The sequence below is a fragment of the Rhinolophus sinicus genome, linkage group LG11, assembly GCF_036562045.2.
Source record: "Rhinolophus sinicus isolate RSC01 linkage group LG11, ASM3656204v1, whole genome shotgun sequence".
NCBI lineage: Eukaryota > Metazoa > Chordata > Mammalia > Chiroptera > Rhinolophidae > Rhinolophus > Rhinolophus sinicus.
Genome location: NC_133760.1, coordinates 19198909 through 19343087, shown reverse-complemented (window position 1 = coordinate 19343087; position 144179 = coordinate 19198909).

Sequence of the window (144179 nt, the reverse complement as noted above, 5' to 3'; positions counted from 1 at the left end):
AAGCCTCAGTTTCCTCATTAAAAATGAGAATAATAATATATTAACCCAAATTTGACAGGGCTCTTGTGAAAGACAAACAAGATGCATAAGAACTTGTGAACTTAAAGCACTATTGTTAATTAATTGTTCCCATTAAAAATTATATATATATATAATTAAAAAATATATATATATATATTTTTTTTCCTTTCAAAAAAGCTGCAGGACGGTGCTGTCTGGTAGAACTTACTGTGATGATGGAAATATTCCATATCTGTGCTGCGGGTCACAATCAACCATGGTCTTGGGAGTACAGCCATCCATGTAGGAATTATGGTGGCTCCATGTAGAACCTCAGGGTTGGAGGGATGGGATGGTGTAATTCCCAGAAGGGAAGGGTTTTCGTTCTAGACAGGCAAACCATGGCCTGTGTGGATTAAGGAAACTTGTCTGATTTACGGAAAGAAGTGGTAGAGTTAGTGATGGGATGCTGAAGGGTCCTCTGTCATGACTATTTGGAAACTTACCTCCAGGACACCCTCCCTGGTGCCCTGCACTTTGAACTCTGGGATCCCAGAGGACTTACTGCTCCCCCATCAATTCCTTCCTAGTGACAACTCAGCTTGCTGTCAACTTCCGACACCCCTCTGCCTTGGCTCTCCAACCTCCCTCCCCATGGCAGTGCCTTGTCTTCTAGAGACTTCTGGTTTCAGCCAAAGGACCTAGTCTGTTGCTATGTTTGTAGTAGCTGTTGGCATGAGAAAGGCACTATTAACCACCAGGCAGACAATGAACTAACATGGCAAGACAAGCAAGCCAGATGGAATGCCTTCAGCTGCAAACAACAGAAGACCCAACCCCAGTTGGAGTAAGCTCCTGAGAAATTTATTAACGTACAGCACAAGAAGTTCAAGGTAGGGGAGCTCCAGGCCAATTCAGTAGGTCAGCGACATTGTGAAGGCCCCAGGTCTGACCATTTTTAGCACTGCCACCCCCAGCATGCTTTCCTCGGCTCTCTCTCTCCTCACGGGCCCAAGATGGCTGCCACAGTTCCAGCCCTCATACGCAGTCACATTCCCTGGCTAGAGAGCGTGTGATTTGTGGCGACGTACCCTAAAACACATGGAATCATAGCAGATTCATCTAAAAAGAAGCTGTGAACCTCCATGCTGACAACATTGCCTTCTGGTTCCTAGCAATTGACAGACATTAACAGATGCCTTGTAAAATACCCAGCCTGGGGCTGGGGGCTCAGAAGCCATTTGGGTACAACAGCCCTGCTTTGCAGATGAGGAACTGAAGCTCAGAGATGTGAAGGGCTCTGCTGAGGCTGCACAGTTGAATTTGCGACAGGCGCGGATGCTGAGGGTCTAGGTGGAGGGAGTGGTATTAGAGCTCAGGTTTCCTACCTCCCGTGTTAAGGAAAGGACTCCGTTTCCTGAACACCACTTACTGGTGTGGCCTGAGGCTCTCCCCTGAACAGCAACCACTGTGTGAGCCACCAGGTGGAAATCCCTGGGAAACCTGTCAAGAAGGCCGGGAGGCTGTGTCTCTGGGGCGCTGGCTCCCTCTAGTGAATAAACCAAAGAATTGCATAATATTCCTTCAGTGTTCTCAGCAATTGCCCAAATGAGCCCAAGAAACACCTGAAAGTCGTGCCAAAATGCAGATTCCAAGCCTCATTCTCAGGGATTTGGATTCAGCAGGCCTGAGGAGGGGGCCTAGAAATATGCAATTTAACAAGCGTCCAGGGTGATGTTGATACTGCTGGTTCACCAACCGCAATTTGAGACCCGTGGCTCACGGCAGTGTGGGGTCAGGGGAAGCCTGTTGAATGCACGTGGAGTCTGAAGACCTGGTTTCTCATCTTGCTGTATGACCTTGGGCAAGGGCACGTTCCCTTTCTGGGCCTCTGTGTTTCTCATCCATGAGACCAGTGGATTGGACTAGGAGAGGAGCAACAAGATTTGGAGTCACGAGTTACTTGTTAACAGCTGGACCCCTGTTTTGCTGGGTGGACCTCTGTTTCTTCACCTTAAAATGGGTGCAATGAAACTTGCTTCTTGGACTCTTAGGGCAGAAGTGCTTCTGACCTCTCAGGTGCATTCACCTCACCCAGGATCTCGATAAAATGCAGACTCTGATTGAGTAGGTTTGGGCTGGAGCCTGAGACTACATTTCTAACCAGCTTTCAGTGGAGGCGAATGCTGCTGGCGCACTAATCAAGAGGGTTTAAAAGACCGAAGGAGACAGCTCATGAAAGGTACTTTGTGAATTTTAAGGTTTTACTCTTTTATAATTGCATTCCATGGTGGAAGAGCTTGGAAAACGCTCTCAGAGACTCACAGTGCCAATGAGCATATTAAAACACATTAATTAGCATATTAAAAACAACACTCCCTGAAACAAGTGATCCAGCCTTCTGGCCTGTTAGGTCCCCTTGACGCGCCTCGCCCTCTTTTGACACATGCTGTTGCCTCTGCTTGGAACATACTTCCTGCCTCCCCTGGCTCAGCCCTACTCATCCTGTGGTCAGCTTCCTCCACGAAGCCGTCTGTCTTCCTGAAACTGGATCAGGCTGCTAGTCTACACTCCCTTGCGCCCCGAATGTCCCCATCATAGCAGTTCTCCTACGGCACTGGATTTGCCTTGTCTCTTGTTTGTTGACTTCTGCTGAGCTGTTAGTTCTGCAAGGGTAAGGGCTGGCTGTGTCAGAGGTTCACCATTATGTCCTCAGGGCCAGGGATACGGGGCTAAGTACATAAATGTTGGGCCAAGGAATGAATCAGTGAATAAAGGGACCAGTCCTTGTGGTCCTCAAACCCCTTCAAGCAGAAGATGATTCTTGATGGCAATACGTTGACGTGGTGGAAAGAGACCTGGATGAAACTAGGCAATGAGAACACACACATGTGCATACATACGCACACACACACATACACACATGTGTGAACACACACGTATGCACCATAGAGCACTTTGAAATGTCAACCAAAGGACCTGAAACGCATGCATCTTTAGAAGATTTCTTTAGCTATCTAATCCTAGAAAAATATAATTTTCAGATTAGCATATTCTGAAAAGGTAAACACTTATACCTGTGGGGACTGAGTCCAAAGAGAGACAAACCTGAAAGAAACTGGAAAAGAACTTTTCGGCTCTCATAATCCCACCAGATAGGTTAATAATCCACTGTTACTTCTCAGGGGAGTGTCTGTCTTGCTCTGACTTCTAAGTATGGTTTAATTGGACAAGCCTCTCTTACCATGGAAACTGAACTGGTGCCTTTGGCACAGTGAAAAGGATGGCATGACTATAATGCTGGCTGCAGGCGCCTGCCAGCGCCTGGGCTTCTGGGGTCTTGGGAATGGCCTGTCTCCTTGGCCTTGGTATCTTCAACTGCAAAGTGAAAGAGATGGGAGAGTGGCTAAAAAGAAAAAGACAGACAATACCAAGTGTAGGCAAGGATGTGGAGCAACTCGAACCCTCCTACCATTTGGTGGGAGTAAACTTTCCTACAAGCACTTTGGAAAACTCTTGGCAATGGCTACTAGATCTGGCCCTGACCCAGCTTCTCCGCTCCTGGGTATATTATACTCAACAGAAATGTAACCAGACATTCATCCAAAGACACGAGATAAGAATGCTCATAGTGGCATTGCTCGTTTTAGACACAAAAGGGGAGCTGCTGCAATGCCCATCAATAGTGCATGGAGAAGTAAACGATAACACATTCATACCACAGGCTATGCTACAGCGGTGAGAACGAGCAAACTGTTGCCACAGGTCACGGTATGTGTAGCGTCCACCAGTATAGGGTTAAAAACATAGTCCAGACTCCAAAGAACACCCACTGCATGATTCCATTTTATATCAAGTTCAAACGCAGTGGAAGGAATCTCTGCTGTTGGAAGTCAGAAGAGTGGTTACCTTTCTGGGTATGAAGGGAGGGGAATGACCACAAGGAGATGCAAAGGGTGATTCTGGAGAGCTGATGGCATTTGTTCCTTTTTTCTGGATTCTAGTTACTGGGTATTCAGTTTGCAAAATTCATTGAGCAGTGCGCTTAGGACTTGTGCACTTTATATATATTACACTTCAATGAAAAGTTTACACTGAAAAAATGAGGAAAGGCTGGGGTGACATGGTGTCTAGGGGCCATTCTGGCTCTGTGGTCCTGGCTTTCTCAGCCCAGCCCTGCTTCCTTCTTTGAGCTGTACTCAGTCTCCAGGGAAAGATCCCAGTGGGGGAGGGGACCTCCTTGCTTAGTGTTTGGCAGAGTTTTCTGAGGTCATGCCAAGAGGCGTCTGTGGATGGAGAGATGAGTAAGGGCTGAGTTTCCCTGCAGGCAAGAGAGGCTCCGACTTTGGGCTGGACTGTGGTTTCCTTGGCAACCAGTTGTTGTCAGGAAAACAGAACCATGTGAGAACTCAGCAGGGTCAGGCAAGGAGAGACCCTCAGGGGAACTCACGCACAAAGAAGAAGAAGAAGTGGTCAGAGTCGGTGCTGGGCAAGTGTCCCCAAACTGCAAGTCCACCTTCCTGTCCACCCCTGGATTAGTCGAATGTATTCTGTATTAGTCGAATGTGTGCCAATCAAATATCCTCTTGGCATTGACAGGTAGTATTATTGCAGGGCTGAGTTTTCCAAAAAGCAGTTGTGGGGGCTATGAAATATAACTGGTCTGACCAGCTTTCCCCAGCTTGGAGGTCAACTGTGACTGTTTCATAAAAAGTAATCACATTCAACTTGTCCTTATTTGCCACAAGTCTGGTATCACCTATGGAAAACCCTCCCCCTCCCCATTGTCCAAGAGCTCTGGGAAATGTTCTTGGTGCAAGGTGGAGGTCAGGCTGCCTGCAGACGGCAGGTGGGGAGGGAGTACATATTAAAATCAACGTGTTTAACCCCTCCTCCCTCCCACACCACCGGGTTAGAACTAATATTCCGGTGGTGGCCACATGGTGTCACTGTGGAACACTGGGTGTGTACAGCCTGAGGGACCTTGGCTTTCTGCTGAAGTGGGACCCTCAAATGTGCCCAGGTTCAAGCTCTTGCAATTCCTACGCACATGATGAGCTTTTGTTCTCCCAAATGCAACACACACCAGCGTGACTGTGTCCAGAGCTGCTTCTAGTTTCCTCAGAGAGTGGACACAACTTCCCCAATGTTACACAGCCAAAATGACCAAGCTCCTAAAACACACACACACACACACACACACACACACACACACACACACACACACACACACACACAATGCGTCACAGATAATTTGGAATTGTGAAACGAAAATTAATTCTAAGTTATTTTAGGGGTGATGTTGCTCCAGCTAGAGATTCCTGGAAAGACCCCTCCCCACCCTGCAAACACGAATAGGGTCTATATGAAATAGCAGGAAACTGGGCTTTCGAGTTAGATATTTTTGTATTCGAATCCTGGTTCTACCAGATCCAGTCTGTGGACTCTGGGCAAATGGTTTCACCATCAGAGCCTCATAAAATGGATATTAGAAGAGCAGGCACCTGAGTAGGGCTTTTGGGAGAAGCCAGGGAAATACTGCACACAAAATGCTCCATGCATGCGTCTCCCCCAGCGGCCTCAGCTCGTGAAGAGAGTGCCCTGCAGCCAGCCTCCCCCCTAAGGACGAGTTCTGGGATTATCTTGACTCTCTCCCTGCCAGGCCTGGAGTCAGCCATTTATTTCTCCAAGGAGCTCGGATTTTGGCATTCATATTTATAAATATCTCCCCAGCGAATTGTAATGTGAACCACCGTTAATAGCCGCTGGACCACTGGGCTCCAATATTCCTCCTGCATAACTGTGGGGATTGAACATTTCCTGTGTGCCAGTGCTGTTCATATAGCATCTTCTTTGACCCTCACGAACAACCCCCGAATCATACACTGTTAACCAATTTTATACATAAAAAGCCCGAGGCTCCCAGACTTAGGCAACTTCTGCAGGGCCACACAATTGCTGGGGGGACAAAGATAGGATTTGAATCCAGGCCTCCCTGCCTCTGGAGTCCTTTTGCTTTCCCTCTCTGCCTCTAATTCCTGGCTTTCCAGTCCTAAGATCAAGGAAAATTGGTCTTCCCTACATGCCCAAGCTTTCTCCTCATCCCATCTCACCCAACAATGTTTCTCCAGAGGGTTTTATTTTCACATTCATTCATTCATTCATTCACTATTGTTAAGCCAGGGGAAGGTGACACTGAAAGTGCATTTGCATGTGGAACCAGATGGACCCTGAGCAGGCAACTGGCACATGGGGCTGTGGGGTGGCATTGTCCGGAGGAGCTCAGTTTTGGAGAGCAGGGACAGAGAGTACTGGGGACCAGACGCTACAGACACAGGGTGGGCAAGCTGTTAGTAACACCAGGTGGCAAAGCTGCAATCATCTCAAGTAACTCTGCACAGTGGCAAGAGTTTATACCAGCTCTAAATATGGGGAGGGGCCATCGGGAGGGATAGCATGGCTTGCAGGACTCAGGGTTTCTCTAAGAAGCAGAGCCAGGAGAACCAGTCCCCTTGCTTGGGGCCTGGCTGCATGGAGCATGTCTAACAGAGTTTATTAGATTTAGGTTCTTCATTTAAAAAGGGAATACCTGTTCTTTAACAAGGTTTTGGGAAATACATAAATAAAATAATAAGGCCTTTGTTGCAAACTCAAATTCCATCACTATTGACATGATAGTGTATTTCCGTCAAAACTCCACTCACCACCTCATGTGTTGTCACTTGACATTATATCACAACTATTTCCTAATAATAAGAACAACAATACAACCCAGGGCATGTGCGAGACACTGTCATAATCTTTACACCACTGGCTCAGGTAGTCCACACAATGACACTTTGAAGGATACACTTATATCCATCCATATTTTACAGATGAAGTCACAGAGCTGGACCTGGGATTCGAACCCGCACAGTAGGAATGAAATTGACTGCACAGAGAGTTCTTCTGCTGTCTCCAACAGTAGCAACTGAGTTTCTTCCATCTCTAGGCTCTATCAAAAGCGTCTGAAGGATGCTGACATGGTCAAAAATACATCCCTGCCAGCTCTGTGAAGTGCTTCAGGGATCCCTCAAGGCTGGGGCTCTACTTAGCTCTCAGATTGGCCAGGCCCTTCTGGAATCTTCCAAGCCCTGGGTATTGAGTCTTTCTCTTGGGAGACAGAGTCCAGAGGGTGTCAGAGTGACACGGCCCCTTGTCTCTCCCCACCAAAGCCTCCTGAAACAAAATGGTCTGAGTCCGCGGATCTGTTAATTGCTGCCAAATTTTAAGCTCAGAGCTCTCTGGGTTTTGAAAGCTGTTTGGGGCTCCCGGCGTCTGCACTACAGCTGAGGAACTGTTGGAGAAGTGGGGCCCTGGCTGCCAGCCTGGCCTTCCCTATCAGCATGGCCTCTTCACCCCGCCTGCCTGATGACACCTCTGTCCCCTTCCTCCTTTCAGAGAGAGATAAGCATCTTTCCTGAGGAGGCAATAGTCACCTTCTGGCCCAAATTAAACTGTGCTGAGGCTCCTGGTGAGGTGGCTGGAGGGCTCTGGGCTCCATATAACAGCGAGGGGGCTGGCTGCCTGGGCCCCAGGATCCTGCGGGTCCATCCATCAGCTGGTTGGCTTTGATTCTGATAACGGTTTGATCTCCAGTGACAGGAGGGGCGGGCGGAGGTTTATGGCCTCACTTCCCCCAGGTCTTGAATCGAGCTCAGTGGCTCCATAGGGGACCTTATCCAGCCAGGAGTTGGCCTGCATTTGGCCCAGGTGGCTGCTGGCCTGGAAGCCCATGTTTGAGACAAAATGAGGGAAAGACAAGAACGCTGGCCTTGGAGAACTGACGTGACTATAGCTCCTAAAATCAGCCTCACGTGGAGCTACGTTTCTATTGCATTTTCAACACCTTGTCTCATTAATTACAATCACTCGAAGGGAGGTACAGGCGTGGTGCTTTTCAGATGAGAGAACTGAAGCTCAGAGAGGGTAAGTAAGTTGTCTAAGGCTGCCCAGCTAGAAGGCAGAGCAGGGGTTTGGACAAGTCTGTCTGACACTACATCTCAGAGACTTCCCAGTCCCCCAAAGTTTCCCAAATGTAGGGGCAGGCAGGGCTGGGGCTGGGGCCTAAAAATCACTGCCTCACAGTGGGGGAGAAGAGGCTGTGTTCAGGCCTCTGATCGAGAAGAAAGTCTCAGAGTGGTACCAACACGTCTTCAACTCTATAACATTTGCTAATCTCCCTTGAGGTTCTACAGCAATTGTTTGTTTCAGATACAAATGTATTATTTAAAATTTGTAATATATTAAAAAAATAGAAATAATCTCAAACTTATAGAAGAGTTGCCAGCATGGAGTCACTAAGCCTTTTGAATATAAGTTGCCGGCTGGACATCCCATCACCCTGAATACTTCAGTATCAGTGGCCTGCACACAGGACATTCCCCTACAGAACTACAAAAGGACTGACAGAATCAGAAGCTGACGCTGACACCTCACGGACATCTGGCCCTCGGACCCTGTTTAGGTGTTACCGCTTGTCCCCAGATTCCTTTGATAGCAAAAGTCTCTTGTTCAGGAACCCACGTTGCATGGACCCGCCATATCTCAGAGCGAATGGTTGCTCATTTTTATTTTTATTTTTTTTGTGACTCTCTGCCCTTGACACATTTGCAGAGTGCAGGCCGGTTATTTTGTAGCATGTCCCTCCATTGGGCTTTGTCTGATGGGTCTTCATGATTCGACTTGAGTTCTGTGTCTTGGCAGGAAGACTACAGTTCTCAGCATATCCCAGCAGGGAGTGGGCCTGTGGAGTTCCTAATCCTTTACATGTATCTACTCATACAATTCTCATGACACCACCACGATGTAGATTATTACCCCTGTTTTCTAGATAAGTAAACAAAAGAACAGAGCGGTTAAATCGCCTGCCTCAGATCACACAGCCAGTAAGTGGCAGAGGAGGATTTGAAATCAGGCTGCCTGAGCTCCAGAGAGCCTATGCTCGTAACCGCCATGTGCTACTTCTCCTAAGGCAGAAGTGGTGACGCAGGAAAACACATGAGAGTGGACCGCATGGTCTGAAGTTTGGGTAACCCTCTACTCAGCCATGTCCGTCTCCAGACCCTCTGCCGTGAGGGTCTCTACCTTCCTGGTGAAGAAGAGGGAGAGGAGGTGGCTTGGTGAGCTGTTTTGAAATATTCTTGAGGCGGCAGTCACACAACCAGCTTGTAGCGCCCACGTCTTCCCAAGGCTGCCAAACACAGGGGAGTGGCCTCCGTCTCCGCCATCTTGATGTGCCAGCAGCATGATCCTGTGTCCCTTCTTCCCAGGCTGCCCTGGTTTCTCTCTGTCGGTGTCTCTGACCCTCTCGCATTGCCTCCCTTTCTCTGTTGCTCCCCGCTTCTCTCTGTCTCCCATATGGGCTCTGCAGCCCCCAGCCCTTCCCCCCACTGGCCTTCTCTTAGAGGAGCCCAGGAGGTTGGGGCTGAGGGCTCTGCGCCCCGCTTCCAAGCAGACATGGTCGGTCAAATATCCCACCAAGAGGAGACTTGGCTTTCTTTGCAGCTTCAACCCTTCCGTGCAGGAGGTTCAGGACTTTGGAAGTGGACAAAGACCACGTTCCGGAAGGAAGGAGAGCAGGTTTGGGGGCTGACTATGTTTTGAAAACTCAGGCCCATCCCAGGCATAGTTTATCTCCAGGGGAGTGGGTCCCTCCACACATTCCAGGGTAGCTCAAGAATGCTGCTCCCCGAGCCCCTAGCCTGGGGAAGGCTGGTGGGGGAGTGGCCCCTGATAAGATGCAAACCCCACCAGACAGGAGGCTCCCCGAACCCCATGTGGAGGATGGGGGCAGAAGTGCTCAGTGGCTTTCTGCTTCCTGCCTCCCTGCAAATCCCCCAGAAGCCTCCCATCCAGGGCCCACTCCTGCCTCCTGGCCACCTCCTAGTTCCAGGAGCTCCGTGCTGAGCAGGGCTCCAAGGGCCGTGAGAGACCAGGGTCAAAAGGTGGATCAGCTGTGGGTCTTGTAAGAGGGTTGCCCTGAAATATCCACAGGAGAGGCCCCTAAGGTGGTGGGAAGAGGAAGGTGAGGGGAGAAAGAAAGAGAGGAAGGGAGGGAGGGAAAAAGGGAGGGAAATACAGAGAGAGAGAGAGAGAGCAAAAGGGAGCAGGAGAGCATGAGAAAGACTCAGAGAAAGAAGGCAGTAAAGCAGGAGGTGATCAGGACCGTGTAGAGAAAGAGCTATATCCACAGAGACGAGAGACACTTAGGGACAGACAGGAAGAGAGAGAGAGAAAGAGAAAGGGAAACAGTGACAGAGCCTGTGACAGCCAGCCTCCTGGTGCACCAGGGTGGGGCCATCCCTGGGGGAGGAAAAGGGGTTACTTGTCTGGGGGTTAAGCATTCCACCTGGGGATGTCCCCTGACCGCCCAGGACCCTCATCCTGCCCTGCCTGGGCAGCCAGGGGGAAACTGGGTTGCGGGTCCACAGAGAATGTGTGTGTGAGTGTGTGCAGGCCCACTTGGGGACTGTACACATGAGTGTGTATCCTGGCTCTGTCCCCTGGAGGAACCCCTTCCCTCATCCTGAGAACCATCCCTTTGTCCTGGGAGCCTCCTCTCGGGGTCCCAACTGAGCAGGTCCTGAGTGGGCCGCAGGGCACTGTAGCCTCACCCCAAGCAGAGGGCTAGTGACTGAAGTGGCCCCGATGGACCTGGGTGACCCCTACCTCCATGTGCTACAAAGGACTCTGATTCCAACCTGTGGAGCACGTGTCACAGGGTGTTGAACGTGGAGCCCTCGAGAAAGTCACTCCCTTCTCTGTGCCTCAGATTCCTCATCTGTTGGGGATGTGGGGACTCTTTATGAATACTTTTTCTGCTTTCTTGTTTTTGAGCCATGTTATCCATGAAAGCAAAAACAAAAACAGATAAGCAAGCACAAATCCCAGGCACAGACCATGGGATGAAATGCACTTGTCTAAACCCAGCGTCATTACTCGCCAGGTACTGCTGTACCCCAAGCCTTGTTTATCTCATTTGTAACATGGGGGTCAATAAAGGTCCTTCCCCCGGGGGATCTGAGGATGGCTGAGAGCACTCAGCCTGTGAGTGTTCAGCATACCTGGCTGGCACACCTGGCTGGCACACCTGGCTGGCACACCTGGCTGGCACACCTGGCCGGCACACCTGGCTGGCACACCTAGCCGACAAGCCCACGCTCAATGCATGATAGCCCTGCTACCTGGTGGCTGTGAGTTTTAGAGGGCCAGGTCCCTGAGACATACTAGTGGAGCTGACATCCCAGGAAAGGCCAGGAGAAATTCCCAGGCCCTGGAGGAGTCTTGCCCAGCGTCACTGTCTCCTCTCCCTCTCTCTAATCCTCTCGCCTTCCAAGCGGCATCCCGGAGACTTTGTTCTGCACGTGGTTTCTGGGGCGCTTCGGCAGCGTTGACAAAACAAGGAAATGCCAGCACGGTTCCCAGAAGCGCCTGGCTCTGTGCTGCTTTGGTTCCATCAGCTGAGGCCTGAGACCAAAGCCGCCTGACGCTTCTGACGTCTGACAGCGGGGCCAAGTCCACAGCATCAGGGGCCAGGCCAGCTTTCCCACTGTCCTTGCCCCCTGGGAGCTCAGCTGGCTCCGGGCTCCCTTTGAAGCTACTGGGAACTCAGTGCCCAGGGCTGCTCTCAGGGATCCCAGCAGGATGAGGCTCTTGTCCCAAGAGCACACTCCGGGGGTAACTGGGACTTCCTGAGCCGACTCTTGGCCAGGAACACAGGGATCAGGCCAAGGCCATTCAACAGGTCCAGCCGACCGTCCTTCATTCATTTACTCATTCATTCATTCACCTACCCCTGAGTGGAGTATTTTCTCTATTTCTCAGAGATGGCTTTGCCATCTGTGTAATGGGGGTAGTAATGATGCTTCTTTCATGGGATGGCTGGAAAGATCACGTGAGCTATTTCACATAAAATGTCTAGACACAGCAAATGCACACATTATCATGACACAATAGGGTGGCTACATGTTCTGACTGGAGCCACAGGTCCTGATTTCAAACCCAGGCTTCACCACCCACTCCTTCTGTGACATCAGGCAAGTCACTTTACCCCTCTGGGCCTTGGTTTTCTCACCTGTACATGGGTATAGCCACAGTGCCCACTTCATAGAATTGCTGATGATACACGAGTTAATCTTTGCAAAACACGTGAAACAGAGCCTAGTACTGAGTACCTGCTATATCAACGTATAGGACAAAATATCCCATTGGGTTCCAGACAGAGCCAGCACCCAGAGGCCCTGTGGGACAGTCCCTCCTTGGCTCGAGTGTTTGGGGATGTTCATTCCCCTTGTGACTGTCAGCTGTGGCTGCGTGGAGCGAAAGGAGAAGTAACGCCTCACACCCGATCCAGAGGACGTGTGTTTTTATAGCATTTCTCATGGGTTTTGGTTTTCATTTATTTATTTATATTATTAGTTTCAGGTGTACAAAACAGCAGAGTGATTAGACATTACTACACCTCTCAAAGTGATATAACCCCAATAAATCTATTACCCATCTGAAAGTGTACGTAGTGATTATAATGTTATTACTATATTCCCTATACTGTACCTTATATCCCGTGACTACTTTTTAAAATTATAGTTGACGTTTCAATATCATTTTCTATTAGTCTCAGGTATACGGCGTAGTGGTCCAGAGGACTTTTATGAACCACATTTTATGTCTGAAGAAATCAAGACTAGAGTTGGCGATGTGACTTGCCCAGGGACTCCTGGTGAGGAAGTGCTGGAGCTGGGATTTGGAACCCAGGCTGTCTGTTTCCAAGACCTGTGGACCCCAGGACCAGGAGGCAAGGTGACTTTCACCACGTATTTGAGTCAGAGAGCTGGGAACCAGGGGCTGAGCCCAATTGTATTGGCAGACAAAATAAAGGATTGACTACACGTAAGGAATGTTCTGGAGATGGAGTATGCGTGAGCATTGGTTTGGTTTAGCACCCAATGGTGTCACCAAGGACCTGGTTTCTTTCTTTCTGAAGCGTTAGCTCATTCTCAGGCTGGTTTCTCTCTATATCACAAAAGGGCTGCAGGAGTTTCAGGCATTACCTCTACACACACCCCCATTCATAAGGAGAAAGCGCTGGTTCCTAGGAGAGGCCTCTTTTTCCCCAGAAACTGCCAGTAGGCTCCCCATCACGTCTCATTGGCTGCAGATGGATCACATGCCCATTGCTGATCCAATCTCTCTGGTCAGAGGAACAACATGCTCTGATTGGTTTAGGTCTGACTTCCCGGGGCTGATCTCTCCAACAAGGATTCACACCGGAACCTCAGGGTAGGATCAGCCCCTCCTTTACACCTGTGTCTAAATCACAAAGAGGCAGGATGGAAGGGATCTTGGGGATACCTTTGCAATGCTCACCATGAGCTCCTACTATGTGCCAGGCCCTGGAGGCTCATGAGGAACAGGATATTCACCTCCACACTCATGGAACTCACACCTGGTGGAAGGGACAGACAAGAAAGCAGACACATGCAGTGCAGGGCGATGCATACTGTGACAGGGCAAGCTTAGAGAAGGGACAGCTGACCCAGCTTGGTGATGGCCAGGAACCTAATTTGGGGAAACTTTAAAATGAGACCTAGGCAGGGGAAGGGAAGAGTAGGGTGCTTCAGTCAGAGAGAGCATCACGTGGAAAGGAATGTGAATTAGAGGGAGCTTGGTGTGCTCTCTGATTGATTAGCAATGCCTGCCATGGGTGTAGTAGCAGCAGGTAAGCTACGTACTGAAGAGCAAATTTGCTTAAAGCAGACTGATATTTCAGAGAAAATTGGGACTTTATCTTTAAAAAAATTGTGAAAAATAAGTTCAAATAAAAAATATGCTGTTTAATAAAATTTGGTATAATTGCAACTCTAAGCTATTTCTTAGACCAATGTGTACAGTTACTTTGCATAATTTTGTAACACTTTACCATAGTGTAGGGCAGCTCATATCCGACATAGAGGTTTAAAGACCCTGAACTCCTGTCCCAACAAGGAATGGTTCTGAAGGGTCACCTAACCTGTGGTGCTCTCCAGGGGGACAGCTGAGGCCTCTCTTGAAACAGTAGTCCAACCCAGCTTCTCCTACAGCCAACACCTCCCTCCTTCTCTTCGTTTCCCTTCCCAAGAGCCTGCCCCGCAAACCTCCTGCAAGCCAGGAGCAGGCCTCCTCGGGTGCCCAACTTGACAATTTCTGAAGCCCCTTAATGGAAGGTGTGTTTTTCTCCTCTCTTGGAGTGGTGGGGGAGGGGAGGAAGTGAATGTTTCTGAGAAGCAACTAAATCAATCCCACCATGTTTTCCAAACCCAGGGGGGATAACCTCAGGCCAAATCTTGCAGTGCTATTATCTGTCGTTACCCGGCACCTTGTAAAAGGCGCTCAATCTCTCTCTCTCTCCCCACTATATTTCCTACCAAAGCCAAATTCCTTCCACCTCCACCCTGACCTGGCCAGGCCAATTTTTCCTTAATGCTCAATTTCACCTGCCAATTTGAGAGACAAGGGCCCCCTATCCTGTGGGAAGAAAGCACTGCCTTTTGGAGGCCCCATGAGGCCCCACCTTCTCCCAGAGTGCCCGCACTCGACACAGACTCCTCTCAGGGGCTGTTTGGAGAAGGCGCCTGGGATTTCCAAGTCCCGTTCCCAAGCAGGCAGGAAGGGCCTTCCTTCGCCCTCACTCCGGCATTTTCTAAGAGGCTTTTCTTATGGGAGTAATTGGAGCAGGCCTCATTTCTTCAGGAATGAGAGCAGTGCAATTTAGCCAGGCTTTATTAGGTCAAACAGAGAATGCCAGGCTTGTCTGATGTTCTGGCGGCATAGCGCTCCCCTAATGAGATGCAGGAAAATGGCCTGGCTCCAGCCAGCATGCAGGGCTGTGATCAAAGCCTCCACCTCCCTTAGCTCAGGCTGTGGGTGCATTCAGAGGAGGCTTCCTCCCGCTGTCACTTGGGGAGAGCCTTCGGATCGCTGAAGAACCATCTGGGACCACTCGCCTCTCTGGGGTAGCTCACTTGTGCTCCGACCTCTCTGCCTGGAGGGTGGGACCTGGCAGCAGAGTACTCCTGATGGTCCTGTTGGCATCAGCACTGTCCCCAGAATCCACCTGGCCAGGTGCGAGGAGGGCTCCTGTGGATTTGCAAGAGCCCTCCTGTCTCTCCGTCGTCCCTCATGGGTGCAGTGTGGCTTCTGAGGTGCCTGCTCCAGCAGAATGACTTGCAGAGTGTGGTTTTGGTCTCGGGGTAGTTCCTGTGCTGCCTTCTCTTTGTCACTGGGCAGAGGGCTGAGTTGTGTGTGGGCCAGGTACTGTGAGCTGAGACCGGGGGAAAGGGTTCTAGAAGGTGGGGGCGTGCCCTCTGCAAGAGCAGGACAGCCATTGCTGGCCTTCCTCTCATTAGCGAATTAGAGGAAAATCTCATTTTCACATGTTGCATCTGGAGTTTTCCATATTGTGTTCCAGGTTGGCTGAGGTTGGAAGAAGCAGAGAAATATCAAGTGGCCTTCTCAGGAACCTTGGCGATTTCCATTGGAAAGTGCTCATAATCCATCAGAATTGTCAATCGGGGTCATTGAACGGCGGAGGCTTGAACCTGAGCAGATTGGTTGGGGTTTTATGGATCGTCCTGTGAAACACGTGCCCTAGTTTCTGAGGTAGAATTGCCCCTGAGAGTCCCAGGAAGTGCCTGGAGGGAGTGACTGAGCAAGCGGACTCTGGAGAAAGACCAGTTTGAGTCCTAGGACTGTCATTGACAAGCTGGGTGCCCAGCGCCCCAGGTCTCCATTTCCTGTCTGTGAAATGGGGATCCCAGGAACACTAACTTCCTAGGGTGGATTGAGGTTCAATGCATAGATGATTGTAAATCATCAATGCATAGATGATTCAATGCATAGAAGACCAGCAATGGCTGTCCTGCTCCTGCAGAGGGCACGCCCCCACCTTCTAGAACCCCTTCCCCCGGTCTCAGCTCACAGTACCTGGCTCCCCCCCACCCCCCAAAAAAAGATACATTCAAATCCTAACCTTCAGTAACTGAATGTGACTTTTTTGGGCAAGGGGGTCTTTGCAGACCTAATGAAGTGAACATGAGTTCAGACTGGTTTAGAATGGGTCCTAAATCCAATCTGACTTGTGTCCTTATAAGAAGAGGGACACTTGGACACAGACACACATAGGGAGGAAGCCATGTAAAGATGGAGGCAGAGCTTGGAGTGGTATGTCTACAAGCCAAGGAAGGCCAAAGGTGGCCAATGACCCCAGAAGCTGGAAGAGGCAGAAAGGATTCTCCTTCAGAGCCTCTGAAAACGAACCAATGCTGCGAACACCCCAATCTTAGATTTCTGTCTGCTCTCCAGAAATGTGAGACAATACATTTCTGTTGTTTTAAGCCCCCTAGTTTGTGGACTTGTGCGGCAGCCCTAGTAAACCAACCCAGTGACCTGGAGCTCTAGCCTTTGAGTGACCATAATTGCACCCAGACTGTCCACAGCCGTGTGGCCTATTGGCCTTCAGGGTCTCAGGGTGCTGGCTCTGCTCGAAAGCCATGTGTCCTACGTACAGTCTTCCCATCAACAGAAAACTACCCAAGACTTGTCCAGTTTGTCCCTAGGCACTCATGGCCACCTGGGCCTGTTTTTGTTGAAGAGTCAGGCAGCCCTCCACTGTGGGAGCCTGGGGGATGACACAAACGCTGCCATTTGTCAGACAAGAGCCCTGGGAAACCAGAGGCATGACCGCAGAAAAATAAGAATAATGAACAGTCTCAGTGCCTCTGTGATTTTCCCAGTACGATTGTTTCTGTCTTAAATGGGCCCGGGGAAGAAGTAATTCTCACAGATTTTCCCTGTAATGAAGGGTCCCAGGGGTCATTGTAGATTTGGCTGGAGTTTCAGAGCTGCTCTGTTCCATAAGGTTTCCACAAGCCAAGTGTGGTCACTGAGCACTTAAAATGTGGCCTGTGCGACCCAGGGACTACATTTTCAATTTGACTTAACTTTAATTAATTTTAACTTGAAAATGAATACTCAATTCAGCTATTAAGAAAATTCGTAAGCATGTTTGCACCAACTTGGTAGGTAAATTGACCTTTTTAGCTATAAATTTTATGAACTCTAAATACAGATCAAGTGTTTCCAGTGAAAATTTAGCATCCACATTAAGATGTGTAAGTGTAAAATACACACCAGATTGATTACATATTGATGTTTGGGGTATATTGGGTTAAATATATATTGCCAAAATTAATATCCACCCCCTCTTTTTTTTTTACATTTAAAAAATTTAAAATTACACACATGGCTCTCTCTCTCTCTCTCTCTCTCTCTCTCTCTCTCTCTCTATATATATATATATATATATATATATATATATATATATATGTATATATTTGGCAGCACTGGTCTAGATGGCTAAACTGGAAGTTTGAAACTGATTTGCTGTTCTAATTTTGACCAATAACAGGGCTCTGTGACCTTGGGAAAATCCCAGCTCCTTCTGTAACCTCAGGTTCCCAATACCAAAATGAGTAGTTTGGAATGGACCAGTGAATTCAGGGTATTGGAGGGAGGTTGAGGAGGTGAGGCTTTCAAAACCATCAGATTAGATCAACTCAATTCCTTTCCACTGTGATTCTATGATTGGGCTGAGAATTAGCTCATGTCATTTCCACTTCAAGATTGAGCAGATGATGGAATTTATCCCAGAGTTTCTGGGCACGGTTGTGCAGGCTGTTGACTGCACAAGAGAGCCTTTCCTGATTTGCATGAAGTTTGAATGTCAAGATTTTTCAATGAGGCTAGAACAATATGGGCATAACCGTTTTCAATTTAAAAAGCACTTGCCTATAACTTAGATGTTAATAGAGTGAGAGTCCGCTGTTTCCTGTGGCCACTTAAGAATCTGGAAGGAAGCTCTGTAGGATAATGAATAAATTCACAGATAAAGAGATAGGGTTGTTGTTGGATGTGTGGCTGAAGAGAGTTTTCTCCTTCAGGCTACACTTTACAGAGAATTGAGCCTTCAAAATTGCAGTTTTGGGCCCTCAGAATTGGAAGCTGCTCTTTTAGGAACCTTGAGACCCTCATTCTGATGTGTTCACAGCAGCAACACTGCTGACTGAGTGTTGTGTGCAGTTGCTCTCACCCAGTATTTAATGAGTCCTATGGCACCCATAGGGTAGGCTCACAATATATTGCTCTCTCCTTCCTGGGCATAGGAGGACAGCATGTTCCAGCCCCCACATCTAGGTGGGACCAGATGCATTGTTCTTGCCAAAGGAATGAAAACATTGGCTCTTCCAGGCCCAGTGGTTAAGAACAGTGTAGTTTTTCCACTTTCTCTCCCTTCCCTGTTTGCTGGTGGAAAAGAGAGAATCCAAGGGAAGGAATTGGACACCCCTGGGCACACAGAACGACAGATGGAAGGAGCCTGGGTCCCTAAATGTGTATGTGGAGCAGTGCTCTCTGCTAACCAGCCCCTGGATTATGTCTAGAGTGAAAAATGAACTTTGCATGATTCCACTGACATTTCAGGGCTTACTTGTTACAGCAGCTGGTGCACTGACTAGTACCTGGGGGAGGGACTGGTCCTCCTTGCCCTAAAGGGCTGCCCTTCCAGGTCGCAGGGAATCTACTGAGTGTAGCCTCAGTGAAAATGTCCAGGCCTCCCCAAATTGCCCTGACCTCCCCTGCAGACCTCCCTCATGGCCTGGGGAGGAGGAAAGTTTCTGGGCTTCCTGTCCCTGCTCCCCATGATTCAGCACCCCCTTCTTGTCTCCAGCCTTCCCTTCTTCTCTACTTGTGGGTAATTAGAAGCTGCTGGTCAGAGGCTGGCTGGGAGCCAAGGCATTTTCTTTACATGGGAAAAAAAGAAAATAAGGTTATAAGTTCCGAGCCATGGAAACCACCTAGAACTCCGAAGTCGGTTTGCCAAGCATTGTCTTTATGGAGTCTCAGAGGGACTGCTGGCCTCCAAACGCCGGGATGACCATCTTCCCTCGGCCTTGAGGCGCATCTCTCCCTTGGGATCTGTGTTTGGCACCAGAAGGAAGGATGGAGCATGCTGGAGGCTTCTGGACTTCCCAGTGTGCAGGAGTCTGGAGGGACCTGGGGGTGGGGTGGGGTGGGGAAGGAAGGGGACTGGGCAGGACCCAAGGGAGATTCCTAAAGGATCACCATTCCATAGTAGGGGGCACCATGGGGGTCTTTCCCTCCAGCCAGCATTCCTGCCTCCAACGGGGACATAAGTGTAACTGACAGACACAAGAAAACTGTCAAAGGTGTACAAAAACCGTCACATCCATTGCAGAGCACACATCAAGGTTGGGAAGTTCGCTGTTCGAGCCCAGTGACTCACCTGGCCTCACGTCCTTAGTAGTTGATGGAGTTGGGCTCTTGGGACTCTATAGCCCATGCTGCAAAGAAAACAGATAGGCAAACGTCTTCCTTTTGAATTAGAAAAGAAGTACATGCTTGTACAAACTCAACGAATACTGAAGCTTACAAAATATAGTGCGTTCAGAACATGACTGCCACCTTCTTTGATTCTCCTCTCGTTGTCACGTGAGATCTATGTCTCCACTTCTCACAATCTGTGATCGCTTGGCCAAGAGAGTTAGCAGAAATGAGGCAGCACGACTTCTGAGGGTAGGACAGAACAGCAGGCTCTATCAGGGTACCCCATGTGGCGGAAACCAGCCACCACATAAGTCGTCCAACTTGCCTGAGGCCACCATGTTGGAGGGGCTACGTGGGGTGCTCCCACCCACAGCGTGGCTGAGCTCCCAGACGACCGCCAGCATCAGCTGCCAGTGTGAGAGAGTCCACTTGGACATCCAGGCCAGTTGACATCCGCATCTGAAACTTTATGGGAGCATAAGGCTTTTTGCCCCCATTCTCTTTGTGTGGAGAGTCCAGGCGAATTTCGCTAGTCACTCATAACTTCATTTATACAACAAGTGTTTTTTCAGTACCTTCTCTCAGCCAGAATTTTGAGCCAGATGTATTTTGAAACCCCTACTTCTTTTGGAGTTTAGAAAGGCAATATGGCACTTACACAGTGATTTAGCTAACATTTTTAGTCGATTCTATTCTTTTCTATTTCTGTTCCTTCAGTGAAACCTGATTTTCGTGCTAAATGGGATAAATAACCCAAATAGCCCTAATAGCCTCAAATCAGATCAGATCAGGTTTGCCATCAAATGAGAATGCATCAAATTTATGAAAACGAAAGACAGCAAAAACAACAACAACAACAATATCATGTTCTTTTCAGCGCTTTTGGGTTTTCAGATTGTGGACAAGGAATGTGGAGCTGTGGTGATTTTTATGGCTCCCTTCCAATTATGGAAAGTGAGACTGATTTCCCTTTTATCTTGGTGATATGCAGTTTCCTTTCTAAATATAATTTCAAGTTACAAAAAGTTGATTGAAGTAAATGTACTAAGCAAGTAAAAGATACAGCAGCTTACAGACCCAATAAGCGTAGGGATGGTTTCACTTGAATGATCTAAATGTAGGGAACACAGATCTAGCCCATCTGCCACTCCGACCTGGAGGGAGAAATGCCTCCATATATTGCCTTTCTAAAATCGGTTCCATTTTGTAGGAAATAATAATGAATATTTATAAAGGACTTATTCTGTGCTGGCGTTCTTCTTTTAAAATACTAACTTACTCAATTCTCACCATAATCCTTTGAGGAAGGTACTTAATTATTACCTCCACTAGACAGATGAGGACACTGAGACACAGAGGTGAAATCAACCTGCCTAGAATTATTCCCTAATAAGTGGTGGGGACAAATGTGGGTGCTTCACTGCCACTCTCTAGTTAGCACTGCTCAGATGGGGGACCACAGGCATTTGTAGCAGGGCTCAACCAGAGAAGCAGAGCAGTAGGAGATACAGATATAAATACACATATACATATAGATATGGATATATAGATGGATAGATATAGATATACAGATAGGTGGAAGGATAGATTCATCGCAAGGCACTGGCTCACACTGGTGTGGGACTGAGCATGCCCAATGACTGCGGGGCAGACAGTTAGGGAGGGAGGTGACAAGCGGGGGGGGGGGCGGGCATGGGCAAGGGTGAAGCTTGTTCCCAGGGGCAGACATGAATGAAGGAGGATCCAGAGATACAGGAGAGCAGTCGAAGACCCTGTGAGTGTTTGGAGTCTCTCCTTCAGGGAAGAGCGACATCTGTTTATAAAGCCCCTCCTCCTGATTAAGCCAGGCCCACCCAAGATAATCTCCCTTTAGACTAATTTAATACAAACTGATCGAGACTTACATCACATCTGCAAAATCTCTTCCCAGCCTCACCTAGACCAGCGCTGGATGAGTAACTGTGAGAATAAGCATGCCGTAAAATGGGCGTGGCCTCCCTTCTGTCTCCAAGGCTGGCCGGAGACTATCTGGTCAGTTGCTTCTGGCTCTAGACTCTGGGCCTCCGAGGCTTGCAGAAAAGGCAGCCTCCTCTCTCAGGGCCAAGGGCAGGTTCCACAAGAGCTCTGCTTAGATGTACTCCTTGTCTGAGCCATCATTCATGGACCAGCAGCTTGGGTGTGTGGCCTTGGGCCCCGGGGCTGGTGTGTGAAATAGAAGACACTACTGCTGCAGTTCTGTGTGTATTGTCTGGTGTGAGCCTGGGCACATCAGCTGTCCCCTTCCAAGGGGTTCTTTAGATTCAGGAAGATCTTCCAGCTCTTCATACAAGGTTTAACCAGGCCATATTTTAAAAATGTGTTTCAAACATATCCTAATTTTGCATTGAAATAGAGGGCACACGCAGAAAAGCACCCTATCGTAAGTGCAGTACTCAGTGACTATCACCAAGTGGGCACACCCTTGATAACAGCTCCCAGGTGAAGGGATGGCATGTGACCCCACCCCCAAAATCCCCACTCTGCCCTATTCCCACAACTACCCCTTCCAGGAACCACGATGCTGGCCCCATTACCACAGAGAGGTTTTGTTTGATTTGGGGCTTTATAGCCATGGGGTCATGCGGTATGTATACATCCGTGTCTGGCGTCTTTTGATCCTAATTATGTTTGCGAATGTATGGTGCCTGTCCGTTTTGCTTGTTCATTGCTGTATAGTATTCCACGGTGAGACTATGTTCTGATACACTTCTCCGTTTTATCATACGAGTAGATGGGCACTTGGCTAGGGCAGCCATGAACATTCTAGCATGTGTCTTTTGGTGAGCTCACATCCCTCTTTTGGGTGGGGACATACCCAGAAGTGGCATTGGTGGGTCCGGGTTGGGGTGTAATCAGTTTCAGTTTCTGTGGACCGTTAACTTTAAAAGGTGCTTCTAAAGCCTTGCCATCCTCGATGCTTTGAAAACCTGACTGCTTCTTGCTACAAGGAGGCAGTTTCCAAAGGATTTTTCCTTCGCAGCTTTTAATAGCCATGAAATTCTTGGCGACAAAAAATATGCTCCAAAGGGGATAAAAAGAGACATGTGCAAGTTTTTGTTCAAATAAATAGCCTGTCTTTGCGTTGAAAGGGAAGTCTGTTCCACACACGCTTTGTTCTGTTGAACCTTGTTTTAATGCCTATTTCTTAGTCCTTGAATGAAACGAGGGGACCCTGTCCAATAATGTAAGATTTCTTTTATTTTTATTCCTGTCAGTGGGTACTGGCTTCCGTGGGCTCCCCATGAAGTTTCCATGGGTCAGCCAAACACATGCCGTACAGTTTCTTTTTCCGGCATCCTGATTGCCAGCCAAGGAGAGACGGAATGCTCTTCCCCCATTTTACAGGTGAGAAGGTGAGGGCAGGGAGCAAAGTTATTTGCCTAGGGGTAGATTCCAGGTGTAAGCCCAGATTTCTCTGATGCCAGGGACTCTCCCTTTTAAAAAAGAAACCCTTGACGGCATTGTAATATACATATGGGGTAATGCACGGAGGTAAGGGATGCTTCAGTGACATTTCACACACTGAACGCAATCCAGTAACCAGTGCCCAGTCAAAATACAGAACTTGACCTGTCCCCTGAAGACCCCTCGTGCCCTCCTCATACTCCTCTCACCGCAGGGTCAATCCTTCTCTTGACTTCTAACAGCACAGCTTAGGTTCCTTGTTTTTGAAATTCACACAAATAGAATCATGGAGCACTTACTCTTCTCTGTCTGGCTTCTTTCTCTAAGCATCGTGTCTGTGAGATTCATTCGTGTTGTTGCGTGTAGCATAAGTATGTTCATTTTCATTGCTCTAGAGTTATTGCATTGCACGAATACACGCCAATGTATTTACTGTCCTCATCGCGGATGGACATTTGGATAGTTTCCAGTTTGGGGCTATTTGTATTCATGCTGTTATGAACATTCCAGAACGTGCCTTTTGGTGAACATATGGGCCCATTTCTGTGAGGTATATACCCAGGAGTGGAATTGCCACACAGAAGAGGCAGCACTTTTGTTCAGCTTTCATAGACACGGTCAGATGGTTTCCCAAAGTCGTTGGAACTCCCACCTCTAACACAGGAGATTTCCGGATGTCTTGCCATATGGTTTTAGGTTTGTGGACACCTGGGTGAGTTTTTTCCCCTGTAAGTCCTCTAAACAGAGGGCTTCTGGTCCAGCCACAATCCTGGGATGTGAGGATCTGACGGAGGCTTCCACATGCTCAAGGAGTTAGGGTTTCAAGTGACTCAATAATCTCCCTACAGTTATCTCTGCTCCCTCACCCCATGACCCAATTATCTCCACAATCCAAATTCCTGCCTCTTAAGTGGAGCTGGGTCTTTGATCTTCCCTCCAGGGAAGATCTGAGCTCCCAGGGATGCCCTGGTGTCTGGACCAGGCTGGGAGATGCCTTGGATCCTGCATCTTCGGCGAGGCGGACTCCCTGGGGAAGCTGTTAGGGGCAGTTATCACGGAGCAGCTGGACGTCCTCCCTGCAGTCTCGCCTTCAAAGGGCTTCATCTTTCCTTATCTAAGCAGCAAGGCGGGAGGCAGTGAGGCACAGCCTGGGCTTTGAGGGACGAACTTAATAACTCTATCAAGTCACATATCCGGGGAGCCTCCAGGATGAGCCAGGGCTGTGCCAGGGGCTGGATATAGTGGCAAGAGAGACCTCCAGAAGGTGTGACGTTTGCAGGGCTGAGGTTGATGGAAGGGAGCACAGGCAAATGTATATTTTATGGAGAGCTGAGGGCCTTGGAGCAGGCAAAGTTTTCTTACACAGGACCCGAACAACTGTACTATAAGAGACAAAGTTGGAACAATTAGACTTCATCAAAGTTTAAAACTGTTCATCAAAAGACACCATTAAGAAATTGAAAAGACAAGCCACAGACTGGGAGAAAATATTCAAAATACATGTATCTGATAAAGGAAGCATATCCAGAATATATAAAGAACTCCCACAAATCAATAAAAATTAAAAAAGACAAACAACTGGGTTAAAAACTGGGTTAGAACGAGCACTTCCATAAAATATATAAAATTTCCAGGAAGCATATACGAGGTGGGACTATTAGATTCACAAACTCATCCTAGAAAAAGTGCTACATACCTCATTGCTATGGAATATCACTATGGTCACCTTCAAAGTACTCCCCTTGGGAAGCTATGCACCGATGCCAGCGCCTAGTCCACCCTTCAAAGCAATTTTGGAACTCTTTTTCTGGAATGGCCATCAGAGCTGTCGTTGTATTACGCTTGATGTCCTGAATGTCATCAAAATGTCTTCCTTTCAGTATTTCCTTTATCTTTGGGTAAAGACAGAAGTCACTGGGGACCAGATTAGGTGAGTAGGGAGGGTGTTCCAAGTTATTTGTTTACTGGCTAAAAGCTCCCTCACAGACAGTGCTGTGTGAGCTGGTGCATTGTCATGATGCAAGAGCCATGAATTGTTGGCGAAAAGTTCAGGTTGTCTAACTTTTTCATGCAGCCTTTTCAGCACTTCCAAATAGTCAACTTGGTTAACTGTCCAGTTGGTACAAATTCATAATGAACAATCCCTCTGATATTAAAAAAAGGTTAGCAACACCGTTGCAACAAGTTCGTGAACTTAATTGACAACCTGGTAAAATATTACCGAGCACCATTATTCACCAGAGAAATGTGAATCAAAATCACAGAGATACAGTTTATGGCCACCAGAGTGTCCAGGTTTGGAGATAGGACAGAGCAGCTGGAACGGGTGGAGGGGGTCTCTAAAATGCTACAACAGAGGAACCGTGTCAGTAATTCCCCTCATAGACAGGTGCCCGAGAGAAACAAGTGCATAGATGATCAAACAACTCACAAAAATGTGCACGGGGGCTGTATTGATAAGAGCCCCATGTTGGAAATAACCCAAGTGTCCATCAGTAGTGAATGGATAAACAAACTATGGCATGTTTTGACAATGGAGCACTGCTCAGCAAACAGACAGCACTGTGGTATTAATATAGGCAACAGTGTGGATGAATTTCCAAAACCTATGGGCCCATGGCAATGGGCACGGGGCCATGTCAATAACCATTGTGCCCACAGCAAAGACCGCTGGATGGCACGACCCCAGGCACACGCTGTCCAGATGGGCAGCACTGTTGCTGCACCCCGACCCCCCCCATCCCCGTAGCCTGCTGAAGTGGCCTGTGCTGTGCTGGCTCTGATGGAACAGTGCGTTGCTCTGCCCAGGCCTGACCACAGCAGCATGTGTGACCTGATGCCTGTGAGCTTGTCAGACCTTGAGCTGAACGTGGGCACCACTGGTTTTGGGAAAGGAAATGATGGCCCTACGAAACCGGTCTGTTTTATCCCCCACTGTCCTGATGAGGAAGCAGAGATTAGGCAACGGGCCCACCAGCGTTGCACAGTGAAGGGCCGTCCACCTCCCAAGCCCGTGCTGTCGGTCTCTGTGTGTCCTCAACCTTTGGGCTATTCCAGGGAGAGGACGGGGGCAGACGCCCAGCATAGGCTCTGTGTGAGAAGAAGCCTGGGACCCTGGGGTGGGGGTGGCAGGTCCCCAGAGGGTCGCCCAGTAGACTCAGCAGGGTGACCACCCTCAGGTAGACTATGTCGAGGACACTAAGTGCTCTGCCTGGAGCCGGGACCCCTGGCTTGGCTGTCCGGGATGCTGGCTGCAATTCTTGTCTTGTTCTCATGTCAGCCTTGAGAAAGACACCCCGTTTGCCCCATACCTCCTGAGCCTTAGTCATAATAATGGTGCTGAAGATGACATTCATCACAACAGACGCCATGGTCTTTCCTCACACACTACCCATGGTCTTCACTCCTGGGCCGCTCAGCAAGTAATCACTGAGGACAAATGACCTGAGCGGTTTCCTAGTTCAGGGCATTCGTTATCAGCTTTGCTGCTTATCAGCTGTGTGACTTTAGATAAGATGCGTAACCTCTGTGCCTTGGTGTCCTCGTCTGTAAAATGGGACAACGAGAACATAAAATGCTCCAACACATTCAAGTGCGCAGGCAGCACCCGAGGAGGCTGCAGCTCCCTGGGGAGAGTGACGTTGATGAAGGTCCCCCATCCCTGCATGCCAGGCCGATGTTGGGGAGTCCATGAGCTCCTGGGGGGAGGTGGCAGAGCACAGCATGAGGGGCATGGGCTCCTGAATCTCACAGCCTCTGTCACCTGTCTATGAAATGAGGCAACAACAGGAGGGGTGACCTCAGAGTGCGCTGTGAGGCTGAAATGAGGCCGGTGAGCTGAGCCCAGGGCCTGGCTTGCAGGAACAGCTCCACAGATATTTCCTATGATGTTGCTAGCCATCGTTCATAATTATCCCTCAGAACAGTTAAACTTGGGGGGAGAAAACAGCAGTAAAAATTCAATCAACAAACTTCTTCATGAGAAGGTCAGTCCCCGGGGCCAGCACACGCCCTAGCCGGAGGGAGGGAGAGTCTCCTCTTGCCAGTTAATCTGTGTTGATGGTTCACCCTTCTCTCCCACCTTCTGTGTGGGCACATTTCTCAAAACCCTCAGGCCCTGCTGGGTCTCCCAGGGTCAGATAAAGAGGCTCAGAGCTCTCTCTTTGGATAAAAAGGTGCTGACTCTTCACATAGCTCCACAGAAGAAGCTGGTCTTTTTAAGGTGTGTTTACGGGAAGTCTCCAGAACCTGTCTAATGGGCAAAGCAGCAGCTTTGAGCGTATTCTCTGAGCATCACTTCTGTGCCAGGCACAGAGCCAGGCAAGTGGGGCACGCAGCAGTGAAGTCCCAGCCTCATTCTTGGGTGTTTGCCACAGGACCTCCTGGACCTCAGTGGGTCCCAGGGATACAACACACCGGACACAAAGTGGGACAGTGGAAGGGGGCTGCAAAAAGATACTCCTAGATTCTATGTCTGCATCACCCGGATTCACCCACATTCCCGTTTTAGGTCATGTGAAATCAGATTTCTCTGATTTTGGGATTTACACCTGCTCTGAAAAAATTGGCAGGCTTGTTCTGGCTGATGTGGAGACACATGGGCAGGGCAGTCCTTAGCACGTTCTCTGGGCACGTGCAAAGTCCTCTGGGGTCAGACAGCTGTAAGGACATGGGGGATGGAGGGCTCTGTCCTGGGGTCCTCCTTCAGGGACAGCATGGTCGCTGAATGTGCATGTGCCCACAGGATTCCTCTTGTACACCATCTTCCAACTCACCTTCCCGAGCCACTGTGAGAACGCCCCTCTGAGCACGCAGCTCCAGGACCAAGCCCAGGTCCTTCAGCTTGGCATCTCGGAGGTGATGCCCTCTCCTTCAGCCAGGCTGACCTGCAGCCCCACCACATTGATTTTGTGCCTCGCCAATCGCAAGGAATGCCTTCTCCCTCCTGGCCATTCCTGTCGAGGCCTCACACAAAACATCCACTGATGGGGACTTCCCTTAACCACTCTTTCAGCATCTTCTTCCTCCAAACTCCTGTAGCACTTCACAAATCTTGCCTGGTGACATTCCTATTTGGTGACATTCCCTATACAGTGACATTTCCTGTTTGTACTCGTATGTGTGCCTATATTCTCCTGCTTGGACCATTGCAGTAGCCTCCTAACAGCTCTCCCTGCCTTCACATCACTAACAGAGATGGCTTTTTAAATCGGGAGTCTTATCACGTCACTTTCTTCCTTAATGACTTTCCATGGCTCCCCACTGCCTACAAGATAGAGACCAAATGTCCAAATGAGATAACCCAGGTGCTCTCCGTCCAACTTAAGCTTCCTTTTTCAGTTTCATATCTTGCCATTTCTTCCCACCATGCAGCTTAACCTTTTAGCCCCACCTTGAACCTGTCTGTATTTAGGTTGTTTCTTCCACCTGAATTCCCTTTCTTTATTCTCCACTTAGAAAAAGTCCTGCTCCTTCCCCTAAGCCAGTGGTTCTCAGCTAAGGGTAATTTTGCTTCCAGGGGACATTTGGCAGGATCTGGAGACATTTCTATTGGTCACAAATTGGTGGTGTGTGTATTGGTGGTCGAAGCCAGGCTGCTAATCAACATTGTACAATATATAGGACAGTCCCCATGACAAGCAGTATCTGTCCCCCAAATGTCAACCATGCTGAGGTTGAGGAACCTTGTCTTACACCCATCAAATGCCATGTCTCTTCAGTGAAACCCCGTCAGTTTCCCCAGGGATCAAGGAAACACGAACCCTGAATTTTAACCCAGTGGGGTGATCAAGGAGTTTCCTCTCCTGTGATACAACTGACCTCTTGGGTAGTTGTGAGGACTCAGGGAGGATCCAACGGAAAGGCTCACCAACCTCAGCTCTTGCTGTTTGCATTTCCTCTGCTCAGGGAGAGGCCCGAGGATATTAGCTTCTTTTGTTTCTAGGAAACTCATCTGCAACTGGTTCTAATAAAACCAAAGCAGCTGGGCCAGGAAGGGCAGGAAGTGTGGAAGACCCAGGGCTTCTCCCGTGGGCCCAGTAACCCAGGTCACACCAGGGTCCTCCGAGTCCCCTCCCCAGGACTTGAGCGCTAGACGTCTTCTTGGCCTGAGGTGGTCAGCAGTGGTCCTGGGTGAGGATCCCTGGGGCACGGGCCTACATGTGCGGTTCCATCTCTCTCTTCCTTACGCTCCCCCCTTTCTTCCTCTCCTGAGCCAGCTGCTGACATTGTGAGGAATTGCTCCCCAAGGCAGTTTGGAAATACAGAAGGACATGCTTCAGCAGCAATAAATCACACTTTATGTCCTCAATCCTGCTGAGGATGCCATGAATTGTAATGTTTTCTGGGGATGAAGTGAACCTGATGACAGGCAGAGGTCTGAGGCTCCTGTGGTCAAGCTGTGCGCACGGAACCATTGTGATCATGGCCCTGCAGAGGTACCTTCCCCTGCGGGGCTGCAGAGGATCCAGGAATATTGACATTGGAAGTGGCTGAAAGCATCAAGGCACCTCTCTTCCTCTGAGGTACCCCCGAAGTCTAATTGACTGGAAGCCCTGCTATGTGAGAATTTCAGCAAATCAGCATTGGAACACCTGCTCGTGTCGAGGGTGTGAGTGTTCCATGAGGCCCCCTTTGAATTAATGGTGGAAACTGAAGGCACTGTAAAGCAGCAGGGGAGAGCCATAGGTTTTTGATCCCAGATTATGGACAAAAATGCACCTTAAACGTTATCTCATACCATTTATAACATTAAATTGAAATGGATCATAGACCTATAAAAGCCCAAACTACAAAACTTCAAGAAGAAAAATAGGAGAACATCTTTTATAGCCTTGGGATAATGAAAGATTTCTTAGATAAAACACACACACATAAACCATAGAAGGGAAACATTGATAATAGCACTTAATCAAAATTTTAAACTTATGTTCTTTAATAGACACCATTAAGAAAATAGAAAAGCCCATGCCAGTCACTGGCTGGAAGAAAATATTCGCGATGCATGTCTGATGAAGGACTTGCACCCAATACATTAAAAAACAAACAAAAAACCTCCCAAACCGAAAACCTGTTAAGCTCAATAATAAACAGCCTAAAAAACACTCATAGAAAAGCGGGAAAAATATTAGAAGACGCATCATGCAAGAAGACACGACCATGATATTTTTAAAGATGTTCAGCTGGCCCTCGTGATCAGGGAAATGCAAACGAACACCAGGAGACGGACACTCGTTAGAAGGACCAAGTTAAAAAGATTGACAATATCAACTGTTGGCGAGGACTGGGGCAACTTCTGTTGCTGGTCGGAAGGTACAATTACATCAACACTTTGTAAAACAGTTTCCTACTTACTTATTGTACCAAACATACATTTACCCAGCAAGTCCACTCTTACCCATTTCCCCAAGAGAAACCAAAATACAGACCCACAGGAAGATTTGAACACGAGTGCTCGTAACAACGTTGTGATTCTAAACCTCAAACTGGAGACAATCCAAATGCGCATCAGGAGATGAATGGATAAACAAATTGTGGCATATCTATACAGTGGAATATTACTCAGATATAAAAAGGAAAAAAAAACTACTGATACAACACGGTGAATCTCAAAAAAATCATGCTGAGTGAAAGAAGTCAGACACAGAAGAGAACATTCAGTATGATTCCACTTACGTGAAACTCTAGAATAGACGAATCTAATTGAGTAACAGAAAACAGATCAATGGCTGTTTGGGACCGGGATTGGGGGGAGGGGCAGGGATTGCCTGACAGGGGGTTGAGGGGACTTTTTGGGGGTGATGGTATGTTCTAGATCTTGTTTGTGGTGGTATTTATATGGGTGGTATAAGTTTATCAAAATTTGTCAATACACCTGTCATACACACTTAAAATGAGTGCATGTTATTGTATGCAAATTATACCCCCCAAAAGTTAATTTAAGAATAATTATTATTTCACACACAAAAATTAGAATGTACAGATTAACAGAAATAAAAAAAGAAAACATCGCCCGTAAGCCTACCCCTTGGAAATAATCCTGTAAATATTTTGGAGTGTAGCCAAAAATGGTGCTGCAGACACTTTATTTGTAGGTATTTGTGTATATGTGGTGTTTTACAAAATCAGAATCACGTTATACTGACTATTTTGCAATTTCCTTTTGCCATTTAACAGCATCTTGAAAACATATTTCCACATCCACAAAAGCACTTCCACAGCCACACATTTCATAGCTGCGGAAGTATTGCATCCTATGGCTTTACCCCCATTCACATCACCCCCTGTGAACATAGCCCTGCCTGTGGGACATGCAAGCTGCTCCCCATTATTTGCTCTCATAACCACACTGAGCTAACCATCCTCAGCGTCGTGTCTTTTTGCTCATCAAATGGCTTCGTTGGTTGAATTCCAAGCAGTGATGCGGCTGGGTCATTGTAAAGGCAGCCTAGGACCAGGTCACGGTCGGATTTGGATTTCCGTCAGCCTGGTGCGTGACATGTCCCTGAGGTCAAATTCCAAGAGCCAGCCAATCAGCCATTTTCCTGCTGGCTCCCACCTCTGGGTGTATCTTAGCCCCCTCCGTTTTATCAGAGACAAAGAACGGAGGAAAACTTGCAGCCTCTGCTATTCTTGAGGGTGTGTGGGTGGAGATACACTGGGGAGGCACCTGGCACCTGCGGGGAGAAATACTTGAGCTGCTGGGAACGTTTCTCTCCCTCGGGCGCTCAGGGAGGCCTGCGGGTGGGAGGCCCTTCTGCCTGGTAGGGCTGGGCGGCAGGCCAGGCTGGGAGCCGCACTCCCTGAGGAAACATCACCGTTCAGGTCATTCCTGCCGAGTTAGCAGGGGTATTGCCCAAGGACCCCGTGTGGGGCTAGGGTGGGGGTGGGCGGAGTTGGAGGCCAAGGGCCAGAGCACAGCCCAAATTAGACGCTTCCCTCATCTTTTCCAACTGGTGTCTGAGAGATGGTTGCTGTGGTCAGCACGGAAAGCTAATCTCTACAGGGCTGGCCACAGCAACATAAAAGCTACAAAACTGGCTGTTTTCGAGCTCATTCCAGTGCCCTCCCTGCACCAAAAAACGGTTTAGCACATGATGCCAGCAATGTGATAACATTCTGGCAAAATAAAAATTTGGATACGTTTTTCCAAGAAGCTGTCGTAGGCTATTCTCTTTTCTCTCCCATGCCCATCTCCCCCCATCCCTCTCTGTCTCCGTTGGGGGAAGCAGGTGGACTATTCCATGGTCTCTGCTCTCCAGGGATTCATATTATTTAATTTTTCCATTTTTAAGAATATATGGTAATGGAAGGAGAACTGACTCTGGGTGATGAACACACAATGGGATTTATAGATGATGTAACACAGAATTGTACACCTGAAATCTATGTAATTTTACTAACAATTGTCACCCCAATAAATTTAATAAAATAAAATTAAAAAAAATATTTTAAAGAGGTAAGAACAATATAGGGTAAAGCTAATTTCAAACAGAGACAACGAATACAGGGCAAAAAGGAATTCTCCCCTTTATTCTTGACTCCTAGTCCCCTACCTCCCCACCCCTTTCCTACACCAGGGGCAATGACTTGTAACGGTTTCTAGGCAGATTTGAGCGGGTGGACACACACACGTATGTTAGGGAGAACATTCCACACACATTCATTTCTAAGGCACTCCCTTCATCTTCTCAGGCTCACAGCACTCGAATAGATGCCTTGAAAGACTCGGAAGTCTTCTGGGCTCGTGGAAACACTTCCGGGTTCTTGGACGTACATCCAGGCTAAGAACTAAGCCCTGGGACTGGTCTTTAGACTCTGGCTGTGCACATTTGGGCACACTGCTTTACCTCTCTGACACTCAGGTGTGCTCAACTGTATAACCAGGATAATAATGGTGCCCCTGGGGCAGTACTGTTGTGAGGACTGATGGGAAGACCACAAAGCTCCTGGCATGAAGGGCGTCTTCACTAAGTGTTGGCTTCTATGGACCCAGGAGAGGTGGTCAGAATGGGGACAAACGCCAGAGAAAGGGTGAAGGAAGTGAAAGGAGAAGACTTGGGAGGAAGGACAATTGTCTTCAGGTGTCTCGTGGGCCAGAACCAGGCTTGCTTTGTGGGGTTGGTTACAAAGGCTCAATAGAGGAAGGGGGAGGGAGGCCAGTTTTATCTCATTGTGGGGAAGAACTTTCTAGCCTTGTAGAGGAATGAGGTCCCCACCCCTAGCAGCATACAAGCAGGATGACAGCTTCTTGGTAACTCAAGCATTGGACGACGCATGGAGTTAGACTAGAATCTAGCCAGTGGATAAACACGAAGGGAGAATATATAAATGTATAACACAGTGTATGGCCCATAAGTCCTTCACACTAACTGGTTATTTTATTGACATCATTATGGGTGCTTTATTTGTTTGTTTTTTGCTCTAGGTGTTTCTCCACTGAGCCGGTATTAGTGGAGCAATGGGATGGTCATGTAAAAAAAAATGTCCTACTCATGATCTGTGAACATAGGGGACCCCAGTGGTTGGTGGCTGTCCTGTGGGGAGGGATAGATAGATGGCTGTGTTATTGGTGAGTGGAGCTCATCCTTTTATTTCAAAGGAAACCCCTCTGCCAACCCTGGCTACCTTCATCTGTCCCTGCCTGCTGAGTGGGTGAAATCCAGGTGGGCTGCCTGGCAGGTGCAGTGGGAATGTGTGGCTGAAGGCAGCCCATTCATTAGTGGAGGATGGGCGGGGAGTGACAGGGGGCAAAGGGCAGGCAGGAAACCAGCAGCCCACCCAAGTCTCTGCCTGTGCAGTCTGCGGTGGGCAGAAACTGCTTCCTCTCTTTCCCGGCACCAGGGAGAAAGGAACTCAACTCAGTTCCTGAATTGGAAAGGAGAGGAAGAGGCGAAGGTTGTGAACTGTTGAAAGCATTGCACTTTCCCCAGCACTGGGAGCGATTTGCATGGGAACCCACGAGGCGGAAGCGATATTTTAGCAGCTGCTTTCCAAGGTTGATGAACAGCAGAAGACATGGGAGTTAAGACAACAGATCCAGATTTCCGGTCCTCAAGAACTCTGTCCAGAAAAGCAACACTGTGTATGGCACCTGTGAGTGTCCCGACCACATCCCAAAAGCTCTTAGGGGATGGAAACCATGGGCAGGTCCCAAGGTGTCCACGCCACTCCCGCTAGCTGTCATATCTGGGCAGGTTACCTGGCCCTGCTCTCTACCTCAGTTTCCTTGTCTGATAGCATCATCCCTCGCAGGGCTTGTCTACAGATTTAATTGAGGTTATATGTAAAAGGAAAAAGTAAAGTAGCTCCTACTTATGATTTCATGGATCTTGGAAATGAATCAGATCTTTCTAAATGGCCTCTGAGTGGCTTGGCGTATTTAATTATTCTAATAAACAAATCAGTAAGGATTTGAAGCAGCTTCTAGCAAAATAACAACAATAATTGTATCAGTTAACATTGATACCACGCTTACTATGTGCTGGGTCCTGTGCTAAGCACTTTATATGGATGATTAAATCAGTCACCATGAGCATCCTGCTAGGAGCGTAGTAGTATTATATACCCATTTTGCAAGGAGGAAACTGAGCTGAGAGGGGGGAAATTGTCCAAGGTTACTCAACCTGCATGTGTGTTGCTGAGGTCCAAAGGCAGGCTCACGTGTTGCTTGTCATCCTCCACTGGACACACACGCGTGCACACACGCACATACACACACGCACACACACACTAAGGCCCCGGATCTTAATCTGGGGCACGTAGTCTCAAAGGGATATGTGGTCAGACTTTGGGGATCCAGAACTGTATGCAAATTTATGTAAATGTGAATGAGTTCTCCTTGGGCAGCAGCTGCATTGATTTTGTAAGATTTCTCGAAAGGCTGATTGGGAAGGTAACTGGTTGTGTTAGATTGGATTCCTTAGAGATAGACAGGAAGCAGGATGTGTGTGCAAATGATGAAGAATGCTCCGGGAGAACCCGGCAGGGGGAAGAAAGCAGGACAGAGAAGACACCAGGCCAGCAGTGATTTCAAACAGAGACCCGGTCTCAGCCTGATCCTGCCGGAGGCTCAGGACAGTGGGTCAAGTGGCAGAGCCGGGCTTCCCATGGCTAAGGGTTGCCTCGAGGGACTGCGCCAGGTGGTTCCAGCAGCCCATGGACAGTTCGTAGAAGGGAGCCCCAGGTGTGCACCCACAGAAGCAGAAACACAGGGCTGGTGGGGCAAGAATATACCAAAACCGTTATAGTCATGGGACGTGTCTGCTCCATTTATAGATTAATGGCTACAGTGGGAACTTGAGGGTGGGGGTGGGGGTGCTGATATGCACAGAGCCACCAGCACCTGGGCACACGTTCCGCCATTTTATTGGGGACTTTGGGCTAGTTTCTCCTCTGACCCTCTGTTTCTCATCAGGGGAGACGCACGAGATGTCCAAAGTCTTCCTATTTCTTCCCGTTGCACCTCTGGAATTCCCTTCCTATCAATATTGTTGACTGACCTGCCCCTCAGCTGGGATCCAAATGACACAAAGACGGAGGCGGCCATCCTGGGAGTGGCAGAGTGGTCGGCACATTTCTAACGCGTGAGTCCTAGACAGGGGTTGGTTCTCTCTTTGTCATCTGGGTAGTTGCCCCTTTGTCCCATGGTGAGCTTCTAACAAGTCATCCCATATTTATTGAGCACCTACTAGGTGCCGGCACTGGGCCACTTGTTGGGGAGCCAGCAGTGCCTCGCAGGGAGACACACAAGGAAAAGACTTTCCCTTAGCCCTCCGGTGACATCCACGGTCTTTACTGTGGCTTTCCTGGGGGAGTGATCTGGTCACTCCCCGACCTCTCAGTGCTGTCTGTCAACACTCTCTTTGCTCTGCAACTTTCTAAGTGCATCTGAATTGAATCCCAGCTCTCACTCCAATCTCTGCCCTCCCCGCAAGCCAGTAATTCCTCACCTGGCAGGAGTTAAACTAACAAACAAACATTTAATTGGCCTGCACAGGGTGCCCTGGCTGCATGCATATAATTAAATCAGGATCTCTGGGCATGGTGACTCCCTGTGCCGGGGAGTTGAGAGCTGAGAAACACCCCCTAGGCCCTTGCACATTGTTCTCTGTTCAAGTCCATCCCCACCCCCTCTGCACAAGGCTATATCTCCTGACACCTTTCAAATTTCTGCTTAGGTGTCAATTCCCTTGGGTGGGGTAGAGGGAGTTTTTCTGCAGCCCCCGCACACCTGGACCTCTCTCCTCTCTCACCTCTTCCCCTCCCCAGAGCTCAGGTGTGTCCACCATCTTCATCACTTACTGGGGCAGTCACAACCTCTCAGGGCCTCAGTTTCCTCACCTGTGAAACAGGGCTAGGCATGTGCTCAGAACAGTGTGCGGCTCATTGCATGAGGAGAGTGGCAGCTGTTATTACTGTTGTCATTCATGCCTGCTCCCTCCCTCAGTCTCCAAATGTTTCTGCGCACCTGCTAGGGGCCAACCCTGGGCTTGGCTCTGCAGAAACAGCGGTGGGGCAGTGAAGCCTCTCCTTTCGGGTTCACCATGTAAGGGACGAGATGGGGTCTGGGAGGGTTGGGGGGCTCTTTGAGGGAATGATGGTAAAGAACAGAAGTCGACAATGAAGGAGAACAGGAGGGAACCTGGTGCCCAGAGGAGCCCTCAAATATCGAGGCAGTGCTAATTAGTGGACAGACAAGGACATGCCAGCATGCTAGTGGCCCACCTTTCCTCCTGCCCCTTCAGTGCCCTGGCCTCCCCACAGCTGTCCACAGCAGAGAGCCTGGGTCTGCCTGTCCAGCCCACTGCTGGCCTCTGCACAAATCAGAGCTTCAGCTGGGGTGATTTTGGCAGCTCTGACTGATATCCCTTGGGGCATTTTGTTCCAACTTGGCCGTGGCTCTGTCCACGCAGGTCCTGGTCCGGTGTCTGTGGATGCCATGTCACTGGGGCCCGTTTTTGCCAGGAAGGACAGGCGTGGGTGTGGATGCTGGGAATTATTGCTAACTTTGCCAGGTGAGCTAATAGCATTGTGATCCCATGCAGGAATGTCTTGCTGTTTTGGAGATGCCTGCTACAATATTGAGGGCGGAAGTGTCCACATGTCTGTAAGAGTTTATAATGGTTCTACAATATCCATCCAACGATCTATCTGCTGAGTGGAATATTTGGCAAAAAGATAATCATGGTTGAGTCTAAGTTGTGGATGCACGGTAATCATTTGCTTTTTTGTTTTGTTTTGTTTTTTTATTTTACTTTTTAAATTTATTGGGGTGACAATTGTTAGTAAAATTACATAGATTTCAGGTGTACAATTCTGTATTACATCATCTATAAATCCCATTGTGTGCTCACCACCCAGAGTCAGTTCTCCAATCATTTGCTTTTATTACTAATTTTTTCTATGTTTGAAAAACGTCATAATGAAGTTTTAAAAACTTGGGTAACCCCTGTGGCAAGTGTCTACACATGCTCCCACCTGAGCTGCTGGCTGGTCACAGTTCTTCCGGTGCCTGTCTCAGCTGCCAGGCTGCCCTTTCCCACCCTGAAGTCCCAGGCTGCCCCTCTGGGGGCCCTGAAGCCAGCACGTGATGTTAAACATGTCCCTCCCTGTGGCCATGGCCACACCTCGTTCCCACTGCCCAGCTCCACCCAACAGGTCCTCATTCCCCACAAGCTGCTCCAGACCTGGGGTCGTGGAGCCAGGTTGTCCCAGGGCAGGGGCACCTCTTCCTCCCCAGTACATTCTTATGTCAGCGTTTGAGAAGTGCTTTCCTCTCCTGGGAGGCCTGTTGGAAAGTGCTGATGGGTGCAAGCTAATTTTGGCCCTGCTGCCGCCTGGGGGTTGGGTGGGGTTAGGGGCCCTTTGGGAGCTGCACGTCTGGCAAGAAGGCCAGGGTGCAGTGAGGTGAGGGGGAGAGCAGGAGAAGGTTCATGGCCTTGGTGGAGTGGCATACAGGACTGTCCCGTAGTTGTGCCCGGGTGGGTACCCAGCATTAGCCCAGAGCTAGCCTTCCTGCCCTGTGTGGAGGGGCTGCTGGCAGAGAGAGAAGGGGATGCCTCACTTTGCATCATGATACCAGCAGCAGGCAGCAGGCAGCAGCCTGGCAGGGTGCAAAGTGGTCCTTTCCTGTCTTCAAGGCCAGGTCTCACCTGCCTTGTGCATCAGGACCCCGGAGAGATGGACGTGTTAACACAGAGCCTGATTCAGAGGGGGTGGGCGGGCACAAACTCTGTATTTCTCTCAGGTTCCTGGGGATGCTGATGCTGCAGCCGAGGCCACACTTTCTTCTGCTTTGAGAGCAAAGCAGCTTTGGATGGTCCCTGCCCTGTCTCCCCACCCCTCAGAGGGACCAATGTGCCGAATAAGGGCCTGTTGGTCTCTGGGCCTGAGCCCCATGGATGCTGCCTGGCTGTGGGTACATACTGGTGCCCTCTGACCCTGGGCCAGGGGTCAGCTGTCCTCCATTCGTCATCATGACCTAAGGCAGAGGGAGGCAGGGCCCCTTCCTGAGAGGAAACTAAGTGGGGGCAGTGGTGGCCTTGGACACGGAGGCCTTTGCTCAGCATAATGAGCCCAGCCTGGCTTGACTGGGAGGTATTAGGGGGACAGGCCAGGGGTGCCTGCACACATTGTACTCCAGAGAGGCCAGCCTCTGCCCTCGAGTGCCCAGAAACTTCCAGATGGCTGTGTGCTCCCTTTTGTAGTATCCACAAGGGCTACCTCCACACTGATGACTAAGTGGGGGCCAGGAGACAGGGAAGGCCAGGCCCCTGAGTCTGTACAAAAGGCTTAGAATGGAGTTAGTTCTCCCAAACATGAGTGGCAATTGCCACAACAATGGGCCAGGCTGGATTTCCAGCGATATTTTCCCAGGTTCCTCTAATTCCTGGGAAGCTTCAGGATTTCCAGCCTGAAGTGGAAGAGTGTGGTCTCACCGCCGGTCCCCCCATAAACCCTCTCTGGTCCAATCCTCAGGAACCCCTCACTGCAGAGCTGAGGCGTCGCCTGTCAGCATGGTTCCCCCACATGTTTGTTTGGACACAGTCTGATTGAAATGTCCAAGGGGCTGTGGGGACGGTCCCTCTGACTGCATCTCCTGCTGCTTCTCCCGCATCGCTGCACCCCAGCCACACCGGCCCGCTTGTTCTCCCTCCGACCAGCCCAATACACCCTGTCCTCATGGCCTTTTCCCTGGCTGTTCCCTCCGCCAGGAGCACCATGTGACTCAACTCCTCGCTGCATCCAAGTCTGCCTTTGTGATTTATTTTCACAGCATTTAGAACCACCTGGCTTTTTGTTAATCGGCTTTGTCTGTCAGTTTGTTAATTTGCTTGTTTTCTGTGACTCTGACTGGAACAGGTTCAGTATGTAGTGCAGAGCTCTGTACTGTCACTAGCGCTCAGCAGATAGTAGGTGCCCAATAAAGACGTGTGGCGAGGTGAATGAATGAACTAAACAGGTCAGACTTTAAACGCATTTCTGCGTTCTGAGTAGCTATTAGTTATGAGGAAAATGCAAACCCCTCTATGAAAAGCACAACTATTATCACGTGGTATCCACGATTATTTTGAAAAGGAGGCTTTAATGTTTCTTTAAGCCCTTCTACAACCCAAATCCATAAAATGGCAGTGCCCCCTTTGTCCAGCAGAGGGCAGGCAGTTCCCAACAACGTGGAATTCTTGCCGTGCTCAGAGGGCTCATTTATTTCTTTTTTCCCCTTTGAACTTATTTTGGAAGTTTAATGGGAAATATATATATTTAAAATCCCACAGCCTACACAAGAGGGAAAAATAGCTTGATCTGGTGATGCACAAGTGATTGGGAAATTATTTCCTCCTCAGTTTCTAAGCAACTTTTCTTTTTTCAGGATGTTGAGAGACCTGTGGCAATGGTGGGCTTTAGATTTTACTAGTTCAGGAATGGAGATTGATATTTTAATATTTTTAAAAGTCCGACAGATTGTTATAGCCATCACTGCCAGCTTGGCCTGCTGGCGTCCTGGTTACAGGGCTCTATCTTTGGAGCAGAATTCTTCTGGAGATGTCCAGGAGCTGCCCTGGCTGGGGAGCCAAGAAGCTTAGCTGTGTGTCTGGTCTGGTACTAATTAGCTGTGTGACCTTGGGCAAGTCACTTAACCTCTCTGGTCTGTTTACTTTTCTGTTAAATGGGGTGCCGGATTAACTCATCTTGACATTCCTCTGAGCACAAAAGTTGGTGGGGAAGGGAGGGCTGCTAGCCCAGTGAGGTGTTTGGGGTACAGCAAGCTTTGAAGAGATACTTAATAAATGCCAATGGATTGAGTAGGACACAGGGGTGAACCCAGATGGATCTGCAATCAGTGTTTATCTCCAGTTTTGGAGTGGAACTGAGGCTGACATGAGGCCCTGCCACTAACTGGATGCTTACTCTCTGGTAGCTTGTTTCTCTGAGCCTCAGTTTACCCATCTGCAGGCTGGGAATGTGGTGCACCTTTACAGGGGTGTTGTTAATTTAACATGATAATAAATGAGTATGTGTGAGTGTGTTAGAGTGTGTGCATGTGTGTGTGTGTATGTGAAAGTGTGTGTGTGTGGGAGACAGTGGAGGAAAAAAATCTAATACACAATTTTTTTATATGGACTGAAATTCGTATCACATACAATCAACCATTTTAAGGTGTGCGATTTGGTGAATCATCTTTTAAAAGCAGCTTGAAAATAATGGAAAAGCCATGGTGAGGACCCACTGTCAGGGTCTGCCAAACGCGTTGCCCACATCGTGTCATTCTCGCCTCACAACTGGATGACAAAGGGACTTGGCAGATGAAGACATGGAAGCTCAGAGAGGTGGGGCAACTTTCCCAAGAGCCTTCAGAGCAGGATTCAACCCCAGGGCTCCCTGGTCCAGGTACAGGAGATGAGGAGGGGGCCAGAGCTGCTCGGCCATTCCTCTGCGCCGACTCAGGAGCCTTGGAAGGGCCTCCACAGGCACGGGCGGGGGCCTGGGATGATGGGCAGGGCAGCAGGAGCTGAGTGAAGTCACTTGACCTCGTCATCCCTTCATTTCCTGCTCAGCCAAAGAGGAAATGTTTACACAGCGTCCCCACACAGACGCTCCACAGGCCTGGACTTGCAGTAATTAAGCTGAACAATGAGGGTCCAGCAGCTATTGAGTGGCCCAGGCATTGGCCTGGGGGTCAGGCGACCGGGGCCTGGCTCCTCACTGACAAACTTGCCTGTGACCCTGGGCGCGTCCCCACGCCACCCTGGGCCTCTTTCTTGGGTAGGAAAGGCAGAAACTGGCCAGCTGGCCTCCAAGATCCCTCTAAGGCCCCTAAATAGGTGACGCACCCCATGGTGACATGTAGGGAGGCAAGTATGGGGCCCTGGGGGGCGGGGGGAGGCATGTCAGCAGAGAATTCTCTCCCAGATCCATATCTTCATTTGTTCAATCAGGAGGGTCCCTGAGATAGCTCAAAATTTCAACAACCATTTATGAAGTCTCTTTTCCAAGTGGTTGGTTTGTTCATTCATTAGTATTAACATTGATTAATGAATCAAACAAATATTTATAAAGCGCTAATGGCTAGCTGTCCTCCAAAAGCTTTGCTCTCTTTCCATTGTGTAGAACTGTCTTTAGGAAGTGGCTGCCTGGCCAGGGACTACATTTCCCAGATGTCTTTGCATCCAGGTGCCATCATGTGACTAGTTCCCCATCAATAGGAGTGAGCAGTGAAGACAGCTCTAGCTTTTCACCAAGGTATTCAGGAGGTGGGTTGGGTTCTCCATATTGCCTGTCTTCCCCCATCTCCTGGCTGGATCCCAAAGAATCAGATACCCCAAGGACAGCAAGGCCACAAACTGAGGGAGCTTGGGCTCCTGAATCACCGTTTGGCAAGACAGATTGCAGATCAAGAGCATCCTCATTGGACTGTCAACATACGTGAGACATAAACTTCTGCATTAGACAGTCCCCTAAAGTATATAGTTACTCTGTGCCTGCCCTGGAAATGCAGCTGTAAACTAGACAGAGAAGGTCCCTGCCTGAATGGACCTTGTAGGACACATTTAGGACTTAGGCAGAAGGACTGTTGTCACAAACTGGGGAATATAAAACAACAGAAATATATTCTCTCACAGTTTCGGAGGCCCGAAGTCTGAAGTCAAGGCGTCGGCAGGGTACCACTCTCTCTGATGGCTCTAGGGGAGGACCCATCCTTGCCTCACTCCCAGCTTCTGGTGGTTTCCAGTGACCCTTGGCACTCCATCCCTGCTTCCATCTTCTCCTGGCCTTCCTATAAGGACAGCAGCCACTCTGATCTAGTACGACCTTGTCTTAACTAATTACATCTGCAAAGACCCTATTTCCAAATAAGGCCACATTCACAGGTTCTGAGTGGACATGTGTTTTGAGGACATGCATTTATTCAACCCAGTACATCCTGAAGCTCCCAGGCACAGAGATGCCAGCCCTGCCATTTTGGAAGTTTCAGGCACTGAAAGGGATAGTCACAGGGGTGGGCCCCTGCCAGCACCACTCAGGCAGGCAACCAAACCACAGGGTTTCATTTGGGGGCTCAGTGGCCAGAGGACTTGGCCCTGGTGTCAGGATCTTTTTCTGGAACAATCCCCGCTTTTGAGCAAACAACTTCTCCTCTGGATGACCACATTCTTTGTTCCCTCAGGTTAATGCCACCGATTAGCCTCCACTGGTTGTATGTCTAGGAGACACACTATACAGCTACAGCTCTATCCGTCTGGATGTTGAAGGGGTTTAGCATCTCATAGATCGACGGCAAGTTCAGGCTCCATCACTCACTGGCTGTGTGCCCTTGGGAAATTTACTTAACCTCTCTGGGCTTCCTCATCTGTAAAATGAGATTGATGCACAGCATCTACTTTGTAGGGCTACTGCGAAGATTGAGTGAGATAATATACGTGAAGAGTTCTGTAGCGCAAATGCTGATTCTTGTTTTGTAACTGTGTATGGATTTGGTGGTTGAGCTCCCGGAGTTGCTTGTGGACAGAGCTGTAGGATCAGCTCAGAATTTCCACCCCTCCTCCTGAGCTGCCTGGAGAGAAAGTCCTTTCTGGTACACTGCCTTTCTGATGTCAGGCAGGAATTGCACTGTTTCTGTCCCATCCGTCCTTTTCCACTGTTTTGTTTCTCTGCCAGATCCCCGAGGTGAGGGGAGGTCCTCTTTCCTTATTTCATCCTACCTCCTCGGAGGCCCAAGACAGGATGCAAAGGTGGGGGAGCAAAATGGGAAATAAGAATCCTCCCTGTGCAACATGGTCCACCAACGCTCTTTCCCAAAAGTGACTCAGAGTGTAGGAATCACCCACATTTGGTTTCTAAAACTAGGCTGGGCCTTTCCAGAGTTCATGTCCCCTAATAGGTAACAGAACAGTTGGGCTCTGGCTTCAGCTAGGACAGAATCTGCAGATGTTGGCCTCTCCGGGCTCCAGGTCACACTGTGCCTGTATCTTCCCAAGCTTCGGAGCCTGGACAGCAGCCTGGACAGCACCCCGCCCTCCTTTCCCAGAGCAGGGTGGCTGTTGCCTTGTACCAGCACCCTCCTGACCTCTCAAGGACCCCGGCTTCAGAGACTCGCATCCACGTGGCCCACTGTTGGGACAAGCGGATGCCAAGATGTGATGCTCTAGTTGAGCAATTTGGTGCAGGCCTCGAATGAGACATGCTCTGATTCTCGAGATAAAGTCCAGACTTGGCGGAGCTGTGGCCAATCCGCTTCTGCCTCTTCCCTCAAGCACAAGCTCAGCTTCTCTTGCATCTTCCCCGGCATCGAACTGCTTGCTTTCTGTACAATTATTTGAACTTGCTCTTCAAAAAACCCAGTTTGCATCCAGCCAAGGGACTCACACTTAGCACAGTGATATAACCTGGATGATGTTGGTGGAATGATAGCTCGTCACAGCCACCATTGCTTGTCAGCATACTGTGTTTTAAATACCTTCTCTCATTAAACCTCACAATGGCTTAGGAGGTGGGCAAGACTGATGCTTGGCTTTCCGAGTGAGGTCCGCTGTATTGGTTGTTCATGCCTGGCCCTGTTGGGAATGGTTGATGCCTGTTGCACAGGAGTGGTTAGACATTTTGCATTAATGTTATGATTCCATTTTTACAGATGGAAAAATGGAGGCTTAGAGAAAGGAAGTGACTTGTCCAGTTTCACTTAGCTAGGAAGTGGGAGAGCTGGGTTTTGAACCTGGACAGCCAGACTCCATTCCCAAGTCCAGGAATTTAGGGGAAAAAATCTTCCCCTCTCACAACAGGGACCCCCATTTGCTGCCACCTCTCCACCTCTGCCCAGCACACTGTCTGTTGTGTCTCAAATATATCAGTGCCTTGGGGATCCCAGCTACTGGAGACACAAGGACTCTGATAAATTTGGGGAAAAGCAGCTGATATTGTCTTATTCAGGGTCTTTCTTTTAGAGGAACAGGCCATCAGAGCCAACTGTGAGACAAAACTTGATGTTCCTGCAACCAGATGACACTCAAGAACCACTGGGAATACTGGCTGATGGAGGGCATATTGGGATCTGAGTGGGTGTCATCGCAGCATGAGGTTCAATCCTGTGTAGAAGTCTCACGTGGGCTCCTACAAGCATAGAGACCCACAAGTGCCGAGTGGTGTGTGTATTATCTCCGGGGTGGGTTTGAGTCCCCCAGAAGCAGAGCCTGAGAGGATTTGGGTCCACGCTTGTTGGGGAGAGTGGTCCAGGAAGCCTGTAGTCAGCAGGATAATGGCCCCCAAAGATGTCCATGTCTTAATTCCTGGAACCTGTGAATATGTGACCTTACAGAGCAAAAGGGCCTTTGCAGGTGTAATTGAGACAAACATTTTAAAATAGGAATATAATTTTGGATTATCTGAGTGGGCCCAATGTAATCATAAGAATCCTTAAAAGTTGGGAGGGGGAGAGAGATTGGAAAAAGCTACACTCCTGGCTTTGAAGGTGGAGGAAGGGGCCATGAGCCAAGGGATGCAGGTGCTTCTGCATCTGGAAAAAGATGACGGAACAGATTCTCCCCAGAGCTTCCAGAAGGAACACAGCCCAGATGACATGTTGAGTTTAAGACTTCTATTTTACTAAACTGTAAGGTAATAAGTCTATGTGGTTTTAAGTCACGAAATTTGTGGTAACTTGTTACAGCGGCAGGAGGAGACTGACACAGAGCCCAAGAGAGGCAGTGGGGAAAAGAAGACAAGGAAGAGAGAAAGGCAAAGAGTTAATTAAGATTATTAATAAGGGCTGGGGCTACTGCACGGGCAGCCAGCCTTCAGCCCCACAGGGGGCCCTCTGAGGAACCGCACAGTCTGTGCCTCAGTTGTCCCTGAAGGACAGCAGGCCAACGTGTTTGTATACAGGACACCTTTATGCACTGTTGGAAGGTTCCCTGCACTCCCAGGCGTCCCTCTGCAGGGCCAAGCAATTCCCTGGTACAGGCTTTGGGGACTCAGGTGGCCGAGGGCTATGGGTGGGGCCCCAACCTGTTTTCATCTATTCCTGCCATGTTTTTGTTCCCCTGGTATTACTTTATTAATATTTTTCTTTACATAGATTCTCTATAGAGGACATTTAAATATATAGAAGGATATTCAGTCCCAAATATAATTCTTGAAAAATGAGGGGTTCGAAACTTAATTCTGTACTTTTTTTGTACTTAACATGAAAATAAATACATTTGTCATTACAATAAAAACTTTGCCCATTGGCCCCCTGAAATAGCTGACGTTCAGATGGATGGGCTCAGGAAGGATTGAGAACCGCAGCCCGAGATCACCCCAAAGTTAGCCAGGACAAAGTTAGGGGGACCCCAGGTCCCCACACAGCCCAGACACTCGCTGCATCGTGGGTGCTTCCTCCCCATCAGCAATGTTTTACTATTAATTTGAGTGTAGCAAAATAAAAAGACAAGCTCCCGCAGTGGAGCCAGTTCAATCCTGACCACCAAGGAGCGAGGGATTTCTATCTAAAGGGGGCTTTGTCGGGACCGGGTTATCACAGCTGGCCTGCGATGGCCTCAGGCTGCTGATGGACACCAGTAGTTGTTCAAATATATAATGACGTGTCACTTGATGGGCCCCAGGTGTCCGAGGAGGCAGGGCAGGAGCATGTGGCCTGAGGCAGGGACCTGGTTAGAAGGAAGCTATTCAAGTCCCCTCTGCCTGTGACACTGAAGAGCCAACTTTTCTGGGGAGAAATTTGGGGCAAACAGTTCTTGTGTCTTTCGAAAAATTCACAGTTACTTTTATTACTATTTCCTTGTTATAAAGGCTATTACTTAAAACTTAGAAAAATGTAAATAAGGGAGAGGCATGGGGACAGTGAGAGGGGCAGGTGCAGAGATTTATGTGCAGACATATGGGGGCTGAAGCCTGGGAAGCACTGCCTCCGATCCCTGGGCACTCACGTCTCCTGAACGAGCAGCTGGCTTCCTGCCCCATGTACCTGCGAATCTCTGCCTGAGGCTTTAGAGGAGGTAGACCAGAAAGGGCAGGAATGAAGGCTCCCTCACCCCTCAGATGGACATCTCGAGATGAGGTCTCCTCCCAGAACTCCCTGGGAACTGAGCCCCAGTTTCCCACACAGTCTCTTGCTCTGTAAACTGCCTTCCCCTTCTGCCCCCGCTGGTGTTCTGATCAACCTCCACCCCCCGCCCCCCCCAAGTAAACTATTTGCTCTCAGATCCTTGTCTCAGCTTCTAAATCTCTCTGTATATCGTCTGGCAGTCCTGGCACATGATCTGGGGCCCTGTTGCCGGGCACACGAGGCGTGTAATCCAGCTCACTACCAATAAGCGGTATGACTCACACGCGTGGCTGCCCTGAGATTCAGTTTCCTCACAGGTGAAATGAGGCCCCTGCCAGAGGCACGTTTTGTTTGAGGAGATAATAATGTGGGAACTGGGCCAGGTCTGTGCCGACATATTTGATGGCTGGTCTCAGCGTCCCCCTCACACTTCTCTCGGATTGGGGCGATTCGTGTCTAGACCAGTTTCTCTAAGAAGAATGAGGCTTGAAAAGTTAAGTTTTATAAACTTTACTTATATTTCTTTTTTGCTGGTGACACACTTTTATGGTTCTACGATCACCAAGTACACAAAAGGGTGTGTGGTCACTGGTGACGACTGTGGTTTCCTTTGCAAATGGCTACAATCTATTCTGTCTCTTATAACCTGTTGATTCCCCTTGATCTCTTTTTTCTTGCAGTTAATTATTGAAAATTTTATCTCATTTCAAATGCAAAAAAGAAAAAATACCAATGAGGATAGCGATGCCAATTGCTGTTACTATTTGAGAGGTGGTTTTCTCCCAACAGCCCTAATGGAGGTCACTCTCCTCCCATATTACAGGTGAGGAAACTGAGGCCCGGAGAGGTGAAGTATCTAGCAGGGGAAGTGTAACCAGGGGGGCAGAGTCAAGATGGGCACACAGGTAGGCCAGGCCTAATGCCCACAGGGCAACAATATTCTCTTTGAATCCAAATCTCTTGGACCCGAACGCCTCTCCAAGAGGTGGTTCCATATTGTTATGTAAAGGACGCTTGGTGGAAGCCCTTATTGAAAGGTTGTCCTGTGCTGCATTTACATTGCACTTCACCTAGCCTGGGAAGACAGGGGCTCCCTGTGGGACCAGGCTGATGTTCCCTGATGGTTCCCAGCGATCTGGATTCCAAGCCCCTCCTGGGGTACCTGAGTCACCTGGGCATGTTGATTCATTCCTCTGTGTCTCAATTTCCTTACTGGGGGATGTGGCTATAACAGTACCAAGCGCTTTGGGATATTGCCCATTGTTGTGAATTAATGATGTACATGAAAAGCCTGGCACTGAGGCCCAAGAGGAGCCCCCAGCCTGTGTCAGCTTATCAGTGTGAAGAGCAGAAGTAGGGAGTCTGTCCCTACTGGGCCATCTCACCTCACCGGGCACTTCTGGGTGAGGCTTTGGAGGAGAGCTTGCTGGCCCGTCGGGGCAGCCACAGCTCTCTCTGGGCAGATGCTGCCCTCTCTGCTGTCTTAATCCCTTGAGATCATGAAAAAAAATGACCAGTGTGGAAAGGCCTCGTTGGGTGCCCCCACCTGGGAGCAGCCATATTCCTGAGAACACTCTATCTGCCTACATTTGTGGTGTCTCCCTGGGAGGCTCCGATGACATATATGTCAGCTCACCTGTCCCTTCCACTGCCCACTCTACCCCCACATGGCCACACTGCTTGTTCGGTGAGATTCTGAGTTGGCACAGAGAAAACATGCCCCTTTCTGGCCACTGCTTAGGAGGTAGTGTTGCCCAGTGGGTAAAGCTGGAGGTGTTAAGAAGCTATGTGCTTTGGAGCAATTTACTTCACTTCTCTGAGCCTCAGTGTTGTCATCTGTGAAATGGAGGTAACAGTACTTACCTCATAGGGACATGGCTGGGACAGCTCATTACCTCCCAATATCCATCTTCCCTTCCTCTACATAATACCCCAATTTAAGCAAGTAAAGTGACTGCCTAGTATAAAGACTCCATTTCCCAGCCTCCCTTGCAGCTGGGGGTGGCCATGTGACCAGTGTTGGCCAATGGACGATGATGACATGATTCTGGATTTGCCTGGCATTCTTTATCCCTCCCCTGGGGAAGCACTGTGGATGGATGGTGAGCTGCTCTGGGCCATGTGGATGAGGACAGCCCCTAGGGATGGGGGAACAGCAAGATGGAGAGCAGAGCTTAGACTTCTATGAGCGAGAGAAATGGACTTTTGTTTGCTGGGGGTTTCTATTAAACACAGCTGAACCCATCTACTCTCCAATGCAGATTTATGAGGCCGAGGCATGGTTATAAGAGTTTTATGTGCATCGCTTCATTTAGTTTTCTCCCTTGAGGGAGGCGAGCACTGTTATTATCTTCATTTTGCAGATGAGAAAACCCAGGCAATGAAGGGCAGAATCATTCACCTGCAGTCATATAACTAATAAAAAGGCAGAACCCTTACTTGTGACATATGAGATCGAAAGTTCCCCCAAAACCTAGTCTTCCGAAAATCCATAAGAAATTTTCTTGATTCACAAAAGCAATCAGCATTTCCCTCGGGGATTGGGGAGTGTCTTTGTCCAGGGTGGTGTCTTAATAAATACTGGCTTTTTCTTTTTGGGTTGGTATCTCCAGAAATTTGTTTCTTATTAAGATGTGAAAGTCACATTGACGTTGCTTAAGCATCTGATTCTCTTCTCTTGGAGATTCCTGGGAAGTCACATGCTTCATGAATTCTCGTTGCTAAAAGCTCAGTGTCTTTTATAAGGAGCGTTGTCTGTCCAGAGAGCCTCTCTCTTAAGAGAAACTCTCCCTGCCTCTGAATGAATAGAAGCATTTGAGCTGGAATAAAATAAAAGGTCTGCTTCTAGAGAGGACTTTTACCGATAACTCTTGTAAGGGAACTCTTGTGTGTCCATCTTGAAGGTCCGTGGCCCCAAATCAGTGTTTTTTTATGGTTGAAGTAAACCAGGATTTGGCTCACACAAGCTGGGGGGCAGAGGGAGAGGGTCCACAGGAGGACCAGGTGGGGGAGTAGAGCTGAGGTGCCTTTTTGCAGCATCCAGGCAGAAAGCGGAGGGAAAGGCCGATTCTGCCCCATCCGTCTCCCGTGGCGGCCGTGCCCAGCCCTATCCTTCCGATACGCATTGCCCCTATTGTGTGGCTTTGCTGGCACCCGGGCAGTCTTGCGGGGCCACCATGTTCTGAAAAGGCGTTCTCACATTTTTCTTCCAGGACGTTCTCAAACATAAACAGTACTGGATGGTGGGCAGCCGGGCTCCAGGGTCCCTTTGGTTCTATCCGGTGTTTGTCATTTACCCGGAGACAGCCTGAGTGAGGGTGGGGTTTGAGACGGGCATGGATGTATCCGAGGAGAGGTTGGGACAAACTGGGAGCCCACTGTTTATCTGATGGGCCATGTGACATGTCCACATTCATTTCATAACTGGAGCATGTGAAGCTAATTCTATTTTGCTTAACAGGAAGTTTATGGGTTGAAGGCAGAGTGTTTGGCATAAGGCTTCCTAATCACGCTACTGTTTTTGAGTGCCTTTGAGGATTTTGGGGGGGCAGGAACCATGGACTAGCTTTCCCTAGAAAATAGTGGGATCAGAGTCATCTGGCCTTATTCAGGAGGTGGAGGTCAGCTTGCCTCCTCATCCCAAATCTCTCTGTTGGCATCTTGGCCCCTTTAACACTTGAGTTTGGTTCCCATAAAGACTTGCAAAGGGTTAGTAATAAGGTAAAGGTGCGGCTGTGTGATTTCGGGCAATTTCTTGGGAGCGGGACTTGCTGAGTTCAAAGCTTTCAAAGTTGGCTGTGTGTGTGTGTGTGTGTGTGTGTGTGTGTGTGTGTGTGTGTGTGTAGGCATAGGAGTGTGTCGAAGTGTGTGAAGCCCCAATCTGGGGTGCTCACTTTTCATCCCATAGAGAACCAGTCTTGAAGATTAGCCGCAGGCTCTGGAAAGCCCCCCTGAGGGTCGGCACAAGGGGGTAGGGCGGGTGGCTTCCCAAGGCTATCCATCACTTGGCGGCCTGACGGGGTGTTAGCACGGCCTCAACAAGAGATAGCAGAGGAAAAATGGCCTGGACAGGCGATGCGTTTATCTGGCCTGGTGCCTGCGAGCCCTGTCGAAACGGGGGCCCATCCATTAGTCAAACCAGCTGCGGCTGCCCTCAGCTTGGGCCTCTAGATGCCCTCGCTCCTCTCTCTGGCCCCCTCGTCCCATAGCTGCCTGGTCACCTCCAGCTCTTGGCGCGTCTTCGTTGTCCAGAAGAGTCATGGTGCTCATCTGTGGGGAGGCGAGACAGGGGATGCCAGTGTTCTTTGTGCACTGTTTCTAGTTCTTCTACGGACTTGGATGAGAGATGTCATTAAATAAAACAAAGCCATGTGGTTTTGAAGCTGATTGTTGTTGGCCGATTGGCTTCTCCGTTAGGTAATGGGCAGGATGACGTGCTCAATATTGTAAGACTTCTGTTGTGTCCAGACAATTTTTTTGCATCTTAAATAACGTTGAGATGAGCAACGGCGAACACACAACCTCGTTTCCTGGTGGCAGAATTCCCAAGAACAAATTGTTAGATGTTGAATGGTTGGGCCACAAATTTGGTTCATAATAAAACACAGGTGGAATTCCCCAGTGCCAATGTCCTAGGAAGAGGGAAGATGGGGTGATTGGGGGGAGTGGTTGATTTAGAACATGTTAGTGGCCAAGGGGACCCAGCACGCCTCTGTTCACTCATCAAATAAATGTCTTTGAGCACTTCCTGGTGCCTGGTGGTGACCAGCTGAAGGTGGGGTGAGGGGAAGTGGAATTGGGGGAGGGCAGGGATGATGGCTCCTGCACATAGGATGTCCTGTGGGGTCTCCCAGCCTCTCTGTGGGTGAGCTCCATCCCTGAGGGGTCTCTGGGTTATCTGCAGTCTAGGGGGCTGGCCTCTGGCTGATGACACATCTGCTCTCATACAGGCTATGACTGAGACATCCTGGCCCAGATGGTCTGTGTTGGACTTTATCTCTCAGGTGGGGGGGCGTGGCAGACAGGGGGCCAGACCTCCCCAGCTGCCCTGTGGGTGACCTCCACCTGCCTCAAGGAGATGAAGCTCCTCAGCCAGATCGATGACGATAATAAAAAAAATAAAATAAATAACAAACGGTGGTGGGGCAAGACTTACCACTATGCATCAGACACTTTGCAAATATTCTAACCCTGTAAGAGTGATTGTCAGTGAGCCCATGATACTGTTGAGGGAGTCGGGGATCTGAGAAGGCAAAGATGTTCCAGCTCCCAGTGCCAACTGCCAGGACCTGCAGAGGGGATGCCGGTCCTGGGCTGCATGGTCTTCCACCTCAGCTCATTTAATTCATCTTCACAGCCACCTGGAAGGGGGGCCTATTATTAGTATGATGCCCATTTTGCAGATGAGAAAACTGAGGCTCATAGATGTGATGTGCCAAGGCATCCAGCTACCGAGAGGTGGAGATGAGATTTAAACCCCAACCACATCCTCCTTGATCAGGACAGGGATCCCCAAATAGAGGGGAGCCCTGGGCACATATAGCACTGGCAAGAGGGAGGAGGGGCTGCCCAGAATTGGGCTCCTTGACAGAGTGGGTGCCCAGCAAACTGGGGCAGACATTCTTTTGCAATAACTTTATAGGGCATGTTGGTATAGCTGCATCTAAATAGTCATATGGGAAAAATCAGAGCTTTGATGTATTTCCTTACACTTTTCTTGTTTGCATGAAATATGGTGGGAGGGCAAAAATGAGGCCATTAAAGAGGATTTTGGTTCCTGCTGGACAGCAGTGACTGGGAGGGGTCGAGGGGACATCTGGGGCCCATGAGCCACCTTTGGTGTCCTGGTCTGGGGGCTGGCTACACAGGTGTGTTTGCTTTATGAAAATTCATTGAGTCGATCCATGCCATCATGATTAATGAAGTTTTCTGTATGTACTTTATGCTTCAATAAAGTACTATAAAAAAGCAAAGATAAATGAACATGTAGCTTCTGAAAAATAACATTCCTATTCAGCATTTTTGAAAATAGCACTCACAAGTTGAGCTGCCAGAAAAGAGAATGTTTCTAAAGAAATCTTGTGAATACTGGATTTGTAAATATATATTCCTATATATTTATATTTAAGTATATGTATTTGTATGTATACTTAAATACATATATGTATGTATATGGCTGTTAAATATTGTTCAATGTTGTTAAATGTGTTATAACTATATATAAAAAAAGAAAACCCAACCCATTACAAGGATGAGAGCAGATACATGGGACTGGGGTGCCCTTAACTTCCTGTGTTTCCCACTCTAAAGCCCAGATTCTCAGCCCCCTTCCCTCTTTTTCGGAACCAGAAGAGCCAAGCACGACCTCCTCTGTCGGCTTCCTAAAGGCCGTGTATATGAATTGGAGACTGTGCTATGTAAGGTTTTATGTGTTCGTAGCACTTTGACTTCCGTAATCTCATCCCTCCTTCCTTCCTTCATCTCATGCTTTTCCAGTTCCAGAGGGCACCAGGTGCAGGGCAGGCTGTAGGCTCCAAAGGTATTAACAGTCTGCATGCAAATTCAGACATTTTCTAAGACGAGATAGGCAGTCTCCACAGCGCTTGCCACGTCCTCCTGCACCCTCACCAGCAGCCCCTGGAAATCCATATTTCCATCAACAGTCAGTTCAAGGCAACCTTGGCTTTTCCTATCATGCTTCTCAAACTTCACCCAGCCTCTACCCATTATTACCCAGTTCCAAAGCCAGTTCTCCATGTTCAGGTATTTTTTACTACACTTCTCACATCCAGGTATTCAAAACATGACTGGCCGGGCCCTGGAGTGAACTCTCTCCACCTCCAGGGGCACACAGGATGGTCCGTGTGCAGCAACTCACACTTTGCCTGTGTTTGCACCAGTCTCGGTGACCAGCCTCATGTACCAGCTAGAATGCCAGGACTTCCAGAGGTGGGCGCCCCTCTCACCCCGAGATGGCTCCTCCACCACGTCCATGGAAACTTTGGGGCTTTGATTCATGCCTGGGGAACACATTGTTTTCTCTCCAGGTCTGAGTTTCCCAGAAAGGGCAGGGGAAGTTCACATGCAGGGTCATCTCAGGGTGGAAGAGTCTCAGAGACATATGGGGTGACTGCTTTCTATAGGTGAGGAACCCGGGCCCAGATGGGGGGAGTCGGGGCAGGGCTAGGGGTGGAGCCTTTGTTTCTATAGCACCAGGAATGCACGACTCGCCTGCAGGAACAGAGGCCAAGGGGTTAGCTGGGGTTCATGTATCTCATCTTGACTCTCCCCTTCTTAGTGAGGAGACACCAGGGTAACTTAACATTGAGGCCAGGACAAGTGGGACATGCTACTGATTGAAGTGTTACTACCTGCTAATTATGGTGCTCTAGAAACTTCTGGAAGTCTTACCACCGCCCTGTTCTTGCCCCATCCTACAGATGAGAGAGGATATACGACGTGCCTAGGCTTGCTCAGGTAGGAAGTGGTAGAGCTGGGGCTTGGACCCAGGCCCAGTGGGCTGTGGAGTTCTCTAGGGAAGGGTTCTGCTCCCACCAAGGAAGCAAACTTTGCACTCACAGGTCACCTCCCAGATGAGGTCCAGTACCCCTTGCAATGTGGCATCCATGGTCATGCCGACAAGCTTTCGTGCCTGATGACCCCTGGGTCTATTTTCACAACTTGGATCTGAAAACACTGAAAGAGGGAGGCACTGTGGTTGTTTCTCCTCAGCAAAATCACAAGGCTTAGGAGCCTTTGGGCCACACGATCAAGTTCTTTTGGGGAGCATTTGGCTGTGGTTGCCTGCCAGGATGGAGTCTCTCAGGCCCTGCACAGCCTCTGTTATTCCCTCCAGGTTTCCAGAGCAAAGGTGTTTCAGAGTGCAGCGTATCTGTTCTGAGGGGCCCGGCAACGTGGGCTTTTTTGTTTCCAATAGGCAGTGAGGGCTGTCAGTTGTGCCCTGCTAACTTGACCCCAGAACGGGCGGTGTTATCAGCCCATCTCTGCAGCCTACGAGAGGCCAGTTGAATTATGTCGGGGAGGTTATCGGGGACAGACGGTAGTTCTCCACTGGGGCAGCCAGGGCCTTGGGTTAATGGGCAAAGGTCAGCGCCTGCCCTGGCTCCATGTGGGATGGATTAAGTCACCACCGGGCTTGGTGGCAGGCAGCCCTCAGGAGGACTCAGCCACTCTGGGCCAGCTCCCAATGAAGTCACCTTCCTGTGATCCCAGGGCTCAGATCCCGGGGGCTTGACTCAATGTTTCTCTGGAACAAAAAAGCTAATGGACTCTCTGCTTGGAACCAGGATGTCCCTAATTTGAATAGATTGCTGGTATCCACCTTGCAGACTTCACGATTTAAGGCAGATGATAACTATAATAATAGCTACCGTTTATTATCTAATGTGCAGGTACTTTGCATGGGAAGTGCTGCTACTCCAATGCTCATTTTACAGACCAGGAAACTGCAGCCTGGGAGGCGGAGTCAGCCCGGCCCCCGTTGGGTTCTGGGCTGTGTGAGTACCTACAGGGTTTTAGTGGGAAGAGTGATGGGAGCCAGTCTCCTTTCAGTTCTGGTTTCCACCTCACTAATGAGGGGCTGGTGTGATCGCCAAGGCCTCAAGTTTCCTGAGCTCTCTAGTTTGAAGGGGCAGCTTGGAATTCTACATTGGAAGCTGGCAGCCTCGGAATTCTCTGTGGACCCAGGGACCCTGGCTTATAGGGCTGGGGACCCACTGCGAGCTTTCAAACATCCTCTGACTGTTGGCAAAGTGTGTAAACGGGGCTCATGCTTCCTCGGGCGGAGGCTGTTGTGTGGCAAGCTGAAGGGCCACCCTGAATCCCAGGTTGGAGGAGCCTGCAACCTGTGTCAAGGTCCCAGGATTGAGGAGAAGGAGGCACCCAGACAGAGAGGTGTAGGGCTTTGGCATTCCCTCCCTACTGTGCTGGCAGGGGATTAAACTTGGTTGTGTTTTAGACGCGGCCATGAGACTGTTCAGTAAAAGGGCCCAAGAATGAGAATAATATTCTGCACAATGTCATTAATGATAATGCTGACGATAGTCAATGGTGTGTCCCCAGTGCCAGTGCCCGGGGCCTGTGGCAGGTGCTGGAGATAAACCTGTTGAATAAAGAACAGCTACTGTTTACTGAGCACGAACCAGGTGCTGGGAACTGGGTCTTCCGCATTTCCTATGGCTGGGCCGCTGTAGCAACACTGGGGGCTTGCAATGACAGAAATGTATTCTCTCACAGTTCTGGAAGGCAGGAGTATGCACTCAAGGTGTGGGGAGGGGCTTGCTCTCTTTGAAGGCTCTGGAGGAGGATCCTTCCTGATTTTTCCAGCTTCTGGGGCTCCAGCTGTTTCTTGGCTTGTGGCCACATCCATCCAGTGTCTGCCCCCATCCTCACGTCACCTCCCTTCTGTGTCTCAGTGTCAAACCTCCCTCTGTTCTTCTCTTATAAGGACACCTGCCACCCAGATATTCCAGAATGATCTTATCTCAAGATCCTTAATCATATCTACAAAGACCCTTTTTTCAGATAAGGTAGAGGTCCCATGGTTAGGGTGTCGGGGGCATCACTACGTGGGCTAAGCACTTTTTGTCCAAACTCTTAATACTCCATTGTGAGCAAGAGTGGGAAACTGAGTTTGCGGGTGTGTAAGCTGCTGTCTGAGGTCCTACAGCGGCAAATGGATGGAGCTGGAGTCCTGGGGAGGTTGACAATTCATCCACGAGCTGCCTTCTCCCGGGATGTCCTCCTCAGCATCCCACAGGATGTGGACAGATTTCTCCCGAATTTCTCCTCCTCCACAAAGCACAATTGTGCAACGGTCAAGAGGCAGCAATGAGCGGGGGGGCCAGGGGTGGGCAGATGAGGTGGGACACCAAATGAGCAGCTCAACTTTTGGGGCCTCAGTTTCATCATTTGAAATTGTGGGTTCAGGGAGAGGGTGCTCGAGAAAGTGTCCATCCTGATGTGGGCTGGGGGTGTTGCTATTATTATGATATTATAATTATTATAATAGTCATCATTACAGCATTACTAATTGCTACCACGATCAAGTGTAGAGTCACTCTGAGCCCTGTTTTCTTCTCAGGGCTGTGTATACATGACCTCATTTGTCTGCATAATAAACCTTTGAGGTAGGGGTCACCCTCAGGCCCATTTTACAGTTTAGGAAAACTGATACTTATTCGCTTATTTCCAATTTTCTCTGTCTAGAGAATTTTATCTCTGTTTATAAACTCAGTCCCACCACTTCCTACTCTCTTCTCTCCCAAATGGTGGTGTGCTTCTAGAATAGGTCTGGTTAGGGGTCCCTCCAGGTAGGCCGGTGAGAGGGAAACCATTGAGGGTCCTTGCAGGTTTGTGTGGGTGGGACTCCCCAGGGGTGCTCTCAGCCCAGGAATAGTGCTGGGACCCAGATGAGGCCACAGCCTCAGGTGGCCTGTCTTACCAGGACACAAGTGGCTGATTGGAGCTTAGGAAGCTCTGAGACCTTAGAGCAAACCCAGAGGGTCAGGCTGTCCGTAGACATGACAAGCCCAGGTCTGGCTGCAGTCTGGATGCTGGCCTCCCACCCTGAGCCTGCTCATTGCACTCAGCCTTTCACCAGCCCCCAGGGAGACTGGACCCCAGGGATGATGCCAGGAGTGGGACCTCTGGCCATTCCACTGGAGGACTTGGCTCTGACTCTCATTTTCCCAAAAAGCCCTCTACCAAGTTTGCTATTAGGCCAGCTTCCCAGAGCGTGCAGCCCCTCAGGACCTCCAAGTTCTGGAGTGCTGGTGTCTGGGAGGTAGGGTACTTACCGCCTGGGCAGCACTCAGGCCTAGAGACGCGAGTCTTGTGCTGGAGAGGGTCTGAAAGCATTGGGGGATGGGGGTGACCCAGCCCCAGGGCTGCTGGAACTGGGCAGCTGAGGGCAGGAGAAGCCTGGGAGGCTGAAAGCTCTTTGCAGTGCTGGTATGCATACTCCAGGCATGGGATGATACCTCCAAAGGCGGGTGGGCTAGGACCTGGGTGGGCTATAGAGCCCTGATGCCTGTGTCAGAATCTGCTCCTGTTTACTCACTGTGGTCTTGAACAAACAAAATCTCTTGACTTCTCCAAGTCTTGATTTTCTCACCTGCAAAATGGGACTGATAACAAGACCTGCCTAGAGAGCAGCTGGAGAGCTCACTGAGGACGTGTGAGGAAGGCCACACAGCAAAACTTTAAATCCTGTAACAGGTATTGTGGAAAAACCTGGTTTGCAGCCAGGTGAGCTTGAGCAAACCGCATACTTTATTCTCCTCTCCTCCCAGGGGAGTCCCATGACCTCTCAGCTCATCAAGGTTCTGAGAAGCCCAGTGTCAAGGAAACTTCGAAACCCATGTGTGGAACCAATGACATGCATCCAAGGGATATTTGGGGTGGGATGTTTCACGATGAGCCAGGAGAAATAGGACAAGTTGGTTATAAGTTATTTTTATAAATTCAGGAGAAACTGTAGAGATAGCAGGACCCCACAGAGACAAACCCAAACAGGACCAAGCTGTGGTGATTTCACATCTCTTGGCTGCAATAGTGGCTGTGCCACAATCCAGGGAATCCCTCAAGGTGGAGCCTGGGGTTTAGGAACCTCTGAAACACTGGTTGCCCTGCCCCCAGCTGCCTGCCAGTGGGACCCCACTTCATGGCTCTGGTATTTAATTGGCAGACCCACATGGCAATGACATGAACTGATTAGAGGGGAGACAAGGAGGCCTGGTTAGCCTCCCCTTGAGGGAGGCCTTTATGTTCTAGGTGCAGAGTAAGCTCACAGCAACTCTGGTTATGTGGTAGACCGGCCGTCTCTTCCCCTCACCATGCTTGATGACAGTGTCAATAGTAAATCAATGGGTTCTGTCCCCACATTGTCTTATTCACTGTGCTCACCATTATCGCTGCCTGGAGGAACCTGGGAGGGGGTGAAGCATGCTCTCTCCTGACTTAGGATCACAGTCATTGCAGCCATAGGCTGCTGACATTTCTCGACCGGCCTCTACCTCACCCAGAAAGGCTGGGCCAGGATTGAGCCTGCCTGTATAGGTAACAGGAGAAAAACAGGGGTCAAGAGTATTTAATCCAATTTTTCCTAGTGGATTTAACATGGAATGCCCCCTCTTTATTTTTCAGACTGAACACCTACCGTGTTTCCCCAAAAATAAGACCTAGCTGGACCATCAGCTCTAATGCATCTTTTAATTAATATAAGACCTGATATTATAATACAATATATTATATTGTATTCTATTGTATTCTATTGTATTATATTGTAGTCTATTGTATTCTATTCTATTGACTTGGTCTTATAACCTGTTTCCCCGAAAATAAGACCTAGCCGGAAATCAGCTCTAATGTGTCTTTTGCAGCAAAAATTAATATAAGATCTGGTTTTGTATTATATTATATTGCATAAGACCCGGTCTTATATTATAGTAAAATAAGACTGGGTCTTACATTAATTTTTGCTCCAAAAGACTCATTAGAGATGATGGTCCAGCTAGGTCTTATTTTTGGGGAAACATGGTAGTAACATCCTATTCTTACTGTATTGTTCAGGATAAGCTAGGTTATGCTGCAGTAATAAGTAACCCCCAAATCTCAGTGACTTAACACAAACAACGGTCATCTCTCACCCACCCCGTGTGTCCACTGCAGGACAGGACAGGGATTCTTCTCCTTGTGGTCGCTCAGAGATCCAGGCTGTCAGAGAAGCCACCACTATAATTGTTTCCAGTACCCATGACAGAGAGAAGTGGGCGCTCTGGAGGGTTTTATACTTCTAATTAGGTGCTCTGGCCTGGAATGACACAAGTCACTTCTGCTCAAAATTTATTGGCCAGAACTAGTCACATGACCCATCCAACCACAAGGGGGCAGAAGTGCAACTCTACCTTTCACATGCCTTCCATGTGCCACAGGAAGGAGGACTGGAAATGGAAGAAGAACTCTGATGACCACCACATTTGCTTTGGAAACACTGTCCAAGTCCAATACACTATTTTAAAAATAAGTAGTTAATGAACATCTATGGGGGGTGGAGGAGGACCAACCAGGAATTAGAAAGCAGTGCCAACACTTACATCCTCTGTGACAATGGACAAGTCCCTTACCTCTCTGGGCATCTCAGTTCCTCCTCCGTAAATGGGAAGATTTAGATCTGCCCTAATTTCACTCCTCTGTGCCTCAAACCACCAAGCCTTGTTACCATGTATGGATGAGAATGAAGGACGTGAGACCTGTGAAAACTTACAAAAAACTAAAATGGACTAGATTGATGTAGAGATTGGAAAATGAAAAGAAGGACTAACAAACTCACTGGCTTAAAAAAAAAAAAAAGGAAACCTTTTATCTTGGAGTAACTTTAGATTTACAGAAAAGTTGCAAAGATAATACAGAGAGTTCCCATATTCCTTTCACTCAGATTCCCCTAATGTTATCATCTTCCACAGCCATGGGACATTTGTCAAAACTAAGAAATTAACATTAACTAAACTATTAACTAAACTACAGACTTTGTTAAGATTTCACCCATTTTTCCATTAATGTCTTTTATTGGATCCATCACCCAGTGCCACACAGAACAGTTCCAAACGTCCACAGAATTCCCATGTGTGTCTCCTTTGTAATGAATTATTCTCTCCTTCCCCAATTCCTGGCAACTACTTACTTATTTTCCATCCTTTCGTTTTTTCTTTTCCAGACTGTCATATAAATGGAATACATAATATGTAGCTTTTGAGTCCGATTTCTTAGCAAAATATATTTAAGATGAATTTATGTTGTTGCATTAATCAATAGCACATTCCTTTTTGTTGCTGAGTGGTATTCCATTGTATGGATATGATAGTTTGTTTATCCACTTGCTTGTTGAAGGACATCTTGGTTGCATCCAGGTTTTGGTAGATAAAGCTGCTATGAACATTTATGTAAACAATTTTGTGTGAACATGCGTTTTCAATTCACCTGAGTAAATACCTAGGAATAGGATTGCTAGTTGTATAGTGAGTGTATGTTTAACTTTATAAGAAACTGTCAAACTGTTTTCAAGGTGACTCTACCATTCTGTGGTCCTACCGTGTTTCCCCGAAAATAAGACCTAGCCAGACAGTCAGCTCTAATGTGTCTTTTGGAGCAAAAATTAATATAAGACTGGTATTATATTATATTATATTATATTATATTATATTATATTATATTATATTATAATGTTTTATTGTATTATATTATATTATACCCGGTCTTACATTATAGTAAAATAAGACTGGGTCTTATATTATATAAGACCCAGTCTCTTATATTATAGTAAATATATTATAGTAAAATAAGACCAGGTCTTATATTAATTTTTGCTCCAATAGATGCATTAGAGCTGATTGTCTGGCTAGGTCTTTTTTTCCAGGAAACACAGTAGCAAGGAATGGGAATTCCTGCCAGGTTTTTTGAATTTTAGCCATTCTAATAAGCATATAGTAATATCTCATTGTGGTTTTAATTTTCATTTCCCTAAGACAGATGATGTTGAATATTTTTTCATATACTTATTTGCCATCTATATGTCTTCTTTGGTGAAGTGTCTATTTAGATCTTTTGCCCATATTTAAATAGGGTTTTTTTTTATTGTTGAGTTTTAAGAGTTCTTTATATATTCTGCACACAAGTCCTTTTATTAGATATATGATTTCAAGTATTTCCTCCAAGTCTGTTGCTTGCCTTTTCATTCTCTTTACATTGTGTTTCACAAAGTAAATATTTTTAATTTTGATAAAGCAAAATTTATTAATTTTGTTCTTTTATATTGTGCTTTTGGTGACATATTGAAACGCTCATTGCCAAACACAGAAGATATAGATTTCATCATGTGTTTTTTCCCCAGTTGCTTTATAGTTTTACATCTTACATTTACTTTAATGATTCATTTTGAGTTACTTTTTGGATAAAGCGTGAGGTATGTCTCAAATTATTGAGTTTTAAGTGTTCTTTATATATTTTGACCTGTGACCTATGACTTTGCTAAACTCATTTATTTATTCTAATAGGTTTTTTTTTTTTTTTTAAGATTCTTTTGGATTTTCTAAATAGATAATCATGTAAACTGCAAATAAGAGAGTTTTATATCTTCCTTTCCAATCTGTATGTCCTTTATTTCTTTTTCTTGCCTTATTGCACTGGCTGGAATTTCCAGTAAAATGTGAGGAATAGCATTCAGTCTCTCACCATTAAGTCTGATGTTAACTGTAGATTTTTTTGTAGGTTCCTTTATTAGGTTAAGGAAATGCCTGTCCAGTTTTCTGAGGGTTTCTTTTTGGTCATGAATGGATGTTGAATTTTGTCAAGTGCTTTTTTAGAATCTACTAAGATTATCATATGATTTTTTTCTATTTAATCTATTTACGTGGTAAATTACATTTATTGATTTTCAAACTAATTGGATTTTTGATGATCAAAAAATGACATTTTTAAATGCTTCATGTACCCATTATTACCAATGGCTTCTAGGCCTTTCTGGCTGAATGACTTTGGGTAAGTCACTTAATGTCTCTGGGCCCCAGCCTGGAGGAAACTAGAACCCAGAAAGGTTAATTGATCTTGGCCACATATGTAATGAGTAGAGCATGCCACCTTGTAAAAGATAAAAGTAGAAGGTGAAGTGGGGTAGAGAGTCACACCACCAAATACAGTGGCCACTAGTCATACATGGGATTAAACGTCTGAAATGTGACTAATCTGAACTGAGATATGCTATAAGTGTAAATAAGACCTGGATTTTGAAGACTGGGTAACTCTCAAATGTAATACGTCTCATTGATAATTTTTTATATTGTGTTTCATGGTGAAATATTTTATGTATGTTAGGTTAAATAAAATATATTAGGAATGCTCATTTCACCTACTTCTGTTTACTTTTTTTCATGTGACTAACAGAAAATATTAGATATGTGGCTCAAACTTTATTTTATTGTACAGTGCTGCTCTAGACCAGGGGATAGCAAATTATGGCTTGAGGGCAAATTGTGGCCCAATGCCTGTTTTCTTTGTAAATAAAGTTTTATTGGTACATAGCCCATCCTTTCCTTGACATACTGTCTATGGCTGTTTCGCACTACAGTAGCTGAATTCAGTAATTGCAAAATAGGTGGTATGAGCCACAAAGCCCCAAATATTAACTATCTTAACTTTTACAGAAAAAGTTTGCCGACCTCTGCTCTAGATGAAAGTCTGAATTGTGGTTCCCAGAATGCTAACCATCTCTACGGAGAGATTATAGGTGATTTTACATTTTCTTTTTAAGTCTCTGTCCTTTCTAATGTTTCAGAAATGAAAACATTACTTCTGCCAATAAGGAAGAAAAATCATCAATGCTTTTTTTTTTTTATTACAAAATAATAAGTTACAAGATGGAGGAACAAAAGGTGCCATTGGGGCTGACCCTGAAAATGAGTGATCTCTGTTCAGCTCCTGAGTTTTCTTCTGAGGAAGGTCTGGGAGCACCCCAGGAAACCTCTTGCATGGGCAGCAATCCAAACGTGCTTTCCTTTTGGAGGGGCTGTTTACGTGGGAACAAGGAGGGAGGGGTGCAGGGGCTAAGGAAGCCAGTCAGCCAAAGGCAGACCCGAGAAGGCTGGGCCGTACAGCGTGGGGGGCTCGGGAAGCGAGGTCCATCTGGTTTGTGTTAGGTTTATAAGGTTGATAGCAAATAAGGGTATTAGAGCTAATTTACTTATTTAGAGAAAGACGACTCAATCCCAGAAACTGTGATTGGGATGGAGCAGTCTCCTTCTCCCCGGTCTGAGGAGATGCCCCATGGGAGGAGGGGCCTGCCGTGCCCAGGCCCTTGTGCAAAGATTGGTATCTTTTTAAAAATAGCCCTGCAATCATGTGTGGCCTGGGGGCTGGGCTGTGGGATTTGCCAGCTCCCTCCTCCTGCCTCCTCTGCAGGGACATACTCTCACCAGGGGATCTTGGCTCTGTCCTCCAGCCCTTTGGATTTTGGTCCCCACAGCAGTCCTGGAATGCAGGTAGTCTGCAAGTGAGAAAAAGAGTGACAGCACAGCAGCATCTCTCCTGCCCGAGTCCCACATCCAGTCACCTCAGCTTTCTGGCTCTGCAAGGCCATGCCCTACTGCTTTCATGCCCCTGCAGCTGGAAGCACGTTCCCATCCATGTCCCCCGAAGCCCCTGCCCTGGCCCATTTCCCCCAGGGGCCAGGAATGATGTTGTGGCGACTTCCTGGCAGGGGCCTTTCAGACCAAGCTCTACCCTCAAACCAAGGGCTTTGGCTTCTGGAACTCAGACTCTGTGCTGAGGCCGGGCTGGCTTCCTTTGGTTTGATAAGAAACTGGACATCACAGTTCAAATCCCAGCTTTGCGAACGGTCACGTTGGGGAGCTCATTTTCCTTGTCTGGGAGATGTTCAAAGTCATACCCACGACATAAATGAGCGGGGAGGTTTACACAAGGGCATAGAGTATGGTTATCATAGGACTGGTACAAAGTTAGAAAAAGTGGCAGTCAGGTGGGTGAAGAAAGGCATGAGGGGGTGGATGTCGGAATTGGGCAGGGGCAGGGCATTTCAACCAAGCAATCGGCTTGTGGCTGTACATGTATGATATCTACATTTTTAAAAATCTCAATTTTTATTTAGCTACATCTTTTCCCCTCTTAAAAAACTTTTTTCTTTTCAGTTGAAGTTGACACACAATATTATATTAATTTCAGGTATACGACATAGTGATTAGACATTTATGTAACTTATGAAGTGATCACCCTGATAAGTCTAGTACCCATGTGAGACCATACATAGTTAGTACGATATTATTGACTATATTCCCTAGGTTGTACTTTACATTCCCATGACTGTTTTTAATAACTGGCAATTTGTAGTTCTTAATCCATTCACATTTTTCGTCCCTCCCCCAGCCCCCTCTCATCTGGCAACATCAGTTTATTCTTTGTATCTATGAGTTCGTTTCTGTTTTGTTTGTTCATTTATTTTGTTTTGCAGATTCCACATATGAGTGAAATCACACGGTATTTGTCTTTCTCTGTCTGACTTATTTCACTTAGCATAATATCACTTAGGTCCATCCATGTTGTTGCACATGGTAAGATTTCATACTTTTTATGGCTGAGTAATATTCCATTGCATATATGAACCACATTCTTTATCCTGTCATCCATTAATGGACACTGAAGTTGCTTCCATATCTTGGCTATTGTAAATAGTGCTTAAGTGAACAGAGGGATGTATATATCTTTTTAGATTTAACTTTGAAACACAGCTGGGGATGCTCTGGAATGAACTCTTTCCCTTTTTTTTCCTTCCTTCCTTCCTTCCTTCCTTCCTTCCTTCCTTCCTTCCTTCCTTCCTTCCTTCCTTCCTTCCTCTTTCATTACATTTGGTATAATAAGAGTTTCAGTATGGTTGATCCATCCACCTTGTTCTTGGACCCAACAGCATATTCTAGATTTGTAAGACTGAATATACCTTCTTCAGACTTTATAGTTGTAATTTCAGTAGTCCCCACCAGATTCAGCACAGGCATTCCTTAGAGCAGGGGTGTCCAAACTGCAGCCCGTGGGCCAACTGCGGCCCACAATCCGTTTTTAACTGGCCCGCAGCAAATTAAAAAAATATATTTAGTTTATTTAAATAAATCAGGTGAGGCAATACGTACTTCACCTCGAGTGAGTGGCCCGGCTGTTTGTGTATTTTACCGCATATGGCCCTTGGTGAAAAACATTGAAAAAAGTTTGGACACCCCTGCCTTAGAGGTATTGCAGGTTTGGTTCCAGGCCACCACGATAATGTGAGTATCAAAATAAAGCAAGTTGTGATCTTGTTGCTGGTGGAGGGTCTCTTGCCTTCAATTTGTAAAAAACACAATACCTGTGAACCTCAATAAAGCGAAGCACAAGAAAACAAGGTATACCCGTAGTTCCTATTACATCCATGTTAGGACGCCTATGTCACTCATCAGAGAAATGAGTCATTCGACAAGTAATGATTCAATGCCCAGCTCTATCTTAGGAGCTGAAGTTATAACCATGAGCAATTATAACTAATTTATACCAAGTTAATAAATAAAAAGGAAAGAAAAGATACAAGGAACAAGAGGTAAAGGCAATAGAAATCTAATGCTTTAGAAAGGTCTATCATAGTGGTTTTTAACTCTAGCTGCATATTTGAACCACTTGAGGAGCTTTTAGAAAAATATTCACATAACCCCCCATCAAACCAACTAAATCAAAATCTCAGGGGGGGTGGTGAGGGATCAGATCTCATTATTTCGTAGATTCCCCAGCTGATGTGAATGCAGTTAATACTGAGAACCACCGGCCACTAATCAACCTCAATCACTGAGTAACTAATTCTCATGTTTTCTTGCTCTAATCCAGTGATTCTCAAAGTGGGGTCCCAGGCCTGCAGCATCCGCATTTCCTGGGAACTTGTTAGAAATGCAGGTTCTCAGGCCCCGCCGGGACCTGCTGAATTGGTAACTCTGAACATGGCTGTTAGAAGCTCTCCAGGTAATTCTGATGCAGGCTCCAGTCTGAGTGCCTCTGCCCTGATCCCTGACACAGGCCTACTTGCTCTGGGCTCTGGTGCTCCCAGCCTCATCCCAGCTGAGCACTTGCTTCTCAAGTCTGAGGCCTAGGGAGGTATACAGGTCTCATCTCCTAGGGCTAGGCCAACTCAATCTACTGGGGTGGCTTCACGGAAAGCCCTGGTGAAACTCTGCCTGAGCTCGGTGGGAGGAGTGCGGTGATCAATTAGTGATGTCTGATTGGAGTGTGGAAGGCTTTGGAGCTCCTGGCTCTGGGTCTGCAATCTAGGTTTAGGTAAAATGTTTCCTTCCACATCAGAAGAATTTGTCAGTGGAAAACTCATAATCTTAGTTGGGAGGGCCTTGACTATTTCTGTCTCCTAGGCTACACTGGGATTTAGCAGCCTACTTTTTTTTATAGTGTTAGCAAGAAACCCTTATGTTCACTGCCAAGTTAGATAAAGTACAATGGAGTGAAATTCTAAAGGACAATGGGAACGCCAACAATTTAGTGTTCCTCATGAGGAAAATCCCCTCCACCTTGGTTCTATTATATCAGGGGCCAACGTCTTCCCTCCTGCCAACTCTGAAGTCCATGTTACTTCTGTTTTTAATTCCTTCTTTCCTTTAAAATAAAATTCATTTTTGGTCTGACTAGAGAAGGAATATATCTTCATGACAGAAAGCTAGTCAAATGCTACACAAAAAGGCATAAGGAATTAAATTAAAATCATCTGATATCCCACCTCCCAGGAATAATTCACCTTTAACATTGGTTATATCACACAGCTCCAGTGCCTGGCATACAGTTGGTCCAGACCTCTTCGCCCACCCTGCCCCACCAGCCCCTTTCAGGCACACATTTCTCTCTTCGACCTTGGGAGAGGAAGACCTGTGCACAGCACATTGCCTGATGTCACTCATTTAACACGATCATGACAAACTCATGACTTCATTGAGAAAATGAAAGGCCCTGGGCTGGTGAAACCTCCACAGAGAACTGCATAGTCACTGCGGTGACCAGAGGGGATCAGGCCCCAGGGGCTAGTCCTTCACCCATTGGCACATCCAGGGTTGCAGGGGAGCTCTGTGAAGACCCCTCTACAGGAGTCCACTGAGTCCTCCAGTGAAACTGTGCAGTGCTTTTATTGCTGCTATTTTGACTCACCCTTTGTAGATGAGGAAATGGAGCCTGAGCGAGGGGCACTGCCTTGCCCAGGGCCACACAGCTATGAGAAGCAGCATCTTTAAACCCCCCTGGAAAGGCGGTTTGCATCTACCTGGGAGAGGAGAAGATGGAGTTAAGTAACCTTTCTGGAGGAAGTGATGTCAGGACTTGATTCTGCACATGGTCTCCCTATACGGTTGACTCTATGTGTGGTCCTCTGTGACTCCTATGTCATGGTAGTCGAGATTCTTTCAGTTTTAAGTGACAGAGACTCATTTTACATTTAAGTTATAAAAAGCAAGAAAGACTTTATGACTCATATAATACAAGAACTCCCATCCCAGGATTCAGGCACGGTTGGATTGAGGAGGTGCTTGAACAACATGGTAGGAGTCTGCCCCTCTCCTTTCCCTTGGTTCTGCTTTGCTCTAGGTTGGTTTCATTTTCAGGGAGGTTTTCAGGTCCTGGCCTCTGGCAACTCTGGACTTATAGCCTACCAATTTAGTGATGTTAATGTGAAGAGCATGCTTCATTCTCAGGTGTTCCAGCAACACCCTTGGGTTGACTCTTGTTGGCCTGGTCATGTGACATCTCTGAACCAATCACTGGATTTGGGTTGTCCGAGCCTGAGTTCTGTGTCCACCCAGAAAGATAGGGAGTGGTGTCATTCACACCTGAATCTTGTGGAGTGAGAGTGGGGAAGGAACAGTTCCCAAAAGGAAACTAAAAGGCTGATCTGTGAAGCAGGAGTAATGGAGGTTGGATGTCACACAAAAAAGGCTATCCAGTACAGCGCCTGAAATGTGACCATTTGATACATCTCCCTCAAGACTTTCTGAAGAACAGGGCTTGTCTTGTGTCCTAACTTTCTGCTACTCGGATGGGCTGATCATCGTTAGCATATTAACAGGGATTGGGTTTATCTGATTATATCATCAACACCCATTGTCACACAGCACAGACAGGGACTTGAGGTCCTGGAGCAGGGGACAAGTAAGCTCTAAGGGAGAGAGAATTCTGGAACTCAGGAAGTCTGAGTGGGAGGCTCTGGCATTCAGAGGATAGCGTGAGAGTCCCTGGTTTGGGTGCTGGAAGTTTCCAAACAGAGAGAGAAATTTATGGACAAGCTGCATGATTTCACAATTTTATTCCTGGGTCAGCACTGTCACGGCAGAACTTTTGAGCAAATTCTCAGCCACTTCAGGCCAAGCTCTGGCTTCCATGTGCAAGGACAGTTCATTCCAGGTGGAGCCAATTCCACTAACCAACAGATGTGTCTTTGTTTACACTCCTTGGCTCATTCCCACTCATCCTCCAAGGTTCAACTTTCACGTCAGTCTCTTCTTGTAGACTGAAATTTCCAAGAGGATGAGGAGGATGCATGGTGTGTTCATTACCACAGCTCCAGTGCCTGGCATACAGTTGGTGCTCAATAAGTGCTCTTTGTTTGGATTGATGATGGATGGTTGGTTGAGTAGACGTTTGGTTGAATGACTCAGCAGTTGGATGGATGGATATGGATGGATGGCTAAATGTTTGGGTGGAGGGATGGATGAGAGGACTGATGGCTGGATGGTTGAGTGGATGGATGGGTAGATGGATGGCTGAGTAGATGGATGGCTGACTGGAAGAATGATTGAGTGGATGGATGGATGGATGGATGGATGGATGGATGGATGGATGGAAGGTTAACTGGAGGCAGCATCATGTGACTATTAAGAGCAGGGTCTTTGAAGCCGGAATGCCTGGGTTCAAATCCCATCTCTATCATACTACTAATTTGCTGAGCTCAAGTAAATCTTTAGCCTGTTTGGGACTGCATTTTCTGATGAGTAAAATGTGGATACTACAAGCACTTACCTAAAAGATTGTTGTGAAGATTATCTTAGATGTTGCATACAAAAGGCACTTTGCTGGGTACCTGCCATACACAAAGAGCTCAATAATTGTGATCTTCTCTGTCCTTTTTCATTTGTTTTACAGCACATATTTATTGATCGCTCAGTGCTATATCACTAGGTGGAGAGTAACAAAGCATCTCTGCCCACCAAGAGCTAACATTTTTTGGAAATGCATTTTTTCCCCCTTTGCTTTTTATAACACTTATAATTTACCTACATTCCTCATTCCTGTTTTTATTTCTTAAAAGAGTTCCTCCCTCACTGGACTGTACAGTCTTTAAGGCAAGGGACTTAACTGTTTCATTCACAGCTGGATAGCAAAGAAAGTATAAATGCTGACTCTCCTCTCAGTGGCCCATGCTAATGTCGTTCTCCCTCACATGCCTTCAATCTGTTGTGGCTCTGTCTTCTGATATATCCAGATGCAGTCTCCTCTCTCACTACCCCCGTTACCTCGTGTGTACTGAGTGTCCCTCATTCCCCACCCAAATATCTGCTAACTGGTCTCCCTGCTTCTGCCCGTGTCCCCTAGGGCTTCTTCCTAGCATTGGCCAGAGAGCTCAGATGAAAAGTCAGAACACCTTGATCCTTGACACAAATTCTGAGTATTTCCTGACTCACCTGAAGTAAAGCCAATGAGCTTACTAAGATGTTCATATCCCTGTGTGACTAGCTCCCACCTACCCTGCCCATTATACCCAGACCCCTTTTCTAAATATCTCACCGTCGCTCTCTCTGCTCCAGCCACACGGCTTGCTGGTCCTCCAATATGCCAGGTGGGTGGCTGTTAGGGTCTGGGCCCTGCCATGGTTGTACCAGAGGGGCTGGGAGCGAGAAGAGCCTGGGAGACAGAGTCCCTCTCCTTAGGGAAAACCCAAGGATACGGGCAGGGGCTTTGCAGTCACAGGTTCAAATCTCATCTCCTTGTCTTCCTAGCGATGCTACCTTGGGTACCTCTTCACCTCCATGTGGCACAGCTTCCTCCTAAGTAATGTGGGGATGGTGATGGAATATACATCACAGGCTTTTTGTGAGTATTGAGATACTGTGGGTTAAATGTTCTCTAAGGGATTATAGTGGACTGGTCATTAGGTCTGTGTCCAGTCCCTGAGGCCAGCCAACCTGGGTTCAAACCCTGAAACTGCCACTTCTCCATGCCTCAGATTTCCCATCTGTGGCAGGGAATTTAGGAGGCAGTTGTAAAGATTAAGTGTGTTAATGTATCTAACGCATTGAGAAAAGTGCCTGGAGCATTGTGGGCACTCAGAAGGTATTATATTTATTGTGAAAATTGGAAACTAATAAGAAAAAAAGAGGAAACTGAGTGTGGGTGTCAAGGTTAAAGGGGAAAATAAGGGAAATGAGTCCAAAAGTCAGGAGGCACATGAGAAAGAGCAGAAGTCCAAGACCAGGGTACCTGGAGGGAAAGGATGTGGGCGGAGCTGAAATGCCCTTGGCCTGGACTGGAGACCTGGGGGTGGGGGTTCCAGCTGGTTGAAAGGAACAGGTTTGGGGCCAGCAGTCCTATAAGACAGCAGCAAGCCCCCACCCTCATGTCATTTCAGATACATCTGGGAAATGTACAGGCTCTGGAACGCCCCCACCAGCTCTGGCTGATTTGAAAGGGCTCCTTTGGTTACCTCTATCTGAGAGAGTTTGCATCATTTTCATCTAATTCCACAAGGATTTGCTGAGTGAGCTGTGAAATATGAGGCGTGGTGCTGGCCACGGGGGATGAGAGGGTTCCCCAGGAAGCTTCACGCGGTGTGGGGTGGAAAACACGGACAGCTATCCATGAAGCCAGGTAGCTCGGTACACATATATACATATATTTTTCTTTGTAGATCAGTTTTATTGAGGAATAATTTACCTACAAGACAATGCACCCATTTTAAGCGGGCAGATGGATGAATTTTGATGAATGGATACACCCATATACCCCCTGCCCATGAAGGCGCAGAGGGTTTCCATCCTCCTAGAAATTCCCCTCCGCTCTGCAGTCCACCCCTCACCCCACCCTCCCCTCAGGCAACCACAATCTGCTTTCTGTCACTCGAAAGTGGTTTTGTCCAGTCTAGAATTTCATATAATGGAATCATGTGAATGTGCTCATTTGTTTCTGGTTTCTTTTACTCAGTGTGACGTTTTTGAGATTCATCCTTGTGTGGTGTGTATCAGTCCTTCCTGCATTTTGATTGCTGAGTAGTAGTCCACTGTGTGGACTGACCTCCGTTTGTTCATCTTTTCACCTGTAGGTGGATATTGGGTTGTTTCTAGTTTGGGGCTCTTAGGAATAAGGCTGTTGTGAACATTTTGTGACAAGTCTGTTGCGGAAATGTTTTCATTTCTGTTGGGTAAATATACTTAGGAGTGGAATCCAGCTGACATTATGTTTTTTAGTCTTACCAGATATGGTGGAGACCAGCTAGCTTATCCTAACCAGTTTTCTTTTTTTCTTGGACTCCCAGATAGACCACATTTCCCAGCGAGCCTTACTGTAGGGGAGGCCATCAGTTCTACCAATGGAATGTGAGCAGAAGTGATGGGTGTCACTTCCAGGCCTCACCTCCCACCACCTTCCACACTCTTTGCCCTCCCGTCACCCTGCCTGAGATGCACATGTTGACCTCTGAAGCCAACGTTTGGAGAGGCAGAGCCACAAGGATCACAGTTTGGGTAAGGGCCACCAGACCAGTTGGGATCACCCATCTTGGACTCTCTGAGAACAAGAAGTGACCCTCTCCAGTGCTGGGCCGGGGTTCATTCTGGGTTTTCCAGTTATGCCTCAGCACAACATTGCTTCACCGGATGTTCCCTCTGGAAGACACTCTCCCAACACCAAGGCAAGGTGGGACAAAGCCAAGGCCACAGAGCCCCTAACGAGGCCACAGGACTTCATGGAAACAGCACCAATTTGGAATCAGGCATGCTTGACTAGGACTGACCCCAAGTGAGTCCTTGAGCTTTATAAGCCGCAGTTTCCTCATCTGAAAAATGGGATTGATGAGGCCACTCAGAGTGAGACAGTCATGAGCCCCAGCAAGTCCCTGGGGTCTCACAGGAACCTCCTGACTGCTTGATTTTCTTCTGTCCTTAGTGCTGCTTATCTCCCCACTTAGGGGAAGAAATGACGAGTAAGGCCTTATCATGCAGGGACTCTGTTCCTGCTCCCCGCACAAGAACGCAGGATATGGTGAGGCCAAAAAGTAACAACAGAGCTGTAGATAGGGGAGTCATACCACTATATTCTCCATGGCTGCTGGTCGAGACACAAAAGCAAACATCTGCCAGTACCCCCAACGAGGGATTTTCCTGCACCCCAGTCTCGCTGGCAGCCGGGAGAGACACAGGAAGTAGGATCTACACGATCCACACCACCCGCAATATGCAATCCGCACTTGCTGACTGCACTTGCTAGCTGCAATCTGCGCTTGCTAGCATAGCCATGGCAGTTATATTAGTGGCTAATGGCTAACTGGTTACAGCTGATGGCCATCTGTCGAGAGCCTGGAAACTGCTCTCTGGGACTCTGTCCTATATGCCACCCCAAAGGCCACCCTTCCCTATTTTCCAGGATGGAGGGTGGAAGGTTGTGGAACACTGCAGACTTCTCAGATGATTTCTGTGTGCGGCCAAGTTGAGGACCCTGTGTTAATCTAGAACAGAGGTTCTCAGAGGGCGGTCGCTGGACCAACAGCATCAGCATTACCTGGGAATGTCCTAGAAACGTAGATTCTTGGGCCACAGCCCAGACCTCCGGAATCAGAAACACTGGGGGCTGGAGCCCCAGCAATCTGCCCATTAACATGCTCTTCAGGTAATTCTGACAGCAGTATAGTTTGAGAACTACAGATCTAGAAGGTTCTAAGGAGCAGAGGAAAACACATGCTTTCTCATTCCAGAACAAGCCCTGGGGGAGGGAACATGCCTTTCAGAGTCCTGCGTATTGCCGTAAGGTCCATGGAGGGTCCTCTCTGCCTAATGGCTTCCAGAGAACCCCGCTGGGCCCAAGAGCCTGTGGGACAGTCAGTCCCCTTTGGGAGGTTTCAGAGACAGTTGAGTTGATGGGCTAAGAGAAAGGGCTGATGGGAGAAGTCCCTCCCCCGTGGAGTGGAAAGGCGGTATCCCTGTCTGAGGCCCCCACAGGCCCTCACACTGCTCCTGTGACAGCTCTAGCACACAGTTGTTTTAAGCTATGTCCCTTCATACTCAGCAGGTGCTCCTGTCCCCTCCCTCTTGGTGGCTTCCACACACAAGTCATTGTCAGAGCCTGTGGGACAGGGAGGCTTAAGGCGCACCCACGCCCTGTGCCCTCCTTCCCTCACAGACATGCTCCTCCTGGGCCATCAGGAGTGCTCAAGTGTGGCCAGGCCCAGGACAGGCCCAGGCCCTCCTGCCGACTGACTAATTAGGCTGCATCTGGATCTAATTAGCTGGGAGTCTCCACAACCAGAGGGCTGCCTTTATCATCCACATGGCAGAGCCGAGACAGGAGAAAAATGGCTGCGATACGCTCTGCTTCCTGGTGAGCTGTGTAAAGAGGCAGCGGAGATTGGGAGGGAGGTGGAGGTGAGGGTGTGTGGAATTGGGGGGAGGAATAGAGATAGTTCAGGGTAGGAGGTACACTCCGCCCACTCTCCCACAGCAAGCTGGACTCTCAGGGGCTGTGCGGCCCACGCCCTGCAGGAACCTCACTTTGCTCTTCCTGTCCTTACGTGGTGGGAGAAATGATCAGGTTCTCATCACCGCCGTGTTGTGTTTCATCACAAGCGCTGTGAAACCACCCCGAGGGTTTCCGAGTCAGGGGGTCCCGGGCCCAAAAATCTGCATTTCTAGCCAGCTGCCACATGAGGCTGATGCTGTGGGCCTGGGGGCCCCACGCTCAGAACCTCTGGTCTAGTTTAACACGGGGTCCTCAGTTTGGCTGCACATTGAAATAATTTGCGAGCTTTACCGTCTCCTGCTGTCTGGATCCCAGCCCTGAGGTTCTGGTTAATTGGTGTCTATTTGGCTGGGACATCAGGAGTTTTAAAGGTCAGTGTTGATTCTAATGTGCGGCAAAGTGTGAGACCCATGAAAGAACAGTTCACTGTGGAGCTATTTCTTGATATGTGCCAGGAATTGTGCTGCATTGTCAGCTGCAGGCACGCCAGGACTTTCAGTGCCCAATTCACAACATCTCCCAAACTGACTGCTCATCGTAAGAATGATAGGTAACAATTATTGGGTACTTATGATGTCCCCAGCACTGTTTTCAGTCTTTTACGTGGATTGACTCATTCACCTCTTTCAGTGTTCCTCTGAAGCAAAGGCTGTTTTTATCCCCAATTTAGAGATGGGGACACAGAGCTGACGTCGCTTGCCCTAGGTCACACCGTGACTGAGGTCTGGAGCCCAGATTGGCCTCCCTGCCCAGGCTGCCTTGCTCCAGGCATGGGGCAAGGGGCTCCCCTAGAGAGTACAAATTGGTCCTCAGAGTTGTAGTGGGATGACCAGCTAAAGTGGCCAGTACACAGTGGGGCCTCAGGATTGTGGTCACAGTGCTGCCCTGTCCCCTTGGGGTGAGGCCTGGGCAGCCAGTGGTTCAAGTAGGACAGGACAGATTTGCAGAGACCATGTTATTTTTACCATAGCAGCATTCTTCTACCACCGCCATTCATCTAGTAAGGTTCTCGGTGAATCCAGCAAAACCCATCTATAAATCCGAATATAGCAGAACTAGAGCCACACCCTAAGAGCCAGGACCTCCTCCTCCAGAATTCAGCCAGGTATCTAAAAGCAAATTTAAAAAGCTTCAGAGCCATCACACCAGGTTAAAAGCCCAACTTCCTCCTTTTACTGCTGACTCCATTCCCACCTCTGGCAGTCCTCTTACCTTTCAGCTGCTAAGATGCACAGACATCGACAATCAGGTAAACAAATGCATTCTCCTGGTGTGCGAAGTAGGGCAACAGCCTTGGGTGAGGACCCGTGGGTGAGTGGGAGAACTTCAGTAGACCGGACTCGATGCCATTTATTTGGGTTACTCAGGCATTCCCACTCAAGGATGACAACAGCAGGAGAAAAAAATATTATCAAAAATAATCAATATGGTCATCAAGGGAATAGCAGATGGGGACAATTTGGTATGGAGGCAAATACCCTGAAACTCTCAGCAACATGGCTGATCTCGCCATCTGTCTTGTCTCAGTAGCACAGACCTGCTTCTAACAGCACTAGCACCGGATTTGCTAGTGCTTGTTTCTTGCTGGCTTTCTCTTTGAGAATGTCAGTGTCCTGTGGGCAGGGATCTTGCCTGTTTCGTTTCCCTAAGAATCCCGCATGGCAGCTGGGGTGCATGATGGGTGCTCCTGGTGAAATGAACCAGGGAGCCTCCAAGAAAGTGCGCGCGCAGCCCCGGAAGCCAGCCTTACTGATCCACACTTACAGCTGTGGTCTGAGGCATCCGGAGAAATTCAAAATATGTCTCAAACCCTCTGAGAAATGTGCAAGTCATTTTGGAAAAAAATTTCCATAAAAATGATTGAAATAAAAAAAAAAAAGTTTTGTTGATGAAAGCAGCACAAATAATGTGGGGACCTGATTAAGTGACCAGCTTAGCTACAGTGTGGTCAGGACAGATTTGTTGTCTAGGAAACCAACCACCAGGCCTGGTGGCCCAGGTTATACTTTGTTCATAAGTTAGACACTTAACCTGGCATATGTTTTTGATAGGAAAAAAAGCGCAGCACTCTTTAAAGTTGGAAATTAGCGATATGCTTAGCTACTCCCTCTCCCTTTTCCTCTCTTTTCTCTCTCTCCCTCTCCCTCTGCCTCTCATTCTCCCTCCTCTGTCTCCCCCCCCCCCCATCTTTCTCTCCCCTAAGCCGGCTCTGTAGTTCTTCTCTAAACAAAAGGTGCATCTGGCTTGATTTATAGTGGCAGGACCACATTCACATGGCGACCATCTCATCCATAACAACCAATACCAGTTGGGACCCTTTCCTAATGTTAAAAGCAGAGTATCAAGGTACCATTGTTTTTTGGCTGAAGGTCATGCACCAGATTTTGGTGAGGAGGGAAAAAAGAACATTACCCACCCAGCAGCATCAAATTGGGAATTTCCTCTGCGTATTTAAAAACATATTCTGAGGTCATGACCCTCTTGGGGGTTCATATTTTTCCTTGCCAGCCCCTATGAGTACTTACAATCGGCATTTGAAATGAAGACTGGAGATCCTAGAGCCACTTTCTCACAGGCTTCAAAACAGCTTCTTCCTTTCTGTCCCCTCTCCTCCTCCACTCTGATTTAGAGAGCTACTGGCCAGGCTGAGGCTAAGAGTGTCTTTTGGTGACTAAATGGCAATAATAAAGCCAGCATTAAATAGGCACGAGATGCCGTGCCTGCATAACTCACCTAAGCCTCCAGGAGCTGGTGCTTTATTATCCTCATTTTGCAAAGGAGGGAAGTGAGACTCAAAATCAAGAAGTCATGCAGCCGGGATGTGACCTTGGACCCTGGAACTGGCGCTCCTCGGTCATACGGGGGCGGCAAGATGAGCAGGCAGTGTCCTTCAGAGCTGGCAGTGTCCTGGCAGAGTCTCATGTCTCACCACCTCCTGTGACAGGTGATGAGACAGATGTCCTTGCTTCTATCCCAGAGCAGCAGGGGTCTGTAGGCGGGAAACGGGTCTGGAAGGTGCAGGGGTAGCAAGTTCTCTCCCAGGTGGGTCTGTGGGGAAGAGGGCCAAGCCTCAAGTCTCTAACTCACTGTGACTAAGAGAGCTGGGGAAACTTCCCCTACCTCTCACCTCCACTCCCCCGTGGGTGCATTCAACAAACTGCTCCTCTGTGTAGATGCTGCGCCAGGTATAGTATGGGACATATGTTCCGTGGGAAAGATCCTACCTGGCCTACAGGATGTAAGGAACACAGGGAGTGGGTACCAACTGCTGGGGCGGGACGGGGGGAGGTGGCGAGGAAACAAACAGGTGCTCTCTGTGTACCTCTTCAATCATTTGGCATGCCACCAGAGCAGACAGCGCACTCGTTGGTAAATTCTGGGACCAAGAATGAGCCCTTGTGTTGGAATCCACTTCACCTATGAATCCTGGCTTGTCATCTCCTGAGCCCCAGGGTCTCATCTGTAAAAGCAGCATCTGTAAATGTAGATACTACAAACTTCAAAGACACGCAGAGATGAGGGGATTAAATGAAAGTAACACAGCAGGACTCAGCAAAGACTGGTTTCCCAGCGGAGCTGTGTGCCTGCGAGCATTTTAACCGGGGCATCCTGCAGAGATGGGGCGGGCACCAAGTGGGGTATCAGATTAGTCTCTACATAGGGCCAAAGGAGACCTAAAGAATTTTGTGCAGTTGTCACCTTCTCTCCTCCAAGTAATCTCAAAGGCAATAAACTTTGGTTGCAGATCAAGGGTTCTCAATGTTTTTGTGACCCAAACACCCTCTAATGACTGTTTCTGCAGCTCCCACACCACCCCGTGCGCGCCTATGTGGAGTTTCAGTCTGTCAGACAGCTGCACCGATCAACCCATAATTGATTAGTGCAGTGCCACAGTCCGGGTAGATGTTTATCTAATAAACAAAACAAAATACAATAAAATAAAATAAAATTAGATGTCTATGGAAATAAAATTAGATGCGTGTCAAAATTAAAACTGCAAGAGGAAATTATAGGAGAATATCTTCCTGGCATTGGAGGCAGGACAGCTTTCTTAAACAACACACGAATAATCACAGACCTTAAAAGAGGTTGGTAAATCCGACTATATTAAAATTAAAACCCCAAATCCTCTTGTCCTTAACAAATACACCATAAACCAAATGGGCAGGGGGGACACCACAGACTGGAAGATGTTAGCATCTGAAATGACCTCGGCCAGCCTCCTTCCTGCCCTTGAGTTACATCACAGCACTTGTATGCACTCACTCACGCCAGCCGTCTTCCCCCTATTTTCTTATCTGTAAATTACTAGGGTTGTATAGCAGATGACTGTTGCAAATGTGCTTAGGATAGCGCTGAAAGCACCTTAGGCACTCAGGTTTGTCAGTAGTGTAATTATCCAAGTTTGTAAAATATTTTTAAACAAATCAATAAATGGTAGAAGACAACCTAACAGAAAAGTATGCAAGGATATGAACAGGCAATTCACAGAAGATGAAAACAAATGTTAATGTATCACTGAAACGGTATGTGTTCTCATCCCTAACTGGGAAAATGATAATTTAAACAACAATCAGATAACTTTTCAGACTCATTGTATTGACAAAACTTAGAAGTGTGACAACAACACCTAATTTCATCAGGATATTGAGCAACGGGAAGTATGTTTATGTGACAACAATGGACTTCAGAGCACTCTCCTTACACGGCAGTTTGGCAACAGCTAGTAAAACTGAAGACAAATAGGCCCGTGATGCACTTTCCATCCTGGAGAAATTGTTGCACATGCACGTTTTATATATATGGGTGTGCCTGGGAGAATGTTCACAGCACGAATCTACAGTCACAACGGGCCACCCCCTGCCTTGCGGGAGAATGCGTGGGCATGTACCCTGGTCATTGCAGGGAATGCGGACATTTCCTCCACACAACGCTTCGTGTCCACATCCACAAACTCTGCACACAGATTTTGAGAGCAAACTAAATTTTAAAAGGAAGTGCCAATATGACGCTTTTAAACCCTTCCGTAAAATACAAAATAAAGCTACGGCTTATTCTTGGATGCATGCGAAGAAGAAAAAAACCCGAAAGAACTCCTGGCAATGACACGTTAGTGGGACTCTGGGGAGGTAGCCCCGGAGTCTTCCGATCCATTGTAATGCTCTATTTCTGAAAACAAAAGGACGCTGAAGCTACTGTGGGCAAATTCTATAATGTACTCTTCACTGACTCTCATGGCCTTAACTGTTGCTGGGCCCTGGTGTCCACAAAGAGGACCTTCCCACATCTTTCCAACAATGCTGATGCTGCAGGATGACTTTTTCAGTTTGATGGGCTGGGTAAACCAGCTCCACTATCCCCTAACCAACCCCTTTGTGCCCAAACCAGCAGAAGGGCGACCCCTCCCCAATCAGACCTGCCCTGGTCGTCAAGGTGGGTGCGGGTGGCCCCTCGGGCGGGCAGGCCACCAACCTGGAAAAGGGCCTGTTCTCCCAGAAATGGTCTCCAATGGAGCGTAAAAGGCCAAATATTAGCCTTCCACATAACAGGGGATGAGAAAATGTCGGTCTGTTTCTTGTATTTGATGCAGAAAAACTATTTAAATCTATGAAACTTAAAAAAAAAACACGCACACAAAAAAAACAGGCCGTGTGTGTTGGTGGGGAGGGAAGTGGGGCCGATTTTTGCAGAGGGTGCATGTGTCTGACGGCGAGACTTCTGTGCGTGGCCTTATTGTGGTTGCTTGAATTCTTTCCAAATGGGGCTTTCTTTCCTTTTTTCTCCCCACCCCCACCCCCCCACATGGCAAAGGGCCCCCTTTTCATATTTTACATGTTGTGATTTCACTGAGCCCTTCCAATTGGTCGTCAACAGTTCATTTGTGCCAGGACCTTCTATAAACTCTGCACGCGGGTCTCCCGGCCTGACCACCCACCGAAACAGGCTGTCTAAACAGCGTGTGTCTGGGCCTCAGACACAGCAAGTGAGTTAAAGATGGATCCTGTCCAAGGCTTTTTTTTTTTTTTTCTCTAAGCTGAGGTGGGGGTTGGGTGAGAGACCCTGGTAACACCAGGCCCGTCTCAGATTTGGCCTTTTGAAGTTGGAGGGAAATGGCCCCTGTCTTTTGTCATTTTTCTCCATGGTTGTCCTTGAGCATAGAAGGATCTCTCTCACTCTGTCTGATTTGAGGAGTGTTGTCAATCTCTGTGCCAGGAACAAACATGTTCCTAGGGACTGGAACTTCTTTCAAGCTCATAAACACCTTATGGCCAGGGTTTGACACTCCCTCCATCCCAACTCTGGACTTTACAGGTGATAACCCCCTGGGTGCAGCTTTTGCTGGGTCCTGAGTGGTCCTTGCCCGTGACTGGTAATATCAGGAGTTATCTGATGACACTGAGGCAGCCCCAGCATGTGCTAAAGCCCTGTGGTCAGCGCCCACACTTGATGTCATTCACCCTCCCAGCAGCCGTTGGAGCTAGGCATTGTTAGCTCTTATTTTGCAAAGGAGGAAAAGTAAAGAGTGGAGAAGCAGATACTCATCTAGGTTGATATGACTCATCCATGGTGGAGGGGCTTCGGACCCAGGTGTGTCTGACTCAGGGATTGTGTCCCGTACTTTTTCTCTAGGCTGCTCAAAAACAGAGAAGGGTTCATGAACATTTCCAATGTGATTGCCCTGTGTGTCCTTTATTAAGGTATCAATTCACATATCATATAGTTCATTCAATTAAAGTGTATACTTCCATGGTTTTTAGCATATTCACAAAATTCTGCAGCCATCACCACAATTAATTTTAGAATATTTTCATCACCTCAAAAAGAAACTCCATACCCGTTAACTGTCACTCCCCCTTCCCCTTTCCTCCCTTTCCTGGGTAACCACTGATCTATTTTCTGTCTCCATGGATTTGCTATTCTGAACATTTCATATAATGGAATCATACACCCTGTCATCTTTTGTGGTAGGCTTATTTCATGCAGATGACTTCTTCAAGGTTCACCTACATTGTAGCTTGTGTCAGAACGTCATTCCTTTTTATGACTGAATAATATTCTATTGTGTGCATAGACCCCATTTGGTTTATCCATTCAGCTGTTAATGGACAGTTGGGTTGTTTCCATCTTGTGGCTATTATAAATAAGGCTGCTTATGAACATTTGTGAACAAGAGTTTGTGTGAACATGTTTTCATTTCTCTTGGGTGTGTATGCTTAAGAGTAGAATTGCTGGGTGATAGGGTAACATTACATTCTCATCAGGAGTATGTGAGGGTTCCCGTTTCTCCCCATCTCCTCCAATACTTGTTATTATCTGTCTTTTTGATTATGGCCATTCTAGTGGGTATCAAGTGTTCCCTCATTGTGGTTTTGATTTGCTTTGCCCTAGTGAGTAATAATACTGAGCATCTTTTTATGTGCTTCTTGGCTATTTGTATATCTTTTCTGAAGACATGTCTACTCAGATCATTTGCCCCTTTTTCAGTTGGGTTATCTGTCTTTGTGATGTTCTGTTGATGTCTTTTTCCCGCTGCTCACTTAGGAGATTCTTGTGGCCTGAGGTGGTTCATCCACTCACCCTTCCTCCACTTGCTCCCGTTCATTCCTGTGCTGATTGAGTGGATCTTGGTGGAGAGATGGGGAGCAAAGAATTTGCATTTCTAATAAGATGTCAGGTGAAGCTGCTGCGGCTGGTTTGAGGACTCCACTTTGAGAACCGCTTCCGAGACAAAGTCCCCCAAATGTGTACAAAGAAACTAGTTCAAGGATGTTTCTAGTAGGACGATTCGTAGTAGCAAACAAAGGGTCACAACCTATGTGCCCCTCACAGAAGGAAAAGTAAAGCGTCATATATTCACATAGTAGGATATTACATAGCAGGAAAGAGTGAATGAATTTTAGCTGCACCCATCAACACAGGTGAGTTTCCATAACGTAGTGTTGAGTGAAAAGAACCAAAGCAGAAGGAGACACTCAGTGTGATACTATTTATATGAAGTTGAGAGTCATGTCAAACTCAACTATATATTATGAATAGACATTAATACATATTAACGTAGTAAAAGTCTAAAGGCAGGCATGAGACTATTTAGTATAATTCAAGAGAGAGGCCCATCCAGGGAGCTGCAGTTGTAGATGTCAAATTTTATTCCTTAAGCTGTGGGGTGGCTCTGTTGGAAGGACCAGTCCACCAGGCTCACTGAGTATCCTTATTGAGCATTAGGCCAAGATGCTCACCTGTCCTGGCATCATCCACTGATACGGAGCCATTTCTGTAGATAGTTGAGAAGATCAAGGTGACCTCACTTTGATTATTGCTTGTTATAAAGGGTGCTGAGCCCTTGGTCCTGGGTCTCTCTGCTGCGGTACAGCACACAGCAGGCATAGCCCCCACTTGGGCTCAGTACATCACCCACTGGGACTTGGCTCAGGGGAAATGACACGTTTGTTGTTTGCTGTGCTGTGATTAAGGAACTGTCTTGCACTGACCCACTGAGTTCCGTCTGTTTTGGCACCTGGGTGGTGGCCAGCCAACCTTCTAGCTGTTAGGTCATCTCCTTCTTCACTGAGGTTGTTATTCCTTCCTGTGTTTCATGAGGTGGGCAGTGAGGAGGGGTCTTTCTCTGACCATCACATGAACATGTGTTAAGTTATTATCTGAGTTATTGTGTAATTAAAATGGGATGATGGTACAGGAAGCAGCTTTCTCTTTGAAGAGCTGTTTAATTTCTGTTCATCAATGGGATACTTCTTGTTGCCAAATTTGGAGCGTAAAATCTATCATAAGAAGTAGTCATAGCCCTCTCACTAAAGAACTAGTCACTAACGTTTCTTGATGGTGAAGGTCCCTGGCCAGACTGAATTATTTTCCACAGGTAAGATGATGACCAGGGTGCAGAACTCTGAAGGATTATTGCTGGTTGAGGAGGCAAAGGACATGACTGTGAGGCTTCCCAGCGCAAAAGGGGGAGAGGCGCTCAGGATAAAGTTCAGCTTAGACCAGGGTCAGCTATAGTAGGAGAAGACACAGTGTGTGTGTGTGTGTGTGTGTGTGTGTGTGTGTGTGTGTGTGCCCCCCACAGAGCTCTGTGTTAACACATTCAGTGGACTCATCTCATTGAACAGCAAACACCAGCCCCGGTACTGTACATCAAACTCACCAGCGGCTTGGCAGCAGTGAGAGCTGAGAATTTAGAATTTAGGTATGCATAATAGGGCTGTAGATCTCGCCATCATGACTTCAAAATTTAAAATAATATAGATTTTGGGGGGAACATTGGACATCCCAACCAAATCAAATTGCTATAAAAGTTTCTAAGCAGACCAGCATTGGTCCTTCGAACACAGTTTAAATAGCCTTCGTCTATAGAAGTTACGAGAACTAGGGCAAGTCACTTGTGGGTGAAATTGTGTCTTCCCAAAAGATATGTTCAAGTCCTAATCTCCTGGAATCTGTGAATGTGCTTTTGTGTGGAAATAGGGTGTTAGCAGATGGAATTAAGTTGGGATGAGGTCATACTGACTTTGGGTGGGCTGTAATCCAATGACTGGTGTCCTTATAAGAAAAGGGAGATTTGGACATGGAGACAAGATAGGCACATGAAGGTGGAGGCAGAATTTAGAGTTCATCCGCTGCAAGTCAAGGAATGCCCAGGATTGCTGGCAACACTGGAAACTGGAAGAGGCAAGGAAGGATTCCTCCCCAGAGCCTTTGGAAGGAGTGGAGCCCTACTGACACCTTGATTTTGAGTTTGTGTACGCCAGGACTGTGAGGGAATAGATGTCTGTTCTTTCAAGCCATGCAATTTCGGGTACTTTGTTATGGAGACCTTAGGAAATCATCGAATTGATGACAGGAGTGGGACTTGAACCCAGGTCTCTCTGACTCCTGAGTCCCTGCTCCCACAGTGTCACTGAGGCATAAGGCACCCCGGGACAGTGAGGACTGATGGCTTTGGGGATGGGTGGGCTTTGCCACAGCCTTCAGATCCACTTTTGAAAGTTCCACACGGGCCTGGCTCTTAGATCATTCTCCTTTTGCCTTGAGCTCTGTGGGTTCAAAGCCAAAACCATAAGCAGTTTAATCATTGTCTGTCCTGGAATTACCCAAACCAACCAAGCCAGGATTGTGCGGGTCATCGAGCCCGCTAACTCTTTGTTCTTCCTGCAAACCTCTTCTTAAATGCAGTCAGAGGAGGGTTTAGTGTTGTCCCAGGAGACATGATGGTTGCCCTCCCTGTTCCCCGGGCACCGATCACACGAGGCTGGTATTCTTGACAAAGCCCTTGTGGCATCCTTTGCAGAATTATGTTTTCGGATGCGGGCCCTCCCCTGCCCTCTAATTGCACACATCTGCAAGGCCTCCGTGAGCAATAGCAGGCCTGGGTACATCTATCAGAGCAGGGCCCGTGGGTAGCAGTCCTTGCAATTCTCCATGGCTCTGGGATTAAAGTGGGGAGCATCCCATTATGAGCCAAAAGTACCAAAGGTGGATAGTGGGACTGAGAGGGGAGTAGGTGATGCTTTAAATGAAGCTGAGATGTGCCAGAGGTCAGAGGTCAAAGCTGACAGAGCCTTCAGACTTATGGCCAAAAGGAAGCAGGATGGCCTGGTACTCACAAGGCTGGAGTCAGGCTTGGGTCCAAGTCCTGGTTATGTCAGTTACAAGTTAGGTGACTCTGGGAAAGATGCATAACCTCTCCAAGCCTTACTTTCTTCATCTATGAAATGGGAAGAACAGTAATACCTAGTATACAGCATGAGTGAGAAGGTCACTAACATGATGCCTGTAAAGAGCATAGCACAGTATCTGGCATATGTCAACAGCTGGTTGTGATTATTACTTTGCAGCAGGCGCTGTTGACACCACCTTGCGTAGCTCATCTTGAAGTCTACCTCCAGCTGAGCTGGGCAGTTCCCAGGTAGCCTGACTGCTTCTCATCACAGCCTCTGCACCTCTTCTCACCTCTGCCTAACAGTTTTCTGCAGTGCTGTGATTGAATGCCTCCAGAAGTAACCCTTATTCCATGAGGGGTGGGATTTACTGGGTAAATACTCCAGGTTCCCCATCCTTCAATCGGACAACTTTGAAATGCCTTCTGCATGGTTCATCAGCATATCCCTGTGGTACCGAATCCTATTATATTCCGTGGTAGCCCTCTCATCAATGTACCTTTTATTGGTTTGTCTCCCTTCCCTCATGCCCCACGTACTCATTTGTGCTTCCACAGGTCACTTCCCAAATAAACTATGTGCATTCAAGTTCTTGTCTCAGGGTCTGCCTTCAGGGGACCCACACTGAGACAGCTGTTATATGGAGGCAGTGGATCAAAATATTGGGCAGAAAGTAAGGGGCAGGGAAGAGTGGGAGGCCAAAAATTTAAAACCAAACTAATGACAACAAAGAAAACTCAAATTCATGGACAAGAGGTTGGCCTGAGAGTTGAAGGGCCAGAGTATAGATAATGGACAACATTTTAGGAAAGTGACTATAAGCCGAATCCCAAGAGGCGGAGAGAGGTGATGAAAATTCGTCTTTCTTCCTGCTAAGAGCTTCTCTCTGCTTCTGGAGAAAGCAGGAACCTCTCTCCAAACCCAGTTAGACTGCATGGAACTTGTAGACATAAATGTCTGAGAGAATTCCCAACACAGATCCTTGGGAGGTGGTCTGGAAGGGTCCTTGGACTCATTAGTTTACAAGATCCCATGGGAACTATATATTTTCTTGCCTATGAGAATTAAACATCTCCCAATGGGTTTGAGCCCATTTCACTCCTAGTTATATATGCTTTTATTTGATTTTTCTTATTTGTATTAATCCATTATAATTTAACAAAGTTTTTTCGTGTAAGATAGACCCTTTCTAAATGTGCTTTGAGTGGAAAAATAATAAAAGAGGTCTCTGTGGTGAAAATATTGGAGCCCACTGATTCAATCTGATGTCCTATTTTACAGAAGAGGAAAACTAAGACCCAGAGTGGTTAAGCGGTTTGCTTTAGACTACACATTTGGACAACAGAAAGAACATGCAAACGTATTTCAGAATGGATTTTAAAGAAAAGAGGGCTATACAGTGACATGCAAGGATAATGATTTATTTCTTGCTCATGCATCTGCTGAGGTTTGGCTGATCTAGGGTGGGTTCAGCTGTGCTAGTCTCTGAGCTATGGGTTGGGCTAGCCAGGGCATGTTGTTCTCATGGTCAAAGAAAGGACTGCAAGACAGAAAACCCAACTGTGTAAGCTCATGTCCAGTCTTTGCTAGTGTGATGTCTGCTTAATATCTTAGCCAAAGCAAGCCCTGGGGCCAATTTTAAGGTAAGCGGTGGAGAAATGCATTCCTTCTATGGAGGTTGGGGTTGGGGAGGGAGTGACTATCTGTTGAACACTCATCCAATCTACCACAGAAGTGAATCTCATGAATAGAGAGGCAGCATGTGAGGCACACACTTTCCTGGCATAGATCATTGCAAGTGAGGCATGGTTTTCCAGTTGGAAGCTTCACCATGGCTTCCTAATCCAGCTGGGTTTCCTTATTGATGAGCTTCCTGCAGCCATGATGGCTACCTTTTCTGTTGAGAAGTCTATGAGTATTCTTATGTTTATTCCTCTGAGTTCAATGTGCCTTTTTCCCTCTGGTTTTTAAATTTTACTCTTTATCCCTGTTTTTCAGCAATTTCATCATGATGTACCTTGGTGTGGTTTTCTTTCTGTTTCTCCTGCTTGAGATTCATTGATCCTCTTGGATCAGTAGGTTTAGAGTTTCATCAAGTTTGAAAAAATTTTGACCATTGTTTCTTCAAATATTTTCCCACTCCTTTCTCTTTCTTCTATCCCCTCCTTCTGGGACTTTAATTAGATGCATATTAGGTTGTTTGACATTGTCCCATGAAACTGTGTTTTGGTTTCTGTGGTTTACACTGCTGTGCCTATAAGTTCACTGATCTCTTCTTCTGTAATGATTAATTTTCTGTAAAGTCCACTCAGTGAAATTCTATTTTTAGATACGACTATAGTATTTTCAGCTCTAAACATTTCCTTTGGTTCTTTTTTATATCTTCCAATTCTTTCTCCATTATGTTCATGTTTTCCTTTAAATCCTTGAGCATTCTATAAAAGCTCTTTAAAGTCCTTCCATGCTGATTCTAACATTACTGTCATTTTTGGCTGTTTCTTTTGACTGATTTTCATCCCTGGTTATAGGTCACATTTTACTGCTTTTCACATCTAGTAATTTTTGGTTGGACGCCAAGCATTACAAATGCTTGTTATTGAGTTGTTGGACTTGGTTGTCTTCTGCTAAACAGAGTTGAAATTATTTTGGCAGGAGGTTAAGTTACTTGAAAATCAGTTTGATCCTTCTGAGGCTTGTTTTTAATCTTTGTTAGGGAAGGTCTAAAGGAGCCTTTATTCTAAGGCCCCCTGTAGCCCTACTGCTAAGGCGTGAGCCTTCTGGAGTCTCTTCTGAGTCTCCTGGTTTATCTATAGCTCTAGAAGGGGCAGTCCAGAGCTAAGAGAGCTGAGTTCTGATTTGGGTCTGCCTTCAGACCTGCTCTGTTATGTTACCCAAATGACTTAACATCACTTGGCCTTACTTTTCTCACATCAGGTGTAAAATTTGGTCTTGTGGTTTTCATGCTGTTTTATTTAGCCCTTGGGGTGCATGAGCAAATACCATTAGGTGGGGTGCGGGCCAAGGGGATAGAGGTTTCAACCAGAACTCTTTCCCCAATTTCTATCAAAACAGCTTTATGTTGATCTGTTTCACATATTGAAATTCTACATAAGTCTTCATAGGAAGAATTTATGTTAAATTAAAATTTTGAGAAGCCACTACATAAATATCTCTAGGTTACATGCCAGCTGTATGTGACATTGAGCAAAATCAGTGTGTTGGTCTATATGGACATTATTAGCAAATGACCTTGGGGGTGTAAGCATCTCTTTTTTAGCATCAAAAAAGTATGAGGATTATAATTTATGCTATGAACTAAATTAATCTTCTGATTAAGAGGAATGTTATAAGGTTTGAAAATGTACAATAATCTGTAAATATCTGTAAAGGCAAATGGTAGTGTAATGCCATCCTATTCCAAGAGATAAGTGAGTTTAAACCATTTTTTTATCCACCTCTCTACAAGTACCCTTACCCTCAGATTTCTAATATCATTATTGGTGACATTAATGGATTCTATCTCTATTCTAGGTTACATTGTCAATTCTTAGGGAAGAGAGTATGTAAGGTCATTACTATTCTAGGAGATTTGGACCTATTCTATACACACCTTCACGAGTAAGTGCTCAGCCCAACCCAATATTCATGCAGTTATTCGCAAAAACTAGTCTCCACTACTCTCCTATATATTAGAGACTTAACTTGTTAGAGGGTCAAATATGTTGGGACATAAACTTCTATTGAATCTGAATATAGCTTGTATATTCCCAACAGAATTGCCTTATAGCCACTGTAAGGCTAGCATTAGGCTCTGGGGTTAGAGCATTTGCAACAGGGCATGTGTGAAACCTATCCAAATAAAATCTGTGTCCCTTATAAGAAACCAAGAGATTTCATGGACATTTATTTGAGTTGATAAGGCATGCACAGAAACCAAAGCCTGCTTTGGAGGGAGGGCTGTATGCCAAACAAACCAGGTTTCGTGTCTGTTAGGTGAGGCACTGGGATGACAGTTGAGAAAGTAAGACCCCATAGGTGTGGGTTCCATCTCCATTCCTTTCTATTTGACTGATTGGAGGCTCTCTGTACCCCCTCTTGATATTTTAACAAATGCCAGTCTGGCTTCCAACTGCCCACCCCTGTGTTTCTCTGTCCAAAGGCCTAGTCCAGCTGTAAGACTGGCTCTATTCATGCATACAGTGGGCCAGCAGTGTCAGGGAAATAATGTCCCCCAGCCACGGACAGCAGGAGTTAGTGAGTTACTGGGTAACTCCCCCTCCTCCCTGTCCCCCTTAGGGTGGAAAACTCTGGGGCGCATGTTCCACACTGTTCTGTGGAGCTCCCCAGAGGGATTACACTCTGGTGGCCTTCAGTGTGACTTGCTTGACAAAGTGCCCTGCACCGGCTGCTTTCCTTCCTTCCACGTTCTCCCTCCTCTACTGGTGTGTCCTGGGATTGCCTCCGATGTCATCTACTTGTGTGAGAATCCTTGTCTCAGGCTCTGCTTGGCAGACCCCAACGCGAAACAGGATAAAGTGACCCGACATTGGTGAGCCTCTGGCACATGGCCCATGCTCCAAACACATCAGTGATTTCTCCCTTCTGTCCCTGGGGACATCCAGGAGCCTGGGAGGTACCCAGTTTGTGGGGGGCAAAAAAGTAGCCCAGGTCCAGAGCAAGAAGAAATGTGAAGGCAGGGAGTTAGGAAGCTCCTTGGAGTTCCGCCTTGGCTTTCCGCATCCATGTCCCCATCAGCCAGATCACCCTCAAGTCCCTGAAGGCGGTAATGTGTAGAGTTCAGACCACTAGTGGTGTGAGCTATGATGGGGAAGGGCCTGGCAGCAAGGAGGGTGGGTGCAACCTCTGGGAGGCAGCTGGTATGTGACGGGATGTTGCAACGGCCTCAGGAAGGCACAAAACCAAATTCCAACATTTTCACTCAGGTGAAAGATTTTGGGAGAGGAGAGGAGTGTGCTCTGCAAATGAACCATCATTGACTCTATCTCCTTTATCTGTCACCCGAAACGGTGTTATTTCCTCCCTCGAAAATGTCTTCAAGCAGTGTAGATAAAACGCGAGTGTTATTTATTATAGTACATTCCTTCCTTGCTATCGTGCTCGCTTGGGCTACCGAGATTCCTTATCAATTAACGCTCCCTTTGCACAGACCTCCCCCTCCTCCCAGGTCCACTCCCATGGACCAGAGCCCGGAGATCCTGCCAAAGCTCAGGCTGGGCTGGCCCACAGGGAGCCATATTATATACATGTGGACACAGGCACTTAAAAATAAAACCGCCGGCCGGCCTCGGAGCGCCTCTTTGGCTGACAGGAGAAGTGCTAGTTTGGGTGCTGGCGTGGGCCCCTGGCTGCCTGGTCCCCAAGCTCTCAAGGCCTTCCCTGTCATGCTGGGAGGTTCAACCCGAGACTCAAGGAACGAGGAACCCTGGGGAGTGGAGAAGCTTCTTAGAGGAGGCCCCATCCTGCTCGGGGCCTGGTGGATTAGAGGAATACGTAGAATTTCCAAATTTAGCATTCAGGAATCGCTTAGTATAAACAAGGGCTGCTTTCGCTGCCGAGATGCGAAGGAGATAATGCCAAAAAAGTCCCCCTATGTGACTGAATTCTGTGATTCTGCAGCCAACCTCCAAGTTGACCGTGGGTGCAAGTGAAGGGCCGCTTCCTGCCTGTCCTTCTGCATGGGTGGTCGGGCTTAAAATGAAATATCCAGGCTGACAAATGCTTTTACAAAGGCCAGATTATAAACTGTAAACCTACTGTCAGCTGGGCAGAAGAGAAATCTAAATGCCTCTCCACCATTTACAGATTTAGTTTGGCCATAAGACGAAAGTGCTGCTCGAGCGAGCCGAGGGGCCTGGCATTTATAAATAGTTGTCGGAGCTGCAGTGAGTGGGATAAGGGGATCGATCCGCCAGGAAGCAAATAGCCTTCCTCATATCTCAGGAGATCTGGGTATTGTTACGTGGACAAAGTGCTCCGAAGCATAGGAAAGCAAAACAGAATTTCTAGAGGAACAAAGTCTAGGCTGTATCTATATTTTGGGAGCATTCCGATTCACAGAGAGTTTCAAAGGAAAAACTAGACCAACCTATAGGCCAGGAAACACATGCAATGATGGGGTTGGTCCAGGTGGAGAAATGAATTCTTGCTCCCCTCTGCTGTGTATGTTTCTGGGAATGGAACCCCATAGCTTCCTACTAAAGAGCCAGCCTTCTCTCCTAGACAAGTGGAAGGTGGGTGGGGAGCGAAGAGCTGGAAGATTCTGCAATAACTCTCATTCACCACCCCAGCTTCTCCACTCAGCGCAGAAGGGCAGCAGAGTCCAGGAAGTATGGGCGAAGGGAAAGGTTAGGGAGAGGGGGTTTGCAGGGAGACAGCCACCAAAGTGGGGGTAACCTCTGCAGGCAGTGCCCCTCCCTCTGGCCAGGCTATTACACCTGGATCAACTTCGAAATTGCGTGAGCACATAAAGCCAGGACGCTTCAGAATGGGTGACTTGCTCTTTCAGTCCAAAGCTTTCCATCTGCGTGGACGTGGGAGAGTTAGGGAATCGAGATCCTGTGAGCCAGAAAGAGCATGGTGAGATTGGACATGACACGTAAGTGATCAGACCATCCTTCTCCACAGGGAAAACCAGAGTATGAGGCATTGTTCAATTTTTTTATTCAACAAACATTTGCTGAGTACCTGCTATATGCCAAACACTATTCTAGAAGCTTGGGGAAAATGAACGTACAAAACAGGCAGAGGTCCCTGTTTTCATGGAGCTAACATTCCAGAAGGAGGAGAGAGACAATAAGTGGAAAACACAATTAACAAGGAAATTGAACAGGGGGAATAGCTGATGCCAAGACCCTGGGGCAGTACTATGCCTGGAGAGGTGGAAAAGCAGCAAGGGGTCCAGTGCGGCTGGAGCAGAGAGAATGAGGGGGAAAGTAAGGGAGGTAAGGTCAGAGAAGCAACTGAGGCTGAGGAGTTGTCTAGGGCTGTGCTAGGCAATTCGGGAGCCATTGGTCCATGTGGTTCCTGACACTTACATTAATTAAAATAAAATTAAGGTAGAAATCAGCTCCTCAACCACACTAGCCAAATTTCAAGAGCTCAATAGCCACACATGGTTGGTGGCTACCATATTGAAGAGAGCAGATCTAGAACATTCCATCATTGCAGAAAGTTCTACTGGGCAACGCTGCACTAGGGCTCTGTAAGGATTTGTAAAGATCATCTAAGAACTGTGGCTTCTACTCTGACAGACACAGAAACTGTTGGAGGGTTGGACGAGAGGACTGACGTTTATAAAGGGTCACTCTGGCTGCTGTGCTGAGAAACGATTCTAGCGAGAAAAGGGAGAGATTGACAGATGTGGTCCAGACAGAGAGAGGGACGTGCTCAGGGTCACTCTGCCCATAATTGGCAGTGCCAGGTCTAAATCAGGTCTCTTGTCTCTCAGCCTGGGACTCTGCCCATTGGAAAGGGCCTTCATTCTTTATTAATTAAATTATATATGCACATATATGTGTGTATATATGTAATCATGTGTGTATGTGTGCATATGTATATAAAGATATGCACATGTCTGTCTGCATAAATGTATGTGCATATGTAGATATGTATCTGTAAATGTGTATCTATGTAACATACACATATGTATGTGTGTATATCTATCCATACTCACATATATGTATGTGTATATAGGTAGGAAGATATAATTTTTCCAATAACCATGTTTTATTTTTTAACAGCTTAATTGAAGTATAATTTACATACCATAAAATCCACCTAGCCTGAGTGGACAATTCATTAACCTTTAGAAAATCGGCCAAGTCGTGCAACCATCAATCCAATCCAGCCCCACGTGTCCTTTGGAGCAGGATCCAGAATGAAGGGTCTCCTAGAGGTTTTTGGGTCTGTGAAAGGTGCCCCCATCCTGGCTAAGGTCAGTCCGAGCAGCTGCCCCAGCTGGAAACTGTCCTCCCCTCGGGGTCACAGAGGTGCAAGTGGCTTGTCATTGAGACTTGCTCACATGTAAAACAGGCAAATCCTCAGAGCCCTTCTAGAAGAGATATGTCACATCTGTTCTTGCCCTCCTGACACCCCCTCTTCCTTTCTCTGGCAGGCAGTTTCTCCCCATCTTTTCTCAGAATCTCTAAGCATCTTGGTTTAGTCCTGGTTTTTCTAGCCGTTTGACCAAAAGTATACACAGAGAAAAATATACAGAGAGGTTAGGCTCCTTTTCCCACTGAGCTAATATTTAGGGAAGGAGGATTAAACAGATAGTCCAGGGTTGGCTTGTATTACCATGTTATCCTTTAAAAAGTGAAGGGTTTTAGAAAAAAAAAAAAAAAAAAAAAATTCAAGTTAAGAGGGAAAAAGTTCAAAGCTCTTTAAAAAAATGATCATGATTTATGGCCAAGTTGTACAGTAGAATTAATTGAACACCTACTATGTGCAGGAAACTGGGATTATGGAGATGAGCAAAGTCAAGGCTCTGCCTTCTAGGTGTTTCTAGTTGGCAAAACAAAGTCATTAATTAATTCATTCATTCTTCAAATATTAACTGACCTAGTGTGTACCAGGTATACGCTATAGAGATGAATCAGAATTGGTTTTTATTTTCAAGATGCCCACAGTTCAGCTGAGACAGGGTATGTTTTGCCTAGAGTTTTCATTAATGTTCTGAGTCTTGAGGTCCAGCGTGTTACTTGGAGAACTAGACTAGAAGCCACAGCCCAAGGTGAAATGTGAGCTGCCACGTCTGAAAACCTCACAGGGAGGAGAGAACTGGGGGTGGGATGTCCTGATGAGCTGGTAACCCCTACAAGTAGAGTGAGAATTTGGGGAAACAGTTATGCGCTCTTTATGGAAGCTGATAGGTGCTGGGCAAATACATTATTGAATTATTTTCACTTTCACTTTTAAAATTTTGAGATTTAAAGAAATTAGTGAACATTTAATGGAATATTGCATGGCACCAAAAGGGAAATGAAGTCCTGATTCAGGCCATGACATGGATGAAACCAGAAAACGTTTCGCGAAGTGAAAGAAGCCAGACAGACACAAAAGGCCATATAGCGTACAAGTCCATCGGTATGCAATGTCCAGAATAGGCAAATCCATAGCGACAGAAAGTCGATTTGCGGTTGCCTAGGGTGACAGGGAAATTGGTAGTGACGGCTAAGAGGGTGAGGTTTCTTTGTGAGGTGAGGAAAACGTTCTAAAGTTGACTGTGGCACCAGCTGCACATGTCACTGAACATATTAAAAACTGTTGAATCACACACTTTGAAGGGGTGAATTGTATGGTATGTGAATTATATCTCATTAAAAAAAATAAATGTCCTTGTTTTTCCTGCTACCTGTTCTTGCTATGTGTTTGCTTTGGAAAAATTAAAAACTACAGATAATCAAAAGGAAGAAAATAGGAAACACCATCTCCCACTTAAAAATAAGCCACAGGAGCAACTTGGTACATATAATCCCAAATATCCCTGTTTTAGTGTTTTGTTCCTGTTGTTTTGTATTCTTTTGCTTTATTTTGTTTTACTGTTGTTTTAACAAGTATGGAACCACAGTGTAGAGAGTGTTTTGTGTCCTGACAATTCTTTGAAAAATCTGTTTTCTGGACAGAACAGATCCAATTAGACTGTGGAGACCCAGTAAACACGGCAATTACAACCGCATAGCAGTAAAATCGTTGCTGGGAAAGAAGACACTGGTCCAGGGATCTGGGAAGTATCTGCTGGGTGGCTGCTGAATTCAGGTTTCGTAAACAGGAGAGTCACGATTGTTTCCAGAGCTGAGGATCTGTTCTGGCCAGGAGGCCTCTAGCCAGGCTGTGGACCAGCTCTGGTGGGAGCCCAGTAAGTAGGTGACGGTTCAAGTCAATCCCAGCAGGGAGGGGAACTGTTGAAACAGAAGGTTTCACTTTCATAAGTCTTTAAATCCCCCTTACTTACTTATTCATTTATGTGTCTAGCCTTTTAAATTAAAAAAAGTGATGAATACAGAAGGCTACGAAAAGCAACACATGCAAAGAAGAGCAGATAGCGGAAGAAATTCTTCCTTCTCTTCTAGACTCTGTATCTATTCCTGGAGTTACCAGCATTGCCAGTTCCTTGAATGATGTGACAATATCATGCATGCTCGCCTCCCTACATGCTTGCCTCTCCCCCCATGCCCCAAAACACCCACGGAAATATACTATTTGCTCTATTGTTCTTCTGATTCTTTAAACAAAAAATATGTATATCTTGAAGATTATTCTATGTCAGTACACACAGATATGGTTTATTCTTTTTGGTGGCTGTAGAGTATTCCACTGTGTGGATATGCCATAATTTATCAAACTGCCCCCTATTGATGGACCCTGGTTATTTTTAGCATTTTGCTATTATATATAAATAATGCTGCAATGAACACTTTAAAAACATATATCTTTGCTTTTTATGGGAACACAGCCATAGAATAAATTCTTAGAAATTGAATTGCTAGATCAAATAATTTATACATTTAAATCTTTAATAGCTCTTTCCAAATTGTATAGTTTGTTGCAAATCGTGACCCTCCAATAGTATACAAGATTACCTGTCCCAATCAAATTCCGAGCATTATTTTGGTGACTCCTAAAAAGCAACAGGACACAGATGCCCTCCTCCCCTTTCCCAGAACCAGAGAGAAGTGAGTTCAAGATCACAGTGTGCGTTTCTCATCGTAATTCAGCAAGCTGCCCTGTGTTCCATCTGCACAAAAACCACTGCTGGACATGGGTCTGGGGTAGGGTCTGTTGTAGATGATGCTAATTGCCCCTTGGTGTCCTTCTCCTCATCTTTCTTTATTCATCAAGCCCTCCGAGTTTTAATCAGGCCCCTGGCTACCCATCCACAGACTTCCTTCAAGCTAGATATGACTCTGTGACCAAGTCCACACCCTGAGAACGTGAAGTGTAAATAACCACGCAGCTTCTGCATTTCTTCCTCTAAAGAAATGGCCTTCCTGCCACTTCCTCTTTTCCCCCAGCAACCAGGAGGCAGGGGCCATATGCTGGTGACCCAACAAGATGGATGGAACCTGGGTCCCTGGAGGACACAGGAGGCTAGAGGAAGAAACCTCCCCATTTCGGCATGGAGGAGAGCATATTGAAAAAAACTCACCACCTGTCGAGGATGGCTCAGCTTGGGGAGTGCCAGGAGACAGGCCTTGCACAGGAAATTGGCATCAGTGAGGAGACTGCAGTAGAACAGAGAGGGCTGGTTGGCGATCCCATGTGGGGCCTCCCTGCAGAATCCCAGAAAGGACCTGCAGACCTTGGGATGTGGGCGAGCTGAGGTCCTTAGAATGCAGCTAATTTCTCAAGCCCGTGAGCCTGGGTGCACGCTAAGGGGACTGCCATTGCTCCTGGGGACCTTCTGCCTTTGCAAGGATTACCCAAATTGCAGGCCATGTAATTTCTTGATAATTGCAAAACAGGTTGCAAAGCAGGTTGGAATTCTGAGGCCTCGCTGCCTGGTTCCAGCTGCTCTAGGAACCAAGTCGCCAACCCACAGCTGGAACAAACACTCATAAAAAGTCACCCAGCTTCTGCCCTCCATCTGCTTCCTGGAAAATGTTCCTAGCAGGCCCCTCCACCCACACAGAACAGCACAGATCTGATCTTTCCCAGCATGCTCCTCAGTGGCAGAACCTCATTAAATCATTCTGGCTGTTGGCTTTGAAGCTTTCTGGAACCCAACTAAAGTAAAGGGAGCAGAATGCCATGAAAACAACTGCGTTCTCCCTCTGCTCTTGTTTCCCACATACTCTGGCCGAGAGGAGAACTTGTTAAGCATTTCAGTAAATGGGCAGGCCACTGGGTAAAAAGAATTCACAATTAGAAGGGCTGAAAGGAAGACACCCACAAAGAAGTGAGCTCTGACCATTCATTCATTGCGTATTTAATAGACATTTCCTCGAAGCTTCTGCCTGCAGGGCACTCACCATGCAAGTGGCTGAGGTTACAGACTGAAGCACACTATACCAACTCAAACCTAAAAAAAAAAAAAAAAATGATAGCCCAGCCTCAGTCTCAGGGAGGTGACTGTCACCTGAGACAGACACGCAATAACCACAAACGGGAACTGCAATAAAAGGGGTGTGGGTGAGTTGAATAATGTCCCACCCAAATTCATGTCCATCCAGAACCTCAAAGTGATTTATTTGGAAATAGGGTCATTGCATGTATGTTTAAGGTACAGATCGAGGTCAGAGTATAGTGGATTAGGCTGGGCCCTAAATTCCATGAGAGTGTCTTTATAAGAGATAAAAAAGAATACACAGACTGAGACACAGAGATGAAGGCCCTGAAATGTGGCGGCAGAGACTGACACACACAAGCCAAGGAACTCCAAGGAATGCCAGATGCTAACAGAAAGGCAGGGAACCAATTATCCCCGTTAGCCTTCAGGGTTAGAATAGGCCTGCTTGATTTCAGACTTCTGCCCTCTTGAATGATGAAAGAATAAATCTCTTCTTTTAAGCCATTTTGGGACAATTTGTTAAGGCGACCACAAGAAATGAATATTGGTGCATAAAGACCTGTAGGCACACAAGGGAGGAGTGACTTTTCTTCCCAGGTGGATCAGGGAGGGCTTCAAGGAGGAGGTGACAGTTGCATTGAGCACTGAGAATGATGAAGAATTCGATGGCAGAGTAGGAAGGAGAGATTGGCTCCAGACAGCAGAAATAGCACATGCGAACACAGACACACCAATAATCACAGCTTGTTTGGAAAACGGTGAGCATTTTGGTATTGAGGGAATGTGATGAGAATAGCAAAGAGAAGTTGTGAAAGCCCTTTTGTGCCTTGTTAAAGAAAGCAGCCTTTCTCCTGAAGGCAAGGGGAGCCACTGAAGGTAGTGGAACAGGGAAGAAACATTATTTATTATTTTTTAAATATTACATATTGAAGTTCAAGAATTGCATACATATAATAAAGTGACCAGTTCTGAAGGGTACAGGTCAGTGAATTTTGAAATCTGCATACACTCTGGTCAAGCTACCGAATATTTCTAGCAGCTGGAAGAGGCTCCCTGGGAGAGAGGCTCTTTGGTCAACGCTTAACTCCCCAGGGGAAACCACTACTCTGACTTTCATCAAAATCATGGATCAGTTTTGCCTGTTCTTGAACTTTGTATGCATTGAATCACACAGTACATACGATTCTTGTGTGCCTGGCTTCTTTCACGCAACATTCGGCCATGTTATTGTGTGTCTTTGTAATTTATTCTTTTTGCTCCTAGTTTACTATTATATGAACATGCTGCAGTGTATTTCTCCATTCACCTGTTGCTGGAGAGTTCCAGTTTGGGCTATCATGAACAGAGATGCTATGAACACTTTTGTACATGTCTTTTGGTGAACATATGCATTCGTTTCTGTGGGTATATACCTAGGAATGGAAGTGTTGGGTCCTAGGAGGGTTGCATGTTTGGTTTCAGGAGGCATCCTGGCGGCATTTTCCAGTAGCATTATCAATACTGGTGACCACCAATATACCTATACTGATGGCTTGTGTTCTGATTGGTTGCTGTACCATCTTGATGGGTCCATCTCATGCCATTCTGGAAGCTACACATCTTCATCCTCATCTTGTGGACTTGCTCATGGTGGAAGATGAGTTCAAGAAGGAGATTGGAGGAAGGAGACCAGTCAGGGGAGCATTGCTGAGGGACGGGAGACTTGTAGATGCAATGAATTGGGCAGGCATCTAAGTGGGAGTTTCTAGTGACCAGGCAGCTGTGGGGGTTGGGGGAGAGAGAGCAGAGGTCGGCTCCAAGCTTTCTGTCTTGATGGTAAGTTAAGTGAAATCTCAGGACACAGAGAAAGAAGACAGAAGGAAGAACAGATTTGAGGGGACAAAAAAATGACTCAGTCAAATGTCTTTCATCACCAGGTGGAGCTGTGGGAGACAGACACCTCTTAGGGTGGCTGATGGTTTATAATCCCCCTTCCCTAAGAAAAGCCCCTGATATCCACCGCTGGGCTTGAGCAGCCTGTAAGACTCTGACTCCCTCTTCCCATGATTGATTGTCCAGGTCGGCTGACTCAGGTTGAGCCAATCAAAGTCTCGTTCCCAGGAACTTGAAATTTTGAAATGAGAAAAGCAGAATCTGAGCAGAGCCTCAATGGAACATTCTAGAGAGTGAATTCATGAACTCCTGTGGCTCAGGTCCTCAGATACGCCCTTATTCCCACCTTTCTTCATATTTGGTTGTTTCAACAACTGGATTCCTTTAAATCAATGCGCCGTGCTATGTGTATTAGTCAGAGCTGACTGAATGCTATAGCCAATGACCCCAGCATCTCAGAGTGCTCTCTCTCCATGACAACATTTAGGGACGAGGCTCTCTGCATCTTATGGCTCTGGACCCCCTGGGTCCCTGCAAGGAACAGTAGCGCTCAGGAGATGTTGACAAGCCAGGTGTGGTCGGGGAGTACATCACTTCTGCTTATATACAGTTGATGGTGTCTACCTGTAAGAAATTCTAGAAAATGTGGTCCAGCCTGGTGCCCAGGTGGAAGGGGAGAAAGCAGATACTGTCACCTACACCGCCCCATCACATGCACCCTAATTTATCCAGATTGCCTTTGATACTTACAACTAGAGCATTCCCAGCAAGCACAGAACTAAACTACCCGAGGCTTCAGCTCTGATCTAGGATGCAGTCACTGTTTCTGTTCCTTTTAAGACCAATACAAAAACGATTATGTATTCCCAGGCCCCAGGTGTCAGGCCTGTAAACAACATTCTTGGAAATTCTTCAAACAATAAAATAAAGTGGATTTGGGGAAAATCTGAGGGAGCTTTCCTTGCCACAGGCAATTCCTGCTCTGTGTCTTCGCCCCCTTCTCTTCTTGATGATGAGGGACCCCTTGGCTGAGCACCATCTCTGTCTCTTTCTCTGTCATTCCTGCATCTTCTGTGTCACTGGGTCTCTGCTGGAGGGATGAGCAGGAGGAGATGTGGGGTGTGCTGCTTTGTAGCAGAAGCTTGAGTCAGAAACTCACCCTCTTGAATCAACATTCAGCAAAGGCGCTGCCTGCGTGAGAAGCCCACCAGATTCCAGGCTGGTCAAGGTGGGAGGGCCACTCCCTCACAAAGCTTTATGAGGATTGCCTAATAAATTACGAAAGACTGAAGGGGAAGCGGATGGACGTTTCTCCTCATCCTTGGGGCAATAACTTTCCTTTCCAGGAAAAGGTCCAGCTGCAGCCTCACAGTCAAAAGGAGGGGACATGCCCATCAAGGCCAGGAGCAGTCATAGAGGATGTTAACACCCAGGGAATAGGCTCTTTAACGTCCTAAGATGCTTTGAGATCAATTAGGCCCACCTCCCACTTTACAACAGAGCAAACTGACCTATAAAGCCAAAGCGATTTGCCAAGTTGATAATAGAGTATAAACGTGGTACCCGGTTTCCTATGAAGTTATCATAACTGCAATTGAAGATGACCATTATCAAGGCTACGTAGCGGACCTTGGCTGTATTCATGTCCAGCTACTCCTGGCTAAGGAATTGGGGAAAACCTTGGCCAGGTTGACTATGTACTTGCCTGGTCAAGAGGCTTCTACCTCAGCTGGGTTCTGAAGATGGTTTTCTGGGGCTCCCCACATTTCCTTGTCTCACACTTGGATAAATTACTATCTTCTTGAGGCCTCGGGTGCTTCATCTATTAAATGGTAATACATTTCTTCTTCTCGCATTAAATGCAGAAAATACTGGTAAAATCTCTAAACCATGGGAAGTCCTCCGTCATCACAACCATTGGATGATGAATATGAGGGTGATGATTGATGCATTTCAAATTTTTATCTTTTGTTCATCATGGAATTCTTTGCATTACGTTTAGATTTTTTAAAAGTATGACATTAAAATATTTATTTTGATTATTGAGTTTTTTGGTGGCCCCTTAAATGTGGCCGGCAGGGTGAGGGTCTCCATTAGCCTCACCCAGGTCCTGGCCATAACCTCTGATGGCCACGCTGAGTTTTCTTGTCGTCTGAGGAAGGACTCCATGTTTTTGTGCTCTACTTGCCGCTTAACACTAATCTGGGAACTCGGACCCTTAGGACTGTATTTGGCACCTTTGTGTTTTCTGACTTTGCACAACAAAGGGAGTTCCTTTTAAATTCTTCAGGGCTGGAACTGGGACTTCCTCACCAGGGTCTGATTTCTGACAAAAGTGCTCCCCATTGAGTCTGAGACATGGATTCCCTGTGCTGCTTGTGCAACACCTATAAATTTCCTTCCCAGTGCCAGCTGCATAGTTCCGGGGCATTTCTGATGAAACCTTTCTTGCCTACTGTCATGCAGACTAAAGCACCGTTGATTGACTCTTTTCCCCTTTCTCTCTGAGAGAAACGGACCCTGGGCAAACCCCATGTCTGCTGAGAGCATCAGGGGAAGTGAGCCGCTGGCTGAATTTCCCGACTGTAGCTGAGTTTGGCCCATGGTTCCACAACCAGACACAATAGAGGGCGGAAACTAGGTTTCATCAAGCAGATAGATTTGCGAGGAAATTTATGGTCCAGATAATACTCCAGATGTTGACTGTTCTCACATGACTTCAGAAGTTTAGTTCTTTAAACACTCTTGGAAATTGTCTAGTCTCCAGCAGTTTCTAAGCTACGCTCAGCAGAACACTAGGGTTCCAGGGCCTGGAAGGGTTTCCAGGGGTTGAAAGGGATCCCAGGGGCTGGTTCAGGGTTGGAGAGGCTGAGTGGGCAGAACTTTGGGCCCCTCTTTGGCTTTAAACAGAACAACTGCATGTGAATTTGCTATACCCACCGGGCCTCTAGTGTGAGTTTTGTTTAAAGAAATGAATCTCTGATTAAATATAGTTTTAAAACCATGTACCCAATTCAGGGATTCTCAATCCTGGCTGCACACTGGGAACCACTGAAGGAATTTTTAAAAATTCCAAGTCCCAGGCTCTATACTCAGGAATTTGGATTGAATGGGTCCATGGTGGGTGTAGGCATTAGCATTAAAAAAAATCTTCCCAGGTGACCTGATGTGCCACCAAGGTGGAGAACCGCTAATCTGGGCCAGCATTCCACTTTCTACACATGCAAAAATCAGAGCCCAGGGAGGTCAAGCGATATGCATGACATTCACCTCCTAGGTGGATTAGAACCCTGAGCTTCCAGTAGTTAGTCACTGCCTCTTGGACGCAACAACACCCACGCACACACAGGAAAAGATAATCCAGTGAGTCTATATGCGTGTGACTTCTTATGGTTTCATTTTCACATTCGAACAAATATTTTTAGTCCAACATTTGCGTTTCGGGGGGAGAAAAGCCTCAAGCAGTAAAGGACGTTGATATTTATACTTCTGCTGGGAAACAGAGGCATCGAGGTCACAGACGGGTGGCCCCCAAGACCACACAGATCCATGGCAGACAAGAGGCCCCAGTGCTGGCTCCCAGGCTCACGGTTTAGCTGAACCACTTCGTCCCCTCAGTGTTCCATTCCCTCGGGAACGCCATTCCAGGGCTAACTGGTTGATGGAGACAAATTGTCAATACTGGTGAAGTGTCCTGTGTTTCCAAGGTCAAGCTGAGTTTTCAGATTTTTTGTTTCCAAGAACTAAGAGAGGAAAAGAAGAGAAATTCGCATACGGAGTCTGTAGCCCAATTGGCCTATTAAGGTACGAAGTCTACATAATTAGCAGTTTTAAGAGGCATGTCCGTAGTGGTGGAGGGACGGGGTAGGAGCCAGACTGAAGGCAAAATGGAGAGACCCTCGGAACAGTGACTTCCCTTCTCTCCGTGGGAAGTGACCAGTCCAGGTGACGTGGACTGAAACCTCATAGCTGAGGGGAGGGCTTCTGCTAAGCAAGAGCAGAAGTGGTGGGACGCGGGAGGTGAAGACGATGTACAGACTTTTTGAGTTAAAACGTACTTGGGAGGTCCCACGGGGAAATAGTGGTTTTGTGATTTCCTTTGACCCACACAATGTGGTAGAAGTGCCACCATGCAATTTCTGAGGCTCGGTCCTAAGACATCTGAAGCTTCTGCTTTCACAGATGGAACGTTCCCTCTTGGAAGCCTGTGGCCGTACAGTGAGAAGCCTCGCCATTTTCCAGGAGGAAAACCTACCCACTCTTTCCCACGGGATCCCTAAGCATTTTTAACTCCAAAGTCCATACCACATTCTTCACCTCCCATCTCCCCACCACCCTGCTCTTGTTCAGCAGCTTCTCTCCCTTTGGCTGTGAGGTTTTAGTCAGGTGTTACCCACACTGGTCACTTTCCACTGTGAAAGGGACTGGTGTGGGGTAAATTCAAGGACTAGTACCTGGCTGGCTTCAGTACTGCCCTTCTCCAACAATGGAGTGTTGTCACAGGGTCATAGCATTCTGCTTTCTCTCCCTGAAGAGTGAGTCCTCTTCCAGAGGAATCTCAATCCCCTGAAAGGAGATTTGCTCGGCTCTCCCACAAATATGTCTGACTCCCAGCAGTGTCCAGAGCTCAGATTCAGAGGGAAGTCACAGTACTAAAAAGCAAGAGAAAGGAATTTTCTCAGTGTGTTAGTCCGGATAGGCAAGTTGTGCTACAGTAACAAGTATCCATAAGTTAGAGGCTTAGCACAACCAAGGTTTATTTCTCAGTCACACAGTCTGGTGGAGGTCCTGTCCTTCATGAGGGGAGTCTCCATACTTTTATGGCTCTGCCACCTCATCACGAAGCCTCCTTGGTCATTGAGGTAGGGGAAAGGATATCTACAGAGTCAGGTTCCAGCTCTTCTGAGCCTCACACTGGAAGTGACAGGCCACTTCCACCCATCACCAGAGGTAGTCACGTGTATCTGCCTAAATGTAAGGGGGCTGAGAAATGAGGGGGCAGATGGAACATTTGTTGGATACCATTGTCTCTTAATTCTTTCTGCCAAAGACTTTCTGAACCCTCAGGCAACCACTAATATTTGTTTGCAGAGGACAAATGATCTTTAATGGCAAACCTCAGAGATGAGTAGCTATGTCTGGTAGATGGCTGTGTGTGTGTGTGTGTGTGTGTGTGTGTGTGTGTAATTTTATATTGCTAACAGCTAATAGAGTATTATCTCTTGGTAAAATTATCTGTGTTTTATATGGTGTTCTAGAAACAATCTCCAAATTCTGGACGGTCACCCACGAGAGCCCGTTTGAGAGATCTCCCCGGGGAGGGAAGAGACAGATTAAGTGGATGGTTATTTAAAATGGGACAGAACCATCAAATTATTTTCTAGGTGGCCTCCTTAAATCATGGCCTTATGTCTCTAGGACAGGAAGTAGGGAATTGTTCCATGGTTCTCCATCCCACTCTGGGAATGGCCTCTTTATGATCTCATTCTAGAAACCCTAGGTCCAGACCAGGGCTCACAAATTGGTCTCATTTCAGCTGGTAGTTCTTGGCATGGTGTGTTGAGATCAAAGTTAGACCTGGTGGGAATCAGTGTCATTATTGATTAGTAATGTCTGCCATGAAGAGCATCAAAGGACAGTAGTCAGATGCCTAGAAATTGATCTATTCTAAGATGCATATTTTCCCACTTTTTAACATCTCTGAAATCAGGGTGCACTGTACAATTGATGGCTCTTATAAACTGTTTTGCAGTGTACTTCTGTGGTTCACAAAATGATGGTGCATTGTACAATTAATGAAATAGATAACATTTGGTACTTGCCATTTTTGGTTTGTTTGTTTAGAGAGCTGCAGAATGCTGGGACCTGGAAAGGCTGGGATTAGTGTCCTAATCAGTGGAATTAGTTTCCTCTCTCTGTCTCTGTCTAGTTGTCTGTCTCTGTCTCTCTGTCTGTCTGTCTCTCTCTGAGTGAGTGTGTTTCTGTCTTACTCTCCCCCCTTTTCTCTCCATTCTCTGCTTCTCTCTGTGTCTCTATCTCTTTCTTCCTCTCTATCTGCCTCATTTGCCTCTGTGAGGTTTGTTTCTTCCACCTTCTGCACAGCCCACACCCTTGTTCTTTTTGCCCAACTGATAAATACCTTCCATGTTTTGAAGTTCAAATTCTCTAGATCCTGAGTGAATCAAATAACTTTTTTGAGCATTTTTGAGGTTAGAGATCGCTGGCCAGCCTGTGAATTATTCTCCGGTGGGTGAAGTGCTAAGCCTGTCCCTGGTCAGCTGTGACGAGGGTCAGGAGGGAGGGAGGATGTGGGACCCTGAGGAACAACATGTCCTGCTAGGAAGCAGGGGCACGCTAGGATGTACACAGCTACACCTACCTCCACGTCTACGTCTGTGTCTACGTCTATATCTAACCCTATATCTATGTACATCTTCCTTCTTCCCTTCCACCTTTCGTCTCTTCTTCCTTCTTTCCTCCCTTGCTTGGACCTCAGTGAAAAAGGTTGCATTTTCCTACCCTATCTTGTTGATGTGCCGTGACTCTCTTGTCCTTCATCCCCTCCCATTCTCTGCTGACAATCGCTCTGATACAAAGTGAACATTTTTTGTTGTTGCATAAAGTTAGTAAGCTGGACTTTCTGGTTTCGAATCCCAGATCTAGTATTAATTAACTGTGAGACTTGCAGCCTCAGTTTATGTAATAACGGTATTTTTAATAATAATAAATATTTTAATAATAATATACATAATAATCTATACTACTTACAGGGTTGCTGTAATCATGGAGTGAATGAATGCTTGCCCTTAGAATGCATTGTATACCGGGGGTGCCCCAAGAATGTATACACATGACTTGTATTCATCTTTTATTATCGGTATGTATTATTACAATTTTAATAGTTTTTCTTTCTTAAAATGTGCATACATTTTTGGGGCACCCTCTGTAGATATTAGGGTACCCTGCACATAGTAAATGCTGCAGAAGTGTTAGTTATTGACTGCATTCTTGCAAAAGGTGTACTTTGTTCTCTGTACATGGATACTTAGATGATGTGATATCCAGTTACATATCTCATTCTATTAATTGTTTCAGCATGTTTTATTCAGGTATATGAATTATTATGAGTTTTTCTTGGTATTAATTATTCTTCACAAAGAATAGTTGCACACTCTTCTCACCAATTTAATAATTCCATATTATTGAGCATCTAGGTGGTTCCCAGTGGTTTGCTATGAAAATAAATGCTTCCTCGTGTGTCCATTGTGTGTTATCTCTGGTCTTTCCTTAGATGACATCGTTGGAGGTAGACTTGCCGGGCCAATGGGCGCACACATCGTGTGCTACATTTCACCAACTTGTCCTCTGGCTGGTTGCTCTAATTTATACACCTCGAAGTCAAAAAGAAGACGCACGTTCCCTCTCTTCCCTGCACAATGCCCAACAATGTGCATTTTCATTGTAAAATATAAAATCTTTGGCCCTGAGATCTTGAGTGCATGGCAGTCCCACTGAAGACAGAGCGAGCCGTATCAGAAAGGCAACAATTAGCATTAAGAGGAAAATGCCCAGAGAAAGAGACTTCTCTTACACCAGGAGGCAGGAGAATAACACAGAAAGGAAAAGAGATGTTAGGTCTCTTACGTCATAGGGGACCGCTGCTGAGCACAGAACCAAGAGCTGGTGATGAAAGGAGGCTGGCAGGGCAGGTTGGGGGATGGGGAGGGCTCTGCCAGCCATTCCTGGAAGTGAGCTGCCTCCTGGTTACATATTCTGTTCATTTTGATTGTAAGTAAGGGTTTGCCTTCCCTAATGGCAGGGTTGGGTAATGATGTGGTGATGGGAGGCATGCGTTACAAGGAGATCTGGGCTGCAGATTCCCATTTCAGATGGAATGCTTGGCTGTTTGATTTTCATCTCCCATCATTGGATTGTATTTATTGAGCTGGAAATGTGGGGAGGCTAACTCTCTCTGATTTTTTTTTTTTTTTTGAATTTGGGAATGCAGCTAAAGAACAGACAGTGGCTATTAGTCCCACTGGATAAAGATCTATTGACAATGCATGAACTGGAATTTACTGTGGGGTTTTGCAGGGGAGAGGCAACATATATAAGGTGGCTTGCCTGAGATGAACTGGGGGAAAGTTCAGAAGTTTGGGTAATGGGGACCCTGAATATAGGTTAAGGAGTTGGAGCATCTCCCCAGAGAGCCATTGTATTAAAGGTGGTTTGTGACTTAAATTGTGTGTCAGTTAGGAATGCTGTCAGCTGAAAGTAACTCATTCATAACTAATGAAAAGTAAGCCTGGGAGGTGATTTTTCTCATAGGTCATGAAGGATGGAAGCAGCCGTTAGCTAATCAACATCAAAGCTGTGAGGTAGCATCTTGGAGATTTCCTTAGCCTTCATCCCAAGATGTTGCTGCAGCTCTAAGCATCCCATTTTCACATTCCCTGCCCTCCCCAATCCCTTTCTGCTAACATCCCTTTTCATTTACTTAAAAAAAAATGCCACCCTCCCTGTTTTAGAGAGATATATGACAATTTCAGGGTGGAGAATTGGCTTCAGGTTGAGAGTTACTGGGGTCGATGGCCATGAACACAGATGGGGTTCATTCCTGTCTCACCTGCAGGCTATCAGGACAGGCAAGGGAAGGCAGCCAACTTGCTTGGTTCTGATTCCTTATCCAGTTCCTGCCACAGATTACTCTTGGATAGGCAACCTGAAGGGGTGCACACGGGCAGCCCCAGAGGAGCAGATCTAAGTTCAAATCTCAGACCCACCACTGTTAGCTTGTGTGTTCTTGGGCAGGTCGGAGCATGCCTCTGAGCCTCAGTTTCCCCATCTATCAACTGGGGATGAGAATGCATGATCAAGAATTGTTGTGAGGATTAGAGAAAAAGTATGAAACGTCCCCAGCACTGTTCCTGGCACAGTAGGACTTAGTACATACTCACCTCTTATCAAGATTTCTGCCAGGAGAAGGGGAGGGGCAGAGGAGCAGGTGACTCTGCCCTGAGGAAATGGATGAAAAAGACAAAGTAAAAGCGATGGAACTTGCCTTGGCCTTTGCTTCCACTGTGGGTTATGATAAGGGGATTTAATTCACAAGTGTGTACACTACGGATTTCTAGGCTAGCTTCCCATGTGCCGCCAGGTGCTCAGGATTTAGCCCCTGTGGCCCCCACGATGCAGATGTAAAACTCATTATGAGCATTGCAGGAAATTGTACCGGTTGAGATCTGTAATCTGAAAAGAGGACTCCTCTTATCTGCCATGTGCATGACAATGAACAGATGTGCTGGAATGCAGGCAAATATAGGTACAGCCTCCTCTGACAATTACTTGCCAACCCACCAAAATTCCTGCCTTCCCATCAAAAGACAAGGGAGCAGGGAGGGACCGGGCATCTTGCTGAAACCACCAGACACTGCAGCCTCCCTGTGTCCGGAAACCACCGCCCCCGGCATCCTGGGGTAGTCAAGGTGACTGTCTCCAGCTGTCATCCATGGGATGCTGACATGGATGAGCTACTGGGACAATTGCAGGGTCACCAGCAGTGGTGGAAAGTAAATGGATAGGTGGGGGAGGGCCAATTTAAGAACAAAGCCACATCCGAGCTTCTGGATTTAATTTGACAAAAAGTTGGCTGTGGAGGGACTCTTAGATTCCACCTAGTTTAAATTCCTTATATGACAGATGAGAAAACTACAGCCTAGAAAGGGGAAGTGACTTGCCTAAGGTCATGCAGCAAGTTGGTGGTAGTGCCATTCCATCCACCCATCCACCCATCCATCCATTATTTAATCACAATATGTGCTGAACATTTCTGATACACTAGGCACCATATTAGGTGCTGTCCATAGCGCCCCAACAAGCAGATCTGATCCTCAACCTCAGAGAGCCCGAATCTCACTAGAGGGCATGGACTATAGCAAATCGTATGCTTACTTTCAAAAGCCTGCCTTTTCCCTGTTCTAGGTCATAAAACAAGTCTCAATAAGTTTAAAGTGATTAAAATCATACAAAGTATATTCTTTGACCACAGGGACACTTAGCTAGCAATTAGTAACACAAAAGGATATTTAAAAAAATACTCAAATGTGTGGAAGTGAAAGAGATCAATGGAACAGAAGGAAGAGTCCAGGATGAGATGCGTGTACACATGGGGATTTCGTACATGATAAAGAAGAAACTTCAGTACATTGTGAAAGGATCAACCACTCAGTAAATAGTGTTGAGACAATTGGCAAAAGGGCAAAAGTAAAAAACTAAACTATAAAACATTAAGAATAAATTTAGAAGACTATGTTTACAACTTTGAGCGGAAAGAACATTTTCTTAAAAGTATAAATGCAAAAGCAAAAAAAAATAAATGACATATTTGACTATGTCAAAATCCACGTTACAGTGCATGCCATAAACAAAGCAAAAATTTATGGGACCAACTGGGAACATATACTTGTAAAATGTAAAACACAAAAATGACTGATAACCAAAAATTTTAAAGCACTCTTTAAAATCAGAGTTAAAAAGATATAAATACACACATACATATACAAACAGAAAAATGTTCAAAGGGTGAGGAGAGGCAGCCCATTGAAATGGAATTCAAATGCCTGATATAAGAAGATGTGTAAATGCATCAGTAGACAAAAAGAAAAAAGCCAATTAAAATAATAGGAAATGCTTTTCTTCCGTTATTTTAGTAATAATTAAAAGATTGATCATGGCCAGCACTGGGACAGGATGGGGAGAAGCCTACCCTCTTGGTAGTCCATAAATTGATACATTGTTTTTGGAAGCATTTTGACAATGACTGTTTAAATTGAAAAACTTATAAACCCTATAACCCAGACATTGCACTTTTAGAAGTCAGTTTTGGGGAAGAAATACCCACATGTGCACAAAGAGGTAAACCTGAGGATGTTCACTGCAAACATTGTTATTATAGCTAAGACTTAGGAAGTAACCGAGATGACTATCAGTATAGAAACGGGAAAGCAAACTATGGTATCTCCATGTTGAAAACTGAGTATTGGTTTAAAAAAAAATAAGATTGATAGGTGTTGTAGACATGGAAAGATGTCTAGGACATTGTGGGAGAACAAGCAAGTTTCTGAATGTGTTCAGTATTATGCCATTTATGTTAAAGTACAACACACACCGCGAGTGTTATCCTAGCATACAATTTTCTATTTGTGTAAATCACAGAAAATGGTCTGGAAGGGTACACAGCAAAGTGGTAAGTAGTTTTCTCTCCAAAAAGAGAATATAGGTGATTTTGTTGTTTCTTTGTGCTTTCATCTATTTTCCAAGACAGTATTTTTGAAATGTTTACAGAGGTAAAAGTGTGTGAGGTGATGTGAGTTTCGCAGCATATTTTTGTGGTCTAAGGGCAAGCAGTGTCCTGCCTGTTCCAGCCTGTGAAGTTCAATATGCTTTTCACTTTCCAATGCTATGTACATTTCTAATTTCATTTTATCTTCATAAATCGGTCCTGAACTGAGGGAGATAATCGCCCTTCTTGTGAGGGTGTCTGAGGATGTTTTAGGCATTTTAATTTTATCAACTCTGATTCTAGGAGGACTTTTTCCATGACATCTGATACTTTGCTCTCTCACTCGTTAATACTGTCGCCCATGAGCAGTCTTGCCCAGAGACCCTCCTGACGCTGAGGGCAGCACTGAGAGGACCCTTAGTGATGAGGTCACCAGGGACAGGAAAGACCTTGGTGAGGTCACAGCATAAGTGAATCAAATGGCCACCATCTATGCTGCCTCATCTTTAGGACTCTTTGCAAGCCCCACAGAGCGCGGTGCTTACATTCCAATTTATGACAAGGCTTGCGCAACCATATTGAATGGAAAACGTTCATCTTTCTGAGCACCCTGGGAACCTATGGGGATATGGAAGGATGGTTGGAGGACAAAGACTTCGAACATTCCCTCCTTGGTCCGGAGTCTTGGAAGGTGTCTGGGGAAGGCATCTCCCAAAGGCAGAGTTGTAGGCAAACATCAATTTCTTCTCCCAAGAGCTTCCTAAGCCCTAAAAATCTGTGTCCCAACGTAGGTGTGTCAAACTCTGGGTCATGCAGCACAGAGGAGTGCTGGCTCTGTTTAGAGAGTTGCAACCAAAATACAACAAAAATAAAAACTTCGAAAAATGAAATAAACTAGACCAGTGCTTCTCAAACTTGAATGTGCTCACTGCTTGGAGATCTTGTGAAATGCAGGTGGTCACTGTGTAGACCTGGGGCGGGGCCCTAGATGTGTGTGTGTGTGTGTGTGTGTGTGTGTGTGTACGCAAGTGCACACATGCTGTGTTGGGACATGTACTCCTCGTAGAATGAGATTCAAGAAAGTGAAAAACATTGAACTAGAGCTAGACGTAGGACTGGAGTCAAAAGACCAACACTCAGGTGGATTTGGGCGATGGATCATTTTGACTATATTTTAAACATTAAAATGTCACTGTAAGGGACATACTTCTTATCTAGTCCCACGTTGCTTCCATTACGAAAATTTGAACTTGTGCCATTTCCTGTGGCGAGGGCTTACACAGAGGGGTGAGAAGGGCATATCTATTTTGGATTCTCATTTCAAAACCTCCCAATATCACTGAAATCAACTGGCACAAACAGAGCGTTTGGGAGTCTCTTTCATAGAAATGGCCAAGTGCGTCTATCAATGAAGCACATGCACCCGGGGCGGAAGCGCCCGCCAATGGCCGCTCCATCAACTTTGGCAGATGTGTACATTACGCCTTTTGATCTCCAAGGATGCTGTATTTAGATGACATAATGCGCTTTTGGTTATCTTTCTCTAAGGTAGAAGGGACGTAAGCAGATACCCACTTTTGCAAGATAAAATTAGCACCTCTTTGCTGGAAGATAAACATTTTCAGCAGGAAAGCCCTGATTAAAGTACAAAGCAGCCGAGGGGTATTAGACTGCACCCCTTTGAGTAAAATTCCTATTTATAATAAAAGGAAATAGCATTGGTATGACCAGGGCGATGAAGAGAAGCCACTCCTCCCGCCTTAAATAAATGACTGCATTAGTATAGCTGTTCCACCATGGTTTGGCTTCACAAAGACCAAAACTGGGGTTCAGGGGAAGAAAGCGGGCTCTGTGCAGAACCCTAATTCAGAGCAAAAGTTCCATTGGCCCTGATGTTTTCTGTTCCCGTGTTCCAGGGTGGCTGTGAGCAGCCATGCAGAGATTGGCGGAGCGGGCGAGTGGGGCTGGCATATCCGCCCATGGACTATTTAGCAAGCTGTTCACCTGGTGCTGGGCGAGGTCTTCCCAGAGGGGGGCGCCATCTCGGTGATTCTCACAAAGGCCTGAGTGGACAAGTTATGGAGGCCTTGTCTATTCCCCCGGATGCTTTTTGCCAGTTCCTACCTCTGCCCTTTGCCCACAGAGATGCCTGCCCAGTGGAATGTCTTTCCCTGGGTACACTTGCCTCTTTAGAAAGCTGTCATGGAACTGTGAACAGGAAGCGTCCCTGGCCTGCTAGCAGCCGGGAAAATCAGCTAGTAATGCACATTGTTCTAGACTTTTCATTTTTCTCCCCTGGATGGCTAGCTTTCAAAGTCAGAAAATGTTAGTGCCGGAAAGCGTCATCAAACTGCATTTATTTGCTGAAAACTTGCTGCAACGCCCAGTAAACTTGTAGCTACTACCTGTTTCTTTTCTGTAGGAGGAATCTCTCAAGTTCCAGCATGCATTCAACAGGTAGTTAATTGTTTGTTCATTGTGTGCCAGGCCTTGCCAACCATGAAGATTCATGGTGGTGACATAGTTGGTGCCCGGTCCTCACTGTCCAGCAGAAATGACAGACCAACGTGTGATGAGGGTCCCAGGAAGGGAGACAATACAGTAGAGCAGCACTAGCTGCTCTTGGTCTCAGGAGTCAGAGGAGGAACCTGTGTGCGGTGGCTCAGAGGCAAAGTGAACCGAGGGAAGAGCCGCGTGGCTGGGGCCCTGTGAATCCATGGATGATTCTGGGCTGCATTCCACAGGCCATGGGTGGCCACATGTCCTCTTTGGCTTGTCTCAAGTTGTGGCTGTTGTTCCACTGTAATTATTAACACCCCCTGTATTCTCACCATGTCCAGGTTTGAACAATAAATGACACAGCCATTCTATGAAAGCTTGTAAGCAAGAAGATGACATTTTGACACTTGTGGAATGAAAGACCACTCTACTCTGGCTGCCGTGTGAGAGTGGCTTAGAGGTGGTGGGGGAAGAGCCACCACCGAGCAGGGTGACTGCATTGGGAAAAAGAAAGTCACCAGAACTTCTGGGGGATTTGTGGACACTGACTCTGACCAGAGAGCAATTCCAGGAGACCCAAAATATCACTGGAATCCACAGTCCTAGTAGGAGCTTATGGAATCCTAGTAGGAAGATCAATGGAGTTTTAGCTCAGGGCTGTCCCAAAGTGGGCCCAATGAGTCCCCAAGCTGGTCCTGTGGAAATTTCCCTAGTTCTGGAATGCGTAATTGGAAGAGACACTCTCAGCAGCTGGCAGCATCCCCCCGACCCCCACTGGAGAGGGGATTTGAGGGAGGGGAAAGAGCATGTGTAAGAAGATAGTTCCTGGGCTGTAATTCCCGTGATGTAGCTCATTTACGCTGTCCTGGGTGACTAGGGAGTAAACACTACCTGGAGAAGGGGCTGCCTCCCACTTTCAGGATTTGCCTCTCAGGTCTAGGCTCCCAGTCCAACCCTTCACAGGACTTGTGTTAACAATTCACTTCTCCGTTTTGGTTGCAATGGCCTTGGGAGCCACATACAGTCTTCTGATACTCCCTGAGCACCCATCTAAAAAGAAACTCCAAAATTGTCATGATGTATACATCCGCTGGCATTTTCTGCGATAATTATGAACAAACATTGATCCAAAGTATACTCTGTGCTTGTTTTAAAGGCTGCATATCCAAAGTGGGCAATGATTTGGCCTGGGCTCACTCTTCCTACTTCGGAAGGTCCTCCTTCTGCCTGAGCTCCACCCTTCTTCAGCGTTCCAAACCTCTTCATCTGTCTTACCTTTGGGAAGGGTCCTGCAGGCAGTCATTTACACCTTAGTTTGAATTTCTGTCCCTGCCTTTCCATCCCTCTTGGCAGGGGGGCATTTTGTAAATCACATTTCATTGTAAATGAAAGGAAGATGTGTTCTCTGGGAGAAACACTCCAGTGAGAAGAGGCTTTCCCGGGGTGCCTGTGATCATATGTAGCCCACTCTTGACGCCCTTCTCTGAGGCCCTCTGCAACCCAGGCTGCCCTGGTTGCTGTAGCTGTACTTGCTTCTCCAGGGAGAGTTCCCCGAAGAATACCTTCGTACACTTAACATCTCACTTTTACTCTGTCTCTTTCCGATTACACACACACACCCCCACTGGAGTGTCTGGCCCTGTGCAGATAAACATGTCAGAACTCCCTCACTTCTCTGAAACCAGTTTCCCTGGTCAGCTTCCCTGTCGTCACCTGCACTCCACTTCCCATTGCAACTGTACTTAGCTCACCTGGAAAAACAGGCCCCTCCCTGGGCCCCCTCCTCCAAAAATATAAATTTTTTTTTATTACAAAAATGGATTTGACACATCAAAGAGAAGAAGAAAAGCTTCAGTGTAATTTCAACTTTGCTGTTGAGTGTTGATTTTATTTTTGGTTACATCTTTGTAAGCCTTGTTTAGGGCTTTGACTTAATCCATCCCTGGCTACTTCATGGAGTCTCCTTTATTAAAACCTCTGAGAGTTTGCATCTTTAGGAGAAATATTCCCTCTGAGTCCTCAAGGTATCACCTGGTCAATCTCAACATTGAATTCAGCCCAGGACTGAGTAAGACAAACCCTGAAAAGATTATGGTGTTGTGCCCCCTCCAGTATGAAATTCAACACAAAAGCAATACTAAACCACAAAAAAGTAAGAAAACCCAGCAAAGAACGGACGGCTACAGTAATATTTTACATTAAGGGAATTTAATGTGATTTGCTTTATTGGTTCATCTTCTGCTAATTGCCCCTTTGATTTTTTCTAATTTATTTGTCATATATTTCCCCGTTTTCCTTTCTATCAGGTTGTTTGTCATTTTCTTATTAACTGTAGAAGTCCTTTCTGTTTCTGCATTTCTACCCTTTTAAAGCTATCTTACTTGTCGTGTAGGTTTATTGTTCTTGGCTTTTCTTTTTTTCCTGGAGTTTAACTTATATCCAGGAAAGTATATAGAGTGCACAAATCTTAAATGCAAAGTGTGATGAGTTTTACATATGTGTACCCCCAGACAAGGCTATACAATATCCCCAGCACCCATTAGCCCTGCCCCTTCTCAGTCTATATTCTCCCCAGAGATGGTCTCTATTGTGACTTCTGCCTTCAGTGCATTTGGAATGACATCAGATTTCTTGATCACATTCTTGATCTGGATGTCCAGACATGCTGGGATCTGTTAACTCTGCCCTCTGGGCAATGCACCGTGTTCTGAACTTGTGAACTTCCAGAATCCCGAAGAGTGGGGCTCACTTGAATATACCCCATTTCCCAGGCTGTCTAGACACACTCCTGTCTTTTGGGCTGAATTCAAGGCATTGCTCAATCTCCCATGGGCAACTCCTCACCCAGTCTCGGCTGCCACTAATGCTGAGCCAGAATGTCAATGCCAGACCCCTGCCCAACTGTGCTTGCCCAAACAGTGCAATAAGAGCTTGAAAAATGTAAACTGAAAAGTGTACAAACGATGGGGATCTCTACCTGTTTGTCAACCTTGAAGAAAAAGCAGAGTCTGAAGGTAACCCGTCTGAAGGCCTAGTCCCTCATTCTAATCCTAATTCTACCACCATTGAGATTTTAGGCGAGTCCCTTGCCCTCTGCAAACGTTAGTTCAGAGATGGCAAATTCATGGCATGCTGGCCACCTCTCTCTGTCGGCAGACGTCACCAATCGATCTTTCTGCCCTGATGAAGGAAGCATCTAAATCAGCTGTTGTCAGCACCAGCTGCAAGCTGGAGTATCTGGGAACTTTGAAAACTTCCTGATGATTGGGCCCCACCCCCAAATATCCTAATTAGTCAGGAGGGCAATCCGGTTTTTAAAAATCTCCCCTGGTGATTCTAAAGTGTAGGCCAAGTCCAGAACTCTTACTCCAAATCAAGGAGTTTGGGAAGCCACACCCACCAAGCAGATGTAATCAATGGTGTTCCGCTCTGAGCCCCACCAGTCTGAGTAGTTCATGGACCAGTGACTGGGCAAACCCGGGTGCTGGTTAGTGATGGATAATGTCAGCCCCACCCAGATCTGCTGAATCTGAACCTGCCCTTTAGCCAGCTCCTCAGGAATTCGTGTGCATGCTGCACAGAAGGGCCCTGGATGAGATAATTCCAAGGTGCCTTGCCTTCCTGACAGTCCGTGATTTGGCCCCACCCGCTGCCCTCCACCATTTATGGGTGTGGGTTTTAAGAGCTGATGTGGCTCAGGAAACTGTTCTTATGTCGGCATGGCAATTTATGGTTTTACTTTTTTCTGTTTTTTTTTTAGATACATCCTTAATTAGAAATGTTTGCGCCATAGTCTCTATAAATAATTCCCTTGATACTAATCTGATCCATAAGGCCATTTTCCCCCCAAAGAACTCATGACAAGTGAAAACAAGAAAAATCTTCCCCACAGAGTCCGTTTCCTGGTAAAAGTCTGAGTTCACACAGGTTCTTTCAATTCAGAGGCAAAGACCTGAGGCTATTTCCACTGGAGTTGGACCCATGGGGGAGCTGCTGGGATGCAAGTGTTCCATGTCTCCTAGGAGGGGCTCCTTAAGGGCTATTAAAGTGTATCCAGGGTCATCAGGTAGCCTTTGACTCTGTTTTGTTATTACTGTTACTTTATCCCAAATAAATAAACCAAAATATGGTGAAAAGCTTTATGGGTAAATTGTTCCTCTTATAGAGATAGACGTGTAATAGAAAGGTGAAAATGCGCAACAGTGGAGAGAAATGTGGCTCCCCATTAGTGTATAGTTCATTCACTTTAGAGCTCCTACAGGGAGGTGTGGGGCTGCACGGAGCATACGGGATCACAACTACATGTATATAAAAACAAATTCACAGAAAAAGTCAGGAAGAAAAGACAGAAGGCGTTAATCAAAGGTGTATTGCAGAAAAGAAAAAAAAAAACCAGTCCCCCACAATCCCATCACTCTGTCTTTCAAGGTTTTTATATTTGCAAACTGTCAACATCATTTTAATTGCACGTGGGGGGACTTTAAGAACAGCCTAGCGCTGTTAAGAACAGCATGCTTATGTTGAGGTGTGTTTTTGGCGGGGGAAGATTTTATTTGGTACTTAAAGGATGAAAGGAGGAAGAACACTACAGATCATCAGTTGCAGATGGGGAAACGGGCCCAGAAATGTTAGGCAATGTGCCCAAGGTCACACAGCGGAGAAGTGTCCACAAACCAAACCAAAACAAACCTGGTTTCCTGATGGCAGAGTTTCCCCATGTATATACCACCGCACTATGTCACTGTGCCTGGGCTTTACTTTTTTCTAGCCCTCCTTGTGATGGGCTGCACCGCATTTTAAGCGATGAGTGATTGCTCTCAATACATTCAATAGCCTGAGTTAAATAGCAACACAAGCACTGATATTTATTGCCAACCAGCACTTCGCCCATCTTGGCTGCCCTTTTATGCACAGGAAAGGTGGGATCCAGAGAGGGCAAGCTACTTGGCTGAGCAAACACAGCTCAGAGGAGGCAGAAGCAGGATTGGAACCAGGTGTATGAAATGCCCAAGCCCCCAGCAGCTTGGGGACTTTGAAGAGAGTGAAGAATAAAGGCTCTCTGAGGAGTTTGCTGTCCAAACAGAAGCAACAGAAACCAGGGGGCAGCCAGAGTGGCTGAAAGGCTGGTGGGTGGCCTGCAAGCCTACAGGGTCTGCTGTGCCATCGTGTGATGACAAATCATATGATGATAAATCATGTGACTCCTCTGGCGAGGCCTGGGTCCTCCAAACATTCCCTTCCTGTAAGGGCTGGGGCATGGGGAACAGTGTCCATCCTCTCTGTGGGCACCCCAGGGGCATCTACTGCCAGCCAGGGCTTCCGTGGGGAAGACACCGGTCAGATTGGCTGAGTCCTTGCTGCTGGGGAACCACACTGTATGCCCCCAACAGCTTTACTATCCTGGTGTTTGAGAATGTAGCCAAAGTTCCCAGATGGATTCCCAGAGCAAAACTTGCCATCCTTGCTTAGCGAGAGGAGAACGGGCTTTGGGCAATGCAGGCTGAGGTCCCAGACCTCACACTTTCAGTGTGATGTGCCATTTTCATGCTCTATTTTAGGCAATCCTGAAACAACTGTACAAGGTGAGGACCATAACTATCCCCACTTTACAGGTGAGCAAACTGAAGCTCAGGATAGTGAAGTAACTTGCTCAGGTGATGGACGAGGGTTTAGCCCCAGGCAGTATGACCTGGGCTTTACCTGCTGATACTGAACCCCTGATCTCACAGCTCAGAGACTACAATCTGGGCTGTGCCAGCAGGTGGCCTGGCTTTGTCTCCTGACCCTATCGCTTTGTCACTTTCTAGCAGTCTGGCCTTCAGAGATTGACTGACCTCTCTTTGCCTCAGTTTCCTCATTTATAAAATGAAGGCAATAAGAATGCCTGCGTTAGGGGGTTGTTGTGAGGGTCAGATTAGCTTTTCCCAGAAGCTAATGTAACAGTACCAAGGTCCTGACACCGGGCACTGCCTCCATGAAGGCTACCTGTTGGTAATCTGATTATTATTTAGGTCTAGCCAAGCCTCATCCGTCATCTTCTCTCTGTGAAATTGAGCTGGTGGTCTTCCTTTCCCTCCATTTCCTTATGTTAAATGTGGACAATGACAGTCAACATCAGGGTCGTTGAGAAGATGGGAGACAATGTAGATGAAGCTGCTGTCTCAAGTATCAAGGGTCTACAGACCTCTGGACCAGCATATTTTTATTTCAGGGATTCACTCTGTCTTCAGACTTGCTTCCCAGTCCTCGCCTGGAGTATGACTCTCTCTAACAATAATTGTGTAACCAACATAAAATTCAGCATATTAAATATAGCAATCAACCAGAAGAGGGATCGCCTTTATAAAAAAAGTGCTGGTATTTGGTGCTAAAACTGCAGGGGGAGGACCTAAGTGAAGCTTGGTGGCCCACTTGTTGTCAAAGAAAAGGAAACTGCCTTTCATTTAGGTTGAAGCAACTTTCTGACAAAGAAGAGGAGGGAGAGGCTTAATCAGAAGTGATTTTTTAAAATCATGTTTGCTTAGGAGCTGTTACATTCAAGTGGTGACTAAAGAACAAAGGAAATTAAACTTGCATTCAGCTGAGTTTAAGTTGGTGTCAGCTGCTTCCAATAGCGCCTGGGGGGCAGTGGTTTTTGTGACTGTCCCCTTGGCCTCTGCGTCCCCATCCCACTGTGAGGGAGCTGGGTGGGGGGGTAGAGTGGAGTGGGGGGGCCGGGTGGGAGGATAGAGAGTCCAGATGACCGGTTCTGCCGTCACCTAACTGGTCTTTTCTCATTAACCCGTGGTCACACCCGCTCGGTAAGTCAAAGAAAAGCGAAGAGGAGAGCTGAACCCACACATGGGGGTGCGGGAAGAATGGAAATCTCTTGGCTTTGCTAATTGGGGTCCTCTTCTCATCTCAGTTAGGTTCTGCTCTTTGTCTGAGCAGACAAGATAAGAAGGAAGCTGGGATTTTCTAACAAGGCTGCCTGGCAGGGCCGCGTGGTCCGCATTAGCAAGAATCCTTGTCTGTTTGGCAGTAGAATTACTCTCCTCAGAAAACATCGGCACAATGTGTGGTGTCGCTAGGAAAGCTGGAGGCAATTCTAAGCCCCTCGGAAACCTAGCTGCGAACATTAAGCTGGGATATCCCTGTTCCTTTACTTGGGAACGCGTTTCCTTCTCAGCGGCTGACCCGTTCGTTTGTCAGAAATACGAACGTTCTGGCCAGCCAGTCACTCTCCAAAACCACAATTGCTTTCAGAAAACAAAAGAAGCATCAATTTATAAAGGCCAGTGAGTGCTTTTATTGCATGGTTGGAAATTATAAAAATCAAATCAAACAACATACAATCGTGCCCCTCTTTTGTGTCTTTTCATCAGAAAGGATTGGAAAAAAAAAAAAAGAAACACCAAATAATGGTGCATTTGTTTTTTGTTTTTGTTTTTACACAGAAATCATATATATAAACAGCAACTCAAGGAATTTGTAAATTAAAGCAAGGAGATGCTGACTGTAAAATTTTAAAGTCCCCACATATCTAACAACCCAAACCCAAAATAATATGTAGCCCTGATAATGGATGCTTTCTCCTATCTGAATATAAAAAAAGCACTATATGTTATATTGACATTCAGGCTAAATCCTTCCCTTATAAGGTGTTTGACATAAATAGCTTTTATTATATAACTGTTAAATAGAAGGAAGACACACATTTCTTAAAGGTCCCAGCTGCTATTGTTATCATTCAAGACATAAAATTGGAATCCCAACTTCCAATATCAAATTTTAGCACAAACCCTATAAAATGTATCTTGTCAGAATGTGTCAGAATTGCTAAGCTCTTTGCAGCTGAACATATTGCAGCTGGTGTTTCACTCTTCAGGTTGAGAATCAACTTTGTGTGTCCTTCGGGGTTAAGCAGTGACTTGATGCCGGTTTTCACCCTGCTGCAGGGCTGGCTGGGGAAGGCATGGGTTCAGATTAGCCGTGTCCTACGCCGCTGGACCGGGTGACACGAGTCTGCAGGGCTGAGCCCAGGGCCTGGAGATAGGAACAGTCAATAGGAATGCCCGGAATGTCTGCCTTACTTCGGATTCTGTGGAGGCACACAGACCATGGGGATTCTGTCCGCGGTGACAGCCTTAACATTTGCCAGAGCCCTGGACGCCGCTGTAGAAATGGCATTGCCCACCCTGAAAGTGAGAAGGTAACGTTTATTTTTGTATTTTTTTCTCTTTCTCCCATATACAGACTGTAGAAAGACCACCAAGCGTGGGCCATTTTTTTTTTCCACCATGATGTACAATTCACATTTGTTAATCAAAAAAAAGTGCCCGAGGTCATCCACCTAGACTTTTTTTTTCCTTCTTAAACAGGAAACGGGTTTCAGATGTTTATATGTTAAAAAGTAGGGCTACTAATCTGTTTAGCCATTTACCAGACCCTGGCTAACTCTCTTACATTTTAACGTTCAGACCTCATCGTATGACATTCATTTTTATCCCTCTTGTTATTTAGAATTAAAAAAAAAAAATCTTTCAATAGTCACCTGCTTTGGGGGGCAGTTCCAGTGGAGGTTAAAATAAATGAATTTGGCAGTTTAGTGAAACTGTGTCCTAACGATGCTGTGCTGTGTTTGAGAATTCAACACTCTCAGACAATTCCTTAAAATAGACTGTGGTCCATGTATTTTCTTGTCTTTGTATCCACAAATGGACAGCTGTTCAAGTATCTTACTTAGATTCAGAATCGAGATTCACAAAGGTACACAGCTCAGAAGTCTATAGCAAAGGCAAAAAATATTTCTTTTAAATATTGGCTCCTTTTTTTTTTTTTTTTTGGGATCAGCGTGGCATTTTACACGGTTCGTCTCGAAATGAGGCTGTGAGCGGGAACAGAAAGCAACCATTTTTCCCAGAGAATCCATTATCATTCGAGAGGGCTTCACCCTGATGTTTGAAAATAAAGGTTTTTGTTTTATTGCTGGCATTTTTTTTTCCTTGCCCCAGGGCTGGTAATTTTAAACAGTTGCTGCCAGTGAAAATATCTCCCTGTTTAGTATGTCAAATCAATGATATTTTTCTATGTTGGGGAGGTTTACATATTTATAATCTGGGAGGAAGGAACTCAAACAGGGGAGGTTTGAATGCTTTTTAAGTGAACTTGTTAGTGCTTAACTCACTGGCTAAAAGGACTATTTTAACTGTAGAAATCCAAGCAGAAGGAATTCTATCATTTGCTAAACCTGGATCTGATGGCCCCTCCTGTTTACCCGCCTGTGTTTGACCAAATGCTTTCCTTCTGCAGATCGTGTAAGGAGGCAAAATGATGGGTTTTGAAGACATTTCTTCAAGGAGAAAGAAATTGCTAAATTGAAATGAGCTCTTAAAATCAGCCCAGTATTCTCTAGCTCGGTAAAAAAGGTATTTGTAAAGATGAAACAGACAAAGAATTATTCTCAATTTCTCTACAAGCATCCTTGCCCACCCTCAATGTGTGTGTGTGTGTGTTTCTATGAGGCAAAACACACGTTTATTTTCTTTTTCATCAGAGTTATCAGAAGTGGTTGGAGTAAAGGTTAGTACAAGTGTAAAAATGATATGTGATGAACGTCCATATCCAAATGTCCATATGGGTATGATAAAACAAAACTTAAAATAGGTGTGTGTGTTTTTTGACAAACAAAAATTCCATTTTGATTTCTTGAAGCATGTTTCAACTCGGTGTTCAGATGACACAAGGTGACCCCAACATAGACAGGAGGGACGCCCAGTAGCAGCAGCAGACCCAGTGACAAAACAGTGACAAGACCACCTGCAGTGACATGTGAGCAAAAATAACAGAAAGTGGTTCTATTGTGAAAGGAACTCCTGCAAAGCCGATCCCTCAGAATGTAAGTGCCCAGCAGAGGCTGACCCGCGTGGCACAAACACATCTACTCCAGGTTTGTTCTCGAAAATGTGTCTGGGATACCTGAGGTTAGAATAAAAAAAGAATCTGCTTGGCAAGATCCTTTGGAAAGCACCAGGTTGCTGAAACAGCAGTGAGGAAGCCTGAGAAGCATCTACACAGCTACCGAAAGGCCAAAGAACAAACTGACAGAAGAAATTAGTTTGATGAGCGCTCAGAGGACAGCCGCAGTTTCAGTGATGGCGAAGTCGCCCGATTTGGGCAGGTCTCGGGGCATTGGGCTGAGAGGTTCCTTGGCCCTCCTACGTGAAAATCACAGGAGACAAACCACTTTGGGCCAGTATTTTTACTTTATTTTATTTTTTGTGTCTCTTTGGCTCCTGGATAGTTAAGAACAACAACAACAAAAAATGATGAAGTTTGCAAATCCAGGGTAATCACTGTGTCAGCTTGGAGCCGAGATGTTGCCCAAATGCACACCTGGACGATGTAAGTCACACCAGCGGTAAACACTTCAGGCCCGGCCACAGGCTGCAGGCAGGGAGGGGTGGCATCCTCCCCAGCCAGGTCCATAAACCCCGGCTGGCCTGTACTCATAAATGCTCCTTTCACCGGGAAAGACCCCCTACCCGTCTGAGGTCGCTCAGATAATGGACAGAGGTACTCCCACCCGCACCACTGGCCGACCGGCCCTGGGCTGGTATCAGGGAGTGAAGTTGACAGAGGTTTATATCGTTATAAATGGCTTTACGATACCTAGAGAGGAGCACCAGAGCTACGGGTTCCAAGGTGGCTATTTTTGAAGGCAGCATGCAAAAATAAAACCTAAAAAAATAGAAAAAGGTTTATTGTTTTAATATCGTGCTTGTAAAAATCATAACAATAGTAATAACAATAACCAAAAGATCTAGATGAAATATCCTCAAAGATATACTGAATTAAAATGCTGAAAAAAACTGTCCTCTCCGCTGTCTTCCACTCCTTGACTCCTAATGAATGACCGTCCATTTGGTGTAGAAAAATCCCTGAATGGGGGGAAGCAGATAGCAGAATACATCTTGAAAAGATCACCTCTGTGGGAATTTCTTTACATTCTGATGCTCTACTTAAAAAAGAAAAAATCTCCTTATAATTATCTAGGCTAGGAGGAATCTTTTAAATGATATCTTCTGTCTTCAGCCAGACAGACGTGAGGACATGCAGTGTAAACATTATAAAAGCAGCCTTCAGTACAGCTTTTTATGGCTTTATTCCTTTCCACCTACAGCACGGCTTAGAGAAATGCAGAGAACTCGAGAGCAGTTACTCTGCCTCCCGGATCAACCTTGCACCAAAGAAAAATAACCCAGAGAAATGATTCTGCTGCCCAAGACGAAGCTGGGATCAAATGGCTGCTGATCAGAGCAAATATTTAAATTGGATAAGTCAAATTGAGCATTATTAAATAAAGCTTATTTAATATGTCTCGAACAGAAAATGTCTTTTGAGGAGCATTTTAAACCTGATATTAGAAATCTGGCTGACTGCATGTCTTGGGGCTTAATGGGTGAGCACAGGAATTTGTGTTTTTATGACAAAAAGTGTGATATTCTCCCTTCACAAATTATTTTTTTCCATGTATAAAATGAAAGCAGAAAGTTTGGTAGGTAGCTATGGAAAACTGTTAATGCAATATAATAAATAAGAGACAACTGACCCATGTTTTAATGTTTATTCATCAGACAAAGTGCAGCCTGGCCACCTTGGTGACATGGGTGACGTGCTACAAGCCGAGAACACCCGCGTGTGGGGTGATGTTTTCCCACCACGGTGCAGCAGGGTAGCAGCTGACCCGTGCTCTCACCAAACCTAAAACCACTCTCTAATGGGTTTTACAATATTTACGTTTTCAATTTTATTTATAGGACACCAGATGTCTACATTCAAAAGAAAAAAAAATCATTTGGAATATAAAATCTCACCCTTTCCCACGTTTGCTACAGCTTAGTAGGTATGTGTGCTTTCCCGGTGCCACGCATCCATACGTGCAGCCAGTCCAGAGCTGGGGGCTGTGGTCTCCTCAGAATTTAGGGAGGTGGGAGATGGGGCATTCTTCCATTTTCTGCGAGACCACAACATGGCTTTATGTCTGGTCCACATTTTCTCCTTTTGTAAAAAGGCAGGGGGCTGATGAGGCACTGAGACTCATCCCAAGGGTGAGATTCTTTGCCCATGTCAACGACCACCCCTCGCTCATTCAACTCTTTTGATGTATGGGAACGGAGCCTTTGAGAACCAGCTCTAAGCCAGACCTGAGAGGGCTGGGTAAGTCCTTCCCAGGCCACAGTGTGAGTGTGAGCTTGGGGAAGTGAATTACTCAGTCTCCCTTCCTTCATCCTTAAAAGTGGCCTTAGGATAGTCAGCCCACATCAGGGGTGATTGAAAGGTGCTTCAAAAACACAAGCTGATATTTTCATTCACTGTATTTGTTTTCGTTGTCAGTTGACTTGACACATAGACCCGCCCTGATTTATCTGCCTGAAATGTAGTCACATCTTCTCTGTAAGCCGAGCGAGATCCTGCAGATTCCCTTCCTAAAACCTCATCTCCCCAAGGCCCTTGCTTGGAAGATTTTCTCCCCGCCCCCCAACGTAGACAGAGGAGCAGTTTGCTTTTTAGCTCAGACCCAGATTCTTTCCTGTGAAGTCACAGTGGACAGCAGTAGGGGCAGCAAATGAAAGTGTCCATCAAACGTGTTGGTGATGCCCTGCTGAGAGGTGGCCCCTGGAGCTCTAGAGTGGGGGCTGGGTGATCCTCCAGGCGCTTTCCGCATATGTTTCTTTGCTCCTGGAGAGGTGTCACTGGCTCCTTCTTAGCAGACACTCCTAAGCACTGTGCATCCTGCTGTGTGTACAGCCAGAGGGACATTGGCCCTGGACATGGACTCTGAGCACCACAGCAGGACGGCAGGCAGACCAACAATTCCTTCTCGGCTTAACTTTACAGGCCCTTGTCATCCCGATGCAGAAAGTATAACTCAAAATGCCCTAAGAGGGAAGTTCTCCAAGTGTGGCCTGAAACTCTGGGTGGGGCACTTGGTCAGGTGGCTTTAGGAAAGACTCGTGTGCGGTTTAATTACTCAATAAGAGCAACGAGGGGGCCTGGTTTCCATTCCCATGCACGACTTTACACCTCTTGAGCATCAAAGCAGAAGAGACCATCGAAGATCCGGAAGGAGGCGGTATCTGTAGAACTGGATGTATGGCCTGCCTGGGACACAGGGAAGAGAAACTAGAAAGGCCAGGAGAGGGGCTGACAGATAGACCGGGCAGGAGGTGGAGAAGAAATCTTTAGGGTTAGGGACCTGTGTTGAGGGAGAAGAGGGCGGTGCCATTAACAACCCTGTGGGAGCTGAGAAGAGAAGATGAAATGGGGTGGGGGCAGGGTGGGAAGGAGGGAGAGATGAAGAAAGGCTGGTGGGAGGAGCTTGCAGGGGAGGGGAAGGATGGGGGGAGGCAGTGGGGGTTTTGGATCCTTCTCGCCTTCACCATTTGGCTGCTCACGTCTGCTAGAGACGTCTTGTGTCCTGCTGTTCCCACTCCAAGCCTCCCATCCCGCATCTGGCGGACAAACATGACTGTCCCTTAGAGTCCCCTAGAGAGCATTGGCAGTATAGATGCCGGGTGCCACCCCAGAGATTCAGAAAATGTTAGGCTGCGCGTGGGACTCAGCTTCAGTAATTTTTACCAGCTCCCAATCAGGGACTGAGACCCACTGCCCTAAGCCTAAACGTCTACGTTCAAACTTCTTCTGTGAGCTTCCATTTGGCTAACCAGAGGCTTCAGTGGTTTTGTTTGTTTTTAATCTACACACTCTGAAGAGGCACTGTCTGGGTGGTGGGTTTGCCTTGGTCCAGAAGCCACAGCATCCATAAAGAACCATCATCTCCATCACACCGGATAGAGGGGGAACGTTGCACTCTGGATGAGGACATCTGGGGTTGGGTCTTGGTGAAACAGAAACAGTCTTAGCCTGGGAAACATTTCCAAGATGCCTGCGTCGGCTCTGTTCCCTTCATTGGTGGGGTCTGAAGAGAAGGAGCCCCTCTTTAACTGGTGCACCCCCATCCCAACCCAGGTCCTCGTCATCCAAACTGATAGGATGAACAGGACCAGCCCAAACAAGTTCTGAGTCACAATGTGACTCCACAAGGCTCCGTCATGTCAGCATGTGGCTTTCTCTTTCTTAGTAAATGTATTCAGACAACACAAAGAAAATTTTAGTCTTCTGGAAAAAAATTCAAATCTTGAAAATGGAAACATACAGCCCAATTATTTGTTCTAAGTAATGATGATGGCCCATTGGCCCCCTTATTTTCTTGTAAATTGCAAGCCTCATTAATGAGTGTTAACATATATATATAGAGAGAGTATCTAGAAACCCAGCACTGTTTTGGGAGCCTCCTATGGCTTAATTCATTATACAGTGGCAATGACCCTAAGGAGCAGGTATTATTTGTATGCCCATTTCACAGCCAGGGTAAGTGAGGCACTGATGACTTGTCCAAAGCACACAGAGAGTAGGTGTCAGAGCTCTGATGTGAGCCCAGGTGGTGCGGCAGTACCGAGAAGAGAGGGTGGCATTTAATTGGAAAAGGTAACTGTTATTTAGGAGATTTTCTTAGATGGTGTCAGAGCAGCAGCCCCAGCCAGCTCTACTGCTCCCTGTGAGTCACATTTCCTTTCAGAGGACTCAGTTTCCACTTCTGTAAAATGGGACTAGCAGGGCCTGCAGCTGGGTAGTCCCAAGGATGCACTCACCCCTGCCCGGAGCCCTCCATCCTCCACAGGCTGGGACACCGATTTTCTCTTCCATCCTTTCTAGGGACCGAGCCCTGAGCATGCATATTGTGATGAGCTGGGGGTCTCTTTGTTCTCAGGGAAGAGAACCCTTTCTGGAAATACCAAACCAGTCTTTGCTGGTATAAACCTTGGGGCTTGAGACAGAAAGCAATCGGAGCAGGGTTGGAAAAGAAGCAGGACACCTGGCCAGCATGGCAGACCCTCAGTCATTCTGACTCTGGGAGCGGGAAGATTTTCAGTTCTAGTTTGTCTGTAAGATGGTGGGAGGACACAACGGCTCCTCACTTTGCAGAGATTTGGGGAATTTCTAAATCCCACCATGCTCAGAGTACAAGACGTCTCATTGCTTCTCCACAGGGTTATGGTTTCTGCAGAGCCAGGGCCTCCAAAGCCAAACTCCCCATGGACTTGGAGTCTAGGAGCCAAGTCCCACCCGCCCAGCTCTGGGAGACCCCTGTCCCCTCAACTGTAAGATAGGTTGAGTCTTACATCTGAAATGTGACCATAAAAATTATGGGAGACAAGGCCCCCTGCTTGTAAAAGGCCACCTCAGAGCCTTCTGGAAACTTCAACAGAAAAATAACCATAATAAACAAACAGTACAAGTAGGGCACTCGCCCATAAACGCTCAATCCTTACACCGAGTGAAGGAGGTAGGTACCACTCTAAACCCATTTTCAGATGTGAATACCGAGGCACAGAGCAGTAAAGAAATTGAACCAAGGTCACACGTGGAGCTGAGATTTGAACCCAGGCCATCTGGCTGAGGGGCCGTTAACCATCAGCTTCTCTAGTCTCTCCAGGCACTTGGCAGATAACAGTTATTATTTTTGTTTTTTTTGTCAAAGATCATTTTTAATTTTCAAGAACTTTCTATTTTGAGATCATTGGAGATTCAAATACAGTTTTAAGGAATGATGCAAAGAGATCCCTATGCCCTTCATCCAGTTTCCCCCAGTGGTGACATCTTGCCATAACTACAGTACAATGTCTCATCCAGAAAATGACGATGATACAACCCACACATGTTATTCACGCAAAATGGCAAGAAGGGATTGAGGGGGTCTGATGGATCACGGACAATGCGTGCTCAGCCTCCGCATTTGAACCTCACTTCTATCCTTCCTTTTACTCAGCACTGTCTGGCATTCGAATAGCTGATGTTTACACCTCCCCAGAGAATGTAAGTTCCATGTGGTGGAAGGTTTTTGTCTATTGAGTTCGCTTATGCATCCCCAGTACCTAGAACAGAGATCATATGGCGTTAGGACGTATTTTCAAAAGGGTAGATAGATGAATGATGCTTTCTCACTGAACTACGGAACCTTTCTGAGCTCCCTTTAAAAATCTGTAAAATGGGCTGAACGCTCCCCCTCCCCCCCAACATTCAGGGTGTGGTGAGGAGGAGTAGGCACTGAAAAGTGTGTCAAGCGTCCATCACGTGGTGTCCAATGAGGTCACAGTAAGTAGGACGAGTCGTGCGTCCTCCCCAAATGCCCAGGGAAACTCCCTCTGCATCTCTAGCCTGTGTGGCTGGCCATTCTGGAAGCCCCACTGCTGCTCCTCTGGGTCTCTGGGCTTTGTCTGGCCCCTTAATGGCCTGTGATCTTTCAACAGCTAAGAGCATCACTGGTAAGAGATTGGAGAACAATTTGCATCACTTGAAGGAGGCTGGATTTCTGGAGGGTGGCATGGGCCTCAAGTACGACGCATGAAGTCTCTGCTAATTCTGCTGACTTAAAATAATAAACAACTTAACACCCTCCATTGTTTGGGGGCCTAATACAAACCAAGTGGCCCTCAGTCAGGATTCATAGGACACTTGGGGAGTGGCCTCCTTCACAGGGTCAGGCCCTTCGTAGCTCATTTCTACAAGGAATGGGGCAGGGAAATAACTATATTTTGTTATAAACCAGAATGTTATTTCTCCCTCATGTCTCTTTCCAGCTTTCTGATTATAACAAAAGGGAAGCATCCCTTCGCTGCCACTCTGTCCCACACCTCTCTGGCACAGGCCTTGGGAACAGAAATTCATCAGGTTCCAGTGTCACCAGAATTCAGTAATGTCATTTCGTTTTCATTGAATTTATCTGTACGGTTCCGTTGGGGGTGATCCTTTTCCATGTACAGCAGCAGTAGAAAGTTGCCTTTTAAATATTTAATTAAGGAAAATAAAGTGAGTGGATGTAAAGAGATATAAGAAGTCGATAAGCACAGGATGGCAAACAGATATGGCAAAGCCCTGAATGACGAGATTTTGGAAATGGTGACCTCGCGACCCCCTCATTGTACAGTGAGGGAATCCGGACGAGCCACCAGGTGCCAGCATCCAGCAAGTTGGTGTCAGGGCTGTGGCTTGTGCAGAAGTGGAAAAAAGTGCGAGGAGCCCTTCTCAGGGCCTCACTAAGTCCCTGCCAGGGGAAGGTGGCCCAAGCAGAGCGGCAGACGGCTGAGCAGGGACTGGGCAGGTGAGCAGCTTACATGCAGAAAAGGAAGGCCACGCTCAGGATGTTATCTCTACCTGCCCAGTGCTCGTGGTTCCTCCCTGGAGCCTGGGACAAGTCCACAGCAGTTATCCACAGCAGCGTCCCAACCAGGTGGGGTGGTTTTATTTCCACTTCACAGGTGAGGTCCCAAGAAGTTTTGGCAAACAGCAGGGCTACCTAGCATCAGGTCGAGAATGTGGCCTTCCACCCCACAAAACCAGAGAGTTTTCCACAACCCACACCTGCTTCCGGGGGTGACAAGTCTCCAGATGAGACCTTTTAATGTAAAAAAAGTGATGTGCTGTAGTCCAACATGCACGTGCTCTTCCTGCATTCTCCTTTAGAGCCATTTCAGTTCACAATGGGCCGGGGTTTCAAAACAAACATGCAATTACTTTTATGGGACAATTAAGTGTCACAGCATGTTTATTATAAAACGAAACATTCATAATAGAAAATTTATTAAAAGATGGAAACGTTTAAGGAAGAATTTATTAATCAGTTATAGTCCTGCCGTCCTGGGATTAACCGTTTTATATATTTTGCTATATTTTATTTCTGTCTGTTTTCCACTGTCTCTCTCTCTCTGTCTGTCTTTCTGTCTCTTTATCTCTCTATATACATAATACAGTTTGAATTATATAATTTAAGTCCTTTTTTCTCATTTATTATTTTAGCATGATATTTTCCATTTCTTTAAATATTATTTGGGAACATACATATTTTAAAATAAAAAAATCGAAGCATGATGTGGAAGATGAAGAAAGCCGAGTTCAGAGAGGGAAGATGATTTTGCCAGTGAACAGGAAAGCCAGGGCAAAAATGCAGTGAGGACATAATACTAATGTCCACCTAGTAATTCCCTGTATATTTATTTAACCCATCCCTTATTGATGGGCACTTAGGTTGTTCCTGAATAGTCACCATTATAAATAATGTTGCGAGTGTAAATCCTTTGACATAAATCCATGTAAACCTGACTGTTTGTTTCCTTCAGTAAGTTCCCAATAGAGGAGTCACAGATTAGAGAGTGTGAACACTTCTAAGCTCCTGGTATATACTAACAAATCACCCCCCAAAAAGGTTGCAAATTCATTGCCCATCTCTCAGCAGTATAGCAAATGCTTATTTCGCTATGTCTTTGCCAACAGAGTGTTAAGACCTTTAACGTTTTATGCCAATTTAAGGAGCAAAGGTTTTAAGTCATCATTTTGGTTCTGAAATACCTGACTTCACTTAACACTTTTGTCCTGAACCCAGTCTCTGAATGGAGAAAAACTACTGGGTGTTATGAAATGGAGAAACTGGTGCTCTTTCTGTAAAAGCATCTAATTCCTTTTGGAGATCTCAGGCATAGGGGGTGGGACCCCCTCTCTGGGCAGTTATCAATCTCAGCTGCCTGTGGGGAATTTGCTCAGAGGCCCCATGGGGGAACTGGGAGCCAGGGGAAGTAGCATGGAGATGTCTGATGAGACTTGTAGGTGAGAAAATGGCTTGCAAACTCTTGCCCTGTGGTTGAAGAAAACTTGAGATAAGGAGCCTGCCCCTTTTTAAAGAGCAAATGGTCCCAGTCATGAATCTTCTGGAGCCTAGAGAATTAGCCTGCAGCATCCACACACCCTGCAGCAGGGCCATGCCTTCAGTGTGTTGGATGTTTGTGAAGCTGGTGGTGGGTGGCTTGCCCCAGCCAGAGCCCCAGAGCCTGGCCAGTTCTCCTATTGCTCAGTATTTCTTTCTTTCTTCTTCTTCTTCTTTTTTTTTTTTTTAAGGAGGGAGTAGCTCTCAGTGGCCCATGTGGGGATCGAACCAGCAACCTTGGTGTTATTAGCACCACACTCTAACCAACTGAGCTAACCGGCCACCCCACTCAGTATTTCTTGGTAGAGATGACACGGAGCATCCCGAAGAAGGAACACGGCCTTGCACTAAAGAAACAAAACTCAACACAAGAGTATCTCGTCTGCGGTGCTGAGCCCTCCTGCACCACATTGCATAGAAAATCTGTAATTCCAGAGTCAATGACTTAACCCATGACCCTGGTTGTTTGGCTTTCTACTCACCCAGGTATATATATATGAAATTAACATACCATAAAATGAATCATTTAAAGTGTACAAATCAGTGTCATTTAGTACATTTACCACCTCTATCTAATTCCAAAACATCTTTATCAACCCAAAAAGAAATCACGAACCCATTAGTTGTCACTCCTCATTCCCCCATCCCCTCCAGCCTCCGGCAGCCACTAATCTACTTTGTGTCTCTATAGATTTATAGATTTATCTATACTATTAGATTGGTGCAAAAGTAATTGCAGTTTAAAAGGTTAAAAATAATTGCAAAAACCGCAATTACTTTTACACCAGCCTAATAGATATTGCATATCATTAGAATTATACAATATGTAATCCTTTTGTATCCGGCGTCTTTCATTTAGTATAATCTTTTCAAGGTTCATCCATGTTGTAGCAGGTATCGACGCGCTTCCTTCCTTTTTATGGCTGAATAATATTCCATTGTGTGGATGTACCATGTTTGTTTATCCATTCATCTGTTGATGGACATTGGGTTGTTTCTAACTTTTGGCAATCGTGAATAATGCTGCCACAAACATTTGTGAACAGATTCTGCTTAAATGCCTGTTTTTAATTCTTTGGGTGTATATCCAGGAGTGGAACTGCTGGTCACATGGTGACTCTATGGTTAACTTTTTGAGGAGCTGCCAGACGGTTTCCACAGCAGCTGCACCATTTTACATTCCTACCAGCAATGCAGGAGAGTTCCCCTTTCTCTAGTTTAGGCTTATTTTAACAGCATCTTCCCAGAGGCTACGTAATAATCCCAGTGTGGGACTATGGGGACAGGGGCGACAGTGGTGGCTCCTCTATTGTGCCATAGTCCGTACTGTGTAAAACTCTTGACGTTGTATGTTCACCACCCAAAGTCTAGTCTCCTTCTATCACCATATATTTGATGTTAAGAGGGTAAAAGACCCTCTTAACATCTTCATACAGAAGATGTGTTAGATTGGTGCAAAAGTAATGTGGTTTAAAAGGTTAAAAATAATGGCAAAAACCACAATTACTTTTGTACCCAACTAATATTATAGAATTGTATACCTGAAACTTATATAATAATGTTATTTACCAATGTTACCCCAATAAATGTAATTAAAAAAATAGTCATGGGGATGTAAAGTACAGCCCAGGGGATATAGTAAATAATATTGTAATACTGTAATAGTTCTTATGATGCTAGATGGGTACTAGACTTATGGCGATCACTGCATAAGGTATATAAATGTCTCATCACTATGTTGCACACCTGAAACTAATATAATATTGTATGTTCACTGTAATTGAGAAATAAGTTAAAAAAAATTTTTTTTAAATACTCTTGACCGGCCTCGGTCGCCTTCAGCCTTTCCTGGCTCTCATTCCACCTCTCCTGCCTCCGTTTCCTCCTTTAGAAAAATGGGGTCGCTAAATCCTAGTTGAAGGGCTGTTCCAACCCCAGGGCTGGGCACAGGGTGGCACTATGTACAGAATAGCTGTTAGGTTCCACCCAGAAAGTGTGTGGGGGAGCCAGAAGAGGCATTCTGATTTGGGGTCCCCAAGCCTATGTTCTTTTCACTACACTATGTTGCTATAAATAATATAAATGTACTGTTAGAACCATATCTAACTCTGAAAAGAATAACAAAATGTGCTTCTAATGCGTAAAGAAATGCCAGAGGAGGGGGATTTGAAGCAGGTTGGTTCTGATGTCACCTCTGGTGAAGAGAGTGGTGGGTCCAGGGGCAGCCCCACCTCGAACTGATGGCCGTCCAGGAGGAACCAGATGTGGTCACCATCTCGGGCTGGCTGGCTATGTATATACAACCCTTCAAGGGCTAAATAAATGCAGTAATTTACTGAGGAAAGGCCTTTCAGGGCCACCTCTGGCACAAAGGTCTGAGGACTTGTGGGACTAAACTGGCATCCATCTTCTGCCTTGACACGGTCCTGTCAACAGTCACCCTAATGGAAGCAGGACTCAGCAGGACAGTGTGGCAGTGCCCTTCTCAGGCAGTGAAGGGGAGGGGAGGGCTGCAGGGAAGGGGGAGGTGGGAGACGGGAGGGCTGCTGGCAGGGGGAGGCGGGGCACTGCTTTCTTTCCTCCAGGATCAGAGCCAGGCATCCCTTGGCAGTTCAGATTCCTGCAAGGATTCCAAGGCTCCACGCACTGCAAGATCTTGACAGGCCCAGGTTTGGATGCACCGAGTCCCCTGACTGGGAGACCAGGCAGATGGACCCTCCAAGGAGGACAGAGACGTGCCCTGACCGTGGGCAGAGGTCTGGTTTTAGACTGAGCTCTTCCCAGCATGCTGTGATCTTCTGTCCCTCCAAAGGGTACCTTTTTTTTCTTTTTTTTGTCTGTAAATGAAGATACGTAATTTTCACCTTACAGGAGTGGGAGATCAAATGATGCAAGGAAGGCAAACAAAGGCTCCTTTGAGAAGCATAAATTACTTTGCGTAGGTGAAAAAGGGAGACACTGAGGCCACTGTTGTCCAATATACATATAATTCAAGCCTCATATGTAATATAAAATTTTCTAGCAACCACTTTAAAAAAGAAGTAAAAAAGGTGGGATTAGCTTTAAAAACATTTTAACCCAATATATCCAAAATATATCCTGTAATTAACATAAAAATGAGATATTTCCATTTTTTAATAGTAGTTATTCAAAATGCCGCACGTCTCAGTGAGGACCAGTCACATTTTAAGGGCTCAGTAACGTATGCGGCTAGGACTACCATGCTGGACAGTGTGGGTCAGGACATTCAATGTTTAGGCCCAAAAAAGTGCCACCCCTGGGAAATGCCAGCCATCACCAATTCATTTTGACTGGGCTTGGGGTCTACTACTGGACCATGAGCTCCTTCCTCTATACCATATCGCGGGCTCCTTGCGGGATGGACTCCATTCATAGCTCTGATTTTTCTGTTCCTCCTCATGGCTTCCAGAGTGGTAGGCACCCATGAAATACCCCATGGGCACCCAGCATTGGACTGCCCCTCCCCCCCACCTATGGACCTGCCACACGAAGACCAGGTGTGTGCCTGCAGGGCTGTGCTTCGGGCTGTGAACAAACTCAGACAAGTCTTAGGATCAGGATTGGAGGGACCATAAAAGGAGAAGTGTGAAGGGCAAAGAAAATAAACACACGTGTGTGCTGGGGCTGCAGGAGTGTGTGCGTTTGCATGGGGTAGAGGGTAGGAGACGGGCTGTTTAATTTAGGAAAGGTTCAAGTTGATCCATGCTGTGAGCCGAAAGCCCAAAGGAGGAGCCAGGAAAGGACCCCGGGATGCCTCATGCCTCAGACTTCTGCCTTCTTTCATTTATTCTTGTACCCTGGCATCATTGATTTACAAGCATTTGCAGAACCCCTATGATGTGCAGGTGCTGTGCTCGCACTGGGGGGCTGGGAGGGGAGCCTGGTTAGACATAATGGTTAGGACAGCTAACACTGAGAGGGCCTACCAGGAGCTGGGCAGCCCCAGAAGAATTTTACCTAAATTCGCTCTCTCAGTCCTCCCACCTTCCCTGCCCACTTCCAGCCCTTGTTCTCCCATTTCACAGATGAGGACTCAAGGCACAGAGGTTCGCTGTGAGCTCTGCCTCAGCATGCACAGAGGGACCAGTGAATGTTCCCTCTTCACGGCAGCTCAGCTCCCTGCTTGCCCTAACCCTTCACTACTCAAAGTGAGGTCCCCATGCCTGCAGCCTAGTGTCCCTCAGGAGACTGTCGGAAGAGCCTGCACTGGGTTTAATGCCCAGCTGTCGCCATCTTGAAATTCGTAATTGGTGAACAAGGGGCCCCACATTGCCGTTTACCCTTGGGCCCCCTGATTATGCAGCCAGCCCTGCCTGGAAGAGTTCTTCCTCCCACAGGCCCTGCCTACTGACTCAGTCCTGGATATTGTAAAATACAGATTGCTGCTTGTAGCCACTCAGGCTATATAACCCGAGGTAATCAATCCAAACGAGTAAACACAGGGCAGAGAATCAAAACCAGCCGCAGGGTGAAACCGGGCCGGCGGCAGCACCACAACCTGGGATGTGCGAGGCGAGGGCCAGAACTGGACCCCACGGAGAGCCCCAAGTGTCGTCTCAGGCCTCATAATCATCATCATCGATAGTTTGGAGGACTGGTGGCTGTGAGCTGCCACCAGTGCCGCAGAGGGCCTCGCTTCTCTTTGCTTCTTCCTGCCCAGACATTCCGTCTCAGTCTTCTGCTCTGTCAGGCTCCCCATTGCCTGTGACCATCTGTGGGGATCAGAAAGGTGCCCCCCGAAAGGTATGTTCATATCCTAACCCCAAAACCTGTGAATATGACCTAATTTGAGGAAAGGGTCTTTGCAGATGTAATTAGGGTTAGAATCTTGTAGTAAGATCATCCTGGATTACCTGTGTGGCTCTAAATCCAGGGACCGGTGTCCTTATAAGAGACAGAAGAGGAGAGGGGAAGAAAAGAAAGCCATATGAAGATGGGAACAGAGATTGGAGTGATACAGCCACAAGTCCAGGAACATCTGGGTCCGCCAAGGGCTGGAAGAGGCAGGAAGCTTCCTCCTCTAGAGCCTTTAGACCAGGGGTGTCCAAACTGCGGCCCGCGGGCCACGTGCGGCCCGCAATCCATTTTTTATTGGCCCGCAGCAAATTCCAAAAATATATTTAGTTTACTTAAATAAACCAGGTGAGGCAATACGTACTTCACCTGGAGTGAGAGGCCCGGCTCTTTGTGTATTTTACTGCATATGGCCCTTCGTGAAAAACGTTAAAAAAGTTTGGACACCCCCGCTTTAGAGGGAGGTGGCCCTGCTGACACATTCATTTCAGATTTCTGGCCTCCAGAAACGAGAGAGAAGAAATTTCTGTTGTTTTAATCCACCCCGGTTTGTGTTCATTGTTTATGGCAGCCCTAGGAAGAGAATGTACCATCCAACTTTCTGTTTTACTGTTTGAAAACTTGTCCGTGGGTTGCCCCCACTTTGGTTGTAAGGATTTGTGTGTGTTGTTCACAGGTATAGCCCGAAACAGAAAACTCCAGCCTGGCCCCAGGGAGCGAGGACGGCCCTTTGTTTTGGTTCTCTGAGCCCCGAATCTCCACGTGTGGTCTGAGGAGCAGCAGCAGCCTGCAGAGCCCCAGTCCCCCCACCCCCGGCCCCTCCCACCGGGAGTCAGCCCCTGGGCTGTGCTGAAGTTGGAGACTGAATCTGCTCCAACCTCCACCTCCTGAAGGTGGGAAGGTGTGGAGGTGCCAGGGACCTTCACAAGGCTCCCTGCCGTTTACAAAGCTCTGGGAAATGCAGAGCAGGTCGCCTCATCCTTGCCGTGTATCCTGTCTCCAAGCCCCTGATGTCACCACGCCCAAGGCTTTGCCTTCCCTGCAGTTCAGCACGCTGGCCCTCAGTGGCACTAGTGCAGGGGTGTCCAAACTGCGGCCCGCAATCCATTTTTAATTGGCCCGCAGCAAATTCCCAAAATATATTTAGTTTACTTAAATAAACCAGGTGAGGCAATACGCACTTCACCTCGACTGAGTGGTCCGGCTGTTTGTGTATTTTACCGCATATGGCCCTTGGTAAAAAACGTTCAAAAAAGTTTGGACACCCCTGCCCTAGTGGGATGGGTGAGGGGTGGGTGGAAAAAGCAGATGTTCATGCCCTAATCTTTGTCCTAACTTAGCTGCCTCTCACACATGATTTCTCTGCTGTCTTCGGCTTGCCTCTCCAGACTCACTTCTGTCTTTTCCAGCCTCTCTCTGGTCCTGAGGGCTGACCTGCGCAGACCACATCATCCCACCCCCTGCTGGCAACTGCTTCTGCTTGGAGCTGCCCCCACCCCCCATGAAGGCTCAGCAAGCAGATCATAAGAAAGTGAGGGCAGCGAGGCTGGGGGTTCTCCGCTCCCTCCCCAGTGGGCCATGTTGTTCACTGTGTCCTCTTATCTAGAGCCACAGCTCTTGTTGGGGCCCTCTCCAGGCAGACACCTTGGCTCCTGTCACCTCTCCATCCCCTCGTCCTGGCAGGTCCGCACTGCTGCCTGCCCACGGTTGAGCCATCCCTCACCTAATCCACGGACCTTGTCCACACCCTGCCAACGTTGCCTTATTACGCCCTCTTCAATTTTTGAGCAGCCATATATTTCCATTCTGGCAGGCCCCTGATTGTCCTGCGCCCCTAATCATGGCTATTATTGTGACCCACTGACCATGTGCCTGACGCCTAATGTGCAGCTGAGGTTCCCTGTCCATCACCTCACTTCTCAGAGTCTAGCATGGCAGTTTCCCACCGGAACATGAGCTCCCAAAGGCTAGGGTTTGGTTTGCTTTCCTTTTAATTAAAGTTTGTATTCAAATCGTTGTAGATCGAATGTAGTTGTAAGAAATAATTCAGCGAGATCAGTGTACCCTTCATCCAGTTTCTCCCATGTGGTCCTGGGTGTGAGTGTGTGTGAGTGTGTGTGTGTGTGTTTCTGTGTCACTTTATCCCACATCTAGTTTCATGCATCGACCACCACAGTCATGGCACAGAACATTTCCATCCTCACAAGGATGTTTTTCATCTGATTTCTTCAGAAGTTTTATTTTTTCAATCTGATTTCTTCAAGAGTCTTTAAAAATCTGATTTCCTCACCACTTTATTCCCAGTGCCCAGAACCATGCCTAGCACGTGGCGGAAATTCAAAACGTATTTACTGGCTGAATATTGGGTGTGTTTCATCCTCACGACACCCCCTGTCTGCAGACCAGGATGCTAGGGTTCAGGGACAGCCCCTGAGAGCTCAGGCGAAGCACGAATGCGGATTCTCCCAGCTCTGCTGGACTATAATCTGGGCTCTTTTTGCTCTGCCTGCTGCTTTCCATGGGCTGGCGTTGTTGGAATCCACATTTTGGAGATTCGGTGCATCCCTATTCCATTTCAGCTTCTTTCCCCGTCCGTCTGCTGCAGCCTGAACACATCCTTTCTCTTCTGACTCCACGGTCCAGCGTGTTCATTCTCCCCGCAGCTGTGCTGGCCGAGTGTCCTCTGTTCTCATCCAAGGCTGATAAAAGTGCTGGGCAGGACGCAGTGGAGCCTGGAGCCTGGACAGCCTGATACTGGCTTTGCTTTGATGTTTCTCAAGTTCAGAACGAACTCAGGCCCCCTTGGCCAGTGTTGCACGCTTGTTTATTTTTGTCCCCCTGTAGGCTTTTGCGATTTCCCCTTCCCAAGTGGGGCAGCCATCATTACTGCTGTCATTACCCTATTGGAAATGTTGCTGAACGAGCTCTCCCGCTCCACCCGACCCCTCCCTCCAAGTGATGGAGGAAGACCACCCACGACGTCAGACCTTCCCTCCATTTAATTTTAGTCTCAGGATGTAAGTTTGCAATTTCATCACAATTTTTAACGAAACCAATAATGAGGCCGGCCTTTCCTATCCCAGACCTGTGGATCATCCCTCCCGGATAAGACCTGTTCAGGAGCTGCTTGAGTTGTCCCCAAGACCTACGAGATTTCCAAGCGGGAGAGGACTACAGAACAGTTTCGCAAGAAAACACACAACACTGTCCTAAGTTACGTTCCAAATAAGTTAGATCAGAAAAAGACAGCTAAGCCACATTCTCCTCATAAATACCAGTAAATTGCTCAGAGGGCACTGGGAGAACCACACGATTTCCTCTCTGAGGACATATGCACACTGGATCAGAATGTTCTAGATGTTAAGGATACACCTGCAAAGACCCTCACAATTGTTATAAGATCCCTTCACAATATTTCCCTGTATGTTGGCTTTCTGTACATAATGTTCATGGTTTCTTTTGTTTTCTTTTTTCCCCCTGGATTTTATAAGTCCAAGTCTCAAACACACATGTAATACGTGTGCGTGCACACACACACGCAAGTGCGTGTGCTCAAGTACACACTCACTGTGTATTCCCCACCCTCCCTGCTCCCAGCATTTTTCCTTCCTTGTTCTTTTGGAAAACGTTGCAACAGGGTTTGACTACAATGAGATTCAAGTGGGCGATTTGACCCAGGAATCTTAGCCAGCCTCCATGACCCAACTTCAGTTTCTTCTTTCTTCATAATGCTCTCCCTCCCCTTTTTTCTGTTTTTTTTTTTTTTTTTCCTTCCATAAGGGCAGTAATAAATGTTTTTTTTCCAGTGAATATTTTTTTCTAATCTACCTTCAATGAGAGAGGAATAAGCCTGTGCATCTACCCCTTAAGTCCACAGTTTGGCAAAAGAATGGTCTAGTCGAAGGAACGTCAGCAGAAATTAATGTAAACCTAGAAAGGGATGCTCGATCCCGTCTATATTGAAGGAAATATAAATTCCAGCCGAAGTAGACACGTTTACCCATATCTCAGGGTTGCTACGTGTGATCACATATGCTGTGTGCTGCACAACCTCAGGAGGCACCACTGGCGTGGACGGCCCACTGTGCCGTGTGTTGGAGTAGCAGAGGTTGACGTGTGTGCTGGAGTTGGTGTGGGGCTTGGGTGCTCTCATGCATTTTACTCTGGAGTGGGATTCAGTGCAACCCCTGGGGAAAGGCATTTGACATTTACTATCAAAATTAAAAATGCACTTTCTCTTGGGCTCTGCAACTCCACTTTTGGGAACTTGTCCCATGGTTATAGTACAGACGTACTCTCAGCAGTAAGCACAGGCTTATTTATTTGTTGACACGCACTGTTTGCAGCAGCAAAACTGTGGAGACAAACTAAATCCTTGCTCATAAGGGATAAGTCTAATAAATTATGATACAGCCTTGACATAGAAAGTAATGCAGCCATTGAAAGCAAAGAGGCAGATCCAAAACATATGAATGGAACAATCTCTGTGACATATCCCTGAGAACCTTTGAGCTGTGGAAGAGTATGCATGCTATCTTCTCCTCCGATGAGCTGGGTGATGTTGGGCAAGTTATTTAACTTCTCTGGTTCTCATTTTCCTCACTTGTAAGATGGGAATAATAATAGCACCTACCCTGTGGGGCTGTTGAAGAGATTTAATGAATCAATATATGTTTAAAATTTAGGATGGTGCTCAGCATAAATCAAATGCTATATATTCGTTAGTTACTATTATTATTATCATATCATCATCATCATTATCGTCGTCGTCGTCATCACAATCATCAAAAAGAAAGCACCTATGTGCTGATAAGGGCATAGGAAACCCCCGGCAGGAAAGCTTAGAACCACAAGAATTAGGGAGTGCTGTTGCTAGGGAATGGGGAAGACTAAAGGTCAGAATGAACTGAAGGAAAATTCACTTTTAATTTGAGTCTTTTGAATTTCTATCAAGTATTTGTATTTTCTTTTTTTCCAATAATTTTAATAAAAATTTGCAGACACACAGAAAGGTTGAAGAGTTGAATAATGAACACCCATGTACCTACAATCTCAGCTTTGTGATTAGTATGTTGCCCTACTTGGTTTGCCACCCATCCATCCATCCATCCATCCATCCATCCATCCATGCTTCTGTCTATCCATCAATCTCTTTTTTTATGCATTTCAAAGTAAAGGGCAGATATCAGTGCACTTCCATCTAAATTCTTTTTGCACGTGTATCAGTATTTGTTTATGGGATTTCTTTTTAGACAAAATTCACGTAGATTCAAATGCATGGATTTGGAGTGCATGTTTCATGGTTTGGATAATGCATTAACCCATTTTAAAAAGACATTATCTACTAATAAGATGTGGTGAGAGAGAGAGAAACTGAGACAAATTTACATAGCATTTTGAACCCACAGAGAGGGAAAAAAAATCATCATGAAGTCAATGTGATAACTTATCTAGTGGAGAAGGATTTACAAGCTATAAAGATTTTTACAGATGGGTCTCAGTGATGGAGTATTTCTATTCCCAGAAAGTCTGTCTCCTTTGGAACCTTCATAGCTAGACCCTCAGGCAGGAAGCATAATAAAGTCAGGGGTGCTGGCATCGACCTTCCGGGGTTCAAATCTCAGTCCCATTGCTGGCTAGTTACGTCATCTAGGAGAAGTTACTTAGCTTTCTGGTAACTCATCTGGGAAAATGCTGCTTCCTGCTTCCTGGGTTTGTGGGGAGCATTCTGTGAGCTGAAATATGGGTGTTTAGAAGAGTATCTGGTATCTAGTAGGTGATTCTTAGCTGTTGTCTCTCGTTATAAATCACACATCTCCCTATCTTCGCTTTCTATTTTTATTTTTAAATTGAATTGGAAAGAACCAAACAATGCAAGGTTAGATTTTTCACCCTTTGGGGAAACGTCATCTCTCCCTACAGTTTTGCTGCCCCCCCCCCCCCAACCTCTGCAGAAATCCAGGGAAATGAATCAGCCTGCAGCCTTTTGCTCTTTCTAATTCTTTGATTACTACATGATTGCAGCATCCACTCAGTCCGGGGCTAAAAATCGAAAGAAAACAAAAATTCTTGAGTCATTTCCAGATACTGAATCTGACACCACTATTCCTTTCTCAGTTTTGGCAAAACCTACAAAATGAGTGACCAAGAAGGGTAAACAAGTTTAGGTAAACACTCTATATACTGATTCATGATTTAAGTACATCAGTTAACATTTAGCTTCATTTACCACAGTGTTTTAATGTCATTAAGAAAGTAACTTCTTAGGAAAACTAAGAAAGTCTGTTTTTAGCCCAGACATGCAATTAAGGGAATTAGTAACGTGATACATCATCCTTAGGAGCTCCGATATAGTAAGAAATCTCGTGCAACCCTTTATAAAGACGTTCTTACAACCCACGCCAGAGTTCACCGAGCTTCAATCTGAGGGCAACAGGGAAGAAAAAAAAAAAAGGAAATCACTGCCCCAGCACTGAACAGCAGCAGTAAGAAAGGATTTGCAATCGTGTGCAGATATTAAATTGTCATAAAATCAGGGTCCATTCTGGGAAATTAAGTTGCTTTCCTGTCTGGGTCATAGTCACTCTCAAGAATTCACTCCAGCTTTGTCGGGATTCATGTGTGTGAGACAGGGGAGTGTGTTTTTTGGGGCTGGAGTTAAGAAAATAAAGGAAAAATAATTTTTTTTTTTTTTTTTGTAAGGATCCTGACAGAATTCCATTCCTGACAAGCTTTGGGGTTTAGTTAGTTTCTCGGAGTTTGAGACCCACAGCCTCGCCACTGTGGCACTGTTGACGTTGGTGCTGGATTGTTCACCCACCAGATGCTGGAGCATGCCACCCCGCCCCCAGCATTGTGACAACCAAAAACGCCTCCAGACACTGCTGAATGCGCCCAGGGGGTGAGCCAAATCACCTTTGAGTGAGAACCACTGCTATCAATGAAACCACCCGTTTTGCAGATGGGGAAACTGAGGTCCAGCGAGGTAAGCTAGAGTCAGGCCCAGGAACACAGGCTACCAGGGCAGGAGGTGGCACGCGGCAGTGGCGAGTGAGGCTGCAGGGAATCAAAGCTCAGACCCACCACTCAATTGCTGTTCTCTCCAGGAGCAATATTCTCGGCCTTCCTGAGGATCCTTTCCTTATGGACCCAACAGAGACCGTCATGGCTGCTGCCCTGGGGTAATGCATGGGAGCCACTCCTAGAGTTGGCTGTGAACATGGCGCCATGGGGAAGGGCAGTCAAGGGCATCGATTCCAGAGTCCAACATCCTGACTCAGGTCTAGCCAGGTGAGTCTGGGCAAACTTTTCAACCGTTCTGTACCTCAGTTTCCCATCTCTAAGATGTGGGTATCACCCAAGGCCTCCCTCACAGTTGTCCCTTAGGAGAATCGAACAAAATAGTGTACATAGAACTCTCAGCTCAGTGTCCTGTACATGGCCAGGGTCAGAGCTATGTAGCTATTATTACTGTTGTTGAGGTTGGTGGTCGTGGGTGGTGTTAAATGGGGGGAGAGGAGGAGAAAGGAATGGAGACCTGATCCCAGTGGCCAGCGTATCTGAGGGGGCTCAGCTGCTGGTCTAGCTGACAGTGCCGTCCTCTCATCCTCTCTGCTCTTCAGAGCTCATGGTGCCTCAGCTCACTGCCCACTGTCCGCCTGGCTCTGTCCCCCTTAAAGACATACCTGGGTCTTCCAGCCCTCACATCCCTTTTGCCTCCAAATCTCTAGTGGTTACAGCCAGTCACACAGTTGTACATCACCTTCTCTTAACCCATTTGCGTTGGCACTGGTACCTCAGAGGCCCAGCCAGAGCAGGCCGTGGCTTCTCAAATCCTTTGACCAAATCCTTCAACTTCTCTGACCTCAGGTTCCTCATCTGTGCAGTGGCGTGATAAGGAGGCTTATGTCATGTTTGTTGAATGAATCAACAACAGTTTGAATGAATGAGTGAATGGATGGGTAAAGAAATGAATGGCAGGGTTGACTAGTTCCAGGAATCCTCCCCAGTAGTCTCCTGTCTGCAGGTCCCAGGCTCCCCCAAGCAGAGGGTCAGCAGTGGGGGTGGCAGGGTGGACAGGCAACTTCCCAGACAAGTGGAGCCCTTTCTAAGAGCATGTGGTGCTGGTGAGGGACTGGGGAACATGCTCTTTCTACATTCACAGAACCTTCCCAAGGAGATCCTGACTCCATGTTGAGTTGTTTCATCCTCTCCAGCTGAGCCAGCTGGTTATCAACTCATAGCCCAGGCATCAGTGTGAAGCAAGGCTTTGGGGAGCTGGGGCACGCATCTGGCAAGTTCGATTCCCTTCTCTAGTGAGCTCAGTCTCCATTCTTTTCCCAGGAAAAAAGGAAGATAAGAAAAGCTGACCACGTTGTAACGCTTGTAGGCCCAAAGATACACGGCTGCACTTGACATTCTGGGGAAAGGCCAGGAGGGGTGAGGAAGAATTGTGTTGCTCTATCCACCTCTGGCCTGTGACCTTCTGAGCAGAT